A 144,179-nucleotide genomic window follows, 5' to 3' on the forward strand; every position below is an offset into this window, starting at 1 on the left:
CTGGATTTGCCGAGCGGTTGGTGCTGCGGCCCGAACCGTTAACAATGACTAAGACCCGATTCTGAACGTTGGCCAAATCGTGCCACAGATGTTCAATTGGGAAAAGACAAAGACGACGCGGATGTGAAGAAGAAGAAGGAGACAAAAAGGTTTGAAATATGATTATTATTTATTACTATTTACAGGATTGAAAGAAACCAAGGAAGAAGGAAGGATAACAAAATAAAGACAGAAAGAGGGACGGACCAGAAGGACACAGTGAAAACTCTAGCTTACCTATTACAGTCTTAATTAATACCCTGGACAGAACAAACAAAGATGGACTCACACGAATGGGGAATGGAGGCAGGAGTGAATGGCTGGACCGGGAGGAAGGTTCAGCTCGGACCAGAGGACGGCCGGGCCGGGAGGGAGCAGCCGCCGCCCTTCCTCAACAGCAACCTGCCGTCAACGCTCAAGCTGCGGCGGTCAAAGCTGCGATGGTTCAAAGCTGCTGTGGTTCAAGCTCCTGTGGTTCAAACTGCTGCCGTGGGGACGTCGTGTGCTTTCTCAGGACTCCCTTTTTAATCAGTCTGGACTCTTCTGCCGTCTCTGGCGCAACTCTCTGGGGGACTCAGAAACTCATCTCTCTCTCGCGCACTTCTCTCTTGGCCTCCTTCTCATCACTCCTCTCGCGCACTTCTCTCAGAGGCTTCCTTCTCATCACTCCTTTGCGCACTTCTCTCAGAGGCTTCCTTCTCATCACTCCTTCGCGCACTTCTCTCAGAGGCTTCCTTCTCATCACTCCTATCAAAGGCTTCCGCGCACGCTTTTTATAACGCCGCGGGCGATCAAGCTGCCGGCCGCTAGAACACGCCCATCGGTGAGCTCGCCTCGGCCCTGATTGGTCGGCACGGGCCCTCTGGCTCCACCCTTGATGACGATGGGCGGCACGCCCAGGATTCGGCAGCTCCTCCCCCTTCTTCTCTGAGCCTATCTCGTGGCTAATGGAGTCGCGGTGAATGCAGTTGGCAATTGAGGCTTTGTGAATGAAAATGAAAGGGGATCTATCTATTTGAATTCGGTGCAATGGAGTGTCAATTAATGGAAGACAAATCCTGAGCCTAATACACAGAATAAGGAAATAACTACCAACAAGGAGAAAATCTATGATTGGCTGGTGGATGTTTATGAAATAACTACGGAATGACCTATGACCTTTATACACAGACTGGAGGCAGGAGGGTCCACAATAAGACAATAAAAAAAAACACAATCCTCATATCCACAACACTGCACCCTCCTCCTCTTAGGTACGTCCTGGGCCTCTTACCTTTACTTTTAGTGTGGCACGTAGGTGTAGTTCCCTCTACATTTAACCTGACCCTGAGTGTGACAGTTTTAAAACATAAATAAATATGTCCCGCTGCTCCATTGCACCCTACCTAACAGACTCACGCCCACAGCTAACCGAATTGCGGAATTGTCTTCAAACTATACATTTACGGTAGGGGCGCATTATTTACAATGACTCTACTTTTATTTACAATACTAACCCAGGACCTGTGATCGTTCTTTTGGGGGGGAAGACAGTCTGCCCTGCATCGACACACCATGAAGCACCCAAACAACGCATCAATACACCATCAAGCACCAATCGATGCACAGTCACCACAGTTCAATAAAATAAAACCAACAAACCCTTGGTGGTGTCTTGCTCTTCGGCTCCCTCTGCTGACTAATGCTCTCTTCCAGTTGTTGTCATCTTCTTTGCTGGCGGCCTATTTGCAATAAAAGTGCACAAATGTGTCCATCTTTTTTTATTTATGGCCCACAGGGCCGACTATTGTGTGGTTCACCTGTGGGGCATAGGTGCCCTGTGACCCAGGTCTGCCAGCAAGATCTCGGGCCTTCATGGCCGGTTCCAGCAGAGGGGCCATGCCCCAACCCATGGGGTCCATAAGTGGTGCTCAGCCACAGACATGTGGTCCATAAGGTGGTGCATCGATGCAGACAGCTGTGGTTGCGAGAGGTTCGGGCGCCCAATGGCGGACTCTCGCACGCTCCCCTCGGCACCCAGTGGCGCACAGTCCTCATGTGGGAGACAAGGGGGGAAAAGACAGATGAGCGAGGGGTAAGGTCACAAGGGTACACATCAATACAGGCAATGCAAGGCGAGGTGCGTATGGAGACGGAGCGGAGAAAAGCTCGTCCCTACCGTACGTCATCCCCCCTGTCACCTACTCTACCCTTGCCCTTACCCCATATGTACAACAATCTACACATTACAATTTCGTCACTACTGTCACGTCTTCCCCATATTTCCCCTATACCAAATTCGTCTCCACAATCCCTCTAACCAAAATTTGCCATCACCCAATTCATCATCAATCCTCATAAGGAGGAAGAGATGGAACATCAGCACAATGTCACACCCACGTCATGATGCGTCTCACATTCCAAATATTTGCACAATAAAAATAACAAAAACATGGCATGGTGTGGAGGTACGTCATCCCAGGTGAGTGGATGTAGATGGTGCGAGGAGATTCTTAATCCTAACTATCCTCTAAATGACATTAACACACTTTTACACGACCCGGGGTCTTTCCCTGCCAAACCATTGGCCATCTTACTCTATGTGGTTTTAAGAACCAAATTCCCATTGACCAAACTGTGGTGCCTCCTCAATTTTGGGTCTCACTCCCCCGATGCAACTCCCTGTGCCCTTGCACAATTTCAGGACTGGGGCGTGTAGCTCTCCCAGCAGGCCTACCCACCTGCACACCTCCACCACTGCAGTTGCCACCCGAGCTTACCTAGCTCCTCACCCTAACCTATCTAATTGGGAAAGGCCCCTCCTGGCTCTGTCACCCCTCGGTGCCCTCTGGCACTGGGCTACCCGGGTCCGTCCTCCGGATCCTTGGGCCCCATCCACAACAACTACCGGCTCCCAGAGCCCACCTGCGGCCTCACCTGGCCGACATCCTCACAGTGGTGGAGTGCCCATACAACTACACACACTAACAGGCCACATGCCCAGCCATTTCCACAACACGAATGCACCCATCCAAGTACCATTCTTCCACACGCACCACAGATGCCAATATCCAACCACAATTTACCTGTACCCTCTACCTAACACTTACACTACCCTCCCCGGGTATTCGTGATGGGGTACATCCTCCTTTCCCCCATCCACACCTTCGCACCATCCACTCCACTCCACAGTTTCCACCATACTCACTCCACGACCATCCATTCCAATACTCCATTTACTCCATACCATTTATTCCATACAACCATTCTCCATTCACCTGTAGTTGCACACCTGTGCAATCACACCTGGTGCCACCTGCACCCTCCTTCCTCCCTGGACCATTGGGTCAACACCACACACATCACCATCACTCACTCATACACTGCTCCATACACCTGTCCAGTTGCACACCTGTGCAATCACACCTTTTAACCATACACACGGCATCATCTGAACTACCTGTTGCCCTGCTAACTTAGTGCTCCCCATCTTCCCTTTAAACTAAGCACATACCACGTCATTATCATCCACACTAATCTACCTGCGTCCCCACTACAGGTATTATTGTCACTACCTAATCTTACCGTTACCTAAGGTCATCTTCTCTTGGTCCCTACACACAATATCCTAACCCTCCCGGGCTAGTTTTCACTGCCAAACCCCATAAAACTAGTGCTCCTTTGCCCCCAGCTGTGAGGGATGGCAGAGTTGCCATCCCATCACATCGGGTATCTCTCACTACCAATTTGGCTCATCCAATTGCAGCCAATTAAAAATTTGCCAATCATCTGCCAATCACTCTTCCATTACCAATCATCACTCTGCCAATCCTTTGCCAATCATCAAATTTTGTTTTTCTAATTTTGGGGCCAAAACACTATCCTCGTCACACGTCTACTCACTAGAGCCTCTCGGTGCGCCAATTCATTTCCAAAGCTCGGCTTCGCAAAGCCGAGCAATGAATGCGGGTTGCTTGGTGCCGGCGGCTGGATCCGCCCGGCACTCGGTGCAGGGAAGGAGGTTTACCCGGGCCGAGATCCCACGCACCATCTCGGCACAGAGCCGTCCAATGGCCCGATCTCGCCCTGCCGGAACGCCTCAACAAAAAGGGGTCGCCATGACGACCCTTCCTACCGGGCCGCCCGTTCCGCCTAGCGGAGCACGGACGCGGCCAGTCAGAGCGCGGCCCATCGTGGATCCCGCACGGCGGTTCTTTCGAAACCACCGCGGGTCCCCGCGGCACACCTAGCTGCCAGGCACGCACCGAAGGCCCGCTTCGGCTATAAGTCGCTCTAACCGCTAACCCGGTTAGCGTCGATGCTCCACTCGCATGCTTACACCCCGCAGCCCGTTCCTTGCTCACACATCCAGCTGTCTCCATGCTATTTGTCATTGCACCTTCTCTTACACACCCAGGTACACTCATTCCGCTCACAGACTTGGTCACACACCTGACCACCGCACACCTTTGCACACACTCGTCGTTCGCACACCTCACCAACACACCTCTTCGCACCCCCTCCTCGGTCACCTCCTCTGTGACAACCACAGGTGTGCTCTCACTTGCACACCCAACCACGTGCCTCACTACCAACTCCAGTGTGCATTCCCATATGCGCTCTACCATTCCAGGTGTGCATCCTTCCATTCCAGGTGTACATCCTCTCTCACCTGCCACAACCAACTCACGCTCCGTGTCACTCTCACTACTCTCACCTCCACACTCGGTCGCGCACTCACCCTTACTCTCGCCAGCGCACTCTTTCCTCATGCAACCGTCCGTTACACACCTTTCTCGCGCATCCTCTGGCGCACACTCTCCCGTTACACCCTCCGTAACACTCACCACAGGTGTGCAATCTCTCGTTACATCCTCTGTAACACTCCCCACTCCGCGCTTCCATGTGCCCCCCCCGCACACGTGCTACGACCAACTCACTCTCGACGGCACACTCACTCCTCGGCGCGCACTTTTTCCTCACACACCCCAGAGTCGGACATTCTCGCACACCTCCTCCTTCGCACACCGTACCTGTCATACATCTCACCATTGGTCCCTCACGAACACCCGGATCCAAACCAACCCCCAAGCCGACTGACTCTCCTCTCACACCATATACATTGCCGATTATATCGCCACTTACCTCGGCACCTCGTCTCCGCACCTCCTTCACCACCTGCAAACTCTTTATTTGGTTAGCGAGCACACCATCACGATTTGAGCACCGACCTTGTACATATTCCATCACCTCCTCCTGTATTTCTCTCTTAGTTTCCCTCCGTCTCTTCTTAATTTCACTCACCCCCTCTTCCACTTCCTCTAACTTTTGCTTTACCTCCTTCATTTCCCGGTGCGCCCCCTCTATCTCTTCCTCTAACGCCACTTTAACCGTTTCTATGTGCGTCCTCACCTCCCGGTCTTTCATCTCCATTTCCTCTGTCACCTCGTCCAACCTCTTTGTCAACCCCTCATGTACCATCTGACATTCCTTTTTTGTCGCTATTAATTCGTTCTTGATGTCTTTTTGTGTCGCTTTTAACCCCCCGATTATTGCAGTGTTCTTTTCCACTTGGTCCACTAGTTCTTTTTGTCCCACTGTCAGCTGTTCTACTCCCCTCGTCAGACCCTCTATGCCCCCCTGTAACCTAGCCGTATTATTCCTCATCTCTTTCTCCAAACGCTTCTCACCTCGCTTTACCTCCTCGCGTACCCCCGAGACCTCCTCGCCTACACCTCGTCTGATCTCCTTTCCCATTTCTCCCATCTCTTTGGTAGATGCCACCCTCATCTGTTCCAATTCATCCCTCTGAGCATCCAATTTCCCTTCTAACCCGATTTTCACCTACTCTATCTGGTTCCCCATCTGTTTGATTTCCCGGGCGGATTGCTCCCCTATTTCCCGCAATTTGCCTTCCATCTTATCTTCTAGCCCCGTTAACCCATTCTTCACCTCTTTTATCCCGTTGTCTAACCCCTCAAATTTATTGTCTAACCCCGCAATTTTGGCTTCTAGCCGCTCCCCCATTCTGTTTTCCAATCCTCCGATTTGGTTTCCCAATTGCTCACTATTCTTGGCCATAAGGGCCTCCATTTGCATCATAAGAAGGTTCAAATCCACCGGTGCTGCTACGGTCATGGGCGCCGCTAAATTTGGTGCCGCTGTAACCACGTGCGCGAGGGCGCCATTTTGTGCACCTGACACCTCCTCAACCACCTCCTCATTTCTCTCCTCCTCCATTTCCTCCCTCTGGTCCTGGGTTACCCCTAACCCCTCTTCTAGTTCCCCCACCGGCATCCCGCCGCCTTGACTATCCATGGCACGATTTTTAAATTTAAGATTTTAAATAAAACAAAATTTTGGGCCACCCGTAATTTTGAGCGCGCTATTCGCACTTCAGGTCTGAATCTCACTCCCAGGCACCAATTGTTACGGACCGCGGATAAGATGTTACTGGATTTGCCGAGCGGATGGCGCCGCGGCCCGAACCGTTAACAATGACTAAGACTCGATTCTGAACGTTGGCCAAATCGTGCCACAGATGTTCAATTGGGAAAAGACAAAGACGACGTGGATGTGAAGAAGAAGAAGGAGACAAAAAGGTTTGAAATACGATTATTATTTATTACTATTTACAGGATTGAAAGAAACCAAGTAAAGGAAGAAGGAAGGATAACAAAATAAAGACAGAAAGAGGGACGGACCAGAAGGACACAGTGAAAACTCTAGCTTACCTATTACAGTCTTAATTAATACCCTGGACAGAACAAACAAAGACGGACTCACACGAATGGGGAATGGAGGCAGGAGTGAATGGCTGGACCGGGAGGAAGGTTCAGCTCGGACCAGAGGACGGCCGGGCCGGGAGGGAGCAGCTGCCGCCCTTCCTCAACAGCAACCTGCCGTCAACGCTCAAGCTGCGGTGGTCAAAGCTGCGATGGTTCAAAGCTGCTGTGGTTCAAGCTCCTGTGGTTCAAACTGCTGCCGTGGGGACGTCGTGTGCTTTCTCAGGACTCCCTTTTTAATCAGTCTGGACTCTTCTGCCGTCTCTGGCGCAACTCTCTGGGGGACTCAGAAACTCATCTCTCTCTCGCGCACTTCTCTCTTGGCCTCCTTCTCATCACTCCTCTCGCGCACTTCTCTCAGAGGCTTCCTTCTCATCACTCCTTCGTGCACTTCTCTCAGAGGCTTCCTTCTCATCACTCCTCCACGCACTTCTCTCAGAGGCTTCCTTCTCATCACTCCTATCAAAGGCTTCCGCGCACGCTTTTTATAACGCCGCGGGCGATCAAGCCACCGGCCGCTAGAACACGCCCATCGGTGAGCTCGCCTCGGCCCTGATTGGTCGGCACGGGCCCTCTGGCTCCACCCTTGATGACGATGGGCGGCACGCCCAGGATTCGGCAGCTCCTCCCCCTTCTTCTCCGAGCCTACCTCATGGCTAATGGAGTCGCGGTGAATGCAGTTGGCAATTGAGGCTTTGTGAATGAAAATGAAAGGGGATCTATCTATTTGAATTCGGTGCAATGGAGTGTCAATTAATGGAAGACAAATCCTTATAGTGTAGCAGCATAGCAAACCTGTTGTGCATTTTGTGATACAAGCACAAAATTTGGCACAAATGTACATTAATATGTTGCGAACATTTTCAGATATTGGGCCACTTGAAATTCTCTCTTTATGTCCGCCATATTGGATTTCAAAATGGCCGCCACTTGAAATCTACATTTGCTATTATCTCTGGACGTAATGCAGCTATTGACTTGATTCTGGTATCTAAATGTATGTTTTTGGGGGCAAGGAATCCAATGGTACCAATTTCAACTTAATATTATCTATCACAGTCTGTTATATAATTTTATTTGGAAATTATCTAGGCAAATATTGGATTCAACACAATACTTTGAAAAGAATGTCTTAGTTCTGTAAATGTCTTAGGTATAATACTGACATGCTACATGGTCTAGTATTTGAGGCTAGGTGTACTGGTATCTGAGGCTAGGTATATACCGGTACTGAAGATACGTGTACATAAACAGTGTCATGTTAACAAGTTCAGCATTGCCACAAGTACATGTATGTTGTTGACTCATCGTCATGTGCAGTCCCCTTCACACACACAGAGGGCTGTGCACTGAAGGGCAGCCTTTTTGCACTTGCAGCGCCTCACACACCCTTTCTTGCACTTGCAAGAAACCAGCTCAATGCAGCTGTGAGCTGCCTCAGTTAGCCTGGTCCAGTAAGGTGTGTACTGTCCTTCTCCAGTCCTTGACCAACCCCAGTTGGTTGGTGGAGGGAGCTCTGGTGCTGGCAGCAGTATCTGACCCCACACATGTCCACCTTGATACACTGCCCTCTTGACATGTTCCTCCAGAGCTGCCTTCGTTGGAGGGATGAGCTGCACATTGTTCTTCCTTGCGAAGAGTTTCCTCCTGGCCTTGTCAATGTCTGTGCATTTGCTGGTTCGATCATACAACAGGATCACGAACCTCTCGATAATGCGCATTGCATCGTCTGGTATGTCACGAGGTGCAGAGGACAGCAGCAGCAGCGCCTCAGTGAGTTCTGGCAGTACCGTCCAGACTGCCCACGCAGTGTTCTTGCCATGTCTATGAAAACTAGACACAGTGTCGCATCCAGTTAGAGCATGGAACATTGGCAGTGCACGAGCCTTCTCTCGTCCCAATCCAGCTGCTATTTCGTGTGCTGCTAGGTATCGGAAACTCTGGCCTGTTCCGAATGCCAGCCACAGTTTGTCTTCTGGTTGCAACTCCTGTGCCAGGGACACTGCCAGCACCACAACATCGGTGTCTACAGTCCGGATGAGTATTGCATGGTGTCCATGCTGGACTGCGTGAGATGCATGCAGCAACATCCGACTGTCAGCCTCTTCATGGTTACATGGGGCGAGTGAGGTCAGATCTGGCAGTAGTGGCTTGCTGAGCACTGCCTCTCCATCAGTAATGACGAGTTGCTTGTCCTCCTGGTCAAACCATTCCATGAGAGCTGCTGAGAGGAACCTGAACAGCTCGGTCTTGTTGCTGTCCACTCGTAGGAAGTTCTGCCAGTTTCCTGGTATGGCTGCAGCAGCCACCACACGTCTCCGCACACCTTGTCCCCGCTTTGCACGTGTACTACCTTTCAGTGAATCAGCAAGGTAAGTATCCCAGACCAGATCCAGGCGTGACACTGTTTGCAGCTTCGTGGACATATATGGGATGAAGATCTGTTGTGCATACTCTTCAAAGGTCTTTGATGCAGCCGGCTTCAGCATCTGGACGATGGCTGCTCCATGAAGCACAATACAGGTCGTGACAGGAGTCTCTGTCTTTGCGTCGGAGACTTCTTCCAAGCATGTGAGGAGATCACTCTTGGTACCAGTGCAGAGGCCTCCACCATCAGACAATGCAGGAGGACATGCCTGATTCTCGTGACAAAAGAACTCCTCAAGGTTTCCATCCCTCGTCTGGCAGCCAATGTACAGGTGTGCGAAGAGTTCACGGTCATTCTTGATGGAGGCGAGCTGTTGCTGACCTTTGCTCTGGCTTCTTGGAGTGGAAGTGCTGAACACCTTCAGCTTGTTACGAGGAATGGGTGCGTCCACTGCCTTTGTTCTGTCCAACAGACACTCTCTGGTGAAAGCCTCGAACTGCTCTTGGCCAATCCTCTTGGCATTCATCACGGTCTCCACAGCAGCAGGATCTGCGATCTCCTTTGTGTCCAGTTTGACTACATCCTGACTCTCCTCCTCGAATGGGTTGCCCATCTCCTCTATGACACCGACGAGAGAGCGAACATCTTTCACAAATGAGGCCTGTACACTTGGCGTCTGATCATGATGACGTGTGTCTGCTGTTTGCCATCTCCAGTGTTGGTTCCCAGCCTGGAATTCTTCGATCACCCTGGCAACTTCTGGTCCCGCAACCATCCAGCGACGTAGGGCACTAGGGTTGTCAGTGAGCCCAACTGCTCCACCGTCTCCTTTGATGCAGGCATTATTCTGCTCATGTGCCTGGTCAATCGGGATTGAAGAGAACACCCTCTGTGTTTTCTGAACGGTGAAGTGGCTTTCCCTGAATTTCCTGGCTACATCTGCGTTTGCATGCAGCTTGTTCCTCATCGCTCTCACATTCTTTCTTGAGTGCTCTCTTTTGTGCTCTCTGCAGTTTGGTGTTGTTGTACTGGAGCCTGCATGTCTGATGATATTTTGCACCGTGTGCAACCATCGCAGCTTCAATGCCATGACCATCATCGAGTCTTTCCAGGTGAAATGATCCTGGAAGCTCTCCAAGTTCACTGAATTTGACCAAGTTCTCTGCGAGTGAATTGTACCCACTCCCAATGCCTTTTCTCTTTGATTGGTCAGGTTTGGTCAGTGTCTCCGTCTTGTCCTCTTGACATATAAGGCATAACTTCCAGTCAGTTGTGGTGAGGTGCTGTGATGTTGATGGTGAAGTTCGCTCAACATCAGCTAGTCTGAAGCTCTTGGACATGGTGGAACTGTCTTCTGAATCTGCAACGATACAATGATATAATGTTAACATTTTGTTATCTATCTATAATTCCAGTAATCTCTGTATGTCTGTGTGTATGTCTGTGTGTTTGTCGTTTGTCTGTGACCGCTGTTTCTCGACAACCACGGGTCCGATATACTTTAAACTTGCCAGGTATATTGCTGGGGACCCGAGGATGTGCCTTTTCAAGGTTTCATATTAATCGGACAAGTAGTTACCGAGCTATGGCGATTTCTTTACCAAACTCCGCAAGCCGTTCGCTTTGGACCAAACCATTTCATGTAAATAGAGGCGGGGGGGGGGGGGGGGGGATTGACACCGTACTCGCAAGCCGTTCGGTTTGGCTTTGCGAATGGACCAAACCATTTCATGTAAATAGAGGGGGGGGGGGGGGATTGTCACCGTACTCGCAAGCCGTTCACTTTGGCTTTGCGAATGGACCAAACCATTTGCGAATGGACCATACCATTTCATGTAAATAGAGGGGGGGGGGATATAATTTTAGATATATATATAGTACGGGCACGCCCTAGTATATATAATAGAGGGGTTTCCTCCGCCATACTAATGGAGAGGAGGACAATTCCTCTATATCGTAGAGCATTTAGCTTGGCACACTTAGGGAATTAGTTTTGTGAGATTATGCCGGAATTAAATTTTCACCCATACCGGAGGCAAGAAGAGAAATAAAATCACATGAGATTCTTTAGTTAAAAAATATTCCCAAATTTATTGAATATTTACAAAACATTTGAATTCATAAATTCTTACAATATTTACACAGCCAAGATTTAAATATAAATCAGTCTAAACTCTTATTAGGTTGGACAGTACATTTTCCAGACATACCCCGTTCTGTTAATTACAGCCTTCGTGTTAAATTCAGAACATGTCAAAACTGTCAGTGTGGAATACACACTTCACTCAAAATACTACTTTATATAAAACATTTCTAATTTAAAGCCTTATAGTAAGAATTTCAGATAAACCCTAGACAACTCTTGTATGGTGCTGTTCTCTATTGCGTTCTCATCTTGTGTAATACTGCGCATTGTTATTTGCATATTCTCTATCTATTATCTTATTCTAATATCTACCATCGCTTTCTTTGTCTTGCAGATTGATTGTTCATCGTTGTTGCTAATAAACCTGCATTCAATTGATACATTCTTGTTTATGAACAATCAACTCATCTGAAGATGCCTGCTGCAGTCTGCCCCTTCCCGAGCTGTGTCTACGTTACTGACAGCACTGACAATGCCGTTGCTGCTATCCAGCTCTCCATCCACGCCATGACTCACACGTCCATTGCACCAGCCAAACCGGACAAAGTCAGCCGTCCTCGTATCCAAACCGGCGGTACCAGCGAAGATTGGCAATATTTCACCAGAAGATGGGATGGTTACAAGGCAGCGACCCAGATAATCGGCAATGATGTTCGCGTTCAACTCCTTGAATGTTGTGATGATAACCTACGACGTGACCTCCACCGCAGCAACCCACGCATTGAAATCAAGGACGAGGCAGCTATACTACAAGCCATTCGGTCCCTTGCTGTCCGAGAGGAGAATACCATGGTGTCCCGCGTAAACCTCCACAACATGCGCAGTATTACACAAGATGAGAACGCAATAGAGAACAGCACCATACAAGAGTTGTCTAAACCCCAAAAAAGTGAGACCAGGTTGGCTATTAGACAACCTGCCTCTGTCGTGCCCACCAGACAAGTGGTTTTAGCCAGCACACATGTGTATCAGGTAAGCTTGTGCTGAGTACATCATACCTGAACAACTCAGTGAGGCAGAACACAGCAGTGCACACCAGGGTGACCCCTTCAGTGCATAAACCAATTAACCTGTCCACTGCAGGGCATATAGAAATGAAGTTATTTTCTGCATATAATAATAATATAAGTTCAGTTCTATATAACAATTTCTGTTATCACCACTACCACTACAACTACCACTACTACAAGCTTTGTCTGGAATTTTGTGGACTAACAGACAAACAGACATACAGACAAGCTGGGATCAAAACATTACCTCCTTCCACCATTGAGTGTAGAGGTAAACATCATGGAAATTATATCATGCCCTAGATTTAATTCATGCTTACCCGTGTATTTGCTTCACTGGTTCACAAGGTCTTTTGCATACATGTAATTCAGACTCTCGTCTTCATTGCTGACCACACAATGTTGTCTAGCTGAGCCCAGATTGTATGTAATTAACTCATTTATGTGGAGTCACAAGGTGATTTAAACACAGCCACACACAAAGAACACAGTTGATGTGGGTCAACACACATGCAGCCTCTCTACTCTTTTATTTGGGTCAGGGCTGTGATTAAAGACATGTAGTGGAGTCATGTTTGTAAACATTGTTAAAGACATGCTACAGTGCATTGTTAAGGAAACAAGACAGATGGAAGCCTATACAAGAAATTTCTGTACTCTAGAAACACAAAAGATGGCTTAAAGGGTCTAGGAAAAGTGGATTATGCATGTTTGGTATTTATTGACAATATGAATGTAATGTTACATAAAATATGCATATGAAAAACACAAATGAATGGGTCACTTTGTTTCCTAATGGGATATGAATTTATATTTTAGACTGCCAGTATATATGAGCTTGTCTGAGTTGTTACTAGTGATTTAGTATAGTTCTTTATTTATTTATATTTACAGAACTAAGACATTCTTTTCAAAGTATTGTGTTGAATCCAATATTTGCCTAGATAATTTCCAAATAAAATTATATAACAGACTGTGATAGATAATATTAAGTTGAAATTGGTACCATTGGATTCCTTGCCCCCAAAAACATACATTTAGATACCAGAATCAAGTCAATAGCTGCATTACGTCCAGAGATAATAGCAAATGTAGATTTCAAGTGGCGGCCATTTTGAAATCCAATATGGCGGACATAAAGAGAGAATTTCAAGTGGCCCAATATCTGAAAATGTTCGCAACATATTAATGTACATTTGTGCCAAATTTGGTGCTTGTATCACAAAATGCACAATTCTTTTGAATATTTGGGCTAAGCCGCCCCACTAAGAATACTTACCCTGCAAGTCGACTTGGTGCAAGCCAACTCTTCTGTTTTTGAAGGGTCTTTTTCTTTGATACAATATGGCTGCCAAACCACGTGAGCGATGACATCATAAATTTATATTCTCTAATGTAGTTATTGTGTACATCATGCTCAAGAAATTTCAAACTGATCAGACTAAGCATTGTCCCTGTCGAATGATAACGTCATCGTTAACAACACCTATTCCCCATATAATATGGAGTTCTTTACAATGAGTCACGTTTCAATTTTTTCCATGGAGCGGTTTCGGAGATATGGCGGTGCAAAGTTGTTCGGTTTTTACAAGATGGAGCCTGTACCATGTGACCTATTGCGTCATAATTATCATTAAGTAATTCTACAAGTGGAGGCACTCCTATGGCGAAATTTTCCTGTCAATCCGACCAATGGTTGCTGAGAAAATGAATTTTAAAAATGCAGACACGGACGCCATACGTACAGACGCACCCGAATGAATGCAAACACGTACGGACGCAGCCGAATGAATGCAGACACGTATGGACGCAGCCGAATGAATGCAGACACGTACGGACGCAGCCGAATGAATGCAGACATGTACATTTCTCATGACTCTTTTTTGCAATAATACGATTTTATTCACGAGTAATTGAAGGAATTTCCCCAGGTAAAAACAACAACAACACAACAACATGCATTTTAAGGCCATTTTCCCTGCTAGAGCGGGGGTTAGCCTTGCGGTCCCCATGACAATCTTCTCCATTTTGCCCTATTTTCTGCATCTCTCCTTGTTTATCCCCTTGCCCGCATTTCTTCTTCCACCACCTTTAGGCAAGTCTTTCTCGGTCTTCCCCGTCCTCGACTTCCTTCTACATTCATTTACATCACTCTTCTCAACCAGTCACTTTCATCCTTCCTCAACACATGACCAAACCAAACCATCTCAACCTGTTCCTCTTCACAGCATCAATCACAGGCTCTATTCCCATCATCTTTCGCAATTCTTCATTTGTCTTCCTCTCTCTCAACGATACTCTGCACATCCGCCGAACCATTCGCATTTCCACCCTTTCCAGCCTTCGTTGCTGCTCCATGTTCATTACCTTCGCAAAAGCGGAAGGTTATGTTTTGATCGCTGTGTATTTATTTGTATGTCTGTGTGTGTGTGTGTGTGTATGTTATTACCTTCGCAAAAGCGGAAGGTTATGTTTTGATCGCTGTGTATTTATTTGTATGTCTGTGTGTGTGTGTGTGTGTGTATGTTATTCGCATAACTCAAAAAGTATTCAACCGAATTGCATGAAATTTGGTGGGATGATTGGTTATTATACGGGACACATTTGATTAGATTTTGGGAGCAATCGGGTCAAAGGTCAAGGTCAAGGTCACGAAAAGGTCAAAATCGTATTTTTACCATAGCGCGGTCAATTTTTATCCAATTGGCATGCAACTAATGCCAAAATGTTCAGAATTCAATGCCCGATCTTGTGATATACGACATGACCCAGTGAAGACATTACCCTTGTTAGCGGTTGGGGGTCAAAGGTCAGGGGGGTCACGACCTTGCAAAATGTGCGTTTTTTGTCATAACTCGGTCAATTCTTATCCGATTTGCATGAAATCAGCACCAAACTGTTCACTGTTCTGTTCCCTACACTCCCATGCCAAGTACAGAACAGTAGCTGCGGCGAAGGTATGCGCTCTACCGAGTGCCCGTTCTAGTTACCTATGTCTCGCTCCCATAAATCATAACACTTCTCACACATGCAGCATACACCTTTCCCTTCAGCTTCAACGACACTCCCCTCCTCATCAGCACACCACTCATTTCCCGAAACTTTTTCTGTGCACATCTCACTCTTGCAACCGTTGCCGAGTCTGATCCACCTTCTCCATTCAGCATGTCTCCGAGGTAGCAAAATGTTTTCACACCTTCCAGCTTCACACCGTCTCCAAGATCCAACTTAACATTTCCTCCATCTGCAGCTCCCTCTGTGCACACCTTACATTTGAATGTAGCTGCCACACTGGATAATGACCATCTCAGACCACTACATTTTTGATGAACCCACTCAGCGCACATTGTACATTGAATGGAGTTCACTCCGACACCCTTCCTGCACACAGCACACGGCCACTTCCCAGTTCTTTCCACCTCAACACATGCTTTACCACTTGCCATCACCTTCGTCTTTCCGATATTCACCTTCAGACCTTTTGTCTCCATACATTCCTTCCACGTGTTCATCTTTTCCTTCAGTCCATCCATACTTTCCGCAATCAACACCAGATCATCTGCATACAACAACTCCCACTGTAAACCCTCCTTTCCGTTCTGAGCCAGCACATTCATCACAGCTACAAATAGTAGTGGACTTAGTACCGACCCCTGATGCACTCCCCAGGTAAGTAAGCCATAATTTAACTGAGACAAAGCAAGAGTGGAATAGAACATTAAAAGTGTAGATTTAGCAAAGAAATTGTTTAATCTATTGATGGTATCCACATTACGAGATACTCTGTTACACAATTCGTTTGCATGGGTTCTCCACTATCGGTGGTCATTGATTAACACACCAAGGAATTTGGTGCACTCTATATTCTGCAAACTTTGTTCATGAGAATAGGTTCGGGGAGCACCGAAGGTGTATTGCTAAAGAGCATGAAATTTGTTTTATCCAGATTCAATGATGGTCTATTTGCCCTGATCCAGTCCGATACATGGCCTAGCTCAAGGTTTATAGTCTTACTTAGAAGGTTGGGGATCAGGATTGGAAGAAAAAAAGATTAGAATCATCAGCAAACAATATAAAAGACAAAACTTTAGATGATGTGTAAAAATCATTTATATAAATTATAAATAGGAGTGATCCTAAAATGGAACCCTGTGGCACTCCACACGTCATTGAGAGCAACAAATTGTTTCCTGTTTGTTAAGTAATTTCTGAACCATTCCAAGGCTTTTCCCCAAATTCCACAATATAATAATTCATGCAAAATAATTTCATGACCTATTGTGTCAAAAGCCTTGGAAAAGTCCTTTTCAATAAATGTCAGCAAAGCATGTGTTGGGTTACGTTTCTCCCGGAAACCGAATCGCATTTTACATAAAATATCAGATTCATTTAGGAATCTAATTCTTGTGTTCATAATATCTTCATGTATCTTAGAAAATGTAGTCCGAAGGGATATCGAACGATAATTGCAGAGCTCACAGGGGTCGCCCTTTTCTAAAATGGGGATGACTTCAGCAATTTTCATGTTATCTGGGATGATTCCAGAAGAAAGTGATAAATTGAGGATGTGTGTTCATGGGACAGAAATGTCAGGGAAAAGATTTTTAACAAGAAAATAGTCTTTGCCATCATAATCTGCACTTTTATGATTTAAGAAATATTTTACAATGTTAAAATTTTCCTGTCGATGGATGGGATATATAAATATGGAGTTATGATTTTGACCATTCATGGAGTTATGAAAACTTTCGTTTCCTGTGGGAATATTTCCGACTAGATCACGATCTATGGCTAGAAAATTGTCATCAAAGATTTCTGCGATGACATTTTTATCATCAATTAAAGACGCACCCATCCTAATAAGAGTTATTTCGTTTTTCTTCACATTCTTATTTAGGACAGTATTTATAACTTTACAGGTAACATTTATGTCGTTTTTATATAAATCAATTTGATCAGCACAATGATTCTTCTTGGTGAAACCAGCTCCAGTCTCTTCCTGGTGGAGTATTTGATAAACTAACAAAATTAACATCTCTGAATCTGAGGAGCAACAAGCTCCAGTCTTTACCCAGTGGAGTGTTTGATAAACTAACAAAATTAACATCTCTGTATCTGTACAGCAACCAGCTGAAGTCTGTTCCTCATTCCAATCCTGGGCCTTTCATTTCATAAAAACAAACATTTATTCTTCAAACGTTTTGCTTTGAGATCAATTTCCTTCTCAAATCGAATTTCCTTATTTTCAACGATATTAAATTCTAAATGGTTTATTCAGTTCCATGTACACACCTGATTCTTTGCATCAACCAGGTGAAGTCTGTTCCTGTCCCTTCTCTCATCAAAAACTGGACGAGCTCCATTGCTCTGATCAAGAGGTAACTTATTCCCAAACAGCTCCTCCAAATTATCAGGGAATCCCATTATTCCCAAGGGTTTATGCACATTATGTGCAAGTTGCACTCCAGTGCATGTCTATCTTACCTGTTTAGTCAGTGACTCTAATGCATGTCTATCTTACCTGTTTAGTCAGTGACTCTAGTGCATGTCTATCTTACCTGTTTAGTCAGTGACTCTAGTGCATGTCTATCTTACCTGTTTAATCAGTGACTCCAGTACATGTCTATCTTACCTGTTTAGTCAGTGACTCTAGTGCATGTCTATCTTGTCTGTTTAATCAGTGACTCTAGTGCATGTCTATCTTACCTGTTTAATCAGTGACTCTAGTGCATGTCTATCTTATTTGTTTAGTCAGTGACTCTCGTGGATGTCTATCTTACCTGTTTAGTCAGTGACTCTAGTGCATGTCTATCTTACCTGTTTCGTCAGTGACTCTCGTGCATGTCTATCTTACCTGTTTAGTCAGTGACACTAGTGCATGTCTATGTTACCTGTTTAGTCAGTGACTCTCGTGCATGTCTATCTTACCTGTTTAGTCAGTGACTCCAGTGCATGTCTGCATTACCTGTTGCATCCCGACACATTGTAGTGATGTAAGAAATAATTCTGCACAATTTTCTAGATTATGAATATTAATGTTGAAATCACCCATCAAAATACAGGTGTTTTTCTACTTTCACATTCTCTCGTGTACAACGCAAACTATTTTAAAACTCAACTTGATCTGTATTTGGTTTCCTATATACAACTCCGATAATTTGTTTGTTTGTTTCCTACATACAAACTTTGTTTTTTATGCCTCCGGCGGCTTTTCGAGTTTTTGTCCGTCCCTCCGTCCGGGCTAAACCTCGTTTTTCTCAGCAACCATTTGTCCGATTGAGAACTTTCTGGATCGGAATGACACCCATGCAGAATGTTTTTATGATAATTGTGACGTCATAGGTCACGTGGTATGTTAGCCATCTTGTAGGAAACGCAAATGATAAAAAAATTACTTCTAGGAAACCGCTGAATGGAAAAATTTGAAACTTCGCACATTGTCAAGCACTCCCAATGTGGACCAAAAGCATGATAATGACGTCATAGGTGAAGTGGTATACCATCCAAAAATGTTTTAATCAAATTCTTTATCCTAAAAATCTGAAATTGCATGCACATGATCTATGACCCATTTGTATTGAAACATTACATTTATGACATCATCGGTCACATGGTTTGGCAGCAATATTGGATTGAAGGAAAATATGAAATAATTATATTTGAAACGACCCACCCGATCGATGCGAAATTTTACAAATATCATCTTACAACACTGTTGCATATCGTTTGAAAATGATGATGTTATAGGTCACGTGGTTTCGCAGCCATCTTGGATAGAAAAACGAACCTTATCCAATCAACACGAAACTTCACAAACGTGATCCCCAACACATACATATGCAGAGTGTACATTTGTAAGGTCATATGTCACGTGGAATGGCAGCCATATTAGCTTGAAAACCGATATAAAAAAAAAATCCATTCTCTGAAACCGCTTCACCGATCAATGTGAAACCTGTCATGCCAGGTGAAAATGTGATACTTGAGAACAGCTGAAGGGATTTTAATCAAACTTGTTTATTTTTAGGACAGTGAATGATGGCATCTACCCGTTGTGGGACTATGCGGAGGCATATTGGAGACAGAGTCACATTGTTCTCGTTCAATTTCTGTCTGAAGCCAAATCGATTCTGCGTGCATAACATCACCTTTTAAAACCTTCTTTTTAATTGGTGAATGAATATAAGCTTCAACACCTCCTCCTCAACTTGCAGCAACACGGCAATTTCATTCCAATGAGTAACACTTTAGACCTAATATATTTGGTGACTAAACTTGTCATACTTCTCATAAACCAATTATGTGTAAGTTTGTTTCTATACAATGTTCATGTAATAATCTGAGACCCTCAATATTATATTTAATGATCTTATATTAAGGTGGGAAACATTCAATGCATTCTTACATACTTCATTTAAGACTGAAACAAAACGATTCGGAGATAATTGGAAAAACTTGACATTCCAACGATTATTATCATCAGGAGCGTTTTATCGGAGTCATCATTTTGCAAATTATGTTTCCATTCCTGGTGCTGACCCCTTTCACTAAGGGGCTTTCGTTGCTGCCCTACTGGTGCTGACCCTTTTCACTAAGGGGCGTTCGTTGCTGCCCTACTGGTGCTGACCCCTTTCACTAAGGGGGGCTTCTTAGCGGCCCCACTGGTGCTGACCCCTTTCACTAAGGGGGCCTTCTTAGCTGCCCTACTGGTGCTGACCCCTTTCACTAAGGGGGGCTTCTTAGCGGCCCCACTGGTGCTGACCCCTTTCACTAAGGGGGCGTTCTTTGCTGCCCTACTGGTGCTGACCCCTTTCACTAAGGGGGGCTTCTTGGCGGCCCCACTGGTGCTGACCCCTTTCACTAAGGGGGGCTTCTTAGCGGCCCCACTGGTGCTGACCCCTTTCACTAAGGGGGGCTTCTTAGCTGCCCCACTGGTGCTGACCCCTTTCACTAAGGGGGGCTTCTTAGCGGCCCCACTGGTGCTGACCCCTTTCACTAAGGGGGGCTTCTTAGCTGCCCCACTGGTGCTGACCCCTTTCACTAAGGGGGGCTTCTTAGCGGCCCCACTGGTGCTGACCCCTTTCACTCAGGGGCCTTCTTAGCTATCACCCTGGTACTGACCCCTTTCACGAAGGGGCGTTCTTTGTTGTCCCCTAGTACTGACCCCTTTCACTTTTTTTTTTTTTTTTTTTTTTTTTTTTTAAATACAAGATCGAGGCTCGTGAAAGAGCGAACATTAATCACACAGAAAGACAAACCGACACATAAAACATATAACATCGGGAGCGGTAGACAAGATGGGGAGAGAGGGGGAAGGACACAAACACAACATTTGAGAGCAGGGACCGAGAGACATGGAGACATCGAGAGATCTGAGAGAGGGCGAGGGCTTTGGGGGGGGGGGGGCATGGGAAGGGGGCGGTGGGAGAGGTATAAAACATATGGACACTGCCAGGATTTCCAGGAAAGAAGTTGGAATTTCAAACAAGGTGGATCTGGGGTGAATTAGCGGGGGTAGAAAAGATCAAGGTTTTGGATGGGGGAAGATAAGAGATGGTGGTGAACAGCTGTTTTAAAGACCTGGAGGGAGGAGTGGGATTGAAGGGAGTGAGGGAGTTTGTTCCAGAGGCGGGAGAAAAGAGGAATGAAAGAGTGAAGGTGAGCAGAGAGCCGAGATTTCGGCAGTTTAACCATCAGAGGGTTGGTGGCAGATCTTGTGCGACCTGTAGGAATATTTGGGGGACAGAGCACAGAGAGAGCTGGGGGTGCAAGGCCGGAGAGGAGTCGGTAGAAGACAGAAAGACCACCTACCTGCCTGCGGTGAGTGAGTGAAAGGCCCTCAGAGATAGCTTCATCGCGGGAGATTCCAATAATTCTGAAAGCTTTGGTTTCAACAGCGTGAAGCCGAGCTAGGTGTGAGGCAGGAGCACCGGCCCATAGGGGAGAACAGTATTCCATTGAGCTGCGGATGAAAGCCTTGTATGTGGTGAGGAGCTCAGGTGTGCCGAGGAAGGACTTCGCACGACGGAGGATGCCCAGTCGGCGACTGGCTTTGGAGGCCAGCTTGGAAATGTAGTTTTCCCAAGAAAGATCATGGCAGATAGTGAGACCCAAAATCTTGAGCGACAGAACTTCTTGGAGAGGATTGTTGAGAAAGTAGATGGGAGGGTTGTCCAGTCGATCTTTTCGGAGAGACATAGTAAGAGTGTGAGATTTGTCAGGATTGAAAGACATGTTCCACTTGTTTGACCAGTCTGTGATTTTGTCCAGGTCTTCAGAGAGTGAGGAGGCAGCAGACTGCCGATCTGAGGGAAGAGGAATGGAGCGGCAGAGAGTGGAGTCATCAGCAAAGAGATAGAGAGGATTTTCGAGAGAGTCAGAGAGATCATTGATGAAGACCAGAAAAAGCACGGGGCCCAGAACACTGCCTTGGGGAACTCCAGCCTGAACAGGAAGAGGAGATGAGAGAAACCCATTCAGGGCCACACGTTGACGACGACTAGAGAGGAAGTCCGCCAGCCATGCGTGGAGATTTCCATGGATACCAAAGGAGGAGAGTTTGGTGAGCAGAGCGGGGTGCCAGACCGTGTCAAAGGCACGTGATATGTCGAGGGAGACAGCTCTAATTTCCTGTTTGGCATTGAGGACCTCCATCCATTGTTGAGACAGCAGAAGCAGCATGTCCAGAGTAGAGTGACCTGGTCTGAAACCAAATTGATGATCAGAGATCAAGCCATTGGAGAAGAGGAAAGATTTCATATCCGAAGCAATGATGGATTCAATGACTTTGCTGATAATTGGGAGAAGGCTGATTGGTCTGTAGTTGCTAGGATCTGTTTTTGCACCCTTTTTGTGCAAAGCGGTGATGTTGGCTGATTTCCAAGCAGAAGGCAGTTGACCTTGAGCAAAGGAGAGGGTGAAGAGAACAGAGAGAGGGTGAGATAGAGCAGCAGAGCAGGATTTTAGGACCCGTGGGCTGATGCCGTCGGGTCCAGTTGCAGAATCAGAGTCGAGGGTTGACAGAAACTTTTCCACCTTGTCAGGAGGAAAGGACACGGAGTCCAGGAGCAGCAGGGTACGACTGGGTATGGTGGGTACAGAGAGGGATGGGTTTGGGACACAAGATTTAGAGGCAAACACAGAGTTGAGGCATTCAGCTTTTTCACGTGCGGAGTCAGCTGTGTAGCCGTTCGAGGTAAGGGAGGGGATGGAGGGGGAACAAACACCAGAAACGGATTTGACCAGACGCCACCAGGATTTGGAAGAGGGAGACAGATAAGAGAGTTCGGTCTTGAGAACGGAAAGATATTGTTTCCTGGCTCTCCTGAGGGTGGACACACACTTGTTTCGGGCTTTGTGAAAGGAAATGAGATTTCCTTCCGTTGGATTTGCTTTCCAGGAGACGAAGGCAAGTTGTTTCTGGGCAACAGCCTCACCACAAGATTCCGTGTACCATGGACGGGAGGAAGGGTATGACAACTGAAGACGAGATGGGATAAATCTGTGCATGAGAGAGAGCAATTTACTTTGGAAGAATTCCCAGGATGAGTTGATGTCAGAGGTGGTAGAGATGGGAGACCAGTCCAGATGATTGATGGCTGCTTGAAGACCGTGCCAGTTGGCCTGAGTGAAATGCCAGACTCGTCGACGCTGAACAGGCTCCCTGAGGATGGTCAGAGAGATGTCCACTTTAACAAGGACATGATCAGATGATCCGATCGGAGCAGAAGAAGAGCAGCAGACATTTTCAGGGAAGTTAGTCATAACCAAGTCCAGAAGAGAAGATGTTCCGTTGACTGAGATCCGGGTCGGGAAATTGACAGATTGTGTCAGTCCCAGTGAGTCGCAGAAGTCCTTTGCTGAGGATCCATGGCTGGTGAGAGAGGTACCCACACCCAGCCAACTGGCATGATGACAGTTGAAATCACCACATATGAGGAAGAGAGAGTTGGGATGAGTAGATAGAAGTTGGTCCATATCATCAGACAGCGAGATGTAGATGGAGTCATCACTGTTTGGTGGACGGTACAACACACATATGAACAAGAGGTGGGAGCGAAGGGGAAGCCGTAGCCAGAGGTATTCCTGGGGGTGAGGTGGAGAGAGTGCAGTGCAGGGCGAGTGAGGAAGAGAGTTTTTGATAAAGATAGCAACCCCGCCTCCAGGACGAGGCTCAGGTCTATCATACCGGAGGAGGGAGTAGCCCGGGAGAGATACTATGGAATCAGAGACATCATAAAGGAGGAAAGTTTCTGTTAAGCAGATCACGTCTGGTTTGACAGAAGCAACCTGTATGGAGAGATCAGTTAAGTTTGAACGAAGGCCCCGGATGTTTGAGGTCCATACCGTTAATGAAGAGGAAGGGGGAGCATCAGATACAGAACAGGGGGGAGGAGGGGTAGGGTAAGATGTGGAAGATGTGGAAGAGGTAGGGAGAGCTGTTGAAGGTGTGTCAGAGATTTCAGAATAGCTCGGAGAAAGGGAAGGATGGGGCGGACAAAAGGTTTGATGGTGATTGGGTGAGCCACAATGAGGTGTTATTTGAGGAGGGGGAAGAGCGGGGCAGAAGGTTGGGGGAGATGGAGGTGAGAGTTTGAAGGGGTAAGAAGCGGGGAGGACGCTTTGAGGAGATCTCGCGATGGTCTCGCGGTCTCGCTTCCGGCTTCCCCTTCGCTCCCACTAAGGGGCTTTCTTAGCTGTCACTCTAGTGCTGACCCCTTTCACTATGGGGCGTTCTTTGCTGCCCCACTGGTGCTGACCCCTTTCACTAAGGGGCTTCTAAGCTGCCCCACTGGTGCTGACCCCTTTCACTAAGGGGCTTTCTTAGCTGTCACCCTGGTGCTGACCCCTTTCACTGAGGAGGCTTTCTTGGCTGCGCTCAAGACAGCATATCTCATGTAAATAAGATCTTCATTGATGTAGATTCTCCTCCTGATGCCTCCTTCCCCTTCAGTTTGAACCTATTGTTATAGAATTCATTTCTCTTTATTCTGTTGGAAAAAACATGCAATTGAAGGAGCTGGGGCTCCCACGTCGATCGGAAGAATGGACGCGACAAAAAGCTGGAATTCATCCGAGTTGCTTTAATCAAACCAAACACTCAGGCACTCTGAAAAGCCCCTTTATCGGGCAGCAATATATATACCTATTATCCCGGAGCGTTTGCCCAGGAAAGGCGAGAGGGGGCGTGGCCCAGCGTCCTGGCTGCGGCCTGGCAAGTCGAGGGCGAGCCTGCCCGGGCATGCCCGGGCATGCCCGGGCGTCCCGACCGAGGCCTGGCAAGTTGAGCGCGGGCCTGCCCGGGCGTCCTGGACGAGCCCGGCATGGTGATCGCTCCGCGTCCTTGATAGGTGCAAGGCGATTGTGAAAACCCAGCGGTAGCCACTACACACGTCCCCCCAGAATCGACTTGCACCGGCAGGGTCAATTTGAGGGGGGTCCTGATGACCCGGCCAAAGCGACCCCTGGCGGGTCGTGGGAGGGGGTCCGGTGTGGTGGTGGGCGGTCGAGTGGGGGGCACCGTGGACGGGGGGCGGCCTCGCCGCGGCGGAAGGGCCACCCGTGGTGGGTGGTCGACGTCCACGTGCGCCGGCTTGAGGCGGTCCACCGCAATCCGGTCCGACCTGCCGCCGATGTCGATGACGAACGACTTGTCGTCCCGTCGCAGCACCCGGAAGGGCCCGTCGTACGGCGGCCGGAGTGGCCCCCGATGTGCGTCGTGACGCACAAAAACATACTCCGCTGTGCGAAGTGCTGGGGGACGTAGGACTGGGGGTCATCGTGGTGGGATGTTGGCACGGGGGCAAACCATCGGGCGGCCTCCTGGAGGTCCGAGCGCTGGTGAGCTGCGGACCAGGGACTGGTAGCGTCGGGCACGAATTCGCCCGGGACGCGTAGCGCCTGGCCATAGACAAGCTCGGCGGTGGATGCCTGGAGGTCCTCCTTGGGGGCCGTGCAGAGGCCCAAAAGGACCCACGGCAGCTGGTCGGCCCAACCGCCGTCTTGAAGGCCGGCCATGAGCGCGGCCTTCATGGAGCGGTGGAATCGCTCGCACAACCCGTTTGCTTGGGGATGGTAGGCCGTAGTACGGTGGAGCTTGACCCCCAGGTTGCGGGCGACCGCGCCCCACAGCTCGGAGGTGAACTGTGGTCCGCGGTCTGACGAGATGTCCGCCGGTGCGCCGAAGCGGGCGACCCAAGTGGCGATGAAAGCCTTCGCCACGTCGGTGGTGGTGGTGGAGACGAGGGGAACGGCCTCCGGCCACCTGGTGGTCCTGTCCACCATGGTGAGCAGGTGTGTGAACCCCCGTGACGGGGGGAGGGGGCCCACCAGATCCACGTTGACGTGGTCGAAACGTCGTTTGGGCACGGTGAAAGGTGCCAGCGGGGCCTGGGTGTGTCGGTGGACCTTGGCCCGTTGGCAGGCCGTGCAGGTGCTGGTCCAATCGCGGACGTCCCGACGAAGGCCGTGCCAGACGAATCGCGCCGACACCAGCTTCTGGGAAGCTTTCCGGCCCGGGTGGGAAAGGCCGTGGAGGGAGGCGAAGATGCGGCGTTGCCAGGTGACGGGCACGATGGGGCGAGGCTGGCCTTGGGAGACGTCGCAGAGCAGGACAGTGTCCGCGAAGGGGATGTCGGCCAGGCGGAGGCCCGTGTCCGCCGCCCGGAGGGCTTGCACCGTGGTGTCGGTGGTTTGGTCCGCCGCCATAAGCGCAAAGTCCACGCCCAGGTGGACCGCGTTCGCGCAGGCCCGGGAAAGACAGTCGGCCACGGCGTTGTTTTTGCCGGCGACGTGCCGGATGTCCGTGGTAAACTCCGACACGGCGGAGAGGTGGCGCTGTTGGCGGGCCGACCACGGCTCCGTGACCTTGGCCATGGCGTAAACCAACGGCTTGTGGTCGACGAACGCCGTGAAAGGTCGGCCCTCCAGGAGGTGGCGGAAATGGCGGACGGCCAGGTGTAGACCGAGGAGCTCCTGGTCAAACGTGCTGTATTTGAGCTCGTTCGGCCGGAGCTGCCGGCTGAAAAAAGCGAGTGGCTGCCAAACCCCGTTCACCCATTGCTCATGTACGGCGCCCACCGCGTAGTCGGAGGCATCCGTGGTGGGGGCGATGGGAGCGTTGAGCACCGGGTGAGCGAGCAGTGTTGCGTCGGCGAGGGCCCGCTTTGAGCTTTGGAAGGCCGCATCCATTGCTGCGGACCAGGCGATGTCGAGCTTGGCCGGCTTGCCCCGGAGGGCTTCGTAGAGGGGCCGCATGAGTTGAGCAGCGCGGGGCACGAAGCGGTGATAAAAATTCACCATTCCCAGGAATTCCTGCAGGGCCTTTATGGTGCGGGGACGCGGGAACGTGGTGATGGCCTCGACCTTGGTAGGCAGCGGCACGGCCCCGTTCTTGGTGATGTGGTGGCCCAAAAAATCAACGGCCGTCGTGCCGAAGTGGCATTTGGCCGGGTTGACGATGAGGCCGTGCTCGCTGAGGCGACCGAACAGTGTTCGGAGGTGCTCGGCCCGGGACGTGCTGGCGACGAGGATGTCGTCCAGGAAAACGAAAAGGAACGGCAGGTCACGCAGCACGCCGTCCATCAAGCGCTGGAACGCCTGAGCCGCGTTCTTGAGACCAAACGGCATCCGCAAGAATTCGAATAAGCCGAACGGCGTGATGACTGCTGTTTTAGGGACGTCGGCCACCCTGACAGGTACCTGGTGATATCCCCGTATGAGATCAATTTTCGAAAAAATGACCCGTCCCGCCAGACGGGCGGAGAAGTCTTGGATATGCGGGATCGGGTACCTGTTGGGGGTGGTAGCGTCATTGAGACGGCGGTAGTCGCCACACGGGCGCCATCCACCCCCCGGCTTTGGCACGATGTGCAGTGGCGAGGCCCACGCGCTATCGGAGCGCCGCACGATGCCGAGGTGCTCCAACGCGTCGAATTCGGCCTTCGCCACGGCGAGCTTGGCTGGGTCGAGGCGGCGGGCCCTGGCGTAGACCGGCGGGCCCATGGTTGGTATGTGGTGCTCGATCCCATGCCGTACTGCGACGGCCGAAAACGTCGGCCGCGTGAGGGCCGGGAACTCCGTGAGCAGGCGAGCAAACTCGTTCGCCGCCGGGACGGCGCATGCCAGCTCGGTCGGCGCGGAGCTGCTCAATGTGCATACCAGGGAGCTGAAGGTTTCGGCGTTGATTAAACGACGCCGTTGGACGTCCACCAGCAGTCCGTGTGCGCAGAGGAAGTCGGCGCCTAGCAGAGCCATGGGCACGTTTGCGGTTACAAACGTCCAAGCAAAGCGTTGGCCGCCGAAGCAGAGGGTGACGTTGCGCGGGCCGAAGGTGCGGATGGTCGATCCGTTGGCCGCAACCAAGGAGGGGCCGCAAACCGCGGATTGCCTGTCCTGGTCAGAGGTGGGTATGACGCTCAGCTGGGCGCCGGTGTCGCACAGGAAGCGCCGTCCGGACGCTTTATCCGTGATGAACAGTAAGTTGCCCGTGTGGCCGGCGCTCATGGCTGGTAATGAACGCCGGCCCGGCCGTTTCCCGGCCTGCCGAAGGTGCACGGGGGTCGGCATGTCCGGGCCTTCTGTCCGAACCTGGCATGATAGTAACACCACGCTTGGTCAGGTGGAGGCCCCGGTAGTCGTGCTGGAGGTGGTCGGCTCGGTGTAGCGGCCACCAATTGCGTCGGCAGTTTGGTCGTCGACCGTGCCGGGTGCTCGAGCGCCATGGGTGTTGCGTCGGACGGCGGTGGGTCCCATGTCGCCGCTGCGATGCGCTGTCCTGCGGCGGAGATCTTGTCGGCTTCTCTGGCAAGGGCCCGGGGTTCTGTGATCGTCGTGCTTGCCAGGGCAAGGCGTACCGGGTTAGGCAGCTGACGGAGGAACAGCTCCCGGAACAGGAATGCCGGAGAGTGCTCGCCGAGCATGGAAAGCATGTAGTCCATTCGCTCGGAAGGGCGCGTGTCGCCGAGCTCGGGCAGGTCGAGCAGGCGCCGTGCGCGTTCCGCCGATGGGAGGGCGAAAGCATCGAGGAGAAGCTTCTTAATCGCGCCGTATTTGTCAGCGGCTGGCGGGCTCTCGACGAGGCTCAGGGCGCGGGCCGCGGTAGCCGAACCGAGCGCCGCTACCACATGGTGGAAGCGGGTGTCGTCGGCCGTGATGCCTCGCAGGGCGAACAGGGATTCCGCCTGTGCGAACCAAACCGCCGCGTGAGCCTCCCAGAAGGTAGGCAGTTTAAGGGCGACTGCCGTGTCCATGTAGGTCACCAATGAAGGAGCTGGGGCTCCCACGTCGATCGGAAGAATGGACGCGACAAAAAGCTGGAATTCATCCGAGTTGCTTTAATCAAACCAAACACTCAGGCACTCTGAAAAGCCCCTTTATCGGGCAGCAATATATATACCTATTATCCCGGAGCGTTTGCCCAGGAAAGGCGAGAGGGGGCGTGGCCCAGCGTCCTGGCTGCGGCCTGGCAAGTTGAGGGCGAGCCTGCCCGGGCGTCCTGGACGAGCCCGGCATGGTGATCGCTCCGCGTCCTTGATAGGTGCAAGGCGATTGTGAAAACCCAGCGGTAGCCGCTACACAATCGTCTTTTTTTTTTTTTGGTATACAATGCAGGATCGAGGCTCGTAAAAGACCTAAGATTTATCACACGAAAATCAAACAGACACACAAAACATATAATAAGGGGAGCGGTAGACAAGATGGGGAGAGAAGGGGAAGCACACAAACACAACATTTGAGAGCAGGGACATCGGGAGATGTGTGGGAGGGAGAGGGCTTGGGGGGAGGAGGCATGAGAAGGGGGGCGGGGGGAGAAGTATAAAACACAAGGACACTGCAAGGACTTCCAGGAAATAAGTTGGTATTTCAAGTTGGTATAACCCAACTCCAGGAACTGTATCTGTACAGCAACCAGCTCCAGTCTCTTCCCAGTAAAGTGTTTGATAAACTAACACAAGTTGTACAACAAGCAGCGAAAGTGTTTTCTCATTGATTCCATGTTGTGGCTTTATCAACAAACACTCATTTTGGATTTTAAAAAATTCTAAACCTTTTTGATTTTCACTTTTTTAATTTGTTTTTTCATTTCATTGAGTCCAAAATAATACCAAAGGTTTCCCAAAAGGAGCCAAACAGTGTGTTATGGTTTGCTTTGATGTCACAAATGAAATGAAGTTTGTAATAATTAATATAAGAAGACGTCATGCGTAGCATGATACTTGCAAAATCCACCCCCTCCCAAAGTTTTCCATTGACACAGCAAATTGTCCATTTCATGAAGATTAAAATTTACAATCTTGATCAAAACTCGGGTCAACAGGATGAAAATTGACGATTTTTCAGATGAAAAATGACGATTTTGGAAGGTTGACCTTGAGTTGACCTTTGACCTTTTTACCTCAAAACTAGTTAGTTTCCCTATTTAGTGACTCGATGTGCAAATGCTGTTGAATTTTCAAGTCAATCGGATGAAAATTAAGGATATTCAAAATTTGGCCTATGTTGACCTTTTGGCCTATGTTGACCTCAAAAATAGATGGTGGTTGAATTCAGTGACCATATATATAAATCCTCTAAGAAGTTCAAGTCAATCAAATGAAAATTGGTGATTTTAGAAATGTGGCCCATGTTGACCTTTTGGCCGATGTTGACCTCAAAAATACTTGGTGGGTGAATTCAGTGAGCAGATATGCAAATGCTGTTCAATTTTCAAGTCAATCGGATGAAAATTGAGGATTTTAGAAATTTGGCCTATGTTGACATTTTGGCCTATGTTGACCTTTTGGCCTACGTTGACCACAAGAATACTTGGTGGTTGAATTCAGTGACCAGATATGCAAGTCCTCTTCAAATTTCAAGTCAATTGGATGAAAATTGAGGATTTTAGAAATTTGGCCTATGTTGACCTTTTGGCCTATGTTGACCTTTTGGCCTATGTTCACCTAAAATATAATTTGTGGTTGAATTCAATGACCAGACATGCAAGTCCTCTTCAAATTTCAAGTCAATTGGATGAAAATTGAGGATTTTAGAAATTCGGCCTATGTTGACCTCAATAATACATTTGAACAGTCCTGGACGTGCACCTTCACCCCACGGCCAAGGCACACCGTCTACCAAGACTGTCCCATTAGCACACACATGCACTTCAACCCCAAGGCTGAAGCACATGGTCATTCAAAACACATGCATCCTGACCCGGAAGGGCCAGAATGCAGAGTATTCACGTGACGAAATAAAACGTACGAAAAACCACAACCTTTTTAGTAACAAGCACTTTTAATTTCCTTCGCAAAAGCGGAAGGTTATGTTTTGATCGCTGTGTATTTATTTGTATGTCTGTGTGTGTGTGTGTATGTTAATCGCATAACTCAAAAAGTATTCAACCGAATTGCATGAAATTTGGTGGGATGATTGGTTATTATACGGGACACATTTGATTAGATTTTGGGAGCAATCGGGTCAAAGGTCAAGGTCAAGGTCACGAAAAGGTCAAAATCGTATTTTTGTTGTTCTGTTCCCTACACTCCCATGCCAAGTACAGAACAGTAGCTGCGGCGAAGGTATGCGCTCTACCGAGTGCCCGTTCTAGTTTCACATGTTAATTGTTGTGGGCGGGTGATATAACTACGTCGTCCAGCCCGGCGAAAATGAAAAGGTGTTTATACACCTCCTCAAATCCAAAACGCCCAATAATCCACGTCCGACCAACCTCTATCCCATTCTTGGATGATTTCACATTAGAACATAACACACACGGACAGTGTTGAAAAAAATTAACATTTTTAGTGACGATTGGTTTTCATTTCACGTTTGTTGTTGTGAATGGGTCTTCAAATTCTTGTCGAGCCCAGCGAGAATTAAAAAGGGTTTATGCACCCCCTCAACATTTTACCCTGTGATACCTCATTCACTCTTTTACCACGGTATTACCTTGCATAATTGTGAGCGAGTGTTTTTTTTTTTACAGTTTGTATGTTTTGTAAACTCACTTTTTCCAATCAATTTTTTTTTAAACGTGGATTTTTCCACGGCTGTCTCGAGTATATATATATGTTGCTACATGGCAGATCCATAGCTAGACTTTCGTAAGTGTCGTATGAACTGTGTGTTTTGAGTAGCGGTAAGATTGCCATGTAACAGGGACTTTATTTGAAGGTTCAGTCGTTTGTTACATGTGATGCTGAGGAGGCAGTGTATGTAATTCATAGATGGGTTAGACCTTTATTTGTGGGCATTAATACCTCATGTTAGTTGGTGGGGTTAATAGGTGAGAAATTCTCAGCAACAAATTGTTTCATGTTTGTTAAGTAATTTCTGAACCATTCCAAGGCTTTTCCCCAAATTCCACAATATAATAATTCATGCAAAATAATTTCATGACCTATTGTGTCAAAAGCCTTGGAAAAGTCCTTTTCAATAAATGTCAGCAAAGCATGTGTTGGGTTACGTTTCTCCCGGAAACCGAATCGCATTTTACATAAAATATCAGATTCATTTAGGAATCTAATTCTTGTGTTCATAATATCTTCATGTATCTTAGAAAATGTAGTCCGAAGGGATATCGAACGATAATTGCAGAGCTCACAGGGGTCGCCCTTTTCTAAAATGGGGATGACTTCAGCAATTTTCATGTTATCTGGGATGATTCCAGAAGAAAGTGATAAATTGAGGATGTGTGTTCATGGGACAGAAATGTCAGGGAAAAGATTTTTAACAAGAAAATAGTCTTTGCCATCATAATCTGCACTTTTATGATTTAAGAAATATTTTACAATGTTAAAATTTTCCTGTCGATGGATGGGATATATAAATATGGAGTTATGATTTTGACCATTCATGGAGTTATGAAAACTTTCGTTTCCTGTGGGAATATTTCCGACTAGATCACTATCTATGGCTAGAAAATTGTCATCAAAGATTTCTGCGATGACATTTTTATCATCAATTAAAGACGCACCCATCATAATAAGAGTTATTTCGTTTTTCTTCACATTCTTATTTAGGACAGTATTTATAACTTTACAGGTAACATTTATGTCGTTTTTATATAAATCAATTTGATCAGCACAATGATTCTTCTTGGTGAAACCAGCTCCAGTCTCTGCCTGGTGGAGTATTTGATAAACTCACGAAGTTAACATATCTGAGTCTGAACAGCAACAAGCTCCAGTCTTTACCCAGTGGAGTGTTTGATAAACTAACACAACTCAAGGAATTGTATCTGTACAGCAACCAGCTGAAGTCTGTTCCTCATTCCAATCCTGGGCCTTTCATTTCATAAAAACAAACATTTATTCTTCAAACGTTTTGCTTTGAGATCAATTTCCTTCTCAAATCGAATTTCCTTATTTTCAACGATATTAAATTCAAAATGGTTTATTCAGTTCCATGAACACACCTGATTCTTTGCATCAACCAGGTGAAGTCTGTTCCTGTCCCTTCTCTCATCAAAAACTGGACGAGCTCCATTGCTCTGATCAAGAGGTAACTTATTCCCAAACAGCTCCTCCAAATTATCAGGGAATCCCATTATTCCCAAGGGTTTATGCACATTATGTGCAAGTTGCACTCCAGTGCATGTCTATCTTACCTGTTTAGTCAGTGACTCTATTGCATGTCTATCTTACCTGTTTAGTCAGTGACTCTAATGCATGTCTATCTTACCTGTTTAGTCAGTGACTCTAGTGCATGTCTATCTTACCTGTTTAGTCATTGACTCTAGTGCATGTCTATCTTACCTGTTTAGTCAGTGACTCTAGTGCATGTCTATCTTACCTGTTTAGTCAGTGACTCTAGTGCATGTCTATCTTACCTGTTTAGTCAGTGACTCTAGTGCATGTCTATCTTACCTGTTTAGTCAGTGACTCTAATGCATGTCTATCTTACCTGTTTAGTCAGTCACTCCAGTGCATGTCTATCTTACCTGTTTAGTCAGTGACTCTAGTGCATGTCTATCTTACCTGTTTAGTCAGTGACTCTAGTGCATGTCTATCTTGTCTGTTTAATCAGTGACTCTAGTGCAGTCTATCTTACCTGTTTAATCAGTGACTCTAGTGCATGTCTATCTTATTTGTTTAGTCAGTGACTCTCGTGGATGTCTATCTTACCTGTTTAGTCAGTGACTCTAGTGCATGTCTATCTTACCTGTTTAGTCAGTGACTCTCGTGCATGTCTATCTTACCTGTTTCGTCAGTGACTCTCGTGCATGTCTATCTTACCTGTTTAGTCAGTGACTCTCGTGCATGTCTATCTTACCTGTTTAGTCAGTGACTCCAGTGCATGTCTGCATTACCTGTTGCATCCCGACACATTGTAGTGATGTAAGAAATAATTCTGCACAATTTTCTAGATTATGAATATTAATGTTGAAATCACCCATCAAAATACAGGTGTTTTTCTACTTTCACATTCTCTCGTGTACAACGCAAACTATTTTAAAACTCAACTTGATCTGTATTTGGTTTCCTATATACAACTCCGATAATTTGTTTGTTTGTTTCCTACATACAAACTTTGTTTTTTATGCCTCCGGCGGCTTTTCGAGTTTTCTGTCCGTCCCTACGTCCGGGCTAAACCTCGTTTTTCTCAGCAACCATTTGTCCGATTGAGAACTTTCTGGATCGGAATGACACCCATGCAGAATGTTTTTATGATAATTGTGAGGTCATAGGTCAGTGGTATGTTAGCCATCTTGTAGGAAACGCAAATGACAAAAAAATTACTTCGAGGAAACCGTTGAATGGAAAAATTTGAAACTTCGCACATTGTCAAGCACTCCCAATGTGGAACAAAAGCATGATAATGACATCATAGGTGAAGTGGTATACCAGCCAAAAATGTTTCAATCGAATTCTTTATCCTAAAAATCTGAAATTGCATGCACATGATCTATGACCCATTTGTATTGAAACATTACATTTATGACATCATCGGTCACATGGTTTGGCAGCAATATTGGATTGAAGGAAAATATTAAATAATTATATTTGAAACGACCCACCCGATCGATGCGAAATTTTACAAATATCATCTTACAACACTGTTGCATATCGTTTGAAAATGATGATGTTATAGGTCACGTGGTTTCGCAGCCATCTTGGATAGAAAAACGAACCTTATCCGATCAACACGAAACTTCACAAACGTGATCCCCGACACATACATATGCAGAGTGTACATTTGTAAGGTCATATGTCACGTGGAATGGCAGCCATATTAGCTTGAAAACCGATATAAAAAAAAATCCATTCTCTGAAACCGCTTCACCGATCAATGTGAAACCTGTCATGCCAGGTGAAAATGTGATACTTGAGAACAGCTGAAGGGATTTTAATCAAACTTGTTTATTTTTAGGACAGTGAATGATGGCATCTACCCGTTGTGGGACTATGCGGAGGCATATTGGAGACAGAGTCACATTGTTCTCGTTCAATTTCTGTCTGAAGCCAAATCGATTCTGCGTGCATAACATCACCTTTTAAAACCTTCTTTTTAATTGATGAATGAATATAAGCTTCAACACCTCCTCCTCAACTTGCAGCAACACGGCAATTTCATTCCAATGAGTAACACTTTAGACCTAATATATTTGGTGACTAAACTTGTCATACTTCTCATAAACCAATTATGTGTAAGTTTGTTTCTATACAATGTTCATGTAATAATCTGAGACCCTCAATATTATATTTAATGATCTTATATTAAGGTGGGAAACATTCAATGCATTCTTACATACTTCATTTAAGACTGAAACAAAACGATTCGGAGATAATTGGAAAAACTTGACATTCCAACGATTATTATCATCAGGAGCGTTTTATCAGAGTCATCATTTTGCAAATTATGTTTCCATTCCTGGTGCTGACCCCTTTCACTAAGGGGCGTTCGTTGCTGCCCTACTGGTGCTGACCCCTTTCACTAAGGGGCGTTCGTTGCTGCCCTACTGGTGCTGACCCCTTTCACTAAGGGGGGCTTCTTAGCGGCCCCACTGGTGCTGACCCCTTTCACTAAGGGGGGCTTCTTAGCTGCCCCACTGGTGCTGACCCCTTTCACTAAGGGGGGCTTCTTAGCGGCCCCACTGGTGCTAACCCCTTTCACTAAGGGGGGCTTCTTAGCTGCCCCACTGGTGCTGACCCCTTTCACTAAGGGGGGCTTCTTAGCGGCCCCACTGGTGCTGACCCCTTTCACTGAGGGGGCCTTCTTAGCTGCCCCCTAGTACTGACCCCTTTCACTCAGGGGCCTTCTTAGCTATCACCCTGGTACTGACCCCTTTCACGAAGGGGCGTTCTTTGCTGCCCCCTAGTACTGACCCCTTTCACTAAGGGGCTTTCTTAGCTGTCACTCTAGTGCTGACCCCTTTCACTAAGGGGCGTTCTTTGCTGCCCCACTGGTGCTGACCCCTTTCACTAAGGGGCTTCTAAGCTGCCCCACTGGTGCTGACCACTTTCACTAAGGGGCTTTCTTAGCTGTCACCCTGGTGCTGACCCCTTTCACTGAAGAGGCTTTCTTGGCTGCGCTCAAGACAGCATATCTCATGTAAATAAGATCTTCATTGATGTAGATTCTCCTCCTGATGCCTCCTTCCCCTTCAGTTTGAACCTATTGTTATAGAATTCATTTCTCTTTATTCTGTTGGAAAAAACATGCAATCGACTTTTTTTTTTTTTTTTGGTATACAATGCAGGATCGAGGCTCGTAAAACAGCTAAGATTTATCACACGAAAATCAAACAGACACACAAAACATATAATAAGGGGAGCGGTAGACAAGATGGGGAGAGAAGGGGAAGCACACAAACACAACATTTGAGAGCAGGGACATCGGGAGATGTGTGGGAGGGAGAGGGCTTGGGGGGAGGAGGCATGAGAAGGGGGGCGGGGGGAGAAGTATAAAACACAAGGACACTGCAAGGACTTCCAGGAAATAAGTTGGTATTTCAAGTTGGTATAACCCAACTCCAGGAACTGTATCTGTACAGCAACCAGCTCCAGTCTCTTCCCAGTGGAGTGTTTGATAAACTAACACAACTCAAGGAACTGCATCTGTACAGCAACCAGCTCCAGTCTCTTCCCAGTAAAGTGTTTGATAAACTAACACAAGTTGTACAACAAGCAGCGAAAGTGTTTTCTCATTGATTCCATGTTGTGGCTTTATCAACAAACACTCATTTTGGATTTAAAAAAATTCTAAACCTTTTTGATTTTCACTTTTTTAATTTGTTTTTTCATTTCATTGAGTCCAAAATAATACCAAAGGTTTCCCAAAAGGAGCCAAACAGTGTGTTATGGTTTGCTTTGATGTCACAAATGAAATGAAGTTTGTAATAATTAATATAAGAAGACGTCATGCGTAGCATGATACTTGCAAAATCCACCCCCTCCCAAAGTTTTCCATTGACACAGCAAATTGTCCATTTCATGAAGATTAAAATTTACAATCTTGATCAAAACTCGGGTCAACAGGATGAAAATTGACGATTTTTCAGATGAAAAATGACGATTTTGGAAGGTTGACCTTGAGTTGACCTTTGACCTTTTTACCTCAAAACTAGTTAGTTTCCCTATTTAGTGACTCGATGTGCAAATGCTGTTCAATTTTCAAGTCAATCGGATGAAAATTAAGGATATTAAAAATTTGGCCTATGTTGACCTTTTGGCCTATGTTGACCTCAAAAATAGATGGTGGTTGAATTCAGTGACCATATATATAAATCCTCTAAGAAGTTCAAGTCAATCAAATGAAAATTGGTGATTTTAGAAATGTGGCCCATGTTGACCTTTTGGCCGATGTTGACCACAAAAATACTTGGTGGGTGAATTCAGTGAGCAGATATGCAAATGCTGTTCAATTTTCAAGTCAATCGGATGAAAATTGAGGATTTTAGAAATTTGGCCTATGTTGACATTTTGGCCTATGTTGACCTTTTGGCCTACGTTGACCTCAAGAATACTTGGTGGTTGAATTCAGTGACCGGATATGCAAGTCCTCTTCAAATTTCAAGTCAATTGGATGAAAATTGAGGATTTTAGAAATTTGGCCTATGTTGACCTTTTGGCCTATGTTGACCTTTTGGCCTATGTTCACCTAAAATATAATTTGTGGTTGAATTCAATGACCAGACATGCAAGTCCTCTTCAAATTTCAAGTCAATTGGATGAAAATTGAGGATTTTAGAAATTCGGCCTATGTTGACCTCAATAATACATTTGAACAGTCCTGGACGTGCACCTTGACCCCACGGCCAAGGCACACCGTCTACCAAGACTGTCCCATTAGCACACACATGCACTTCAACCCACAGAACTCAAATAGACCTAGAAGAACTATGCAGGCCGCTGTGTGGCCCCTCCGCCGCAACGCGGCAGCCATTTTAGTTAGCGCAAGACACCTCCGCTTTCTGCGTACAGATAGGCCTATTGTTAACATGAGCAGTGTGAATGTTCAACAAATATCAGCAATATGCCTTCTTGTGCTGCAATAAACTGTACAAATCGACTTGTGAAAGGTTCTGGGAAAACATTCCACAGGTAAGTAATTTATTTTTCTTAATTATGAAGAGTTTACTCGCCAAACTCTAGTTAAACTTTCACGTTATGCACAGATGTAGTTTTTCGTTTATGTAGTCCCATCTGTTAGTTTGTGTGTGTTTGTGTGTGTGTGTGTGTGTTTGCGGATTTGTCAGTGCATTTTGACTTGAACCAAAGGCCGTGCCTTTGCTTGAACTTAAGGACTCTAGCTCTTAATCTCTTCTCTCCCAATTTTATTGAGCCACACACAATTGGCAAATCGCGTTGAGGTAAATCGAGTAAATTTACTTTACTCACTTTGGAACGTTTTGTGAGTTATTATCTTCTCCAATTTGATCACTTGTTCAGATAAACGGGAAACGTGTCCAACCTTGATCACCACATTTACACTAACAGTTTACCTAAGAGACACACACACTCACCTGAGCCGTAAAGCATCGTCACAAATAAATGATTTACCAGTACGTTATTTACCAACGACACAAAGCAGGATATCTCAAAAAGTTGTGTACGGATAATTTTGATTAAATGTGATTTGTGTTGTGCTTTTCTGGTCTACTCTGGGATACAAAACAAAAACTGCTCACCTGGCGAGGTATGCTCTCTACTGGGTGTCGTTCTTGTCTTCCTGATCTTCCGAGAGTCGCGATCGAGTTTATTAATTATTATCTCAGCATAATCATCCATTATTACCTCAGATGACGAGAGTATCGATCGAGTTCATTAATTATTATCTCAGCATAATCATCCATTATTACCTCAGATGACGAGAGTATCGATCGAGTTTATTAATTATAATATCTCAGCATAATCATCCATTGTTATCTCAGATGACGACAGTATCGATCGAGTTTATTAATTATTATCTCAGCATAATCATCCATTATTACCTCAGATGACGAGAGTATCGATCGAGTTTATTAATTATTATCTCAGCATAATCATCCATTATTACCTCAGATGACGACAGTATCGATCGAGTTTATTAATTATTATCTCAGCATAATCATCCATTATTACCTCAGATGACGAGAGTATCGATCGAATTTATTAATTATTACCGCAGTATCATCACCTATAATTACTGCAATCTCAATAATCTCCAGTTCTTTCATGTTCGACTCGAGTCCGTCAATGTGTTAACTTTTAAATTAAACACAATCAGTTATGGTGTTTTCCCGCTCATCAACGCGATTTACCTCAGTTGAGAACTGGAAAATAATAGAAGAAGAGAGGAGCAGGAAAGAGAAGGAGGGAGAGAGTGGTAAAAAGTACATGAGAAAGGAGCAATAGGCAGAAAGAGAAAGAGAGGGAGAGGGGGTACAAGAACCAGCAAATAGTAAGGAGTGAGAGATTAGCAGCTAGAGCTGAAATGGAAAACTGCCGGGGAATTCGGATAAACTATGTCAAGATGCCAGGAAAATGCTTCGACAGAGATTTAACTTATGAATAGAATTCATAAAATAGTGTTTAAAAGCAACACAACACCGTCCAATATAAAAATTCACGTCCACTCATCCACTTCCACTAGGCCTAGCTAGCGCACACGTTCGCCTATTCAGTTCTTGCGCTAACTAAAATGGCGGCGTGAGCGCGCGAGCGGGGCCACCGCTGTGTGTGTGTCGTGAACGGGCATAGTTCTTCTAGGTCTATTTGAGTTCTGTGACTTCAACCCCAAGGCTGAAGCACATGGTCATTCAAAACACATGCATCCTGACCCGGAAGGGCCAGAATGCAGAGTATTCACGTGACGAAATAAAACGTACGAAAAACCACAACCTTTTTAGTAACAAGCACTTTTAATTTCACATGTTAATTGTTGTGGGCGGGTGATATAACTACGTCGTCCAGCCCGGCGAAAATGAAAAGGTGTTTATACACCTCCTCAAATCCAAAACTCCCAATAATCCACGTCCGACCAACCTCTATCCCATTCTTGGATGATTTCACATTAGAACATAACACACACGGACAGTGTTGAAAAAAATTAACATTTTTAGTGACGATTGGTTTTCATTTCACGTTTGTTGTTGTGAATGGGTCTTCAAATTCTTGTCGAGCCCAGCGAGAATTAAAAAGGGTTTATGCACCCCCTCAACATTTTACCCCGTGATACCTCATTCCCTCTTTTACCACGGTATTACCTTGCATAATTGTGAGCGAGTGTTTTTTTTTTTACAGTTTGTATGTTTTGTAAACTCACTTTTTCCAATCAATTTTTTTTTAAACGTGGATTTTTCCACGGCTGTCTCGAGTATATATATATGTTGCTACATGGCAGATCCATAGCTAGACTTTCGTAAGTGTCGTATGAACTGTGTGTTTTGAGTAGCGGTAAGATTGCCATGTAACAGGGACTTTATTTGAAGGTTCAGTCGTTTGTTACATGTGATGCTGAGGAGGCAGTGTATGTAATTCATAGATGGGTTAGACCTTTATTTGTGGGCATTAATACCTCATGTTAGTTGGTGGGGTTAATAGGTGAGAACTTCTCAGCAACAAATTGTTTCATGTTTGTTAAGTAATTTCTGAACCATTCCAAGGCTTTTCCCCAAATTCCACAATATAATAATTCATGCAAAATAATTTCATGATCTATTGTGTCAAAAGCCTTGGAAAAGTCCTTTTCAATAAATGTCAGCAAAGCATGTGTTGGGTTACGTTTCTCCCGGAAACCGAATCGCATTTTACATAAAATATCAGATTCATTTAGGAATCTAATTCTTGTGTTCATAATATCTTCATGTATCTTAGAAAATGTAGTCCGAAGGGATATCGAACGATAATTGCAGAGCTCACAGGGGTCGCCCTTTTCTAAAATGGGGATGACTTCAGCAATTTTCATGTTATCTGGGATGATTCCAGAAGAAAGTGATAAATTGAGGATGTGTGTTCATGGGACAGAAATGTCAGGGAAAAGATTTTTAACAAGAAAATAGTCTTTGCCATCATAATCTGCACTTTTATGATTTAAGAAATATTTTACAATGTTAAAATTTTCCTGTCGATGGATGGGATATATAAATATGGAGTTATGATTTTGACCATTCATGGAGTTATGAAAACTTTCGTTTCCTGTGGGAATATTTCCGACTAGATCACGATCTATGGCTAGAAAATTGTCATCAAAGATTTCTGCGATGACATTTTTATCATCAATTAAAGACGCACCCATCCTAATAAGAGTTATTTCGTTTTTCTTCACATTCTTATTTAGGACAGTATTTATAACTTTACAGGTAACATTTATGTCGTTTTTATATAAATCAATTTGATCAGCACAATGATTCTTCTTGGTGAAACCAGCTCCAGTCTCTGCCTGGTGGAGTATTTGATAAACTAACAAAATTAACATATCTGAATCTGAGGAGCAACAAGCTCCAGTCTTTACCCAGTGGAGTGTTTGATAAACTAACACAACTCAAGGAACTGCGTCTGTACAGCAACCAGCTCCAGTCTCTTCCTAGTGGAGTATTTGATAAACTAACACAACTCACATATCTGAATTTAAGGAGCAACCAGCTTCAGTCTTTACCCAGTGGAGCGTTTGATAAACTAACACAACTCAATAAATTGTATCTGTACAGCAACCAGCTCCAGTCTCTTCCTGGTGGAGTATTTGATAAACTAACACAACTCACATATCTGAATTTAAGGAGCAACAAGCTCCAGTCTTTACCCAGTGGAGTGTTTGATAAACTAACACAACTCAAGGAACTGCGTCTGTACAGCAACAAGCTCCAGTCTTTACCCAGTGGAGTGTTTGATAAACTAACACAACTCAAGGAACTGCAATTTCCTTATTTTCAACGATATTAAATTCAAAATGGTTTATTCAGTTCCATGTACACACCTGATTCTTTGCATCAACCAGGTGAAGTCTGTTCTTGTCCCTTCTCTTTTCAAAAACTGGACGAGCTCCATTGCTCTGATCAAGAGGTAACTTATTACCAAACAGCTCCTCCAAATTATCAGGGAATCCCATTATTTCCAAAGGTTTATGCACATTATGTGCAAGGTGCACTTTAGTGCATGTCCATCTTACCTGTTTAGTCAGTGACTCTAGTGCGTGTCTATCTTACCTGTTTAGTCAATGACTCCAGTGCATGTCTGCATTACCTATTTAGTCAGTGACTCTCGTGCATGTCTATCTCACCTCTTTAGTCAGTGACTCTCGTGCATGTCTATCTCACCTGTTTAGTCAGTGACTCGAGTGCATGTCTATTTTACCTGTTTAGTCAGTGACTCCAGTGCATGTCTATCTTACCTGTTTAGTCAGTGACTCTAGTGCATGTCTATTTTACCTGTTTAGTCAATGACTCCAGTGCATGTCTGCATTACCTATTTAGTCAGTGACTCTCGTGCATGTCTATCTCACCTGTTTAGTCAGTGACTCTCGTGCATGTCTATCTTACCTGTTTAGTCAGTGACTCTCGTGCATGTCTATCTTACCTGTTTAGTCAGTGACTCCAGTGCATGTCTGCATTACCTGTTGCATCCCGACACATTGTCGTGATGTAAGAAATAATTCTGCACAATTTTCTAGATTATGAATATTAATGTTGAAATCACCCATCAAAATACAGGTGTTTTTCTACTTTCACATTCTCTCGTGTACAACGCAAACTATTTTAAAACTCAACTTGATCTGTATTTGGTTTCCTATATACAAGTCCGATAATTTGTTTGTTTGTTTCCTTTTTACAAACTTTGTTTTTTATGCCTCCGGCGACTTTTCGAGTTTTCTGTCCGTCCGTCCGTACGGGCTAAACCTCGTTTTTCTCAGCAACCATTTGTCCGATTGAGAACTTTCAGGATAGGAATGACACCCATGCAGAATGTTTTTATGAGATTGTGACGTCATAGGTCACGTGGCATGTCAGCCATCTTGTATGAAACGCAAATGATAAAAAAATTACTTCTCGGAAACCGCTGAACAGAAAAATTTGAAACTTCGCACATTGTCAAGCACTCCCAATGGGGAACAAAAGCATGATAATGACATCATAGGTGATGTGATATACCAGCCAAAAATGTTTTAATCGAATTCCTTGTCCGAAAAATCTGAAATTTTATGCACATGATCTATGACCCATTTGTATTGAAATATTACATTTATGACATCATAGGTCACATGGTTTGGCAGCCATTTTGGATTGAAGACATATATATAATTTATTTTGAATATACAATTTTATATATATACAATATATATATTGTTACGGTCCGCGGATTAGGATGTTATTTTTACTGAGCGGAGGTATAACCGCGGCCGAACAGTTGTTCCCTGACTAAACCCGATTTACCCAAACGTTGGCCGTATCGCGCCACCGCTATTCAATCGGGAAAAGACTAAGACGACACGGATGTGAAATAAAGGAAGACGAAGGCAAAGAAAGGTTTGAAATACGATTACTATTTATTACTATTTACAGGCTCAAAGTAACCAAGGAGAAGGAAAGATAATAAAATAATATACAGAAGCTTTTAGAGACACAGGGAAAATACTAGCTTATCTAACAGGCTTACTTACTACCCAGGACAGAACAAACGAAGACACAGACTCACACGGGGAATTGCAGAGTGGATTGGCTGGAAGGAGGTGTGTGGCTGGAGGGGGAGGACGGCACGGAGCTGGCTGGAGCTTGATCCCGCACGGGACGTCGGGCTGGACCTCGACGGCCGCTGATGCCACCGAGCCTGTCGTGTGCGCGGGATCACGGGTCGGAGCTGCTTGGTGGAGCCGACGCGCTGGTGGGGGGTCTGGCGTGACGGGTTCTCTCCTCTCTCTTTCTTGGTCCAACCACTCTTTCTCCACCGACAACTCAACACAACCACTCAACGCAACCACTGACCACCCCTGACGACCAACTCAGCTCTGACCAAAACCACACAACTCAGCTCTTGTCATGGACCTCTCTACGCGCTCAGCTCAGCCTTTTAGCTCATCTCTTGGACTCATCTCTTGTCTCCTTTTCATAAAAGCTCATCTCGTAAAAGCTCATCTGCTGACGACCCAGCTCTTGTCTCCTTTTCATAAAAGCTCATCTCGTAAAAGCTCATCTGCTGACGACCCAGCTCTTGTCTCCTTTTCATAAAAGCTCATCTCGTAAAAGCTCATCTGCTGACGACCCAGCTCTTGTCTCCTGTGGGGGCGTCCCGCCGCGGGTTATATAGGCCCCTCCCCTCAACCTTTTCGAACCTCCCCCAAACGTTCTCTCTCCGCCCTCTCAAGCCAAACCCCTTGTTCATGGTTGGTCGAGTGGGGCTGGCTCACTCCTCCCCTCTCTGACGAGGTGGGGACCCGCCTTTCTTCCCCAACCCTGCCTCGTGGCCAATGGTGGTTGAAGAAAACCGCCCAAAATGCAGTTGGCCATTGAAATGAAATGAAAGGGGATCTACTCTTATTTCACTTGGTGCAATGGAGTATTTAAATTAATGGGAGACACAGCCTTACCCTAAGACACATAATAAGGAAATAAACTACTGAACAGAGGTATTATCGGGTCCTGCAATGTGGTGTTTCATGGAATAACTACCGAGACGCCCTTTGACCTTTACACTACGGAGGTATTTACAAGGGTCATGACATTTACAAAGGGTGATCTTTACAACAATTTACACTACAACAACAAAAAAAACAAACCATTCTCATATCCACAACACTGCACCCTCCTCCTCTTAGGCACGTCCCGGGCCTACAACTTAAATTTAGTGTGACACGTAGGTGTAGTTCCCTCTACTTTTAACCTGACCCTGAGTGCAACAGTTTTAAAACATAAATAAATGTGTCCCGCTGCTCCATTGCACCCTGCCAACAGACTTACGCCCACAGTTAACCGAATTGCGGATTGGTCTTCAAACTACACACTGACGGTAGGGAGCATTATTTACAATTGACGCTACTTTTATTTACAAGACTAACCCAGGACCTGTAATTGTTCTTTCTGGGGGGGGGGGGGGGGGGGAGACAGTCTGCTCTGCATCGACGCACCATGAAAGCACCCAAAAACGCACCAATACACCCTCAGGCACCAATCGGTGCACAGTCATCATTGTTCATCAGTGTTCATGAATAATCAAAATAAACCAACAACCCCTAACCCTGCAGGTGATCTCTTGCTCTTCGGCTCCCTCTGCTGGCTATTATTATTTCTTCCAGTTGTTGTCTTTTTCTTTTGCTGGCGGCCTATTTGCAATAAAATGCACCTAACGTGTCAGTTTTATTTTCTTTATTTATGGCCCACAGGGCCGACTAGTGTGGTTCACCTGTGGGGCATCGGTGCCCTGTGGCCAAGGTCCGCCAGCAAGATTTCGGGCCTTCATGGCCGGTTCCAGCAAAGGGGCCATGCCCCAACCCATGGGGTCCATACGTGGTGCTCGGCCACAGGCATGTGGTCCATAATGTGGTGCATCGATGCAGACAGCTGGTTCTGGGAATTTTGGGCGCACAATGGCCGACTCCGCACGCTCCCCTCGGTGCCCAATGGCGCACAGGTCATGTGGGAGACAAAAGGGGGAAGACAAATGAGCGAGGGGTAAGGTCACAAGGGTACACATCAATAAGGCAATGCAAGGTGAAATGCGTACGGAGGGCGAAGGAAAGCTCGTCCCTACCGTACGTCACCCCCCCTGTCACCTACACTACCCTTGCCCTTACCCCATATTTACAAAAATCTACACATTTACCAATCCGTCGCTACTGTCACGTCTTCCCCATATTTCCCATACCAAATTCGTCTCCACAATCCCTCTATCCAAAATTTGCCATCACCCAATTCATCATCAATCCTCATAAGGAGGAAGAGATGGAACATCAAGCACAATGTCACACCCACGTCATATATGCGTCTCACCATCCAAACATTTGCATCAAAAATAATTAAACATGGCATGGTGTGGAGTACCTGTCACCTCAGGTGAGTGGATGTAGATGGTGCGAGGAGACTTCAATCCTAACTATCCTCTAAATGACATTAACATGCGTTGCACTACCCGGGGTCTTTCCCTGCCAATCCATTGGCCACTTACACTATGGGTTCTAAAAACCAATTCCCATTGACCAAACTGTGGTGCTGCTCAATTTGGGGTCTCACTCCCCCGATTCATCTCCCGGTGCCCTTGCACAATTTCTGGGCTGTGACGTGTAGCTCTCCCAGCAGGTCTACCCACCTGCACACCTCCACCACTGTAGTTGCCACCCGAGCTTACCTAGCTCCTCACCCTAACCTATCTAATTGGGGAAGGCCCCTCCTGGCTCTGTCACCCCTTGGTGCCCTCTGGCACTGGGCTACCCGGGTCCGTCCTCCGGATCCTCGGGCCCCATCCACAACAACTCTACCGGCTCCCAGAGCCCACCTGCGGCCTCACCTGGCCGACATCCTCACAGTGGTGGAGTGCCCAAACCAACTACACACACTAACAGGCTACACGCCCAGCCATTTCCACAACACTAATGCACCCATCCAATCACCATTCTTCCACCCGCACCACAGATGCCAATATCCAACCACAATATACCTGTACCCTCTACCTAACGCTTACACTACCCGCCCCGGGTATTCGTGATGGGTGTCCACTCTTCCCCCATTCACACCTTCGCACCATCTACTCCACTCCACAATTTCCACCATACTCACTCCACGACCATCCATTCCAATACTCCATATACTTCCGCACTCCATGTATTCCACACACCTGTTGGTGCATACCTGTGCACTCACACCTGGTGCCACCTGCACCCTCCTTCTCCCTGGACCATTTGGTCAACACAATACACATCACTATCACTCTTACTCATACACTGCTCCACACACCTGTCCAGTTGCACACCTGTGCAATCACACCTGTTTCTTACACACTTTTCACAATACACTTCTATACACCTCCAACACTCACACGGCATCATCTCATCAAACTACTCCCCTCTGAAACTTGCGCTTCCCAGTCGCCCCCTTAAACTATTGCGCTCCCACGTCATTATCATCCACACTAAACTACCTACGTCCCCAGCTACCTGTATTTGTCACTACCTAACCTTAACGTTACCTAATGTCAATCTCTAGGGCCCTACACACGATATATCCTAACCCTCCCGGGCTAGTTTTCACTGCCATCAACCCCATAAACCTAGTGCTCCTTTGCCCCCCGCTGTGAGGGATGGTGGATTGGCCATCCCATCACATGGGGCATCTCTCACTATAAATTTTGCTCGTCCAAATTCCAACCAATCAAAAATTTGCCAATCATCTGCCAATCACTGTACGATTACCAATCATCACTCTGCCAATCCTTTGCCAATCATCAAATTTTGTTTTTCTAATTTCGGGGCCAAAACACTATCCTCATCATCACAGTCTACTTACTAGTGCCTCTCGGTGTGCCAATTCACTTCCAGAGCTCGGCTTCGTAAAGCCGAGCAATGAATGCGGGTTGTTTTGTGCCAGTGGCTGGATACGTCCCGCATTCGGTGCAGGGACGGGGGCTTACCCGGGCCGAGATCCCACGCATCACCTCGGCACGGAGCCATCCAATGTCCCGATCTCGACCTGCCGGAACGCTTCAACAAAAAGGGGTCGCCATGACGACCCTTCCTATCGGGCTGCCCGTTTTGCCTAGCGGAGCAAGGACGGGGCCGTCCCAAGCGTGGCCCCGCGTGGATCCCGTACGGCAGTCCTTTCGAACTCGCCGTGGTTCGGATCCCCGCTGGTCCTCGCGGCACGCGAAACCCGGCACGCCCCGAGGGCCCGATTCAGCTATAAGTCACTCTAACCTCTAACCCGGTTACCGTCGATGCCTCACCTGCATGCTGACACCCAGCAGCCCATTCCTTGCTCATACATCCAGCTGTTCCCATGCTCCTCGTCATTGCACCTTCTCTTACACACCCAGGTACACGCATTCCGCTCATAGACTTGGTCACACACCTGACCACCGAACACCTTGGCACACATTCGTCGTTCGCACACCTCACCAACACACCTCTTCGCGCCCCCTCCTCGGTCACCTCCTCTGTGACAATCACAGGTGTGCTCTCACTCGCACACCCAACCACGTGTCTCACTACCAATTCCAGCGTGCATTCCCACACACGCTCTACCATTCCAGGTGTGCTTCCTTCCATTCCAGGTGTACATCCTCTCTCACCTGGCACAACCAACTCACGCTCCGTGTCACTCTTACTACTCTCACCTCCACTCTTGGTCGCGCACTCACCCTTACTCTCGCCAGCGCACTCTTTCCTCATGCACCCGTCTGTTACACACCTTTCTCGCGCACACTCTTGCGCACACTCTCCCGTTACACCCTCTGTAACACTCACCACAGGCGTGCATTCTCCCTCACTCTTGACAGCGCACTCTTTCCCCATGCACCTGTCCGTTACACACCTTTCTCGCGCACCCCTGTTGCGCACACTCTCCCGTTACACCCTCTGTAACACTCACCACAGGCGTGCATTCTCCCTCACTCTTGACAGCGCACTCTTTCCCCATGCACCTGTCCGTTACACACCTTTCTCGCGCACACTCTCCCGTTACACCCTCTGTAACACTCACCACAGGCGTGCATTCTCTCGTTACATCCTCTGTAACACTCCTCACTACGCGCTTCCATGTGCTCCCTCGCACACGTGCTACGACCGACTCACTCTCGACAGCACACTCGCTCCTCGGCGCGTACTTTTTCCTCACACACCCCAGAGTCGGACATTCTCGCACACCTCCTCTTTCGCACACCAGACCTGTCGCACACTTCACCAACGGCCTCTCACGAACACCCGGATCCAAATCAACTCCCAAGCCGACTGAAGCTCCCCTCACATCATGTACATTTCCTCGTATATCGCCACTCACCTTGGCACCTCGTCTCCGCACCTCCTTCGCCACCTGCAAACTCTTTATTTGGTTAGCGAGCACAACATCACGATTCGAGCACCGACCTTGTACATATTCCATCACTTCCTCCTTTATCTCCTTTTTAGTTTCTGTCAGTCTCTTCTTAATTTCACTCACCTCTTCGTCCACTTCCTCTAATTTTTGCTTCACCTCTTTTATTTCCCGGTGCGTCTCCTCAAGTTCGTCCTCTAAGGCTACCTTGACCGTTTCTATGTGCGTCCTCACCTCTCGGTCCTTCGTCTCCATTACTTCTGTCACCTCTTCCAACCTCGTTGTCAGTCACTCACGTACCATCTGACATTGCCTCTGTGTCGCTATTAAGTCATTTTTAATGTCGTTTTGTGTCGCTTTTAACCCTCCTAGTACCGCAGTGTTCCTTTGAACCTGCTCCGTTAGTTCTTTTTGTCCCTCCGTCAGCTGTTCTACTCCCTTCGTCAGACCCTCTATGCCCCCCTGTAACCTAGCCGTATTATTCCTCACCTCTTTCTCCATACGCTTTTCACCTCGCTTTACCTCCTCGCATACCCCCGAGACCTCCTCACTTACACCTCGTCGTATCTCCTCTTTCATCTCCTCCCTCTCTTTTGTAGATGCCACCCTCATCTGTCCCAATTCATCCCTCTGAACATCCAATTTACTTTCTAACCCGATTTTCACCTCCTCTATCTGGTTCCCCATCTGTTTGATTTCCCGGGCGGATTGCTCCCCTATTTCCCGCAATTTGTTTTCCATTCTATTTTCTAGCCCCTCTAATCCATTTTTCACCCCCTCTATCTGATTCTCCTGGGCAGCCATTCTATTTTCCACTCCCATTAACCCATGTTTCACCTCTTTTATCCCGTTGTCTAACCCCTTAAATTTGTCGTCTAACTTCCCAAATTTCTTGTCTAATCCCTTAAAATTATTGTCTAACCCCTCCCCGGTACCCCTCGCTTCATCCCTCATTACCCCCAATTGCTCACTCTGAGCATCCATCCGGTTCCCCATTTGTCCCATAAGGGCCTCCATCATTCTGTTTTCCATTTTTTCCTTATTAGCCCTTGCTTCGTCCCTCATTTTGTCCATAAAGGCCCCCATTTGCAGAAAAAAAGGTTCGAATCCACCAGCGGCGCTGCTACGGTCGCGGGCGCGGTCGCCGTGGCCATGTGCGAGGCGCCATTTTGCGCTCCCGTAACCTCGTGCGCGAGAGCGCCATTTTGTGCGCCTGATACCCCCTCAACCACCTCCTCCATATACATTTCCCCGAGGTCCTGGGTCGATTCTACCCCGTCTATCTTTCCCACCGGCATCCGATCGCCTTGACCAGCCATGGCGCGATTTCAAAATTCGGGTTTTGCTTTAAAACAACACAAATTTCGGTGGTTCCAAATTTTGATCAAATTTTTTATAGATGTTTTAAAAATTTGGTTCGGGCCTCGTATCTCACTCCCAGACACCAATTTGTTACGGTCCGCGGATTAGGATGTTATTTTTACCAAGCGGAGGTATAACCGCGGCCGAACAGTTGTTCCCTGACTAAACCCGATTTACCCAAACGTTGGCCGTATCGCGCCACCGCTATTCAATCGGGAAAAGACTAAGACGACACGGATGTGAAGAAAAGGAAGACGAAGGCAAAGAAAGGTTTGAAATACGATTACTATTTATTACTATTTACAGGCTCAAAGTAACCAAGGAGAAAGAAAGATAATAAAATAATATACAGAAGCTTTTAGAGACACAGGGAAAATACTAGCTTATCTAACAGGCTTACTTACTACCCAGGACAGAACAAACGAAGACACAGACTCACGCGGGGAATTGCAGAGTGGATTGGCTGGAAGGAGGTGGGTGGCTGGAGGGGGAGGACGGCATGGAGCTGGCTGGAGCTTGATCCCGCACGGGACGTCGGGCTGGACCTCGACGGCCGCTGATGCCACCGAGCCTGTCGTGTGCGCGGGATCACGGGTCGGAGCTGCTTGGTGGAGCCGACGTGCTGGTGGGGGGTCTGGCGTGACGGGTTCTCTCCTCTCTCTTTCTTGGTCCAACCACTCTTTCTCCACCGACAACTCAATGCAACCACTCAACGCAACCACTGACCACCCCTGACGACCAACTCAGCTCTGACCAAAACCACACAACTCAGCTCTTGTCATGGACCTCTCTACGCGCTCAGCTCAGCCTTTTAGCTCATCTCTTGGACTCATCTCTTGTCTCCTTTTCATAAAAGCTCATCTCGTAAAAGCTCATCTGCTGACGACCCAGCTCTTGTCTCCTTTTCATAAAAGCTCATCTCGTAAAAGCTCATCTGCTGATGACCCAGCTCTTGTCTCCTTTTCATAAAAGCTCATCTCGTAAAAGCTCATCTGCTGACGACCCAGCTCTTGTCTCCTGTGGGGGCGTCCCGCCGCGGGTTATATAGCCCCCTCCCCTCAACCTTTTCGAACCTCCCCCAAACGTTCTCTCTCCGCCCTCTCAAGCCAAACCCCTTGTTCATGGTTGGTCGAGTGGGGCTGGCTCACTCCTCCCCTCTCTGACGAGGTGAGGACCCGCCTTTCTTCCCCAACCCTGCCTCGTGGCCAATGGTGGTTGAAGAAAACCGCCCAAAATGCAGTTGGCCATTGAAATGAAATGAAAGGGGATCTACTCTTATTTCACTTGGTGCAATGGAGTATTTAAATTAATGGGAGACACAGCCTTACCCTAAGACACATAATAAGGAAATAAACTACTGAACAGAAGTATTATCGGGTCCTGCAATGTGGTGTTTCATGGAATAACTACCGAGAGGCCCTTTGACCTTTACACTACGGAGGTATTTACAAGGGTCATGACATTTACAAAGGGTGATCTTTACAACAATTTACACTACAACAACAAAAAAAACAACCATTCTCATATCCACAACAATATACAATACATTTTGGATTGAAGGAAAATATTAAATAATTATATTTGAAACGACCCACCCTATCGATGCGAAATTTTACAAATATCATCCTACAACACTGTTGCATATCGTTTGAAAATGATGATGTCATAGGTCACGCGGTTTCGCAGCCATCTTGGATAGAAAAACGAACCTTAACCGATCAACACGAAACTTCACAAACGTGATCCCCGACACAAACATATGCAGAGTGTACATTTGTAAGGTCATATGTCATGTGGTATGGCAGCCATATTAGCTGGAATACCGATAAAAAAAAAAAATCCATTCTCTGAAACCGCTTCACCGATCAATGTGAAACCTGTCATGCCAGGTGAAAATGTGATCCTTGAGAACAGCTGAAGGGATTTTAATCAAACTTGTTTATTTTTAGGACAGTGAATGATGGCATCTACCCGTTGTGGGACTATGCGGGGGCATGTTGGAGACAGAGTCACATTGTTCTCGTTCAATTTCTGTCTGAAGCCAAATCGATTCTGCGTGCATAACATCACCTTTTAAAACCTTCTTTTTAATTGATGAATGAATATAAGCTTCGACACCTCCTCCTCAACTTGCAGCAACACGGCAATTTCATTCCAATGAGTAACACTTTAGACCTAATATATTTGGTGACTAAACTTGTCATACTTCTCATAAACCAATTATGTGTAAGTTTGTTTCTATACAATGTTCATGTAATAATCTGAGACCCTCAATATTATATTTAATGATCTTATATTAAGGTGGGAAACATTCAATGCATTCTTACATACTTCATTTAAGACTGAAACAAAACGATTCGGAGATAATTGGAAAAACTTGACATTCCAACGATTATTATCATCAGCACCGTTTTATCGGAGTCATCATTTTGCTAATTATGTTTCAATTCTTGGTACTGACCCCTTACACTAAGGGGCGTTCGTTGCTGCCCCACTGGTGCTGACCCCTTTCACTAAGGGGCGTTCTTAGCTGCCCCACTGGTGCTGACCCCTTTCACTAAGGGGCGTTCTTTGCTGCCCTACTGGTGCTGACCCCTTTCACTAAGGGGCGTTCTTAGCTGCCCCACTGGTGCTGACGCCTTTCACTAAGGGGCGTTCTTTGCTGCCCCACTGGTGCTGACCCCTTTCACGAAGGGGCGTTCTTAGCTGCCCCACTGGTGCTGACCCCTTTCACGAAGGGGCGTTCTTTGCTGCCCCACTGGTGCTGACCCCTTTCACTGAGGGGCGTTCTTAGCTGCCCCACTGGTGCTGACCCCTTTCACTAAGGGGCGTTCTTTGCTGCCCCACTGGTGCTGACCCCTTTCACTAAGGGGCGTTCTTTGCTGCCCCACTGGTGCTGACCCCTTTCACTAAGGGGCGTTCTTTGCTGCCCCACTAGTGCTGACCCCTTTCACTAAGGGGCGTTCTTTGCTGCCCCACTGGTGCTGACCCCTTTCACTAAGGGGCGTTCTTTGCTGCCCCACTGGTACTGACCCCTTTCACTGAGGGGCGTTCTTTGCTGCCCCACTGGTGCTGACCCCTTTCACTAAGGGGCGTTCTTTGCTGCCCCACTGGTACTGACCGCTTTCACTGAGGGGCGTTCTTTGCTGCCCCACTGGTGCTGACCCCTTTCACTAAGGGGTGTTCTTTGCTGCCCCACTGGTGCTGACCCCTTTCACTAAGGGGCGTTCTTTTCTGCTCCACTGGTACTGACCCCTTTCGCTAAGTGGCGTTATTTGCTGCCCCACTTGTGCTGACCCCTTTCACTAAGGGGCATTCTTTGCTGCCCCACTGGTGCTGACCCCTTTCACTTAGGGGCGTTCTTTGCTGCCCCACTGGTGCTGACCCCTTTCACTAAGGGGCGTTCTTTGCTGCCCCACTGGTGCTGACCCCTTTCACTAAGGGGCGTTCTTTGCTGCCCCACTGGTGCTGACCCCTTTCACTAAGGGGCGTTCTTCACTGCCCCACTGGTGCTGACCCCTTTCACGAAGGGGCGTTCTTTGCTGCCCCACTGGTGCTGACCCCTTTCACTAAGGGGCGTTCTTTGCTGCCCCACTGGTGCTGACCCCTTTCACTAAGGGGCGTTCTTAGCTGCCCCACTGGTGCTGACCCCTTTCACTAAGTGGCGTTCTTTGCTGCCCCACTGGTGCTGACCACTTTCACTAAGGGGCGTTCTTTGCTGCCCCACTGGTGCTGACCCCTTTCACTAAGGGGCGTTCTTAGCTGCCCCACTGGTGCTGACCCCTTTCACTAAGTGGCGTTCTTTGCTGCCCCACTGGTGCTGACCCCTTTCACTAAGGGGTGTTCTTAGCTGCCCCACTGGTGCTGACCCCTTTCACTAAGGGGCGTTCTTTGCTGCCCCACTGGTGCTGACCCCTTTCACTAAGGGGCGTTCTTAGCTGCCCCACTGGTGCTGACCCCTTTCTTTAAGGGGTGTTCTTTGCTACCCCCTAGCACTGACCCCTTTCAGTGAGGGGGCTTTCTTAGCTGCCCTCAAGACAGCACATCTCATGTAAGTAAGATCTTCATTGATGTAGATTCTCATCCTGATGCCTCCTTCCCCTTCAGTTTGAACCTATTGTTATGGAATTCATTTCTCTTTATTCTGGTGGAAAAAACATACAAATGTCTTCTTTTTTTTTGGTATACAGGATCGAGGCTCGTGAAAGAGCTAAGATTTATCACACAAAAAAATCAAACAGACACACAAAACATATAATAAGGGGAGCGGTCGACAAGATGGGGAGAGAAGGGGAAGCACACAAACACAACATTTGAGAGCAGGGACATCGGGAGATGTGTGGGAGGGAGAGGGCTTGGGGGGAGGAGGCATGGGAAGGGGGTGGGGGGGGGGGGGGGGAGAAGTATAAAACACAAGGACACTGCAAGGACTTCCAGGAAAGAAGTTGGTATTTCAAGTTGGTGTAACCCAACTCCAGGAACTGTATCTGTACAGCAACCAGCTCCAGTCTCTTCCCAGTGGAGTGTTTGATAAACTAACACAACTCAAGGAACTGCATCTGTTCAGCAACCAGCTCCAGTCTCTTCCCAGTGGAGTGTTTGATAAACTAACACAACTCAAGGAACTGCATCTGTTCAGCAACCAGCTCCAGTCTCTTCCCAGTAAAGTGTTTGATAAACGAACACAAGTTGTACAACAAGCAGCGAAAGTGTTTTCTCATTGATTACATGTTGTGGCTTTATCAACAAACACTCATTTTGGATTTTAAAAAATTCTAAACCTTTTTGATTATCACTTTTTTAATTTGCTTTTTCATTTCATTGAGTCCAAAATAATACCAAAGGTTTCCCAAAAGGAGTCAAAAACAGTGTGTTATGGTTTGCTTTGATGTCACAAGTTAAATGAAGTTTGTAATAATTAATATGATAAGTTGGATGGGCCCAAATAACACCCAATCCCTCCCCAAAGTTAGTGAAAATAACATCTGTTACAGTGCACCATATAATAAATACCGAGTCGGTTTTTGTGAACAAATCGTTTACATACTTTTTCCGGAGTTTGGACGATACATCACTCACCGTATGGACCTTGACAAGTTTATATCCATTTATGGATTCTCCCTTTTTCCTTCATTGTTCATGTTTTAGCCAATTTTATAAGTCCCTCCGTTACTATAAGTCTGAGATTCCTTTCCCCATCCGACCTCCCTCCCTCCGTCTTTCTGTCTCTTTCTTTCTCTTTCTCTCTTTCTCTCTCTCTCTCTCTCTCTCTCTCTCTCTCTCTCTCTCTCTCTCTCTCTCTCTCTCTCTCTCTCTCTCTCTCTCTGTCTCTCTCTCTCTCTCTCTCTCGGCCGTTTGTGGTGGGCGTGGCATCATGGCGGCTGTGAGCAACTGCTCTGTGTTGTAGTGAGTTCTTTGTGAGTTTTCCTCCTCCCCTGCCCCCCCCCCCCTCCCTCTCCTTCCCATCCTGTGTACTTTGGCATTTTGTTTTCATCCGTTCTACACCTTTGTCTTCGAGAGAGAGAGGATTGAGAGCGGGCCCATTTTGGGTGCGGCCTACTGGCTTTGACGGCGTTTTGTAAGCCATTTTTGTGCTTATAATGCACGTTTATTACTTACTTTAGTTCGATTATTTAGGTTTGATACCTTCTTGTCCGGTTCGGACAAGTGGGGAGTGTTAAATTCGCTGGTATGGCGAATGCACGCTCTCGGTTAGAGGCGTTCGATAGCCTAACGAGGAAGCATGCATTTGTGTGTGTTCCACCAGGAGTCCTCACTGAGGATGTGGTACTCGCAGTGGGGAAAATAATCGGGTGCGAGCATGTCCGAGCTGCCTCACGAATGAATCAAAAAGTTGTTATTTTCCTGTCCGAAGAAAACTTTGTTCACGACGTCGTGAGTGCAGGTTTAACCACAGAAGGTGGTGTTTTTATGTTAGCGTCCCCCATGGATACTCCAGCGATGAAAATCGTTGTATCAAACGTACCACCATTTTTATATCAAACGACAAACTAATGTCAGTCCTTTCTCGTTATGGAACAGTTGTGTCGAGAATGTCCATGATCCCTCTGAAGAGCCGAGACGAGAGGATAAAACACGTTATGAGTTTCCGTCGCCAAGTTTACATGGTACTTCCCGATCGTGGTGATGATACAGGGTTAAATATTTCATTTAAAGTAAAATCCGACGACCGGGAGTATCAAATGTATGCCTCGTCAGCCTCACTAACGTGCTTTCACTGTGGAGCCTTTGGTCACGTTAAATGTTTTTGTCCCAAGGTTTCGTGTTCAAAGTGTGGGGGAAATGGCCACGCATACACCGATTGTAAAAATGATAATACTCGTGTTCCTATTAAACCGACTGGAGTTAATCCTGTGAGTTTACCGGTTCCTGCTGTTTCCTCCTGCAGTGAGACGAACAATAGCAGCATCGATGCGCATATCCCGAGTCTAGAAAACGATCGCACTTCACTTCCTGTCACAGAAACCGAAGCGACCCCAACTCGCACAACCTTTGCTGCGATTCCCTCATGTAGTGAAGGAATGGAGGAGGACCCTATTATTGGTTCTAAAAAACGAAGGGCGTCGGTTGATAATTTTTCTACCAGTAATCCAAAAAAGGTGGTATTGGAGAAGGCCAGTGTAGCTGAACACACACCTCAATGTGTTCCTCATGCTTCCATCGGGTTTGAAAAAAAGGATGGTGAATCGGGTGCTGCAATTGAGGATAATATGTCTGAAAGTTTGTGTACAAACTCTGTGGACGCAAATTGCTATATGGGTGAAATAAGTTGCAACGCTGAATACGTTGATAAACCCTCGAACGAACCATTACGATCATTGACATCAGTCACTGTGAACGAGCAGACAGTGACTGACTCATCCCTCTACAGTGCTGCTCTACCGAGGCAGATTCAAAACTGTGTTACTGAGTCACTCATCGATTCGGTAGATTGTGCTCCACAAGAGGATGAAACCGAGGCTTCAACTTCTGACGAGCACAAATATCACCATGGCATCGTGGATTGCACAGTGGAGCTCTCCAGCGAATCCCCAGAGATACTGACAATTCCCATAGTGACCACGGAGGCCGACATCCTCGATCCTGGAGGGACCTTGTCAGACTTGTCGGAATCTGATGAGGATGACGAGGTGCCCGAGTTGTCTCAGTCTCAGTTGAGTCAGCCAATGATATCTCCTCAACTCGTACTCTCCTTTCTGAATGAAACCTACAGACAGCGGAATGTAGTTATCAGGGATACATTTCCTGATTTAGGTTCATCTATCTATAATTCCAGTAATCTCTGTGTGTCTGTGTGTGTGTGTGTGTGTGTGTGTGTGTTTGTCTGTGACCGCTGTTTCTCGACAACTACCGGTCCGATATACTTGAAACTTGCCAGTTATATTGCTGGGGACCCGAGGATGTGCCTTTTCAAGGTTTGAAATTAATCGGACAAGTGCTTCCCAAGGTATGGTCACCGTACTCGCAAGCCGTTCGCTTTGGCTTTACGAATGGACCAAACCATTTCATGTAAATAGAGGGGGGGGGGGGGTTCTGTGGTCGTTACTGGCTTTGCGAATGGACCAAACCATTTCATGTAAATAGAGGGGGGGGGGGTTCTGTGGTCGTTACTGCCACGTGGTTTCAAAGTTGTTTTTTGTTGTTGTTGTTTGCACGCATGTTTTTTTGCACGCACGTATGGGCAAGCACGTACGTACGGGCACGTCCTAGTTTATTCAATCAGCAAAGGAAATAACAAGAAAGGTCAAAGAATTTCCACTAACAAGGTCACAATTTCACCGACTCAGGAAATTTATTACAAAAGCCGGTCTTGAGATTTCGCAACACCCAATCAAGCCTTTTGATAAAGAATGAAGCAAATTACCTTTGGCACCTTGAACATTAACGGTGGAGGTGCAAACCCAAACCGCCAAACTCAAGTGCAAAGTTTGTTTCGGCGCAAAAATGTCGATGTACTTTTACTGCAGGAAACGCACATCACCCAAAACGTAGAATATGATTGGTGTCGCGTTTTTGGGGGACAGTGCTTTTTTAGCAACCTGTCTTCCCTTTCGGCAGGTGTTGCTTTCGTACTTCGACCAGGGCTAGTACCTGAGTCAATCCTCTTCCAGGAGATCATTAAAGGCCGATTCAGCTCTCTTGAACTGGAGGTTAATAATTTCCATTTCACATTATTCAATGTGTACGCACCTAGTGAGAGCACAGAACGGAAAGCTTTCTTTGCGTCTGTGATTAATCACCTGCAGACAGTTGATCTAAACCAATGTGTGTGTATCGGGGGTGATTTTAACTGTACCTTTGAACCTGTAATGGACAGGAACTCGGCAGAACCTCATCCCGAATCATGTATTGATTTATCCCTTTTCCTTTCTCGGGTTGGTTTGCTAGATGTATGGAGGGTACTTTTCCCCAATGAACCTCAGTTTACCTGGAGCCGTATCACCAGAGGAAGAGTGTCCTTTGCGAGACTCGACCGATGGTATATAAACTCACCGTTTAGAAACGCTATAGTCTCTCCGGATTATTTTCCGTCAATATTCTCAGACCATCATTTAGTAACCATGGGGTTTCTTTTTCCTCAGTCAATAAATAAAAGTGCATACTGGAAATTTAATACCAGTCTTCTAGAAGATGGCCTATTTAAAGAAGCCTTCCAAGTTTCCTGGGCTAATCAAATCCAAAGAAAGCCCTCTTTTTCTTCAGTAAATCTTTGGTGGGACAATACGAAAGCCCAGATTCGGGTGTTTTGTCAACAGTTTAGAGCAAACATTACAAATGTTAAGAATATAACAATGACTTGTTTGGAAGCTGACATTGTACAGCTCGAAGGTAAACTTGCTAAAAATAATAATGCAAGAAACTTCCAGTTATTACTAGAAAAGAAGACTCAGCTGAGAGAGTTAATCCAGGAGAAAGCAGCAGGGTTGTTGCTCAGACTAAGGGTTAAGAACTTAAAGGTTTTAGATACCCCTAGTAAAGCTTTTTTTCGTCTGGACTCTGTCAGTAAAGCACCCAAGAACATTTTTTCTGTAATTAATCCTGGCGGAGCTGTTGTTGTAAATCCCAGAGACAGACGGTTATGTGTTCAAGACTTCTTTTCCAAACTGTTTTCAAAACAGGTTGTTTGTGATGAAACAATGAGGCTTTTAACCTCTCACCTATCCTCGTTAACTGAGTCCCAGCGGCTGGATATGGACTCGCCAATTACGCTCGAGGAGTTAACGCAAGCCCTGGCTGGAATGGACTCGGGAAGAGCCCCTGGAATCGATGGTCTGCCGGCTGAATTTTATGTGGAATTTTGGGAACTATTAGGTCCAGAACTGATGCATGTTCTTGAATCATCACTGACTCATGGAGAATTGCCTTTAAGTTTGAGAAGAGCGGTGATGTCCCTTCTTCCAAAGGCTGGTGATTTGCGACACATGAAGAATTGGAGACCTGTTTCTCTATTATGCACTGATTATAAAATCCTTTCAAAAATTTTGGCGAATCGAGCTAAAAGGGTAATTTGCGATTTGGTTCACCCTGATCAGAGTTATTGTATTCCAGGTAGATCTATGTATGATAACATATTTTTCATTAGAGATCTCATAGATGGCAACTGTGTGCAGAATGACTTTGGTATAATTTTTCTTGATTTAGAAAATGCTTTTGATAGCATCGATCATGTCTTTTTGAATCATGTGCTTGAAGCCTGTGGATTTGGAGATAATTTCAGAACTTATATTGCTTTATTGTACAACAATATATTCAGTTTAGTTAAGGTGAACAATGAGCTTTGTTCTCCCATACAGGTTCAAAGGGGGGTAAGGCAAGGTTGCCCTGTCTCCGGCTTACTGTTCACCCTTGTAATGGAATCACTTCTCGTGTTACTAAGGAATAACGTTTCTGGAATGAGTATATCTCCTGATCATCCTCCAGTTGTCGTATCGGCGTATGCTGATGATGTTGCAATCATTGTTAAAAACAATAACGACATTGCAGCTCTAGCTAAGTGCCTACATTTGTTTGGTTTAGCTTCCTCGTTGAAGTGCAACTGGGAAAAGAGCAAAGCGCTATGGGTTCCCTCTGTCAGGGACAGTGCATCTAGAATGGCGCAAGACCCGCCAATACACCTTCCTGCAAGTTTAAAGTGGGTGGATGAAGGTGTTCGCTATCTTGGAGTGTTCCTTGGATCCCCACAGTACGGCCAGAAAAACTGGGAAGGTGTTGCTGAACGTGTAAAAAAGAGATTGAGTAGATGGAGGAGAGCCCTGCCTCACCTTTCGTATAAGGGCCGAGTTTTGGTAGTCAAGAACCTCGTCGCCTCCTTCTTGTGGCACAGATTCATCTGCCTGCAACCACCAGAAGGCTTGGTGAAGGAAGTGCAAAGGAAACTGTTGGAGTTCTTTTGGGGAGGGCATCACTGGTTATGGCCAAACGTTGTATGCCGTCCATTGGCCGAGGGTGGCCAGAGTATGGTCGACATCAGGAGCCATATAATGGCCTTTCGGCTATGCTCTGTGCAAAAACTTTTGGTGAAAGAGCAATTACCAAACCATGTTTTGGCCACCCACATTTTGCGGCAAGCTGGCGGGCTGGGATATGGCCGCGAATGTTTCTTGGTCCTGCTTCAACAAGTTGACACATCTCCTCTTCCTGTTTTTTATCAGAGTGTGTTGAATGCTTGGCAGAACCTCACAGTGTGCCGTCAAGAAGACAACTACGACATCCATATGTTTGCACAAGAGCCTCTGTTCTGCAATCGGCTTTTCCCAAACATACCCAAAAGTAGGGACCTCTGCCAGCATTTGATAATTGCCGGCATCACAAAAGTATGGCACCTCCGGCAAGTTTCAGGTTGCGGGTGGAAATCAGCTCAAGAAGTAGCCGAGCTAGCAGGAATTCGGTCCAAAAGAGTGACTGCAAAAGTGTTGAGAGAGGTGATATGAATAGGGGTACGGCTGAGAGTATGCTGGTCCCACGAGCTCGAACCATTGCACGATGAGTGGGTTTTTCCTGGGTTACTGGTGCACTTCAAGTTGGAAGACTTACCCCCGGTTAGCATGGGGATAAGCCCCTTTCAAGAGACTAGCAGTAAAGAGCTATACAAGTCATGTGTCAAGTTACTGCTGGGGGATACGCCGCTAAATGGAGTAATCCGGTGGAAGAGACTGTTGCCTGTGGGACCCCCCTCTGAACCTGTATGGAACTCCATGTATAGCAAGCTCGTAAGTAAAAGATCTGGTGATCTCCAATGGAGACTGATCCACTGGATAGTCCCCTCCAATAAGTTAATCAACCATTTCTCTCCTACATCCACATGTTGCCCATTCTGCATATGTACGGAGGACGTGTTCCACGCCTCCATTAATTGTGTGAGATTGGTTCCTTTGTTTCGGTGGTTTAATCTTGTGGCACACAGAATGAGGGTTGTTTTCTCGTTGCGTTCTTTTATTTTCGGCTTTAATGCCAAGTCAAGCAAGGAAAATATGTTAATGAGGTTTCTTGTCGCAACAGCCAAGCTGGCAATATATCTCTCAAGAAGGGAGAAATTGAACGGTAAACCTGCCGGGGAATGCAATGTAATGGTGTTTTTCAATGCCCTCGTGTCAGCAAGACTTAAACTAGAGTTTTGTTTCTATAAGGATGCAAACAATCTTGATGAATTCACCAATACCTGGTGTCATGAAGGGTTGTGTGAGGTTCGTGAGAACCAACTGGTAATATTTTTGTAGGTTGTATAAAGTTAATGGTTTATTTTGGCAAATTGTGTGCTGTGATACTTCTGTAACCTTTTCGTTTCATTGCTTTTTCATGTATTTATGGTTGGTGTAAAGATATAAATACATTTTTTTTGTATTATTTTGATAATAAAAGGACTTCAAAAGTCAAAAAAGTCTCTCTCTCTCTCTCTCTCTGTCTGTCTGTCTCTGTCTCTGTCTCTGTCTCTGTCTCTGTCTCTGTCTCTCTCTGTCTCGTTCTTGGATGATGCTTTTAAGGCCAGCACCGCAGCCTGCCTTTTGTATAATAAAAAAAAGGTAAAGAATCAAACATTTGAACAGTCCTGAACGTGCACCTTGACCCCACGGCCAAGGCACATCGTCTACCAAGACTGTCCCATTAGCACACACATGCACTTCAACCCCAAGGCTGAAGCACATGGTCATTCAAAACACATGCATCCTGACCCCGAAGTGCCAGAATGTAGAGTATTCACGTGACAAAATAAAACGTACTAAAAACCACAACCTTTTTAGTAACGAGCACTTTTAATTTCACATGTTTGATGTTAATTGTTGTGGACGGGTGATATAACTACGTAGTCCAGCCCGGCGAAATTGAAAAGGTGTTTATACACCGCCTCAAATCCAAAACTCCCAATAATCCACGTCCGACCAACCTCTGGCTCTATCCCATTCTTGGATGATTTCACATTAGAACATAACACACACGGACGGTATTGAAAAAAATTAACATTTTTAGTGACAATTGGTTTGCATTTCACGTTTGTTGTTGTGAATGGGTCATCAAACTCTTGTCGAGCCCAGCGAGAATTAAAAAGGGTTTATGCACCCCCTCAACATTTTCCCCTGTGATACTGAAGTGCAGAAACCCTATGACCGCCTCCACCTTTGCCGGCAAGGGGGTGGCCCCGTGCCTGGTGACGCGGTGCCCCAAAAAGCCGATTTCGGCGACGCTGAACCGGCACTTGGCGGGGTTTACGATCAGGCCATGCTGGCCCAGGCGTTCGAAGAGCGTGCGGAGGTGCTCTTCGCGGGACGCGCTTGCGACGAGGGTGTCGTCCAGGTAGACGTACACGCAATCCAAATCGCGCAAAACGCTGTCCATCAATCGTTGGAACGTCTGAGCCGCATTCTTCAAACCGAAGGGCATCCGAAGAAACTCGAAGAGGCCGAATGGTGTAATGATGGCCGTCTTCGGTATTTCCTCCGGCCTGACGGGGACCTGGTGGTACCCGCGGATGAGGTCCACCTTAGAAAAGAAGGACATTTTCGCCAACCGGGCGGAAAAGTCCTGAATGTGAGGGACTGGGTAGCGGTCGGGGGTGGTGGCATCGTTGAGGCGGCGGTAGTCCCTGCACAGCTGCCATCCCCCGCCGGGCTTCGGCACGATGTGCAGTGGCGACGCCCAAGCGCTCTTGGAGCGCCGTGCGATGCCCAGCCGCTCCAGCATAGCGAACTCCGCCTTTGCCACCGCGAGCTTCGTCGGCTCGAGGCGGCGTGCCCGGGCGTAGACCGGTGGCCCGACGGTGGGGATGTGATGTTCCACCCCGTGCTTGACGGCCACCGCCGAGAAGGTGGGCCACGTGAGGGCCGGGAAGCTGGTGAGGAGGCGGGTGAACTCGTCCGCTGCCGGAAGCGTACAGACCAACCTCGCCGGGATCGAACCGCTCAGCAAGCCGCTTGGCGAGCCGCTCGGTGAGCCGCTCAGGGAGCTGCCCAATGAACTGCTCAGCGTGCAAGCAAGCGAGCTGAACGTTTCCGCCTGGACGAGGCGTCTGTTCTTCACATCCACCAACAGCCCATTTGCACATAGGAAATCCGCACCGAGCAATGCCATGGGCACGCTGGCGGTTACGAACGTCCATTGAAAGCGTTGCCCTCCGAACCGCAGGGAGAGGCAGCGCTTCCCGAATGTGCATATGGGTGTACCGTTGGCTGCAAGCAACGCGGGGCCCCGGCCCGCGGTTCACTTGTCGGACGTGGAGGCGGGGATAACGCTCACCTGTGCGCCTGTGTCGCAGAGGAAGCGACGCCCGGACAAGGTGTCCGTGACAAAAAGGAGGCTGCTGGAATGGCCGACGCTCAGGGCCGCTACCGAGCGCCGGCTTGGTAGTTTCCCGACTTGCCAAACGAGCACGGCGGGCAACAATTCTTAGCCTTGTGGCCAAACCTGGCGTGGAAACGGCACCAGGTTTGCGGCGAAGGCGGAGGCTGCGGTTTTCGCGGTGGTGGTGGGCGGGGCGTGGCGGCGGCCATGCGGTGTGCATCGGCATCAGCCTCGGGAACCACGAGGTGTGCATGCGCATCAGCCTCGAGATCCGCGACGGCCACACCGAAGCTCGCCCGCGTCTCGCAAGCCGCGAAAAACTTGTCGGCCTCGACGGCCAGCGCGCAGGGTTCCTTTACTTTGGAACCGGCCAACGCGAGGCGTACCTGTGCCGGCAGCTGGCATAGAAAGAGTGCCCGGAATAAAAAAATCCGGGGCTTTGTCACCCAGTAGCGAAAGCATGTGATCCATCCGGACCGATGGTCGTGTGTCGCCGAGTTCGGGAAGGTCCAGGAGGCGGTCGGCCCGCTCGCACTCCGTGAGGCCGAACCTGGCGATGAGGAGGTGCTTGAGCACCTCGTACCTGTGGTTGGCTGGTGGGTTCCGCAGGACGGACACGACTCGGGCAGCTGTGCCGGGCCCGAGGGCGGTGATGACGTGGTAATACCGCGTCTCATCTGCCGTCATGCCTCGAAGTCGGAACTGTGCCTCGGCCTGCACGAACCATACTTTGGCCTGAGCTTCCCAAAACTCGGGGAGCTTCACCGCTACCGCGTTGTTGGCCATGGCGCGTTCTGTTGGTCAGCGGCGGCTGAACCAGCGTCGAGGTCACCAGTGAAGTGCGGTGCTATGCGCACGACTTGTTAGCCAAGAAGAGAAGCAACAACGCAGGTAACCAAAAAAGTGTCTTTATTACAAAGCTCAACTATAGCACTGAGGTGCTCGGGGCTGCGCGCCCCGTGTATATCCCGAGGCCATGCCTACCCCTCAGGCGTGGCCGACACCCTCTTGGTGCGCAGAATGATGTCACCGTGCCAGCGCCATCGTGTCCGCCACAATACTTCATTCCCTCTTTTACCACGGTATTACCTTGCATAATTGTGAGCGAGTGTTTAAAAAAAAAATAGTTTGTACATTTTGTAAACTCACTTTTTGCATTTAATTTTCTTTTAAACGTGGATTTTTCCACGGCTGTCTCGAATATATATATTGTAGTGAAATTATACCAAAGGTGAACCCAGGAGAGATACTCGCTTCAGCCACTGAAGGGCGTCTATAAAACCTGGGACATCCGCGACGCTGAGCCACTCCTGTGACATTTACTTTACATGTAGTCTTGAATGGTACATATATGCTACACTCGCACATATATACTAGACTCGCTTGCTTTGACTATTATTATCCGTCCTCTCTGTATGATACCAAGATCCTGATATCTATTGCATGATTGTATTTTTACAGTATGATGCCAGAGATCTAATTGAGATTAAACCTACCTATGGGACAAAGTTGTGGACCTGATTGATTTCCACGACACTTAATCTCAATTCAGATCTACGGAAATGGCGGGACACAAGATGATCAATGTACCGACACTCGGCGCCGACCCACAAGCTGAGGATTCGGGCTCGGTGTTCACTCACTGGCTCAAAACGCTGGAGAACCAGTTCGGCGCCCAGGATGCCGTTCCCACCTCTGAAACGAAGCTGTCTGTGCTACAGACCAAAGTCGACCACCACGTCTACAGGAGCATCGCACGATGTACGACGTACGATGCCGCCGTGGAAGAGCTAAAGCGACTCAACATTAAGAAACGGAGCGTGGTGTACAACAGGTATCTGCTCGCCACGCGGCGTCAACAGCCAACCGAGTCGATCGATCGCTTCGCTCAGGAGCTGCGGCACCCCCTCGCGGACAGTACTCAAGACGTTTACACTGAGGCCCGGGAACAATCCACCGCTTATGACCACGCACGGATCGTCGCGGGGACTTCTCAACTCGCGCGACCAGAGATGGCTACCGCCGAGGATACGGGTGCGGGCTCGACTATGGCCGAGCCCCTGGCCGCTCCCGAGGTGGACTCGGATTCCGGCCTGGCAGCAGCCACAGCAGCCAGGCCCAGGCCTGACCGGAACGCGATGTGTTACTTCTGTGGCAACCGACAGCATCCCAGGTCAGCGTGTCCAGCTCGGGAAGCCATATGCCATTTGTGTTCTACAAAAGGACACTTTGCTAAAGTCTGCAAGAAGGCCGCGCGGGGCACACGAGCACGCGCGACCTTGAATGGGCTTATCGCCAAGCCAACGGACCGAGCACAGAGCGGGGCGCCTCACCCGGCCTTGATGAGCGGTCCTCCTCCTCGCGGGCCCCTGGCTGCATGCACGTCCTTGGTGAGATACACCGGGCCGCCGAAACAAATGGCGCGAACGCGACCGGCCGCGGAGCGACCGACCTTGACTGGTGTTCGAACGCCCTCCTCAAACAAACAAAAAGTTCCGGCTTCGAAAGCTCCTCCTGTTGTGCAACAAATGCTGCACATGACACGAGCGTCATCTGACGGCAGTTCGGACGAACTACACGCTCTTGATCGAGCACATGAAAGTACAATTGACTGCGATCTTGCGCACGTGACACGATCGCCATCTGACGGCGGCTCGTACGAACTACACGCTCTTGGTCCGACACGACCAACTATGCGTTTGGCACGGGGGCCCGCCGGAGGCTCCTCAAACGACCGGAAAACTGCAGCCGGTGTGGGATCCACGCGCGAGGCGCGATCTTCTCGCTCGGACGGCGCAATACCTGCCGGATCTTCTGGCCTTGATCAGGCCATTATCCCGCTCTTGGTCGAAGGCATTTTTGCGCGGGCCCTAGTCGACACGGGATCTACGGATAGTTTCATCGATCAGTGGCTGGTGCATCAACATGGGTGGCCGGTCATCGGGACTACACGACGGATCTTCATGGCCTCCCATGGACTTCGGCTCAGCACGAAGGGGGAATGTCGATTGAAACTTGTGATAAAGGGACGCATGTTTTCCGATGTACATCTCATGGTCTTGCCTGCCTTATGTGCTGACATCCTGTTAGGACACGATTTTCTTAAGCGACATGGACGTTTGGAAATTGAATTCGGTGGGACGGACACGCTTGCTGCGTGTGCGCTCGCGAAAATGGAAATTGAGCCTCTTTCGCTGTTCCCCAACCTGACCACTGACTGCACTCCTGTAGCGGTAAAATCGCGGCGCTACTCACGAGCGGACGCGCAATTCATTGCGGAAGAAACGGCCCAACTCTTAAAGGACGGTGTTATCGAACCTAGCCGTTCGCTGTGGCAGGCCCAGGTCTTAGTGGTGCGAAGTGAGGCCCATCGCCGGCGCATGGTAATCGACTACTCACAGACGGTTAATCGCTTTACACAGCTGGACGCCTACCCTTTACCGGGGATGGACGCGCTAGTACGACTGGTGGCCCAGTACTCCGTCTACAGCACTCTCGATCTGCGTAGTGCGTATCATCAGATCCCCATCTCTAGGGCTGATCGCATCTATACCGCCTTTGAATCAGGTCAAAGGTTATACCAGTTCACCCGATTACCTTTTGGGGTGACGAACGGGGTCGCCTGTTTTCAGAGGGCTATGGACGACCTCATTACTAAGGAGAACTTGACAGATGTCTTTGTCTATCTGGACAATCTTACGGTTTGTGGGTATGACCAGGAGCAACACGATGCTAATCTGAAGCGCTTCCTCGAGGTCGCGCATAGGTATCGCCGAACCATGAATGAGGCTAAGTGTCGTTACTCTCAACGCATGATAGATCTTCTGGGGTACACCGTGACCCATGGCTCAGTCTCCCCGGATAAGGAGCGTCTGCGACCTTTGCCCGATATGGCCCCGCCCGGCGATCGAGCTTTGCTGAAGCATGCTCTCGGGCTGTTCGCCCACTATTCGAAGTGGGTGCAAAATTTCTCCGTGAAGCTCCGCCCCATCGTGGCCTGCGACACGTTCCCCATGAGCCCGGCCGCCTTGGCGGCCTTCGGGGGCCTTAAGGCCAACATCGCTGGCACCGCTGTGGCGACGATCGACGAGAGCGAATCTTTAGTCTTAGAAAGTGATGCCTCGGATCATGCGATAGCGGCGACTCTCTCCCAGGGGGGGCGCCCTGTGGCTTTCTTTTCACGGACTCTCACCTCCGCTGAGCGGAGGCATTGGTCTGTCGAAAAGGAAACGTACGCGATCGTCGAGTCGATTCGGCGATGGCGACCGTACTTACTCAGGCGATGCTTCCAAATCATCACGGACCAACAAAGCGTTGCGTTCATGTACGACACCTTACATGCTCAACGTATTAAGAATGAGAAAATCACTCGCTGGCGTATCGAACTCACCGACTTCTGCTACACCATCAAATACTGCCCGGGGAAGGATAACCTGGTCGCCGACGCCTTATCGAGCCCGGCTACGTGCGCGGGGATTGTAACTTTGGAGGGGCTGCGCACTTTGCACGACACTATGTGTCATCCAGGGGTGGCGCGTTTCGCTCATTTTGTGCATAGTGGTAATCTGCCGTACTCGATTGAAGACATCCGCCGGATCTGCCGTGACTGCGCTATATGTGCGGAACTCAAACCGCGTTTTTACAACCCTCCCATGGGGACGCTGGTTAGGGCTACTAGACCGTGGGAGAGATTGGCAATGGATTTCAAAGGACCGCTGCCGGTGTCGAGCAACTCTCGTTATCTGCTCACTATCGTTGATGAGTACTCGCGATTCCCTTTTGCTTACACGTGCGGGGATATGACGGCTGCCACGGTCATATGGTGCCTGCAGAATTTGTTTTCTATGTTTGGGTATCCGGCCTACATGCATACCGATCGGGGTGCGGTGTTCCTTTCGCAGGAGGTGAGAGGTTATTTGCTCCAAAATAATGTTGCTTCGAGTTACACCACACCGTACAGACCCCAGGCGAATGGGCAGATCGAACGCTTCAATGGGATTATATGGAGGGCCGTCATGCTAAGCCTCCGGACCCTCGGCCGGGGTCTCGATAAATGGGCTTGGTCGCTACCTGCGGCTCTGAACTCGATCCGGGCTCTCCTATGTACGGCCACCAACCAGACTCCTCACGAAAGACTGTTCCACCACCCTAGAAGCTCGGGTAGTATCCGATCTTTACCCAGCTGGCTAGCTGAGCCGGGGCCGGCTTATCTCAAACGAGCGGTGCGCACGAGCAAGTACGACCCCTTTGTGGATAAGGTGCAGGTACTCCAGGCTAATCCCGAGCATGCTCGTGTGCTGACGGCAGATGGACGCGAGTCCACTGTCTCCGTACACCATCTCGCCCCTTGTGGGGTCATCGACCCTTATTGGGATATCGACGAACCGATCTACGAGTCTATGGACTCTACCGAAGCTTCCTCTATGGAACCTTTGCCGTCACCTCTGTCGTCACCTACACCCCTGCCTGAAGGCTCTGAGGTGCCCCCTCCGACACCTGCCTCCAGCGGCTACTCCGACGCAGGGGACTCCGGGCTTGGGGACGCCGTACCCGGTAGTTTCCGGATGCGGGCTGGCAGGGTAGTTTGCCACCCCGACCACTACGGGTGGACCGACTGACATGGCATGACGTACCCCAATCAATTAATGCTGACGCATGTTTGCGATCTGCCTCGCGGCAGTATAGTTCTAACGGCGGGCAGAAGGTAGTGAAATTATACCAAAGTTGAACCCAGGAGAGATACTCGCTTCAGCCACTGAAGGGCGTCTATAAAACCTGGGACATCCGCGACGCTGAGCCACTCCTGTGACATTTACTTTACATGTAGTCTTGAATGGTACGTATATGCTAGACTCGCACATATATACTCGACTCGCTTGCTTTGACTATTATTATCGGTCCTCTCTGTATGATACCAAGATCCTGATATCTATTGCATGATTGTATTTTTACAGGATGATGCCAGAGATCTAATTGAGATTAAACCTACCTATGGGACAAAGTTGTGGACCTGATTGATTTCCATGACATATATATGTTGCTACATGGAAGATCCATAGCTAGACTTTCGTAAGTGTCATATGAACTGTGTGTTTTGAGTAGCGGTAAGATTGCCATGTAACAGGGAATTTATTTGAAGGTTCAGTCGTTTGTTACATGTGATGCTGAGGAGGCAGTGTATGTAATTCATAGATGGGTTAGACCTTTATTTGTGGGCATTAATACCTCATGTTAGTTGGTGGGGTTAATAGGTGAGAACTTCTCATGAGAGGCACACATGTCACGTGTGCAAAAGGCCATCATGATCTGTCCGGCCAGTGTGTGTCAGCCATGGCAGATTAATGTGCGGTGGAGCTGGAAGTGTCATCACACATTTCTTTTTATTGGGGCAGCTCCATGGGCGGGGTGACCAGAGAGGAAAACTCCACCCATTTTAAAATGCTATTTATACATGTAATAACCTGCAATGCTTTTCATGCTAAACTTATAACCCCGTGCACTTTAAACAAAAAGTGGTGTTGTGCAATTATTGGTTAATGTTTGTCTAACTGTCATCAATTTATGATTAATTATCAGTTTATGATCCAGCAGATACGACAATTTTTAAATATTTACTGTAACATTTTTCACATTTTTTCTTTAAATAATGGGTGTGGTGCAATCAAATGGGTGTGGTGCAATAAAATGGGAGTGGTCGATCGGATGGATGGGTGTGGTGGAATCATGGGTGTGGTCGATCGGATGGGTGTGGTGCCGGTTGTCACCGAGGGTAAGGTTCGGGAACAAACGGAGGGTTGAGGGAAAAATTTACCAAAGCCACACCAACGGTGCGCGTCTGCACTGGCCGGGGGTACGGGTAGGAGGATGCGAGGCGTGCGGCGGGGCGTAGGCCGCAGAGCATCGGCCGAAGCGTTGGACGGAGCATGGTCCAGTACCTGGTTAGCTGCATGGTCTGGTCCGTGGTACGGTGTGTGGCGCGGAGCATGGTGCGGTGCGTGATCACCAGCCCTTCGACTTGCCATCAGCGATTACACCACCTATAACATGTGCGACGTTGCCCCAGCCTGCCTTTGCGGCGGATGTAAAGGCAGGATATTGGCGAAGAACAACTTCATTTCATTGAATGTTATATTTTGAATACAAATTGCAACATGAAAAGGAAGACAAGTTTGTCGTTTCACCGTAAGTTGTCTGAATTTGTCCCGATCGCGCATGCGCAGAGAAAAGTTATATAATTTTTTTACTCTGTCTTCCTGCCTGTCAGTCAAATAAAATTGAAAATCATTCCAAACAGGAAGCTTATTGTGAGGAAACATGCATTCGATTGTGATAAATGAAGCCCCCATCTCCTAAATTGTTGTTCAACATCGTCTTATTACAGTGTATCAGTTTGGTTGGTGTATAAGACTGCCTCATTCACGCTAAACTTCTGGACTTTTAAAACGATCTTTAAAAGCATTTTTATGGCATAGCCCAAAGGACAATGACATGTGGAACAGCGTTTGACGGTCCGGTGCATGGAAATATGTATGTGCCTCACAAACGTCCACCAACCAGAGCTGAGGACCTGGTCACATGACTTTGGGACAGCAGGTCCTCCATTCAGCAAATGCAAGCCTGGCTATGCTGTTGTTAGACTATCTGTCTTGTTTTATTTATATTGTCGCATCTACCCTGTAATGAAGACCTCAGGGTGATGGATGGCAAAAACAAGCTTTAACTCTGAGGCATATACCCCAAAATATAGCGGTGGTATCTCTTTGGCACGTGCGGGGGAGGAATACCGAGGTCCTTACCTGCACAGACGGATGCAACGGGGGTTTATCCGAACCCACGAACAAATAAACGTACAAGACAGGCAGACAAATTAATGCAATAAATAATGGGTTTAATGAAAATAATGCAGGCAATAAAAATGAATGCATGGTAAACTAAAATTCCTCAATGAGGGAGGGACCCTACTTACAGACTCATATACAGACACAGGGAGAAATAAAATAAAAGAGAATGGTGTGGTGAGGTGGCCGATATTCAGCCTGCTTCAACGAGGACAAGCGTGGATGGTCCCCGAGTCTCTGCGAGGGAGCGCACAAGATGGCGTGAATTGCCACACGGCACCCTGAGCCATGAAGCGGCAGAAACCCGTCCTCCTCGTCCGGTGGTTCCACGCTCCACAAAGCTCCGCAACACTCCCCTCGTGATACTGACTCTATCCTGAACAGCTCTTGCCCAGACTTTTCTTTCACAAGCACACCCAAGCACACACGAGACAGGAAAATGCAACCGCCAGAGGGAGAGCAATATGCGACCGTCCGCCACGCAGCCAGCACCAGAGAGAGAGAAAATGGTGGGGCATTCGCTTTTCTTCCTCCGTTCTCGAAGGTTCCCTCTGATGTCACGCTCACTCCAATCACCATGCACTATTCAATCACCCCATCGCTCCTCAACCAATCCTCATTCGGGGCGTGACCTCATGGTCATTCTTGACGCCCATCGAGAATGTTTGGCTGGGTGGGGTCATAATGCCTGGGTACTGTGGGCGATTATTGTAATTATGTGCCGATTGCATGGCTGGGCGAGTGAGTGTTCTAAGAACAAAGGGAAAAATCACAAGGGCAATTACACACTCCGGATTATTATTAAGCCCGACCTAATTAGCATAGTTGCACCCCTTGTATGAAGACACACAAACGCTTACACTGACATTCGGCCTAACGGGTTGTCTACTTAGTTACATGAAGGTGGGCTTCTTCTTCTTCGCGATATCAGAGCATTCTAAACCTATGCAATTATATATGGACTGAGGTATTACGTCACCTACCCCCACAAACCGATCAATATTGAAGTTCATGAGGGTTTTGTTGTTCGTCGGTTTCCCCTTTATTGATTTGGTCTCTTGTGATGAATTTATTGGCGCAAGGTTTGCAGATCGCGGACAATGCACTCGAATAATCGCGGGTTGGCAAACTATTTTCCACATTTATACACATAATTGACAAGTTCCGTCAACACAATAACCCCTCAGAAATCCTCGATCATCATCATCACCATCATCATCATCATCATCATCATCATCATCATCATCATCATCATCATCATCTCCATGAACTATTGAACTCGTCTGTATTTTCGCCATCATCAACATCGCCATTGCATTATTGGATCAAGTTTACCATTATTATTGCAGGTAAGTTTCATGATCTTAGTAACGAAACAAAATAAATTTTATGTTCTTAAAACAGAAAAACAATAATTTATTTTACATTTTTAAGAACTTTTATTCATGAAAATAAATAACACAAAAACAATGCACAAACATGTTAATTAAGGGTTGAGTTTGGACAAAATTTACCGTTGAAGTCCCTAACCCTATTTTCCCCATTACCCCTCTAAGTTTGCACAGCGATTATTTGCGTTTCAGCGTAATTTTCAAGAATGTAACCCCTGCAAACTGCAAGGCCTCCCTATATAAACTGGAACACTGTGCGGGGTATCGTGATCTATGAACTCCCGTGTTTAAAAAGTGTTTCAGATAAAGGAAAACAAGGCATTGCATAATCCTTGATGAAGGCCACTGTGACCAAAATGACAGGTGAAGGGTTTTGTATTCTCATATAAATATATTGGTTGTTAACAACTCATTTTATTATTCTTATTTAATTCAGAAGATTGTCTTTGTGACTTTGATTACTCGATAATATATCCAACTGAACACGAACCAGCTGAAGTCTGTTCCTCATGGGATTTTTGATCCCTTGACCAGCTTGCAGTACATCTCGAGTTAGAAATATGGGAAGCACCAAGAAAGCTTTACGGGAGAATACGAATCTCACTATTTTATTATAACACAACTATAACATGGAAATAGCAACCAGTAACACTCGGAAATAAAACACCAACAACAATCAATAATTATATTTGTTTAAAAATGTGGTTCAAATGGATTATTCTAAAAGTAACAAAACAATCACAAGATTATGAATCCCAAACCTGGAGTTGATCTGGAACAAAAAGAACAATTAATATATAAAATGTGATGAAGATAAGCAATTTGTTTTTGTCTCAATAGACTTCGACCGTTACCCCTTGTGTTAATACAAACTGCTTCATCATTTATTTCTTATAAATCATGTTTCTTTTGGGAACTTTTTATAATTCATTAAATTTGTACAGATTGAACACATGCCAACGGTTCTGCTGAACTTGTGCTAAAAATGGTTATAAAAATCAACTTAATATTAATAGTAATATGTTGTAATGATAATATGTCCATTCATAATAACTCGGTGAGAAATAAACAATTGTGATGAATAATTTGATTTAGAAAAACAAAAATGCACAATTTAACAAGTGAAATAAATCAATAAAAGTTCCGAATATAAATGTGTGGAATTGATGAAGCTGTTCAAACAGATGGAGAAACAAATCAAACAAAAAAATTCACAAAATCAGATCAATTAAAATGCACAATAGAATAATGGAAATAATAATAATAATAATAATAATAATAATAACAATAATAAATTAAAATGCAAAAACAAAACTGAATCTCAACAAAGCACATGGAAAACAGTCGATGGTGAAGGTATTGATCATTTATTCGAACATTCACAATCACGGATCTCAGCAATGAATCGATAGTTGGGCGGAGTCTTTGATACTTGGGCAAAGTGTGCGATACATGCGTGGAGTGTACGATGCTTGTGTGGAGTGTACAATAATTGGACGGAGTATACGATAATTGGATGGAGTGTAAGACACTTGGATGGAGTATATGATACATGCGCGGCGTGTACGATACTTGGGCGAAGTATACGATACGTGCGCGGAGTGTACGATACTTGGACGGAGTGTACGATACTTGGGCGAAGTATACGATACGTGCGCGGAGTGTACGATACTTGGATGGAGTGTCCGATACATGGGCGGAGTATACGATACATGTGCAGAGTGTATGATACTTTTGCGGAGTGTATGATACATGTGCAGAGTTAAAGTTAGATCATCACATTCTACAAACATTTTGCATTTTCCAGATTTATTTTATATTGATCTTTTTAACTCAATTCATTTGAAGTTCATTCCTCTCAAAATACATGGAATATAACATATGTCGATCTGGCACTAAACAAGCTCCAAATTCTTCCTCATTGAGTATTTGATAAACTCACCAAACTGACGGTTCTGACCCTGAGGGATAATAAGCTGCAGTCTCTTCCCAGTGTACTGGCATTACATAATCCATCCACAACTTTTTGAAATATCCTGCTCGCAGACAAACAAGCAGACAGACAAACAGGGGTGAAAACAACCTCCGTCCACCTTTGGTGGGGGAGGTCATAAAACTACTGAACCAGCTTCAGTCTCTTCCCAATGGAGTGTTTGATAAACTAACACAACTGACAAAGCTGTGGCTGTCCACCAACCAGCTGCAGTCTCTTCCCAGTGGAATGTTTGATAAACTCCACAAGTTGTAAAACAAGCAGCAAGAGTGTTAGATTAAACATTATCAAAACTTTTTTGATTATCACCTTTTGAATTAGTTTTTCCTTTTCATTGAGTCAAAAATAATACCAAAGGTTTCCCTAAATGAGCCAAACAGTGTGTCATGGTTTGGTTTGATGTCACAAATTAAACGAAGTTTATAATAAGTTACATAACAAGTTGGATGGGACCAAATAACACCCAACCCCTCACGAAAGTTAGAAAAACACAAATACAGATACATTGAAAGTACACCGCCCCCATGCCAAATAAATAAATAATATCCTGCAGTGCGCGGCATTGCCGGAGCACCGCACAGCACATAAAGACGGTAGTGGAAGGGAGAGGAGTACAATAAAATTGATTGATTAATTTCATAATTAAAATCAATAAATAGTAATCGTAAAATAATTTATTAATCAATTGGCTAACAGCATACCTCAACCACCATTGTTTCATCCGAAGCTATAACTTTTTGAAAATTAATCAAATAAGTCATTAATCAAAAATAATTAAATAATTAATTGATCAATAAATCCAAAATATCCTTTATAACCACATCACTTGGTCACTGTCGTGTCCAAATATCAGCTTTCTAGCTCAAAATGTGCCTGCGATATTGCCCAGATGAGAAAGAAAATAAATAAATGATTAATAATGAAAATAAATAAATAATAATCATAAAATAATTAAATCATCAATCAATTGACTAATAAAATACCTCAACTGCCACCTTTTAATACGAATCCGCAACTTTAAAAATATTAAATTGATCACTTCATTCATAAAATAATTAAATAATTAATCGATTAATCAATTAATCAATAAATCAAAAATACCATTTACAGCCAAATCACTTGGTCATTGGCATGTCCAAATATCAGCTTCCTAACTTAAAAGGTGCCTGAGATATTGTCCAGATGACAAAGAAAATAAACAAGTACTTAATTAATTGATTAATAATCAAGTAACTAATCAATTAATTGATTCATGGAAAAACAAAATCTAGTTTTTTTGAAAGCACTTGCTCATTATTGTGACAAAATGTCAGCTTCCAAGCTCAAAGGATGGCTGAGATATCGCCCGGACAAACAAACAAACAAGAAAACAAGAAACCGGAGTGAAAACTGAGTATTCCCTTCCAGCGCGCGTCATTGCCGGGCCCCCTTCGGTGCCCAGCAATGACGCCATACAGCACACACGTTTTGGGAGGGAGAGGTGTGCAATAATTGACTGATTCATTACATCTTGTGCCAAGGTAACAATGAACTCCAGAAACGTAAACCTGTCAACCCTTCTGATTGGTGAATTGTTGCACAGGATGTTGTGTGTGTGTGTGTGTGTGTGTGTGTGTGTGTGTGTGTGTGTGTGTGTGTGTGTGTGTGTATGTGACATGTATGCTCATTACCCTGCACTCGCAAAGCGAAAAGCAGGGTTAAGCATTCGGATGCGTATGTGCATACGTGTGTACATGTGGCGTAAGTGTCTGGTTTATAAAAAATACATTTTCTCGGCAACCGTTGGCCCAAGTGACACGAAATTTTTTACCAGAGGACCACCTCCGCCTGGGGAATATTTTTTATTCATAATTATGACGTCATAGGTCATGTGGTATGGACGCCATCTTTGAAAAAGTTTACACCTCTATATCTCCCAACCGCTCAATGGAAAAAATTGAAACATGGCTCATTGTCAAGTACTCCCCATGTGGAATAACATATGTTAATGATGATGTCATCGGTGTCTTCATTATGACCTCATAATTCGACAAGTACAACACTTAATCTGATCAGTATGAAAAAAAAATTCCTTGCAACTGTCAGTCCGATTGACACGAAATTTTCAGAATATGAGTGGCTCATCCAGTGGAATTTTTAAAATGATAATTATGACGGCATAGGTCACTTGGTACAGACGCCATCTTGGAAAAATCGAAAAAAGTTGCAGCTCCATATCTCCAAAACTGCTCCATGGAAAAAATTGAAGCATGGCTCATTGTCAACTCCTCCCCATGGAGAATAAGATATGTTCATGATTATGTCATCGGTGCCTTCGTTATGACGTCATAATTTGAGAAGTACAACACTTATCGAATCATTATGAATTTTTTTTCTCAGCAACTGTTGGTCTGATGGACACAATTTTCACCATTGGAGCGGCGACTCCTGTAGAATATTATAATTATAATCATGATGTCATAGGTCATGTGGTACAGGCGCCATCTTGGAAAAACCTAAAAGCGTTGCATCTCTATATCTCCAAAACCGCCTCATGCAAAAAATTAAAACGTGGCTCATTGTAAAGAACTCCACATGGGGAACAGGTGTTTTAACGATGACGTATTGTGGCGATAGCTCATAGCATGTAGCGTGGTGATAGCACGTAGCGTGTAGCGTGGTGATAGCGCGTGGCACTCAATGTGGTTAGGCCTGTCGGAGGTGTAATTGGCGGCGGCCATCATCGGCGGTGCCCCGGCCTGGTTTCCTTCCGAAGTCATGTCAGGGGAAGGGAATCATTTAGTGTTGCGCTAGGGACCTATCTATGGTGTCTGTAGGTGTGCATTGCCATAAGGGACAAAGGTTTGGCTGACCAGGTGAGACACACAGGGGCGCTACTCTTTAATCCCTAACTCTACTTAACACACGACGTTGACACAACCGGTCCAACAAGTTTCGTCCAAATCCATCCATAACTTTATTGAGATATCCTGCTGCATGTTGGGTTTAGTCCGATCTTCCAATGGTGAAGAATCACTTAAAAAGTAAATAATTCTCATATCCGAATCCATATTCAGATCTCGACCAAACTTTAATCGATTCTTCCTTGTCACACACGCACAACATGTCCACGAGGTCCGTCCAAATCCGCCCACAACTTTTTGAGATATCCTGCCGTGTATCCTTTTTGACCCTATCTCCTTTGACATCGGGCAGACATCATCTCAAAGCAGAGTTAATCAAGCGTCTCGCTGTTAAAATTGGTTCCTCCAAGGCATCTGTTCCTTCTCTGCCGAATTGTTTTCTACAACACCCAGTCCAACACCACTGAAAACAGTAATGGAGACAGCATGCAACCTTGTTCGACACCTGCAGTCATTTCAAATTGTGATGATAACTTATTGTTGCGGGAACTCTTTATCATCCGGAAACATTTATATGGAACTTGTGTTGTGTTTTGACTATAATTGCCCTCAAGGCAACCTCGGAGCGAAATGAAAAGGTCGGATCGTCCATAAGCCCCAAAATTGAATACAAAAAACAACAACAATCTCAGGCCTTTGTTGGGCATCCTCAGGTAAAGGATATCCACGGGTTTAAAGGTAATCTTTCATTACCTCCACCACCAAAGGTGGATGGAGGTTATGTTTTCACCCCTGTCTGTCTGTCTGTCTGTGAACAAGATCTCTGAAAAGGTTTTGGACGGATTCGGACGAAATTTGTTCGACAGGTAGTGTATGTGATGAGGACGAAATGATTCGATTTTGGTGACGATCTGGATTCGGATCCGGCTAGTGGATTTTTAAAGTGATTCTTCACCATTGGTATAGTTCGGGCCAAAAACAATACATGGCAGGATATCTCAAAGTTGTGGACGGATTTGGACGAAACTTGGTGGACAGGTGGTGTGTGCGACAAAGAGGAATCGATTCGATTTTGGGGAAGATCTGAATATGGATTCGGATACGAGAATTATTTGATTTTTAAGTGATTGTTCACCATTGAGTGATCGGGTGAAAAGCGAAAGATATCATGATATTTGAAAAAGTTATGGACGAGTTATGACTAAACTTGGTGGATGAGTTGGTTTGGTGAGAAGAACAAGCTGATTTGATTTTGGTTCAGGTCGGAATCCAGATCCGGCCTATCATTGGGATACAAAACATAACCTGTTCGCCAGGTGGAGGTGTGCACTCTACCGAGTGCCCTTCTAGTTGTTTGTGTCATGTTTGTTACTTCAGCATCTGTAAGATAGATACTGTAGTTAGATTGGACTGGTGGAGTGGTTTCTCCTCGTGATTTCTATGTAACCGCAATGCGGAAATATGTTCCAATGAGTTGATGTTTGACATATTTATTGATGTGACTTAGGGAAGTTGTGGTTCTCCGTAATGTGTACTTAGGGTAAGATTGAGGATGAGATAGAATGGATTGACTTGTTGAGTTGGATCATCCACGGAGAAACAGCACAGCAGAAGTCTCCACTTCCTGAGCCTGTGACGTTGTATAGTAATTATTGTTACAGTTTTATCAATATTCTCACAATTATTTCAATGTATAATACAGGAAATGGATCATAGGTTAAAGATTTCCTTATATTTCTACCTTTGGAATAACATCTTGAAATGCTGTCCCTAATATATCCATTATGACATTATTATTTTACCACCAAGTATTTTTGAGGTCAACATAGGCCAAAAGGTCAACATCGGCCAAAAGGTCAGCATAGGCCAGATTTCTAAAATCCTCAATTTTCATCTGATTGACTTGAAATCTTAAGAGGATTTACATACCAGGTCACTGAATTCAACCACCAATTATTTTTTAGGTCATCATCGGCCAACAATTTATTTTAGTGATTTCGCAAGTATCTGCGATGCACGACATATTTCTTGTTTGTTGGTCCGGGTGATATCTCGGCCATCCTTTTAACAAGGAAGCTGAAATTTCGGCACAATAGTGACAACGTGCTTTGGCAAAAACGGTATTTTCTCTTTTTTATTAATCAGTTGATTGATTCTTCACCTCATTATTGTTGATTAATTAAGTACTATTTATTTCCTTTCCCATCTGGGCATTATCTCAAGCACCTTTTGAGCGAAGAAGCTGATATTTGGACACAATGACCGTGATTTGGCTATAAAGGGTATTTTTCATTTATTGATTAATCTATATCTGATTACTTATTTATAAATCGATTACTTATTTATTTATTAATCAATTAATTGATTCATGTTTTTGAATAGTTAATTATTTAATTTTCAGAAAGTGACAGGTTCAGATGAAATGGTGGTGGTTTAGATATGCTCAGGTGCCCCAGCAATGCCACACGCTGGAGGATAATTATGTTATTTATTTATTTTACCTGGGGCCGTTGTACTTTGAATGTATCTGTACTTGATTATTTATTTTTTGTCCTCTTTTTTTGAAAATCAAATGTGGTAACCCTACGCCAGTCTGGCCTGTATTGATAGGTACGTGCAGGGGGCACTATCGCGCTTCCGGGTCATGCTCTTACACATCCGGCCCGGGTCGAGTCTCCATCTTGGCCGAGTTCTGTTCGTTGTCCGCATTAAAACAGATTGGATCTGAGCCTCACTTTTTGGCATCTCCTTTACAAGTACTGGCATTACATAATCCATCCACAACTTTTTGAAATATCCTGCTCGCAGACAAACAGGGGTGAAAACAACCTCCGTCCACCTTTGGTGGGGGAGGTCATAAAACTACTGAACCAGCTTCAGTCTCTTCCCAATGGAGTGTTTGATAAACTAACACAACTGACAAAGCTGTGGCTGAACAGCAACCAGCTGCAGTCTCTTCCCAATGGAGTGTTTGATAAACTCACCAAGGTAACGTATCTCACTATGTTTAACAACCAGCTGAAGTGTCTTCCTTAATCTCTGTTGATATTCGAGTCTCGAATAAATAACCTTTAATTTCACATATTTTCATTTGTTTGGCCTGAACTACTAAAGGTAAACGTTCCCCAATAATGATGTTTGTTTTTTAATAACCGGAGAAAACTTCAACCAATATAATGTTATGTCAGTAGGGTAGTGATATGTAGAGCCAGATAGATCTGTGTAGGTAACGTGCTTCGTCTGTCGCGGTAAGGAATCTACCTTGTAATAAGTTTCATGTTTAGGCGTTTTGTCGGGTAAGAGTATACCTGTGAGCATACCAGGATGTTCGTGTGTTAAGTAGAGTTAGGGATTAAAGAGTAGCGCCCCTGTGTGTCTCACCTGGTCAGCCAAACCTTTGTCCCTTATGGCAATGCACACCTGTAGACACCATAGATAGGTCCCTAGCACAACACTAAATGATTCCCTTCCCCTGACATGACTTTGGAAGGAAACCAGGCCGGGGCACCGCTGATAATGGCCGCCGCCAATTACACCTCCGACAGGCCTAACCACATTGAGTGCCACGCGCTATCATCACGCTACACGCTACGTGCTATCACCACGCTACATGCTGCGAGCTATCGCCACGCTACGGTCCTGTGATTGGTCGGCGCGCTGCGCGCGAATCTCCAGCCAACGAGTGCAAGAGGCGCGAAGCTGGAAGGTTCGGTGGAAGTCACTGGTTGGTAACGTGCCAAGGCTGACGTCACCGAAAAGGTTATTTAAGGAAGGGCCGAACGCCATTTTCTCTCTGAGGTTCGTATAAGTCTTGCGCCGAGTGAGTTGGTCTGGAGAGAACACATCCGGTTCTTATTTTGCGTAGCTCGCTATTGCAGCTCTTCTTCGTCTTGCGCAGCCCGAGTTGAGTTGAGTCATACCCCGAGTGGAGTTCGCTTGCGTCTTGCACGTTTGCTTCAGGAGAGCTGACTGGGACATGGCAGGCCAATCGTGTATGAAGATCGACCTCGCTTGGAGCCGCTAGACTGCGTTGGACGCGCGGTGCTTTTCCTGCTTTGGGGCCTCGTGTGCGAACGGAGTGGGCATTGGCTCGGGCCTTCGCATTGCTGTGGTGCTGGAGCAAGGGGCCTCGTGGTGTGCGGCGGAGCTTGGGGACGCAAGACGACAGACGAGCTAAGGCTGCATCCGCAGAACATTTTATAATTACATACGGACGTTTTTCTTTTTATTAATTCATATTCATGTGTCTCGTTTCTGAAATCTGTCGTGTGGGGACGTCCCGATAAGGATATTTATTACCCACGCATGTTTTTTTCTGTCCTGATTTTCTTTGCAATAAACCCTTGTACTAGTACCCGACTGCAAAGCCGCAATGAGCCGGCGAAGCCAAAGCCCCTTGCCACTATTTTACCACTATCGGCATTATGGCATCAGTAGGTTAGGTAGTTGCATTGCCGGATTAACCATTAGGCAGACAAGGCATGTGCCTTAGGGCCAGCCAAAAAATCCGGCCACAAAAATGGACAAGCAGTTTTCGTCAATTTTTATTATTATTTTGTCATGCATATATTCATACACTGCAAATTGTATAGACTAAACTAGTTTGAAAGTAGTTTCTTTTCACATTAAATATTTGTCTTTTTTTGTATTAAATATTTTGTTCATGAATCAGTTCATCTTTTGTCTGGGGTCCATTTCCATGAGCCCGAGATCTAATTTAAATTGTTCAGGGAATTCTCTAAAATTTCAAAATGTGCCTTCGGGCCAGCGGAGGCTTAATCCGGCACTAGGTAGTTGGTAATAGGTAGGGGTAGTCGGTACCGTACCTAGTTCAAAATTACACCATTTGCATTCTGGATGAGATTAAAATTTATAAAATTTCCTTCTTGATTAATTCGGTGAATTCTGTCTCAACTTCGGATATTTCCGGCCGTGAAAAACTAACCCCTACGGCCGCGAGATTTCAAAAAAATTATTCTTTGTCAATTTTAGAATATTTGACGCCGTTTTCAGCCTCCGAAACGCGGTAAAAAGCTTTTTTGAAATATTTTTTCATTTGCTCGAATCTCATTGGTTCCGGTGTTTGGTGACGATTTTCGTTGAAGATAACCAGGGCCCATGCGGGCCCGGGGAACGAGGTTGGTCTTAAAGTATTTTAATTACAAATTAGAGGTGCGTAAGATTGTATATCAAACAAAGACGGGTGAAACAAACTCCTATTGAACTTTTTCGCAAATGTTTATGCATACGTCCGCATCCGCAAGATGGCGGCCTCAATGGAGCGATTTGGTGCGTCAAAACTTCGAAATTCTCAAGGGATCCAGCAAAATATGGCTTTTCAACATAATACGTACGCGTTCATTCACAACACTGGCTTCGCCGGCTATTATTTTCCATTCCCTGTTAAACCTGTGCCCAGTTGAATTAATTTCCTTGCAGAATCGAAGCTGCAGTCGACGCACAAGGTAAGCTTTTTGCACAGCTTCCATTTTCCTTCTTACTCCCGTGCGACATAGTAAAATCCGTGTTTGGTTGTTGCCTCCGAATAAACCGTTTAGGCCTATCTGCGACCTTCTGGTGTTAACCGAGAGTCGCACGACAATAATCAAATGAAATACCAAAGAAATCCCAAAATAACATATGTTAATTGTTTATGATGAAACTTGACCACAACATTCCGTTCACCACCCATGACATACCAACGTTTGTTCCCTGCATTAAAAAAAATCGGGTCCTAAAGGGGGGCGAGGCGGGAAGGAGGGAGCCGTTGTCCCCGTAGCCAGTTGAACACTGGGTTCTGCTAATCTATCAATTTTGCCCCGGCCTCCAACACTTTAGTCGAACACAATTGGATTAATAATGGTGTCACTGGCCTCAGTTTCCAACATGGCCTCAGAAAACTCACCCTCAATTTTACATTTAACCCTCAAATTACCCATGCCAATTTTTCCACAATTCACTATTTTCACCAAAGGAGGGCGCTTCTCCACACACTTGTCAGCAGAGCATGGCCCCGTATGCTCGGCTCATTCTAGTTTCCCAAACAGCCTACAGTGGTCAGACCAACCCTCGGTGGTGACCCTCTCCCCGGATCCGGTGGTCCTTCAGGAGGTCCTCTCCTCTCTGGGCTGTGAAGCCTGTTGGGAGGTTGGTGCCTAGGTGGTTCCCGACAATACCGCTGTGAGTTTCCTCTTCTCGCACACCTAAAACAAGTCCCCATGAATGGACCCCTCGAAATCTCAGCCGGAGCACCCCTTACTCCCGGGCCAAGCCGACGAAGATCAGGTCATCCTGATGGCAAACCTGGACCACACTGCTGTGACTCACCCACTGCAAATTTAGCCCTCATCAATTTTGACAGCTGCCAGCTGATCCCCCTCAGCATTCCGTTTTCGGTTAATGCCCGATTCTTCCTGCTTCTCTTCCTGATCCTGTATCTCCACCTGCGTACCGCCACAGATGACCTCTCTGGTGTGAGGTTTGACCTCGTTAAAAAGGTCAGTCTCACCGCGCATGCAGCTGCTCGTTGCACTGTGGCCGGGTCCTGCAACTCCACCAGAGTTCGGACCTCGGGGTCAGGAAGAGCCGCCATAAATTTCTCTCTTGCCAGCTTATCCCACGCCTGTGCTGGTAGGTCCCTTTTCGCAATTCTCACACATTGGTAAATATCCTGGGCCAGCTCCTGCAGCATTTCACCAGGTTGTATTTTACGATAAAGCAGCTGTGCCTGGACTAGGTCGCACCTTGCACCCTTCCCAAACCTATGGTTGAAGGCGTCGCAAATGCCTTTACTGGTCAATATTCCCTCTAGGACCACATTTAAAACGTCTTCGGCTGGCCCCTGCAGTGTCGCCACCATATTCCCAATGCGTTCCCGCTCCCCCCAACCATTGAGCTGGGACACGCATTCAAATTGTGTTAGGAAAGCCTCGAAGCTCCCTGACCCATCAAAATGAACAAGGGGAATGGTTTTTTCCAAGGCCCCTCTCCCTGACTCCTCCGTGTCTGAAACCAGCCCAGGGCCAAAACACCCACCGCCCCCCCCCCCCCAGCTGGGTATTCAATTTTGGAGCCTCCGGTGCCCAATTGTGGCTCATGCTGAGGGTCCCCTGGGTCACCTTAATCTCGGCCTGGGGAAGCTTAACGGACTGACTCACCTCGTCTTGCAGACTCTGTTGGACTCGAGCAACATCTCTCTTGATGTTATCCCAAGTGTTCAGCCATTCCTGTAACATCTCATTCATCCTTTTCCCAGTACCTCCACATATGGACTCAAATACATACAAGGCGAAAGACAAACTAAAATAAATGTTCCCTTTTTATGGTGCAGTCACTTAGCTTTGGGCTCACGAGTTTCTTTGTGAGGTTTGCACCTGGGGACGAGGCCCATTGCTCGATGTCCCTCCGGCGGGAACCAGGCACAAGATAGTGGCTGCGCTATGCCCAAAGTAGCCACCGGCATGAGGCAAGCAGACAGGACAGCCTCCTTCGCTTTGCCCGTGGCCTTCTCTGCCTCTGAAGAGCACCACAGCCAAAACAACATCTCACAATGCTGCCCACGCAGCCAAGAGCTCCCCACTCTCTTCAAAAATGTACCCCAAACTCCAAGCTCCAGGACAACACAATGGCGCCGCCTTCCTCCTCCAAAAACCCACACCAAGAGAGAGAGCGTGAGACATGCTGTTCTTCCTCTTGAAGCATCTTGCTCTGACATCGCCCTGACCAACTGCAAAGAGCTTTGAAATCACCCTACCTTCCTCTCAACCAATCATGAACTTCGGGGGCGTGCCCTCCCAGCTCTGCTCTTTTGGAGGCGGAGCTTAGTCCAATCGGCAGTTTTCGGGCTATGTCAGCATGCAGTGGACGGTTATTGTTGTTTAATGGAGGCTTTGCATGGCTGGCCTGGTTGTAGTTGTAAAAACGTAGGGACAAGATCACAGAGGGAATATCACGTACTTGGGAGAACTAACCTTAATCCCTAACTAGTCAACACAGCTTCACCCCTCGTGTGAAGACACAAAAACAATCTTAAGCTCCAGTTTCCCTACTTTAATACATCTAGATGTGTCCTACGCATCCACGGTCCATGCTATAACTCTACAATCCTATCTTTACTTTGGGATTCCTCCATCTACCCCCACAAACGTAACAATATTTACCCTGTGGTTAACTTGGGCGAGCCATCTCTTCTGTTTTTGAAGGTTTTTTTCCCCTTGATCCAATATGGCTGCCAGACCACGATCGTGATGGCATCATAAGTTGATATTCTCTCATATAATTGTTGTGTAGATCACGCTCAAGAAATTTGAAACTGATCAGACTAAGCGTTTTCCCGATCAAATTATGACTTTATAATTAAGGCACGAATGTTGTCATTGTTAACACTTATTCCCCATATGGAGTTCTTTACAATGAGCCACATTTCAAGTTTTTCCATGGAGCGATTTTGGAGATATAGAGGTGCAACGCTTTTTTGTTTTTCGAAGATGGCACCTATACCACGTGACCTATGACGACATATTTATCATTAAAATGTTCTCTAGGAGGAGGCGCTCCTTTGGTGAAAATTTTGTCTCAATCGGACCAAGAACTACAGAAAAAAAATAATTAATACTGATAAAAGCAAACGTTATACTTGTCGAATTATGACGTCATAATGAAGGTAGCGATGACATCATCATTAACATATCTTATTCTCCATGGGAAGTACTTGACAATGAGCCTTGTTGAAAATTTTTCTATTGAGCTGTTTGGGAGATATAGAGGTGTTACTTTTTTCCAAGATGGTGTCCACGTGACAACGTGACGTATGATGTCATAACTATGAATAAAAACTTCCTACAGGCGGAGGCGCTCCTATGGTAAACTTTTGTGACAATTGGACCAACGGTTGCCGAGAAAATGAATTTTTAAAATGCAGACACACATATGCCACACGTACGGAACCGAATGCATAACCCTGCTTTTCGCTTAGCGAGCGCAGGGTAACTAATATATCTGAACCTCAGGGAAGGAAAATGAGCTGCAGGCTTTTACTCAGTGGAGTATTTGATAAACTGACCCAACTCAAGGAACTGTGGCTGCACAATAACCAGCTTCAGTCTTTACCCAGTGGAGTATTTGATAAACTCATGAAGTTAACACATCTGAGTCTGCGCAGCAACCAGCTGAAGTCTGTTCCTAATTCCAATCCTGGGCCTTTCATTTTATAAAAACAAACATTTATTCTTCAAACGTTTTGCTTTGAGATAAATTTTATTCTCAAATCTAATTTCCTTATTTTCAATTATATTACATTCAAAAAGGTTTATTCAGTTCCACGTATCATGACAGCATGCCGAATTACACGTGAATTACATCCTAATATAAAAACAGAGAGATTCACCACAAAATCAAAATCAAATAATCAAAATAATCAAAACATTTTTGACAAAATAATCAAAATACACCACAAATAATATCACAATGAACATACCATCAGTTGGGTAATGTTTATATTAGAGATAAATAATAATGAAAGAATGATGTTCCCCCAAACAATACACAGATACCAAAAATTAAATACATTATATGAAGTTAAATGTAAAAAAAAAGATAAAATAGTGGAAGAGAAATGGTGAAATAAACAATAATCTAAGGAATCAGAGACAAGAAAAAAAGAGTTTTGACAATTAAGTAACAGTTTTAAAACATAATAAACATAAGTACAGATATATTCAAAGTACACCACCCCCATGCCAAATAATTAAATATCCTACAGCGAGGCATTGCCGGGGCGCCTCAGGCGCCCGGCAATACCGCAGTGCAGCTCATAGAGACTGTGTTGGGAGGGAGAGGTGTACAATAATTGATGGATTAATTGCAAATTAAAATCAATAAAAGATTATCATCAAATATTGTCTGTATCAATTGGCTAATATCATAACTAAACCACTAGTGCTTCATCCGAAGATGTATCTTTTAGAAATTTAATTAAATAAGTCATTAATAAAAAATAAAATAATGAATTGATTAATCAATAAATAATTAATCGATTAAATGATTAATCAATAAATCAAAAATATCCTTTATAGCCATATCACCTGGTCACTGTCATGTCCAAATATTAGCTTCCGAGCTCAAAAGGTGCCTGAGATATTGCCCAGATGAGAAAGAAAATAAATAAATGATTAATAATGAAAATAAATAAATAATAATCATAAAAAAGTTAATCAATTGGCTAATATAATACGTAAACCACCACCATTTCATCCGAATCTTTAACTTTAAAAAAATAATTAAATAAGTCATTAATCGAATAATTTAATAATTAATCGATTAATTAATTAATCAATAAATCAAAAATACCCTTTACAGCCAAATCACTTGGTAATTGTCATGTCCAAATATCAGCTTCTGAGCTCAAAAGTTGCCTGAGATATTGCCCAGATGAGGAAATAAATAAATAAATAAATAAGAATGAAAATAAATAAATGATAATCATAAAAATTAAATAATTAATCAATTGGCTCATATAACACATAAACACCACCATTTCATCCGAATCTGTAACTTAAAAAAAAATAGTCATTAATCGAATAATTAAACAATTAATAGATTAATTGATTAATTGATTAATCAATAAATCAAAAATAGCCTTTGCAGCCAAATCACTTGGTCATTGGCATGTCCAAATATCAGCTTCCTAACTCAAAAGGTGCCTCAGATAATGGTCAGAAGAGAAAGGAAATGTATCAGTACTTAATTAATCGATAATAATTAAGTAACTCATCAATTAATTGATTAATCCAAAAACAAAATAACGTTTTTGACAAAGTACTTGCTCACTATTGTGCCTAAATTTTAGCTTCCAAGCTCAAAGGATGGCTGAGTTATCGTCCGGACAAACAAACAAGCAAGAAAACAAACAAACAACCAGAGTGAAAACTGAGTACTCCCTTTCAGCGTGCGTCATTGCCGATCCCCCTTCGGTGCCTGGCAATGACGTTATGCAGTGCCTGGAGATGGCATAGGAAAGGAGCGGTGTACAATACTCATACTAACTTTGGGTTACTTTGGGCCGACACAGTTATGACATCACTGAATCCATTTTTGTTAAACATATGAACTAAGTCAGATAAATAAAGCACTATTCTTGAAAAAATTTGTTTTATAAAAACAAGACCGAAAGTCTAACAGCGGCGTAGGTGGGCTTTTTTGACACTTTAGTTGAAGAGAGACGTAATGACATCATAGACGTAATGATGTAGTGTGATGGCCGGACACAAATCTGAACCAACTTCAATATATCGGAGATATATTTTAACCTGCAGTAACTTTGCAGTCACTATGAAGGGATTAGTGTTACGATTACATTTACTATAATGTGTTGTGTGACTACCCTTGATGAACACCGTATGGTAGCACGGATGACCAAATGAGCTTTACTCCAAGGCGTTCAATCCAATGATGACGGTATTTGTTACAGGCGAGGGAAAAGGGGGATGACGAACTTACCTGGACGGCCTCCACCCGACGCCTTCACTCCTGTATAAATTAACTCAAACAACACGAAAATGGACTGTACAAAAATACCGGCTCTATTGAAGAATGCCGGTAACAAAACAAAACACGGGAACAATAAAATTCCTAAATGGAGCACTCCCACACACAGAATCAAATACGGACAATGGGAAATATAACTGTAAAATAAAAACGTGTTATTTAATTGCACTTAGCTCAGCTTGACCGGTGCGGCTCGTCAGGAATCGTCCAGGTCCCGAGCGCGCAGTCTGGATGCGGTTCCGTTCTTGGTGGGAACAAGGGAGCAGGGTCCCCTCGTTCGCGAGCTACTAGGCCTCACCGCACATCTGCTCACTCCTGGCCTCATCACGCTGCCGCTCACTCCTGGCTTCGTCACGCTGCTGTTCACTCCTGGCTTCATCACGCTGCAGCGAGTAAGCAGCGCTCATTGTTCTTGCTTGGAAAAAAAACCGCAGCTCTCCTTTTACGGCTCTTTCGCCTCTTCTCGACCACTCACAAGATCTCGGAACACGGCCGCCCACTATGAGTTCCAAAAACGAGAAGGCAAGAGCGAGCCAGAGGGAAGGAAGAGAATATGCCAGCCCACAACCGCTCACTACCAGACCCAAACCGAGAAGGGAAAATGTCCGCCGTTCCAACTATTGATGCAGAACCGAAAAAACCAAGAAGAAGAGAAAATGTCAGCCCACGTGTTCCTTTATCGACCAGGCTCTGACGTCACCCGTGCCTGCTTCACCAATCAGCGTGTGCCACCTCTTTGTAGTCCATCTTTCCTCCTATCAGCAAATCCCATCTTAACCGGGCTTGTGCCAATCAACTCCCTCCGCCCAATCACCGTTATTCTGGGCGTGGCTCTCGGCCTACCTGTCTTTCTGGTGATGTAGTGGCTATGGCGCCAGCGGTATTGTTTGATTCATGATTTCTGGTTAGTTTATAGTTAATTCGTGTAATTTAATGGGCGATTTTGGCTAGTGTCTAGTGCGTTGTCATAAGGAACAAAGGAACAAACTACAGAGGCCACGACACACAGGGGATTAATTAACATAATCCCTAAACTAATTAACATGACCCCACCCCGCGTGATGGGAACGAAGATACAGCTTACACGACATCCGGGCTAAACAAGTACTTATTACATGGTGGTTCTTCTTCTTCACCGTGACATACGGAGCATGCGATTTTATGCAAATCGACCTGGTTCTAAGTTATCACTACCCCCTACAAACATAACAATATTAACGTTACGTTATCATAATTACGAAAATGATATTACTATTTAAAAAAACCGAGGCTAATTCCTTACTTCCGTGGTTACACCGCTTATCATCGATTCATGAACCATACATCGCCTCAATCCATTAATTTGTATTCACGACATTGGGTTTAAAGTGTTATGGCTATATTTACGATATTATCATTATTTTTATTATTATGAAAACGATACTACTGAAACGATACACTACTGTATTAAAAAACCTGGGCTTAATTTGTCCGAAGGTGAGGCATGAAGCCTAAGGCCTATACGTACTGTATTGTTGGAAGACCAGTAATGCCGATGCTTTCGATATTTGATGATCATTTTAACAATCGGTTTGTTTGTGCTTCACACTGAATGAAAAACGTGGAGGGAGAGCATGGCGATTGTGATATATGACAGGTTCGACAATATGTTTGGCCTGAACGAAATTGGAATCAAAATAGCGGTGTGTGGAGAGTCAGCCGCCATACCACCGTAATGACATCAAACATAATCACATCACCCTGTCATGTGACCAGATCCTCAGCTCTGAATGGTATACGTTTGAGGGGACACATACATACATACGGACAGACAAACACTGTTCTAGACGGCTTTGCCCTATGGGCTACACCGTAAAAACTCTGGGATTTTCACTTCTCCACCGTAGTGTTCTTGGGGAGTTATTAGCAGGGAAGTCTAATATATATATATATATATATATATATATATATATATATATATATATATATATATATATATATATATATATATATATATATATATATATATATATATATATATATATATATATATATATATATATATATATATATATATATATATATATATATATATATATATATATATATATATATATATATATATATATATATACTGTATATATATATATATATACTGTATATATATATATATATATATATATATATATATATATATATATATATATATATATATATATATATATATATATATATATATATACTGTATATATATATATATATACTGTATATATATATATATATATATATATATATATATATATATATATATATATATATATATAAATAAAACGCAAAACACGGTCTGGAAGCCGTACGTTCGGGAAGCCGTACGTTCGGGAAGCCATCAAGCTGTGTTTATGTTTCTATTAATTACGTAATGTTTGAACGCCGGTTGCTTCCTCCCTATTAATTATGTACATCTATCAATTACGTAATGTTGCCCATTGCTTCCTGTCTATTACTTATATAGTCTATTAAATACGTATTGTTGGAATATACCTTTCGATCCTTTAGACTGCTGAGATCCCTCAGACCTTTGAAGATCCTTTACATCCCCAAGACCCTTAAGACCACCAAGAGCCCGAAAGAAAAAAATACCCCGAAGACCCACAAAGACTCAAATGACCCAGAGAACCCTAAATAACCAGAAGACCCCAAAGACAGATCATAAAGACCTTAAAGACCCAGAGGACCCAAAATACCCGAAAGACCCAAAATTCCTCAAAGACCCAAAATACCAAAAAGACCAAAATACCTCAAAGACCCAAAATACCCCAAAGACCCAAAATACCCCAATGACCCAAAATACCTCAAATACCCCAAATACCTCAAAGACCCTGAAGACCCTTAAAGACCCAGAAGACCATGAAGACCAAAAGACCCAAAATACCCTGAAAACCTAAATTACCCAGAATATCCTGAAGACCCAAATACACTGAAGAACCTTAAAGACCCAGAAGACCCCAAATACCCTTAAGACCCATTAAACCCCAAGATCCTGAAGACTCCCAAACACTAAATACCACTTTTATCTTTAAGACCCTTTCAATACTGTAGACACCTTTAGATCCCTTCACCCTTCCAACCTTTTATAACCTTTATACATCCCTTAAGTCCTTTTCGACCTCATAGAGCTGAGACCTTATAATAATAATAATAATAATGCATTTATTTTATATAGCGCTTTTCAGGAAGCCCAAAGACGCTTTGACAGAGTGCAAAACATAATGCATAGCAAAACATAAAAACAATTGCAAAAAAAGAAGAATCAATAGGGAAATATTCAAAGCACAAAGGAGGGAGAAGGAGAGGAGATAGTCAGGGGTTAGATGCTGTGGGTTAAATGTTGAATGCAGTGTTGAACAGGTGGGTCTTGAGTGATGTTTTGAATGTGGTGAGTGAGGAGGAGTCTCTGATGGTGTGAGGTAGCGAGTTCCAGAGGGTGGGAGCAGCGATGGAGAAGGCCCTGTCCCCCCAGGATCTAAATTTGGTCCGGATGGCAGGGATTAGATAACCTTAACACCTTAACACCATTTTCAGTTATTGTGAACAAATGTGTGACTTAGTTTCTTGTTACATTGTTACAATTGTTACAGATCGCGGTTTAGATGTTATGGTTGACCGAGCGGTGGTGTATGACCGCGACCTAACAAACTCACCCGATTCCACCCGAACTTTGGCCGTATCACACCGTAGCTGCCCAATCTGGAAAAGACTAAAACGACCGAATGCAAAGAGGAAAAAAGGAATAATACGAGAAGACGGACAGAAGAGTAAGTGGATTTATTATTTACACACAAGCAAAAAGAAAGCAGTCACGTTTATTTACAGGCACATGAGACGCAGGTGACACAGTGAAAATGATTAGCTTATACAGACTTAATTATTCCCAGGACAGAACAAACAGAACAAACTCACTCGGGGAATGATGACAGGAATTGGCTGGAAGGAGAGGATGGCTGGAGGGGGAGGACGGCCCGGAGCTGGCTGGAGCTTTGGTGGAGGTGAACGCTTGGTGGAGCCAACACGGAGCTTGGTGGAGGTGAACGCTTGGTGGAGCCAACGCGGAGCTTGGTGGAGCCTTGGTGGAGGTGAACGCTTGGTGGAGCCAACACGGAGCTTGGTGGAGGTGAACGCTTGGTGGAGCCAACGCGGAGCTTGGTGGAGCCTTGGTGGAGGTGAACGCTTGGTGGAGCCAACACGGAGCCTGGTGGAGCCTTGGTGGACGGGTTCTCTCTCCTCTGTAAAAGCTCAACTCCCTCCTCTGTAAAAGCTCAACTGGATCTCTTCTGTAAAAGCTCAACTCTGGTGTATCTCCGACTCCTCTTTTGCCACCTGCAAACTCTTTATTTGGTTAGTGAGCAGCACATCACGATTTGGGCACCGACCTTGTACCAATTCCATTACCTCCTCCTTTATCTCCCTCTTAGTTTCTGTCCGTCCCTTCTTAATTTCACTCACCTCTTCTTCCACTTCCTCTAATTTTTGCTTCACCTCTTTTATTTCCCGGTGCGTCTCCTCAAGTTCGTCCTCTAAGGCTACCGTGACCGTCTCTGTGTGCATCCTCACCTCTCGGTCCTTCGTCTCCATTATCTCTGTCACCTCGTCCACCCTCATTGTCAGTCCCTCACGTACCATCTGACATTGCCTCTGTGTCGCTATTAATTCGTTCTTAATGTCTTTTTGTGTCGCTTTTAACCCTCCTAGTACCGCAGTGTTCTTTGAACCTGCTCCACTAACTCCATCTGTCCCTCTGTCAGCTGTTCCACCTCCTCCGTCAGATCTTCTATTCCCCCTTGTAACTTCGCCGTATTATTCCTCACCTCTTTCTCAATACGCTTTTCGCCTCGCTTTACCTCCTCGCGTACCCTAGAGACCTCCTCACTTACACCTCGTCGTATCTCCTCCTTCATCTCCTCCATCTGGTTCCCCATCTGTTCGATTTCCCGGGCGGATTGCTCCCCTATTTCCCGCAATTTGTCTTCCATCCTATTTTCTAACCCCATTAACCCATTTTTCACCTCTTTTATCCCGTTGTCTAACCCCTCAAAATTATTGTCTAACTTCCCAAATTTCTTGTCTAACCCCTCAAAATTATTGTCTAACTTCCCAAATTTCTTGTCTAACCCCTCAAAATTATTGTCTAACTTCCCAAATTTCTTGTCTAACCCCTCACCAGTACCCCTCGCTTCGTCCCTCATTACCCCCAATTGCTCACTCTGAGCCCTCATTTGCTCACTCTGAGCATCCATCTGGTTCCCCATTCCTAAAATTTGGTTTCTCATCCCCCTGTTCTCTTCCCTCTCCTCATCCGCCTTGACCATGAAGGCCTGCATCTGCTGCATGAATAGCCCCCAGTTCATTGGTGCTGCGGCCGCTGCTACGGTCACGGGCGCGGCAAAATTTGGTGCCGCGACACCCACGTGCGCGAGGACGCCATTTTGTGCGTCTGATACTCCCTCAACCACATTGCCATTGCTCTCCTCCTCCCTTTCCTCCACATACATTTCCCCGAGGTCCTGGGTTACCCCTAACCCCTCCTCTAGCTCACCCACCGGCATCCGATCGCCTTGACCAGCCATGGCGCGATTTCAAAATTTGGGTTTTGCTTTAAAACAACACAAATTTCCAGCAGCTCCAAATTTTGACCAAATTTTTTTCTAGATGTTTTATAAATTTGGTTCGGCCCCGAATCTCACTCCCAGACACCAAACCCGTCACACCAAACACGTAACCCGTCACACCAAACCTCCACCAAGTTCCGTGTTGGCTCCACCAAGCGTTCACCTCCACCAAAGCTCCACCAAGCTCCGCGTTGGCTCCACCAAGCGTTCACCTCCACCAAGCTCCGTGTTGGCTCCACCAAGCGTTCACCTCCACCAAGGCTCCACCAAGCTCCGCGTTGGCTCCACCAAGCGTTCACCTCCACCAAGGCTCCACCAAGCTCCGCGTTGGCTCCACCAAGCGTTCACCTCCACCAAGGCTCCACCAAGCTCCGTGTTGGCTCCACCAAGCGTTCACCTCCACCAAAGCTCCACCAAGCTCCGCGTTGGCTCCACCAAGCGTTCACCTCCACCAAGCTCCGTGTTGGCTCCACCAAGCGTTCACCTCCACCAAGGCTCCACCAAGCTCCGCGTTGGCTCCACCAAGCGTTGACCTCCAGCCATCCACCTCCTGCCATTCCTGCAATTCCCCGCGTGAGTCAGTGTCTTTGTTTGTTCTGTCCTGGGTTAATTAAGACTGTAGGTAAGCTAATCATTTTCACTGTGTCACCTGCGTCTCATGTGCCTGTAAATAAACGTGACTGCTTGCTTTTTGCTTGTGTGTAAATAATAATAAACCCAGTCACTCTTCTGTCCGTCTTCTCGTTTTATTCCTTTTCCTCTTTGCATTCGGTCGTTTTAGTCTTTTCCAGATTGGGCAGCTACGGTGCGATACGGCCAAAGTTCGGGTGGAATCGGGTGAGTTTGTTAGGTCGCGGTCACCAACCGCTCGGTCTATAACATCTAACCGCGATCTGTAACAATTGTAACAATTGTTACAGATCGAGGATTAGATGTTATTTACCGAGCGGTGGTGTATTACCGTCTACCAAGACTGTCCCATTAGCACACACATGCACTTCAACCCACAGAACTCAAATAGACCTAGAAGAACTATGCAGGCCGCTGTGTGGCCCCTCCGCCGCAACGCGGCAGCCATTTTAGTTAGCGCAAGACACCTCCGCTTTCTGCGTACAGATAGGCCTATTGTTAACATGAGCAGTGTGAATGTTCAACAAATATCAGCAATATGCCTTCTTGTGCTGCAATAAACTGTACAAATCGACTTGTGAAAGGTTCTGGGAAAACATTCCACAGGTAAGTAATTTATTTTTCTTAATTATGAAGAGTTTACTCGCCAAACTCTAGTTAAACTTTCACGTTATGCACAGATGTAGTTTTTCGTTTATGTAGTCCCATCTGTTAGTTTGTGTGTGTTTGCGGATTTGTCAGTGCATTTTGACTTGAACCAAAGGCCGTGCCTTTGCTTGAACTTAAGGACTCTAGCTCTTAATCTCTTCTCTCCCAATTTTGTTGAGCCACACACAATTGGCAAATCGCGTTGAGGTAAATCGAGTAAATTTACTTTACTCACTTTGGAACGTTTTGTGAGTTATTATCTTCTCCAATTTGATCACTTGTCCAGATAAACGGGAAACGTGTCCAACCTTGATCACCACATTTACACTAACAGTTTACCTAAGAGACACACACACTCACCTGAGCCGTAAAGCATCGTCACAAATAAATGATTTACCAGTACGTTATTTACCAACGACACAAAGCAGGATATCTCAAAAAGTTGTGTACGGATAATTTTGATTAAATGTGATTTGTGTTGTGCTTTTCTGGTCTACTCTGGGATACAAAACAAAAACTGCTCACCTGGCGAGGTATGCTCTCTACTGGGTGTCGTTCTTGTCTTCCTGATCTTCCGAGAGTCGCGATCAAGTTTATTAATTATTATCTCAGCATAATCATCCATTATTACCTCAGATGACGAGAGTATCGATCGAGTTCATTAATTATTATCTCAGCATAATCATCCATTATTACCTCAGATGACGAGAGTATCGATCGAGTTTATTAATTATAATATCTCAGCATAATCATCCATTGTTACCTCAGATGACGACAGTATCGATCGAGTTTATTAATTATTATCTCAGCATAATCATCCATTATTACCTCAGATGACGAGAGTATCGATCAAATTTATTAATTATTACCGCAGTATCATCATCACCTATAATTACCGCAATCTCAATAATCTCCAGTTCTTTCATGTTCGACTCGAGTCCGTCAATGTGTTAACTTTTAAATTAAACACAATCAGTTATGGTGTTTTCCCGCTCATCAACGCGATTTACCTCAGTTGAGAACTGGAAAATAATAGAGGAAGAGAGGAGCAGGAAAGAGAAGGAGGGAGAGAGTGGTAAAAAGTACATGAGAAAGGAGCAATAGGCAGAAAGAGAAAGAGAGGGAGAGGGGGTACAAGAACCAGCAAATAGTAAGGAGTGAGAGATTAGCAGCTAGAGCTGAAATGGAAAACTGCCGGGGAATTCGGATAAACTATGTCAAGATGCCAGGAAAATGCTTCGACAGAGATTTAACTTATGAATAGAATTCATAAAATAGTGTTTAAAAGCAACACAACACCGTCCAATATAAAAATTCACGTCCACTCATCCACTTCCACTAGGCTTAGCTAGCGCACACGTTCGCCTATTCAGTTCTTGCGCTAACTAAAATGGCGGCGTGAGCGGGGCCACCGCTGTGTGTGTGTCGTGAACGGGCATAGTTCTTCTAGGTCTATTTGAGTTCTGTGACTTCAACCCCAAGGCTGAAGCACATGGTCATTCAAAACACATGCATCCTGACCCTGAAGGGCCAGAATGCAGAGTATTCACGTGACGAAATAAAACGTACGAAAAACCACAACCTTTTTAGTAACAAGCACTTTTAATTTCACATGTTAATTGTTGTGGGCGGGTGATATAACTATGTCGTTCAGCCCGGCGAAAATGAAAAGGTGTTTATACACCTCCTCAAATCCAAAACTCCCAATAATCCACGTCCGACCAACCTCTATCCCATTCTTGGATGATTTCACATTAGAACATAACACACACGGACAGTGTTGAAAAAAATTAACATTTTTAGTGACGATTGGTTTTCATTTCACGTTTGTTGTTGTGAATGGGTCTTCAAATTCTTGTCGAGCCCAGCGAGAATTAAAAAGGGTTTATGCACCCCCTCAACATTTTACCCCGTGATACCTCATTCCCTCTTTTACCACGGTATTACCTTGCATAATTGTGAGCGAGGGTTTTTTTTTTTACAGTTTGTATGTTTTGTAAACTCACTTTTTCCAATCAATTTTTTTTTAAACGTGGATTTTTCCACGGCTGTCTCGAGTATATATATATGTTGCTACATGGCAGATCCATAGCTAGACTTTCGTAAGTGTCGTATGAACTGTGTGTTTTGAGTAGCGGTAAGATTGCCATGTAACAGGGACTTTATTTGAAGGTTCAGTCGTTTGTTACATGTGATGCTGAGGAGGCAGTGTATGTAATTCATAGATGGGTTAGACCTTTATTTGTGGGCATTAATACCTCATGTTAGTTGGTGGGGTTAATAGGTGAGAACTTCTCAGCAACAAATTGTTTCATGTTTGTTAAGTAATTTCTGAACCATTCCAAGGCTTTTCCCCAAATTCCACAATATAATAATTCATGCAAAATAATTTCATGACCTATTGTGTCAAAAGCCTTGGAAAAGTCCTTTTCAATAAATGTCAGCAAAGCATGTGTTGGGTTACGTTTCTCCCGGAAACCGAATCGCATTTTACATAAAATATCAGATTCATTTAGGAATCTAATTCTTGTGTTCATAATATCTTCATGTATCTTAGAAAATGTAGTCCGAAGGGATATCGAACGATAATTGCAGAGCTCACAGGGGTCGCCCTTTTCTAAAATGGGGATGACTTCAGCAATTTTCATGTTATCTGGGATGATTCCAGAAGAAAGTGATAAATTGAGGATGTGTGTTCATGGGACAGAAATGTCAGGGAAAAGATTTTTAACAAGAAAATAGTCTTTGCCATCATAATCTGCACTTTTATGATTTAAGAAATATTTTACAATGTTAAAATTTTCCTGTCGATGGATGGGATATATAAATATGGAGTTATGATTTTGACCATTCATGGAGTTATGAAAACTTTCGTTTCCTGTGGGAATATTTCCGACTAGATCACGATCTATGGCTAGAAAATTGTCATCAAAGATTTCTGCGATGACATTTTTATCATCAATTAAAGACGCACCCATCCTAATAAGAGTTATTTCGTTTTTCTTCACATTCTTATTTAGGACAGTATTTATAACTTTACAGGTAACATTTATGTCGTTTTTATATAAATCAATTTGATCAGCACAATGATTCTTCTTGGTGAAACCAGCTCCAGTCTCTTCCTGGTGGAGTATTTGATAAACTAACAAAATTAACTTATCTGAATCTGTACAGCAACCAGCTCCAGTCTCTGCCTGGTGGAGTATTTGATAAACTCACGAAGTTAACACTACTGAGTCTGTCCAGCAACCAGCTGAAGTCTGTTCCTCATTCCAATCCTGGGCCTTTCATTTCATAAAAACAAACATTTATTCTTCAAACGTTTTGCTTTGAGATCAATTTCCTTCTCAAATCGAATTTCCTTATTTTCAACGATATTAAATTCAAAATGGTTTATTCAGTTCCATGTACACACCTGATTCTTTGCATCAACCAGGTGAAGTCTGTTCCTGTCCCTTCTCTCATCAAAAACTGGACGAGCTCCATTGCTCTGATCAAGAGGTAACTTATTCCCAAACAGCTCCTCCAAATTATCAGGGAATCCCATTATTCCCAAGGGTTTATGCACATTATGTGCAAGTTGCATTCCAGTGCATGTCTATCTTACCTGTTTAGTCAGTGACTCTAGTGCGTGTCTATCTTACCTGTTTAGTCAGTGACTCTAATGCATGTCTATCTTACCTGTTTAGTCAGTGACTCTAATGCATGTCTATCTTACCTGCTTAGTCAGTGACTCTAATGCATGTCTATCTTACCTGTTTAGTCAGTGACTCTAGTGCATGTCTATCTTATTTGTTTAGTCAGTGACTCTCGTGGATGTCTATCTTACCTGTTTAGTCAGTGACTCTAGTGCATGTCTATCTTTCCTGTTTAGTCAGTGACTCTCGTGCATGTCTATCTTACCTGTTTAGTCAGTGACTCCAGTGCATGTCTATCTTACCTGTTTAGTCAGTGACTCTAATGCATGTCTATCTTACCTGTTTAGTCAGTGACTCTAGTGCATGTCTATCTTACCTGTTTAGTCAGTCACTCCAGTGCATGTCTATCTTACCTGTTTAGTCAGTGACTCTAGTGCATGTCTATCTTACCTGTTTAATCAGTGACTCTAGTGCATGTCTATCTTATTTGTTTAGTCAGTGACTCTCGTGGATGTCTATCTTACCTGTTTAGTCAGTGACTCCAGTGCATGTCTATCTTACCTGTTTAGTCAGTGACTCTAATGCATGTCTATCTTACCTGTTTAGTCAGTGACTCCAGTGCATGTCTATCTTACCTGTTTAGTCAGTGACTCTAATGCATGTCTATCTTACCTGTTTAGTCAGTGACTCTCGTGCATGTCTATCTTACCTGTTTAGTCAGTGACTCCAGTGCATGTCTATCTTACCTGTTTAGTCAGTGACTCTAATGCATGTCTATCTTACCTGTTTAGTCAGTGACTCTAGTGCATGTCTATCTTACCTGTTTAGTCAGTCACTCCAGTGCATGTCTATCTTACCTGTTTAGTCAGTGACTCTAGTGCATGTCTATCTTACCTGTTTAATCAGTGACTCTAGTGCATGTCTATCTTATTTGTTTAGTCAGTGACTCTCGTGGATGTCTATCTTACCTGTTTAGTCAGTGACTCCAGTGCATGTCTATCTTACCTGTTTAGTCAGTGACTCTAATGCATGTCTATCTTACCTGTTTAGTCAGTGACTCCAGTGCATGTCTATCTTACCTGTTTAGTCAGTGACTCTAATGCATGTCTATCTTACCTGTTTAGTCAGTGACTCTCGTGCATGTCTATCTTACCTGTTTAGTCAGTGACTCCAGTGCATGTCTATCTTACCTGTTTAGTCAGTGACTCTAATGCATGTCTATCTTACCTGTTTAGTCAGTGACTCTAGTGCATGTCTATCTTACCTGTTTAGTCAGTCACTCCAGTGCATGTCTATCTTACCTGTTTAGTCAGTGACTCTAGTGCATGTCTATCTTACCTGTTTAATCAGTGACTCTAGTGCATGTCTATCTTATTTGTTTAGTCAGTGACTCTCGTGGATGTCTATCTTACCTGTTTAGTCAGTGACTCTAGTGCATGTCTATCTTACCTGTTTCGTCAGTGACTCTCGTGCATGTCTATCTTACCTGTTTAGTCAGTGACTCTCGTGCATGTCTATCTTACCTGTTTAGTCAGTGACTCTCGTGCATGTCTATCTTACCTGTTTAGTCAGTGACTCCAGTGCATGTCTGCATTACCTGTTGCATCCTGACACATTGTAGTGATGTAAGAAATAATTCTGCACAATTTTCTAGATTGTGAATATTAATGTTGAAATCACCCATCAAAATACAGGTGTTTTTCTACTTTCACATTCTCTCGTGTACAACGCAAACTATTTTAAAACTCAACTTGATCTGTATTTGGTTTCCTATATACAACTCCGATAATTTGTTTGTTTGTTTCCTACATACAAACTTTGTTTTTTATGCCTCCGGCGGCTTTTCGAGTTTTCTGTCCGTCCCTCCGTCCGGGCTAAACCTCGTTTTTCTCAGCAACCATTTGTCCGATTGAGAACTTTCTGGATCGGAATGACACCCATGCAGAATGTTTTTATGATAATTGTGACGTCATAGGTCACGTGGTATGTTAGCCATCTTGTAGGAAACGCAAATGATAAAAAAATTACTTCTAGGAAACCGCTGAATGGAAAAATTTGAAACTTCGCACATTGTCAAGCACTCCCAATGTGGACCAAAAGCATGATAATGACATCATAGGTGAAGTGGTATACCAGCCAAAAATGTTTTAATCAAATTCTTTATCCTAAAAATCTGAAATTGCATGCACATGATCTATGACCCATTTGTATTGAAACATTACATTTATGACATCATCGGTCACATGGTTTGGCAGCAATATTGGATTGAAGGAAAATATTAAATAATTATATTTGAAACGACCCACCCGATCGATGCGAAATTTTACAAATATCATCTTACAACACTGTTGCATATCGTTTGAAAATGATGATGTTATAGGTCACGTGGTTTCGCAGCCATCTTGGAAAGAAAAACGAACCTTATCCGATCAACACGAAACTTCACAAACGTGATCCCCGACACATACATATGCAGAGTGTACATTTGTAAGGTCATATGTCACGTGGAATGGCAGCCATATTAGCTTGAAAACCGATATAAAAAAAAAATCCATTCTCTGAAACCGCTTCACCGATCAATGTGAAACCTGTCATGCCAGGTGAAAATGTGATACTTGAGAACAGCTGAAGGGATTTTAATCAAACTTGTTTATTTTTAGGACAGTGAATGATGGCATCTACCCGTTGTGGGACTATGCGGAGGCATATTGGAGACAGAGTCACATTGTTCTCGTTCAATTTCTGTCTGAAGCCAAATCGATTCTGCGTGCATAACATTGTAGCGGCTACCGCTGGGTTTTCACAATCGCCTTGCACCTATCAAGGACGCGGAGCGATCACCATGCCGGGCTCGTCCAGGACGCCCGGGCAGGCTCGCCCTCAACTTGCCAGGCCGCAGCCAGGATGCTGGGCCACGCCCCCTCTCGCCTTTCCTGCGCAAACGCTCCTGGATAATATGTATATATATTGCTGCCCGATAAACGGGCTTTTCAGAGTGCCTGAGTGTTTGGTTTGAATAAAGCAACTCGGATGAATTCCAGCTTTTTGTCGCGTCCATTCTTCCGATCGACGTGGGAGCCCCAGCTCCTTCATTGGTGACCTACCGACATGGACACGGCAGTCGCCCTTAAACTGCCTACCTTCTGGGAGGCTCACGCGGCGGTTTGGTTCGCACAGGCGGATTCCCTGTTCGCCCTGCGAGGCATCACGGCCGACGACACCCGCTTCCACCATGTGGTAGCAGCGCTCGGTTCGGCCACCGCGGCCTGCGCCCTGAGCCTCCTCGAGAGCCCGCCAGCCGCTGACAAATACGGCGCGATTAAGAAGCTCCTCCTCGACGCTTTCGTCCTCCCATCGGCGGAACGCGCACGGCGCCTGCTCGACCTGCCCGAGCTCGGCGACACGCGCCCTTCCGAGCGAATGGACTACATGCTTTCACTGCTCGGCGAGCACTCTCCGGCATTCCTGTTCCGGGAGCTGTTCCTCCGTCAGCTGCCTAACCCGGTACGCCTTGCCCTGGCAAGCACGACGATCACAGATCCCCGGGCCCTTGCCAGAGAAGCCGACAAGATCTCCGCCGCAGGTCAGCGCATCGCAGCGGCGACATGGGACCCACCGCCGTCCGACGCAACACCCATGGCGCCCGAGCGCCCGGCACGGTCGACGACCGAACTGCCGACGCAATTGGCGGCCGCTACACCGACCCGACCACCTCCAGCACGACGACCGGGGCCTCCACCTGACCAAGCGTGGTGTTACTATCATGCCAGGTTCGGACAGAAGGCCCGGACGTGCCGACCCCCGTGCACCTTCGGCAGGCCGGGAAACGGCCGGGCCGGCGTTCATTACCAGCCATGAGCGCCGGCCACACGGGCAACTTACTGTTCATCACGGATAAAGCATCCGGACGGCGCTTCCTGTGCGACACCGGCGCCCAACTGAGCATCATACCCGCCTCTGACCAGGACAGGCAATCCGCGGTTTGCGGCCCCTCCTTGGTTGCGGCCAACGGATCGACCATCCGCACCTTCGGCCCACGCAATGTCTACTCTGCTTCGGCGGCCAACGCTTTGCTTGGACGTTTGTAACCGCAAACGTGCCCATGGCTCTGCTAGGCGCCGACTTCCTCTGCGCACACGGACTGCTGGTGGACGTCCCGACAGAGTTCCCGGCCCTCACGCGGCCGACGTTTTCGGCCGTCGCAGTACGGCATGGGATCGAGCACCACATACCAACCACGGGCCCGCCGGTCTACGCCAGGGCCCGCCGCCTCGACCCAGCCAAGCTCGCCGTGGCGAAGGCCGAATTCGACGCGTTGGAGCACCTCGGCATCGTGCGGCGCTCCGATAGCGCGTGGGCCTCGCCACTGCACATCCTGCCAAAGCCGGGGGGTGGATGGTGCCCGTGTGGCGACTACCGCCATCTCAATGACGCTACCACCCCCGACAGGTACCCGATCCCGCATATCCAAGACTTCTCCGCCCGTCTGGCGGGACGGGTCATTTTTTCGAAAATTGATCTCATACGTGGATATCACCAGGTACCTGTCAGGGCGGCCGACGTCCCTGAAATGGCAGTCATCACGCCGTTCGGCTTATTCGAATTCTTGCGGATGCCGTTTGGTCTCAAGAACGCGGCTCAGGCGTTCCAGCGCTTGATGGACGGCGTGCTGCGTGACCTGCCGTTCCTTTTCGTTTACCTGGACGACATCCTCGTCGCCAGCATGTCCCGAGCCGAGCACCTCCTCCACCTCCGAACACTGTTCGGGCGCCTCAGCGAGTACGGCCTCATCGTCAACCCGGCCAAATGCCACTTCGGCACGACGGCCGTTGATTTTTTGGGCCACCACATCACCAAGAACGGGGCCGTGCCGCTGCCAACCAAGGTCGAGGCCATCACCACGTTCCCGCGTCCCCGCACCATCAAGGCCTGCAGGAATTCCTGGGAATGGTGAATTTTTATCACCGCTTCGTGCCCCGCGCTGCTCAACTCATGCGGCCCCTCTACGAAGCCCTCCGGGGCAAGCCGGCCAAGCACGACATCGCCTGGTCCACAGCAATGGATGCGGCCTTCCAAAGCTCAAAGCGGGCCCTCGCCGACGCACCACTGCTCGCTCACCCGGTGCTCAACGCTCCCATCGCCCTCACCACGGATGCCTCCGACTACGCGGTGGGCGCCGTACATGAGCAATGGGTGAACGGGGTTTGGCAGCCACTCGCTTTTTTCAGCCGGCAGCTCCGGCCGAACGAGCTCAAATACAGCACGTTTGACCGGGAGCTCCTCGGTCTACACCTGGCCGTCCGCCATTTCCGCCACCTCCTGGAGGGCCGACCTTTCACGGCGTTCGTCGACCACAAGCCGTTGGTTTACGGCATGGCCAAGGTCACGGAGCCGTGGTCGGCCCGCCAACAGCGCCACCTCTCCGCCGTGTCGGAGTTCACCACGGACATCCAGCACGTCGCCGGCAAAGACAACGCCGTGGCCGACTGCCTTTCGCGGGCCAGCGCGAACGCGGTCCACCTCGGCGTGGACTTCACGCTCATGGCGGCCGACCAGACCACCGACGCCTCGGTGCAGGCACTCCGCGTGGCGGACACGGGCCTCCGCCTGGCCGACATCCCCTTTGCGGGCATCGTCCTGCTCTGCGACGTCTCCCAGGGCCAGCCTTGCCCCATCGTGCCCGTTTCCTGGCAGCGCCGCATCTTCGCCTCCATCCACGGCCTTTCTCACCCGGGCCGGAAAGCTTCTCAGAAGCTGGTGTCGGCGCGTTTCGTCTGGCACGGCCTTCGACGAAACATCCGCGACTGGGCCAACGCCTGCACGGCCTGCCAGCGAGCCAAGGTCCACCGCCACACCCAGGCCCCGCTGGCACCTTTCACTGTGCCCGAACGGCGTTTCGACCACGTACACGTGGACCTGGTGGGTCCCCTGCCCCCCTCGCGGGGGTTCACCCACCTGCTCACCATGGTGGACAGGACCACCAGGTGGCCGGAGGCCGTGCCCCTCACCTCCACCACCACCGCCGACGTGGCGCAGGCGTTCATCGCCACCTGGGTCGCGCGCTTCGGCGCACCAGCGGACATCTCGTCTGACCGCGGCCCACAGTTCACGTCTGAGCTTTGGGGCGCAGTCGCCCGTTCGTTGGGGGTCACGCTGCACCGCACCACGGCCTACCACCCCCAAGCCAATGGGTTGTGCGAGCGGTTTCACCGCTCCATGAAGGCCGCACTCATGGCCGGCCTTCAGGACGACGGTTGGGCCGACCGGCTGCCGTGGGTCCTTTTGGGCCTTCGCACGGCCCCCAAGGAAGACCTCCAGGCGTCCGCCGCCGAGCTCGTCTACGGCCAGCCACTCCGCGTCCCGGGCAAATTCGTGCCTGACGCTACCATTCCCTGGTCCGCCGCTCGCCAGCGCTCGGACCTCCAGGAGGCCGCCCGACGATTTGCCCCCGTGCCGACGTCCCGCCACGGTGGCCCCCAGTCCTATGTCCCCCCGGCGCTTCGCACAGCGGAGTACGTCTTTGTGCGTCATGACGCGCACCGGGGGCCACTCCGGCCGCCGTACGACGGGCCCTTCCGGGTCCTGCGACGGGGCGACAAGTCTTTCATCGTCGACTTCGGCGGCCGGCCGGACCGGATTTCTGTGGACCACCTCAAACCGGCGCACATGGACGTCGACCGACCACCACGGTTGGCCCTTCCTCCGCGGCGAGGCCGCCCCCCGTCCACAGTTCCCCCCGCTCGACCACCCACCACCACGTCAGACCCCTCCCCACGACCCTCCAGGGGTCGCTTCGGCCGGGTCATCCAGAGCCCCCTTAAATTGACCCTGCCGGTGCAGGTCGATTCTGGAGGGGCGTGTGTAGCGGTTACCGCTGGATGCACACAATCGCCTTGCACCGGCCAGAACACGGCCAGACGCGCCTCTCCCGGGCATGCCCGGACTCACTGTTCCCGGGCACGCCCGAACCTCCCGGGCACGCCCGGTCTCGTCTTTCCCGGGCATGCCCGCTCTCGCCTTTCCAGGGCTCGCCCAGAGCGTCCGGGCATGCCCGCTATCGCCTTTCCAGGGCTCGCCCAGAGCGTCCGGGCATGCCCGCTATCGCCTTTCCAGTGCTCGCCCAGAGCGCCCGGGCACGCCCAGCCTCGACTTGCCAGGCCGCAGCCAAACACGCCCGGGCAGGTCCAGACTCGCCTTTCCAAGGCTCGACCTTGATACCCGGGCATGCCCGGTATAGCTTTTGCCCGGCAAACTTCACGACATAAATGTGTATATATATTGCGGCCCGATAAACGGGCTTGTCAGAATACCTGAGCTGTTTTGTTTCAATAAAGCAACTCGGACGAATTCCGTCTTTGGTCGCGTCAATTCTTTCGACTCGCGTTGGAGCGCAGTTCCTTCAGTATCCACATTACGAGATATTCTGTTACACAATTCGTTTGCATGGGTTCTCCACTATCGGTGGTCATTGATTAACACACCAAGGAATTTGGTGCACTCTATATTCTGCAAACTTTGTTCATGAGAATACGTTCGGGGAGCACCGAAGGTGTATTGCGAAAGAGCATGAAATTTGTTTTATCCAGATTCAATGATGGTCTATTTGCCCTGATCCAGTCTGATACATGGCCTAGCTCAAGGTTTATAGTCTTACTTAGAAGGTTGGGGATCAGGATTGGAAGAAAAAAAGATTAGAATCATCAGCAAACAATATAAAAGACAAAACTTTAGATGATGTGTAAAAATCATTTATATAAATTATAAATAGGAGCGATCCTAAAATGGAACCCTGTGGCACTCCACACGTCATTGAGAGCAACAAATTGTTTCCTGTTTGTTAAGTAATTTCTGAACCATTCCAAGGCTTTTCCCCAAATTCCACAATATAATAATTCATGCAAAATAATTTCATGACCTATTGTGTCAAAAGCCTTGGAAAAGTCCTTTTCAATAAATGTCAGCAAAGCATGTGTTGGGTTACGTTTCTCCCGGAAACCGAATCGCATTTTACATAAAATATCAGATTCATTTAGGAATCTAATTCTTGTGTTCATAATATCTTCATGTATCTTAGAAAATGTAGTCCAAAGGGATATCGAACGATAATTGCAGAGCTCACAGGGGTCGCCCTTTTCTAAAATGGGGATGACTTCAGCAATTTTCATGTTATCTGGGATGATTCCAGAAGAAAGTGATAAATTGAGGATGTGTGTTCATGGGACAGAAATGTCAGGGAAAAGATTTTTAACAAGAAAATAGTCTTTGCCATCATAATCTGCACTTTTATGATTTAAGAAATATTTGACAATGTTAAAATTTTCCTGTCGATGGATGGGATATATAAATATGGAGTTATGATTTTGACCATTCATGGAGTTATGAAAACTTTCGTTTCCTGTGGGAATATTTCCGACTAGATCACGATCTATGGCTAGAAAATTGTCATCAAAGATTTCTGCGATGACATTTTTATCATCAATTAAAGACGCACCCATCATAATAAGAGTTATTTCGTTTTTCTTCACATTCTTATTTAGGACAGTATTTATAACTTTACAGGTAACATTTATGTCGTTTTTATATAAATCAATTTGATCAGCACAATGATTCTTCTTGGTGAAACCAGCTCCAGTCTCTGCCTGGTGGAGTATTTGATAAACTAACAAAATTAACATCTCTGAATCTGAGGAGCAACAAGCTCCAGTCTTTACCCAGTGGAGTGTTTGATAAACTAACACAACTCGAGGAACTGCGTCTGTACAGCAACAAGCTCCAGTCTTTACCCAGTGGAGTGTTTGATAAACTAACACAACTCAAGGAACTGCGTCTGTACAGCAACAAGCTCCAGTCTTTACCCAGTGGAGTGTTTGATAAACTAACACAACTCAAGGAACTGCATCTGTTCAGCAACCAGCTCCAGTCTCTTCCTGGTGGAGTATTTGATAAACTCACGAAGTTAACACTACTGCCTCTGTCCAGCAACCAGCTGAAGTCTGTTCCTCATTCCAATCCTGGGCCTTTCATTTCATAAAAACAAACATTTATTCTTCAAACGTTTTGCTTTGAGATCAATTTCCTTCTCAAATCGAATTTCCTTATTTTCAACAATATTAAATTCAAAATGGTTTATTCAGTTCCATGTACACACCTGATTCTTTGCATCAACCAGGTGAAGTCTGTTCCTGTCCCTTCTCTCATCAAAAACTGGACGAGCTCCATTGCTCTGATCAAGAGGTAACTTATTCCCAAACAGCTCCTCCAAATTATCAGGGAATCCCATTATTCCCAAGGGTTTATGCACATTATGTGCAAGTTGCACTCCAGTGCATGTCTATCTTACCTGTTTAGTCAGTGACTCTAATGCATGTCTATCTTACCTGTTTAGTCAGTGACTCTAGTGCATGTCTATCTTACCTGTTTAGTCAGTCACTCCAGTGCATGTCTATCTTACCTGTTTAGTCAGTGACTCTAGTGCATGTCTATCTTACCTGTTTAATCAGTGACTCCAGTACATGTCTATCTTACCTGTTTAGTCAGTGACTCTAGTGCATGTCTATCTTGTCTGTTTAATCAGTGACTCTAGTGCATGTCTATCTTACCTGTTTAATCAGTGACTCTAGTGCATGTCTATCTTGTCTGTTTAATCAGTGACTCTAGTGCAGTCTATCTTACCTGTTTAATCAGTGACTCTAGTGCATGTCTATCTTACCTGTTTCGTCAGTGACTCTCGTGCATGTCTATCTTACCTGTTTAGTCAGTGACTCTAGTGCATGTCTATCTTACCTGTTTAGTCAGTGACTCTAGTGCATGTCTAGCTTACTTGTTTAGTCAGTGACTCTAGTGCATGTCTATCTTACCTGTTTAGTCAGTGACTCTAGTGCATGTCTATCTTACCTGTTTAGTCAGTGACTATAGTGCATGTCTATCTTACCTGTTTAGTCAGTGACTCTAGTGCATGTCTAGCTTACTTGTTTAGTCAGTGACTCTAGTGCATGTCTATCTTACCTGTTTAGTCAGTGACTCTAGTGCATGTCTAGCTTACTTGTTTAGTCAGTGACTCTAGTGCATGTCTAGCTTACTTGTTTAGTCAGTGACTCCAGTGCATGTCTATCTTACCTGTTTAGTCAGTGACTCTCGTGCATGTCTATCTTACCTGTTTAGTCAGTGACTCCAGTGCATGTCTGCATTACCTGTTGCATCCCGACACATTGTAGTGATGCAAGAAATAATTCTGCACAATTTTCTAGATTATGAATATTAATGTTGAAATCACCCATCAAAATACAGGTGTTTTTCTACTTTCACATTCTCTCGTGTACAACGCAAACTATTTTAAAACTCAACTTGATCTGTATTTGGTTTCCTATATACAACTCCGATAATTTGTTTGTTTGTTTCCTACATACAAACTTTGTTTTTTATGCCTCCGGCGGCTTTTCGAGTTTTCTGTCCGTCCCTCCGTCCGGGCTAAACCTCGTTTTTCTCAGCAACCATTTGTCCGATTGAGAACTTTCTGGATCGGAATGACACCCATGCAGAATGTTTTTATGATAATTGTGACGTCATAGGTCACGTGGTATGTTAGCCATCTTGTAGGAAACGCAAATGATAAAAAAATTACTTCTAGGAAACCGCTGAATGGAAAAATTTGAAACTTCGCACATTGTCAAGCACTCCCAATGTGGACCAAAAGCATGATAATGACATCATAGGTGAAGTGGTATACCAGCCAAAAATGTTTTAATCAAATTCTTTATCCTAAAAATCTGAAATTGCATGCACATGATCTATGACCCATTTGTATTGAAACGTTACATTTATGACATCATCGGTCACATGGTTTGGCAGCAATATTGGATTGAAGGAAAATATTAAATAATTATATTTGAAACGACCCACCCGATCGATGCGAAATTTTACAAATATCATCTTACAACACTGTTGCATATCGTTTGAAAATGATGATGTTATAGGTCACGTGGTTTCGCAGCCATCTTGGATAGAAAAACGAACCTTATCCGATCAACACGAAACTTCACAAACGTGATCCCCGACACATACATATGCAGAGTGTACATTTGTAAGATCATATGTCACGTGGAATGGCAGCCATATTAGCTTGAAACCCGATATAAAAAAAAATCCATTCTCTGAAACCGCTTCACCGATCAATGTGAAACCTGTCATGCCAGGTGAAAATGTGATACTTGAGAACAGCTGAAGGGATTTTAATCAAACTTGTTTATTTTTAGGACAGTGAATGATGGCATCTACCCGTTGTGGGACTATGCGGAGGCATATTGGAGACAGAGTCACATTGTTCTCGTTCAATTTATGTCTGAGGCCAAATCGATTCTGCGTGCATAACATTGTAGCGGCTACCGCTGGGTTTTCACAATCGCCTTGCACCTATCAAGGACGCGGAGCGATCACCATGCCGGGCTCGTCCAGGACGCCCGGGCAGGCCCGCGCTCAACTTGCCAGGCCTCGGTCGGGACGCCCGGGCATGCCCGGGCATGCCCGGGCAGGCTCGCCCTCAACTTGCCAGGCCGCAGCCAGGACGCTGGGCCACGCCCCCTCTCGCCTTTCCTGGGCAAACGCTCCTGGATAATATATATATATATTGCTGCCCGATAAACGGGCTTTTCAGAGTGCCTGAGTGTTTGGTTTGAATAAAGCAACTCGGATGAATTCCAGCTTTTTGTCGCGTCCATTCTTCCGATCGACGTGGGAGCCCCAGCTCCTTCATTGGTGACCTACCGACATGGACACGCTAGTCGCCCTTAAACTGCCTACCTTCTGGGAGGCTCACGCGGCGGTTTGGTTCGCACAGGCGGATTCCCTGTTCGCCCTGCGAGGCATCACGGCCGACGACACCCGCTTCCACCATGTGGTAGCAGCGCTCGGTTCGGCCACCGCGGCCCACGCCCTGAGCCTCCTCGAGAGCCCGCCAGCCGCTGACAAATACGGCGCGATTAAGAAGCTTCTCCTCGACGCTTTCGTCCTCCCATCGGCGGAACGCGCACGGCGCCTGCTCGACCTGCCCGAGCTCGGCGACACGCGCCCTTCTGAGCGAATGGACTACATGCTTTCACTGCTCGGCGAGCACTCTCCGGCATTCCTGTTCCGGGAGCTGTTCCTCCGTCAGCTGCCTAACCCGGTACGCCTCGCCCTGGCAAGCACGACGATCACAGATCCCCGGGCCCTTGCCAGAGAAGCCGACAAGATCTCCGCCGCAGGTCAGCGCATCGCAGCGGCGACATGGGACCCACCGCCGTCCGACGCAACACCCATGGCACCCGGGCGCCCGGCACGGTCGACGACCGAACTGCCGACGCAATTGGCGGCCGCTACACCGAGCCGACCACCTCCAGCACGACGACCGGGGCCTCCACCTGACCAAGCGTGGTGTTACTATCATGCCAGGTTCGGACAGAAGGCCCGGACGTGCCGACCCCCGTGCACCTTCGGCAGGCCGGGAAACGGCCGGGCCGGCGTTCATTACCAGCCATGAGCGCCGGCCACACGGGCAACTTACTGTTCATCACGGATAAAGCGTCCGGACGGCGCTTCCTGTGCGACACCGGCGCCCAACTGAGCGTCATACCCGCCTCTGACCAGGACAGGCAATCCGCGGTTTGCGGCCCCTCCTTGGTTGCGGCCAACGGATCGACCATCCGCACCTTCGGCCCACGCAACGTCACCCTCTGCTTCGGCGGCCAACGCTTTGCTTGGACGTTTGTAACCGCAAACGTGCCCATGGCTCTGCTAGGCGCCGACTTCCTCTGCGCACACGGACTGCTGGTGGACGTCCAACGGCGTCGTTTAATCAACGCCGAAACCTTCAGCTCCCTGGTATGCACATTGAGCAGCTCCGTGCCGACCGAGCTGGCATGCGCCGTCCCGGCGGCGAACGAGTTTGCTCGCCTGCTCACGGAGTTCCCGGCCCTCACGCGGCCGACGTTTTCGGCCGTCGCAGTACGGCATGGGATCGAGCACCACATGCCAACCACGGGCCCGCCGGTCTACGCCAGGGCCCGCCGCCTCGACCCAGCCAAGCTCGCCGTGGCGAAGGCCGAATTCGACGCGTTGGAGCACCTCGGCATCGTGCAGCGCTCCGATAGCGCGTGGGCCTCGCCACTGCACATCGTGCCAAAGCCGGGGGGTGGATGGCGCCCGTGTGGCGACTACCGCCGTCTCAATGACGCTACCACCCCCGACAGGTACCCGATCCCGCATATCCAAGACTTCTCCGCCCGTCTGGCGGGACGGGTCATTTTTTCGAAAATTGATCTCATACGGGGATATCACCAGGTACCTGTCAGGGCGGCCGACGTCCCTAAAACGGCAGTCATCACGCCGTTTGGCTTATTCGAATTCTTGCGGATGCCATTTGGTCTCAAGAACGCGGCTCAGGCGTTCCAGCGCTTGATGGACGGCGTGCTGCGTGACCTGCCGTTCCTTTTCGTTTACCTGGACGACATCCTCGTCGCCAGCACTTCCCGGGCCGAGCACCTCCTCCACCTCCGAACACTGTTCGGGCGCCTCAGCGAGCATGGCCTCATCGTCAACCCGGCCAAATGCCACTTCGGCACGACGGCCGTTGATTTTTTGGGCCACCACATCACCAAGAACGGGGCCGTGCCGCTGCCAACCAAGGTCGAGGCCATCACCACGTTCCCGCGTCCCCGCACCATAAAGGCCCTGCAGGAATTCCTGGGAATGGTGAATTTTTATCACCGCTTCGTGCCCCGCACTGCTCAACTCATGCGGCCCCTCTACGAAGCCCTCCGGGGCAAGCCGGCCAAGCACGACATCGCCTGGTCCGCAGCAATGGATGCGGCCTTCCAAAGCTCAAAGCGGGCCCTCGACGACGCAACACTGCTCGCTCACCCGGTGCTCAACGCTCCCATCGCCCTCACCACGGATGCCTCCGACTACGCGGTGGGCGCCGTACATGAGCAATGGGTGAACGGGGTTTGGCAGCCACTCACTTTTTTCAGCCGGCAGCTCCGGCCGAACGAGCTCAAATACAGCACGTTTGACCGGGAGCTCCTCGGTCTACACCTGGCCGTCCGCCATTTCCGCCACCTCCTGGAGGGCCGACCTTTCACGGCGTTCGTCGACCACAAGCCGTTGGTTTACGCCATGGCCAAGGTCACGGAGCCGTGGTCGGCCCGCCAACAGCGCCACCTCTCTGCCGTGTCGGAGTTTACCACGGACATCCGGCACGTCGCCGGCAAAAACAACGCTGTGGCCGACTGTCTTTCCCGGGCCAGCATGAACGCGGTCCACCTGGGCGTGGACTTTGCGCTTATGGCGGCGGACCAAACCACCGACACCACGGTGCAAGCCCTCCGGGCGGCGGACACGGGCCTCCGCCTGGCCGACATCCCCTTCGCGGACACTGTCCTGCTCTGCGACGTCTCCCAAGGCCAGCCTCGCCCCATCGTGCCCGTCACCTGGCAACGCCGCATCTTCGCCTCCCTCCACGGCCTTTCCCACCCGGGCCGGAAAGCTTCCCAGAAGCTGGTGTCGGCGCGATTCGTCTGGCACGGCCTTCGTCGGGACGTCCGCGATTGGACCAGCACCTGCACGGCCTGCCAACGGGCCAAGGTCCACCGACACACCCAGGCCCCGCTGGCACCTTTCACCGTGCCCGAACGACGTTTCGACCACGTCAACGTGGATCTGGTGGGCCCCCTCCCCCCGTCACGGGGGTTCACACACCTGCTCACCATGGTGGACAGGACCACCAGGTGGCCGGAGGCCGTTCCCCTCGTCTCCACCACCACCGCCGACGTGGCGCAGGCTTTCATCGCCACCTGGGTCGCCCGCTTCGGTGCACCGGCGGACATCTCGTCAGACCGCGGACCACAGTTCACCTCCGAGCTGTGGGGCGCGGTCGCCCGCAACCTGGGGGTCAAGCTCCACCGTACTACGGCCTACCACCCCCAAGCAAACGGGTTGTGCGAGCGATTCCACCGCTCCATGAAGGCCGCGCTCATGGCCGGCCTTCAAGACGGCGGTTGGGCCGACCGGCTGCCGTGGGTCCTTTTGGGCCTCCGCACGGCCCCCAAGGAGGACCTCCAGGCATCCACCGCCGAGCTTGTCTATGGCCAGGCGCTACGCGTCCCGGGCGAATTCGTGCCCGACGCTACCAGTCCCTGGTCCGCAGCTCACCAGCGCTCGGACCTCCAGGAGGCCGCCCGACGGTTTGCCCCCATGCCAACATCCAACCACGGTGACCCCCAGTCCTACGTCCCCCCAGCACTTCGCACAGCGGAGTATGTTTTTGTGTGTCACGACGCGCATCGGGGGCCACTCCGGCCGCCGTACGACGGGCCCTTCCGGGTGCTGCGACGGGACGACAAGTCGTTCGTCATCGACATCGGCGGCAGGTCGGACCGGATTGCGGTGGACCGCCTCAAGCCGGCGCACGTGGACGTCGACCACCCACCACGGGTGGCCCTTCCGCCGCGGCGAGGCCGCCCCTCGTCCACGGTGCCCCCCACTCGACCGCCCACCACCACACCGGACCCCCTCCCACGACCCGCCAGGGGTCGCTTCGGCCGGGTCATCAGGACCCCCCTCAAATTGACCCTGCCGGTGCAAGTCGATTCTGGGGGGACGTGTGTAGCGGCTACCGCTGGGTTTTCACAATCGCCTTGCACCTATCAAGGACGCGGAGCGATCACCATGCCGGGCTCGTCCAGGACGCCCGGGCAGGCTCGCCCTCAACTTGCCAGGCCGCAGCCAGGACGCTGGGCCACGCCCCCTCTCGCCTTTCCTGGGCAAATGCTCCTGGATAATATGTATATATATTGCTGCCCGATAAACGGGCTTTTCAGAGTGCCTGAGTGTTTGGTTTGAATAAAGCAACTCGGATGAATTCCAGCTTTTTGTCGCGTCCATTCTTCCGATCGACGTGGGAGCCCCAGCTCCTTCAACATCACCTTTTAAAACCTTCTTTTTAATTGATGAATGAATATAAGCTTCAACACCTCCTCCTCAACTTGCAGCAACACGGCAATTTCATTCCAATGAGTAACACTTTAGACCTAATATATTTGGTGACTAAACTTGTCATACTTCTCATAAACCAATTATGTGTAAGTTTGTTTCTATACAATGTTCATGTAATAATCTGAGACCCTCAATATTATATTTAATGATCTTATATTAAGGTGGGAAACATTCAATGCATTCTTACATACTTCATTTAAGACTGAAACAAAACGATTCGGAGATAATTGGAAAAAGTTGACATTCCAACGATTATTATCATCAGGAGCGTTTTATCGGAGTCATCATTTTGCAAATTATGTTTCCATTCCTGGTGCTGACCCCTTTCACTAAGGGGCGTTCGTTGCTGCCCTACTGGTGCTGACCCCTTTCACTAAGGGGGGCTTCTTAGCAGCCCCACTGATGCTGACCCCTTTCACTAAGGGGGCCTTCTTAGCTGCCCTACTGGTGCTGACCCCTTTCACTAAGGGGGGCTTCTTAGCGGCCCCACTGGTGCTGACCCCTTTCACTAAGGGGGCGTTCTTTGCTGCCCTACTGGTGCTGACCCCTTTCACTAAGGGGGGCTTCTTAGCAGCCCCACTGGTGCTGACCCCTTTCACTAAGGGGGGCTTCTTAGCTGCCCCACTGGTGCTGACCCCTTTCACTAAGGGGGGCTTCTTAGCGGCCCCACTGGTGCTGACCCCTTTCACTAAGGGGGGCTTCTTAGCTGCCCCACTGGTGCTGACCCCTTTCACTGAGGGGGCCTTCTTAGCTGCCCCCTAGTACTGACCCCTTTCACTCAGGGGCCTTCCTCGCTATCACCCTGGTACTGACCCCTTTCACGAAGGGGCGTTCTTTGCTGCCCCCTAGTACTGACCCCTTTCACTAAGGGGCTTTCTTAGCTGTCACCCTGGTGCTGACCCCTTTCACTAAGGGGGCTTTCTTGGCTGCGCTCAAGACAGCATATCTCATGTAAATAAGATCTTCATTGATGTAGATTCTCCTCCTGATGCCTCCTTCCCCTTCAGTTTGAACCTATTGTTATAGAATTCATTTCTCTTTATTCTGTTGGAAAAAACATGCAATCGTCTTTTTTTTTTTTTGGTGTACAATGCAGGATCGAGGCTCGTAAAAGAGCTAAGATTTATCACACGAAAATCAAACAGACACACAAAACATATAATAAGGGGAGCGGTAGACAAGATGGGGAGAGAAGGGGAAGCACACAAACACAACATTTGAGAGCAGGGACATCGGGAGATGTGTGGGAGGGAGAGGGCTTGGGGGGAGGAGGCATGAGAAGGGGGGCGGGGGGAGAAGTATAAAACACAAGGACACTGCAAGGACTTCCAGGAAAGAAGTTGGTATTTCAAGTTGGTATAACCCAACTCCAGGAACTGTATCTGTACAGTAACCAGCTCCAGTCTCTTCCCAGTGGAGTGTTTGATAAACTAACACAACTCAAGGAACTGCATCTGTACAGCAACCAGCTCCAGTCTCTTCCCAGTAAAGTGTTTGATAAACTAACACAAGTTGTACAACAAGCAGCGAAAGTGTTTTCTCATTGATTCCATGTTGTGGCTTTATCAACAAACACTCATTTTGGATTTTAAAAAATTCTAAACCTTTTTGATTATCACTTTTTAAATTTGTTTTTTCATTTCATTGAGTCCAAAATAATACCAAAGGTTTCCCAAAAGGAGCCAAACAGTGTGTTATGGTTTGCTTTGATGTCACAAATGAAATGAAGTTTGTAATAATTAATATAAGAAGACGTCATGCGTAGCATGATACTTGCAAAATCCCCCCCCCCCCTCCCAAAGTTTTCCATTGACACAGCAAATTGTCCATTTCATGAAGATTAAAATTTACAATCTTGATCAAAACTCGGGTCAACAGGATGAAAATTGACGATTTTTCAGATGAAAAATGACGATTTTGGAAGGTTGACCTTGAGTTGACCTTTGACCTTTTTACCTCAAAACTAGTTAGTTTCCCTATTTAGTGACTCGATGTGCAAATGCTGTTCAATTTTCAAGTCAATCGGATGAAAATTAAGGATATTAAAAATTTGGCCTATGTTGACCTTTTGGCCTATGTTGACTTCAAAAATAGATGGTGGTTGAATTCAGTGACCATATATATAAATCCTCTAAGAAGTTCAAGTCAATCAAATGAAAATTGGTGATTTTAGAAATGTGGCCCATGTTGACCTTTTGGCCGATGTTGACCTCAAAAATACTTGGTGGGTGAATTCAGTGAGCAGATATGCAAATGCTGTTCAATTTTCAAGTCAATCGGATGAAAATTGAGGATTTTAGAAATTTGGCCTATGTTGACATTTTGGCCTATGTTGACCTAAAAATATTTGGTGGTTGAATTCAGTGATCAGATATGCAAGTCCTCTTCAAATTTCAAGTCAATTGGATGAAAATTGAGGATTTTAGAAATTTGGCCTATGTTGACCTTTTGGCCTATGTTGACCTTTTGGCCGATGTTCACCTAAAATATAATTTGTGGTTGAATTCAGTGACCAGATCTGCAAGTCCTCTTCAAATTTCAAGTCAATTGGATGAAAATTGAGGATTTTAGAAATTTGGCCTATGTTGACCTTTTGGCCTATGTTGACCTTTTGGCCTACGTTGACCTCAATAATATTTGGTGGTTGAATTCAGTGACCAGATATGCAAGTCCTCTTCAAATTTCAAGTCAATTGGATGAAAATTGAGGATTTTAGAAATTTGGCCTATGTTGACCTTTTGGCCTATGTTGCCCTTTTGGCCTATGTTCACCTAAAATATAATTTGTGGTTGAATTCAATGACCAGACATGCAAGTCCTCTTCAAATTTCAAGTCAATTGGATGAAAATTGAGGATTTTAGAAATTCGGCCTATGTTGACCTCAATAATACATTTGAACAGTCCTGGACGTGCACCTTGACCCCACGGCCAAGGCACACCGTCTACCAAGACTGTGCCATTAGCACACACATGCACTTCAATCCCAAGGCTGAAGCACATGGTCATTCAAAACACATGCATTCTGACCCGGAAGGGCCAGAATGCAGAGTATTCACGTGACGAAATAAAACGTACTAAAAACCACAAACCTTTTTCGTAACAAGCACTTTTAATTTCACATGTTAATTGTTGTTGGCGGGTGATATAACTACATAGTCCAGCCCGGCGAAAATGAAAAGGTGTTTATACACCTCCTCAAATCCAAAACTCCCAATAATCCACGTCCGACCAAGCTCTATCCCATTCTTGGATGATTTCACATTAGAATATAACACACACGGACAGTGTTGAAAAAAATTAACATTTTTAGTGACGATTGGTTTTCATTTCACGTTTGTTGTTGTGAATGGGTCTTCAAATTCTTGTCGAGCCCAGCGAGAATTAAAAAGGGTTTATGCACCCCCTCAACATTTTACCCTGTGATACCTCATTCACTCTTTTACCACGGTATTACCTTGCATAATTGTGAGCGAGGGTTTTTTTTTTACAGTTTGTATGTTTTGTAAACTCACTTTTTCCAATCAATTTTTTTTTAAACGTGGATTTTTCCACGGCTGTCTCGAGTATATATATATGTTGCTACATGGCAGATCCATAGCTAGACTTTCGTAAGTGTCGTATGAACTGTGTGTTTTGAGTAGCGGTAAGATTGCCATGTAACAGGGACTTTATTTGAAGGTTCAGTCGTTTGTTACATGTGATGCTGAGGAGGCAGTGTATGTAATTCATAGATGGGTTAGACCTTTATTTGTGGGCATTAATACCTCATGTTAGTTGGTGGGGTTAATAGGTGAGAACTTCTCAGCAATAAATTGTTTCATGTTTGTTAAGTAATTTCTGAACCATTCCAAGGCTTTTCCCCAAATTACACAATATAATAATTCATGCAAAATAATTTCATGATCTATTGTGTCAAAAGCTTTGGAAAAGTCCTTTTCAATAAATGTCAGCAAAGCATGTGTTGGGTTACGTTTCTCCCGGAAACCGAATCGCATTTTACATAAAATATCAGATTCATTTAGGAATCTAATTGTTGTGTTCATAATATCTTCATGTATCTTAGAAAATGTAGTCCGAAGGGATATCGAACGATAATTGCAGAGCTCACAGGGGTCGCCCTTTTCTAAAATGGGGATGACTTCAGCAATTTTCATGTTATCTGGGATGATTCCAGAAGAAAGTGATAAATTGAGGATGTGTGTTCATGGGACAGAAATGTCAGGGAAAAGATTTTTAACAAGAAAATAGTCTTTGCCATCATAATCTGCACTTTTATGATTTTAGAAATATTTTACAATGTTAGGATTTCCCGGTTGATGGGTGGGATATATAAATATGGAGTTGAAGGAGCTGGGGCTCCCACGTCGATCGGAAGAATGGACGCGACAAAAAGCTGGAATTCATCCGAGTTGCTTTAATCAAATCAAACACTCAGGCACTCTGAAAAGCACGTTTATCGGGCAGCAATATATATACGTATCATCCCGGAGCGTCCGCCCAGGAAAGGCGAGAGGGGGCGTGGCCCAGCATCCCGGCTGCGACCTGGCAAGTTGAGGGCGAGCCCGCCCGAGGCCCGGCAAGCCGAGCGCGGGCCTGCCCGGGCGTCCTGGACGAGCCCGGCATGGTGATCGCTCCGCGTCCTTGATAGGTGCAAGGCGATTGTGAAAACCCAGCGGTAGCCGCTACACACGTCCCCCCAGAATCGTCTTGCACCGGCAGGGTCAATTTGAGGGGGGTCCTGATGACCCGGCCGAAGCGACCCCTGGCGGGTCGTGGGAGGGGGTCCGGTGTGGTGGCGGGCGGTCGAGCGGGGGGCACCGTGGACGGGGGGCGGCCTCGCCGTGGCGGAAGGGCCACCCGTGGTGGGTGGTCGACGTCCACGTGCGCCGGCTTGAGGCGGTCCACCGCAATCCGGTCCGACCTGCCGCCGATGTCGATGACGAACGACTTGTCGTCCCGTTGCAGCACCCGGAAGGGCCCGTCGTACGGCGGCCGGAGTGGCCCCCGATGTGCGTCGTGACGCACAAAAACATACTCCGCTGTGCGAAGTGCTGGGGGGATGTAGGACTGGGGGTCACCGTGGTGGGATGTTGGCAAGGGGGCAAACCGTCGGGCGGCCTCCTGGAGGTCCGAGCGCTGGTGAGCTGCGGACCAGGGACTGGTAGCGTCGGGCACGAATTCGCCCGGGACGCGTAGCGCCTGGCCATAGACAAGCTCGGCGGTGGATGCCTGGAGGTCCTCCTTGGGGGCCGTGCGGAGGCCCAAAAGGACCCACGGCAGCCGGTCGGCCCAACCGCCGTCCTGAATGCCGGCCATGAGCGCGGCCTTCATGGAGCGGTGGAATCGCTCGCACAACCCGTTTGCTTGGGGATGGTAGGCCGTAGTACGGTGGAGCTTCACCCCCAGGTTGCGGGCGACCGCGCCCCACAGCTCGGAGGTGAACTGTGGTCCGCGGTCTGACGAGATGTCCGCCGGTGCGCCGAAGCGGGCGACCCAGGTGGCGATGAAAGCCTGCGCCACGTCGGCGGTGGTGGTGGAGACGAGGGGAACGGCCTCCGGCCACCGGGTGGTCATGTCCACCATGGTGAGCAGGTGTGTGAACCCCCGTGACGGGGGGAGGGGGCCCACCAGATCCACGTTGACGTGGTCGAAACATCGTTCGGGCACGGTGAAAGGTGCCAGCGGGGCCTGGGTGTGTCGGTGGACCTTGGCCCGTTGGCAGGCCGTGCAGGTGCTGGTCCAATCGCGGACGTCCCGACGAAGGCTGTGCCAGACGAATGGCGCCGACACCAGCTTCTGGGAAGCTTTCCGGCCCGGGTGGGAAAGGCCGTGGAGGGAGGCGAAGATGCGGCGTTGCCAGGTGACGGGCACGATGGGGCGAGGCTGGCCTTGGGAGACGTCGCAGAGCAGGACAGTGTCCGCGAAGGGGATGTCGGCCAAGCGGAGGCCCGTGTCCGCCGCCCGGAGGGCTTGCACCGTGGTGTCGGTGGTTTGGTCCGCCGCCATAAGCGCAAAGTCCACGCCCAGGTGGACCGCGTTCGCGCTGGCCCGGGAAAGACAGTCGGCCACGGCGTTGTGTTTGCCGGCGACGTGCCGGATGTCCGTGGTAAACTCCGACACGGCGGAGAGGTGGCGCTGTTGGCGGGCCGACCACGGCTCCGTGACCTTGGCCATGGCGTAGACCAACGGCTTGTGGTCGACGAACGCCGTGAAAGGTCGGCCCTCCAGGAGGTGGCGGAAATGGCGGACGGCCAGGTGTAGACCGAAGAGCTCCCGGTCAAACGTGCTGTATTTGAGCTCGTTCGGCCGGAGCTGCCGGCTGAAAAAAGCGAGTGGCTGCCAAACCCCGTTCACCCACTGCTCATGTACGGCGCCCACCGCGTAGTCGGAGGCATCCGTGGTGAGGGCGATGGGAGCGTTGAGCACCGGGTGAGCGAGCAGTGTTGCGTCGGCGAGGGCCCGCTTTGAGCTTTGGAAGGCCGCATCCATTGCTGCGGACCAGGCGATGTCGTGCTTGGCCGGCTTGCCCCGGAGGGCTTCGTAGAGGGGCCGCATGAGTTGAGCAGCACGGGGCACGAAGCGGTGATAAAAATTCACCATTCCCAGGAATTCCTGCAGGGCCTTTATGGTGCGGGGACGCGGGAACGTGGTGATGGCCTCGACCTTGGTTGGCAGCGGCACGGCCCCGTTCTTGGTGATGTGGTGGCCCAAAAAATCAACGGCCGTCGTGCCGAAGTGGCATTTGGCCGGGTTGACGATGAGGCCGTGCTCGCTGAGGCGCCCGAACAGTGTTCGGAGGTGGAGGAGGTGCTCGGCCCGGGACGTGCTGGCGACGAGGATGTCGTCCAGGTAAACGAAAAGGAACGGCAGGTCATGCAGCACGCCGTCCATCAAGCGCTGGAACGCCTGAACCGCGTTCTTGAGACCAAACGGCATCCGCAAGAATTCGAATAAGCCGAACGGCGTGATGACTGCCGTTTTAGGGACGTCGGCCGCCCTGACAGGTACCTGGTGATATCCCCGTATGAGATCAATTTTCGAAAAAATGACCCGTCCCGCCAGACGGGCGGAGAAGTCTTGGATATGCGGGATCGGGTAGCTGTCGGGGGTGGTAGCATCATTGAGACGGCGGTAGTCGCCACACGGGCGCCATCCACCTCCCAGCTTTGGCACGATGTGCAGTGGCGAGGCCCACGCGCTATCGGAGCGCCGCACGATGCCGAGGTGCTCCAATGCGTCGAATTCGGCCTTCGCCACGGCGAGCTTGGCTGGGTCGAGGCGGCGGGCCCTGGCGTAGACCGGCGGGCCCGTGGTTGGTATGTGGTGCTCGATCCCATGCCGTACTGCGACGGCCGAAAACGTCGGCCGCGTGAGGGCCGGGAACTCCGTGAGCAGGCGAGCAAACTCGTTCGCCGCCAGGACGGCGCATGCCAGCTCGGTCGGCGCGGAGCTGCTCAATGTGCATACCAGGGAGCTGAAGGTTTCGGCGTTGATTAAACGACGCCGTTGGACGTCCACCAGCAGTCCGTGTGCGCAGAGGAAGTCGGCGCCTAGCAGAGCAACGGGCACGTTTGCGGTTACAAACGTCCAAGCGAAGCGTTGGCCGCCGAAGCAGAGGGTGACGTTGCGCGGGCCGAAGGTGCGATGGTCGATCCGTTGGCCGCAACCAAGGAGGGGCCGCAAACCACGGATTGCCTGTCCTGGTCAGAGGCGGGTATGACGCTCAGTTGGGTGCCGGTGTCGCACAGGAAGCGCCGTCCGGACGCTTTATCCGTGATGAACAGTAAGTTGCCCATGTGGCCGGCGCTCATGGCTGGTAATGAACGCCGGCCCGGCCGTTTCCCGGCCTGCCGAAGGTGCACGGGGGTCGGCATGTCCGGGCCTTCTGTCCGAACCTGGCATGATAGTAACACCACGCTTGGTCAGGTGGAGGCCCCGGTCGTCGTGCTGGAGGTGGTCGGCTCGGTGTAGCGGCCGCCAATTGCGTCGGCAGTTCGGTCGTCGACCGTGCCGGGTGCGCGGGCACCATGGGTGTAGCGTCGGACGGCGGTGGGTCCCATGTCGCCGCGGCGATGCGCTGTCCTGCGGCGGAGATCTTGTCGGCTTCTCTGGCAAGGGCCCGGGGATCTGTGATCGTCGTGCTTGCCAGGGCGAGGCGTACCGGGTTAGGCAGCTGACGGAGGAACAGCTCCCGGAACAGGAATGCCGGAGAGTGCTCGCCGAGCAGTGAAAGCATATAGTCCATTCGCTCGGAAGGGCGCGTGTCGCCGAGCTCGGGCAGATCGAGCAGGCGCCGTGCGCGTTCCGCCGATGGGAGTGCGAAAGCGTCGAGGAGAAGCTTCTTAATCGCGCCGTATTTGTCAGCGGCTGGCGGACTCTCGAGGAGGCTCAGGGCGCGGGCTGCGGTGGCCGAACCGAGCGCCGCTACCACATGGTGGAAGCGGGTGTCGTCGGCCGTGATGCCGCGCAGGGCGAACAGGGACTCCGCCTGTGCGAACCAAACCGCCGCGTGAGCCTCCCAGAAGGTAGGCAGTTTAAGGGCGACTGCCGTGTCCATGTCGGTAGGTCACCAATGAAGGAGCTGGGGCTCCCACGTCGATCGGAAGAATGGACGCGACAAAAAGCTGGAATTCATCCGAGTTGCTTTAATCAAATCAAACACTCAGGCACTCTGAAAAGCACGTTTATCGGGCAGCAATATATATACGTATCATCCCGGAGCGTCCGCCCAGGAAAGGCGAGAGGGGGCGTGGCCCAGCGTCCCGGCTGCGGCCTGGCAAGTTGAGGGCGAGCCCGCCCGAGGCCCGGCAAGCCGAGCGCGGGCCTGCCCGGGCGTCCTGGACGAGCCCGGCATGGTGATCGCTCCGCGTCCTTGATAGGTGCAAGGCGATTGTGAAAACCCAGCGGTAGCCGCTACAGAGTTATGAAAATTTTCGTTTCCTGTGGGAATATTTCCGACTAGATCACGATCTATGGCTAGAAAATTGTCATCAAAGATTTCTGCGATGACATTTTTATCATCAATTAAAGACGCACCCATCATAATAAGAGTTAATTCGTTTTTCTTGACATTCTTATTTAGGACAGTATTTATAACTTTACAGGTAACATTTATGTCGTTTTTATATAAATCAATTTGATAAGCACAATGATTCTTCTTGGTGAAACCAGCTCCAGTCTCTTCCTAGTGGAGTATTTGATAAACTAACACAACTCAAGGAACTGTATCTGTCCAGCAACCACCTGAAGTCTGTTCCTCATTCCAATCCCGGGCCTTTCATTTCATAAAAACAAACATTTATTCTTTAAACGTTTTGCTTTGAGTACAGGTACAGGTACAGGAACAGACAGTACAGGTACAGGAACAGACTTCAGCTGGTTGGTGTCCAGAGGCAAATTTGTGAGTTTAGTGAGTTTATCGAACACTCCATGAGGGAGAGACTGGAGCTTGTTGTCGTTCAGATACAGCTTTGTGAGTTGTATTAGTTTATCGAACACTCCATGAGGGAGAGACTTCAGCTGGTTGGTGTGCAGAACCAAAGCAGTGAGTTTAGTGAGTTTATCGAACACTCCATGAGGGAGAGACTGGAGCTTGTTGTCGTTCAGATACAGCTTTGTGAGTTGTGTTAGTTTATCGAACACTCCATGAGGGAGAGACTTCAGCTGGTTGGTGTCCAGAACCAAAGCAGTGAGTTTAGTGAGTTTATCGAACACTCCATGAGGTAGAGACTGGAGCTTGTTGTCGTTCAGATACAGCTTTGTGAGTTGTGTTAGTTTATCGAACACTCCATGAGGGAGAGACTTCAGCTGGTTGGTGTCCAGAAACAAAGTAGTGAGTTTAGTGAGTTTATCGAACACTCCATGAGGGAGAGATTGGAGCTTGTTGGTCCCTAGATTTAGCCACGTGAGACTGGGAAGTTTATCAAACACTCCATGAGGGAGAGACTGGAGCTGGTTGATACCCAGATTCAGCACTGTGAGTTTGGTTAACTTGTCAAACACTCCGATGGGAAGAGACTGCAGTTGGTTATGTATCAAGAGCATTTTTTGGATATGATGTCAAGGCTCACGGATGAGCTAGAACACAGAATGAATCAGAACAAAAGAAACAGCAGAAAGAAAAGGAGGAAACACACTTGCAGCAGGGAAGAGGGATAAAATAGAAGGATAATTGGACAAATATGGCTATCTTGATGATATGGGATACTACTTGAAGGGGTGCTAATGCCATCCGACACAATGTGGTGTAGTTTCCAAAAAGGAAGATGTACTTTTACAGAGCATAATAGAAGTTTTATCCCCCCATCACTACGCCACTGCTTGAGACATCATCATCCTCATTTTTATTTCCACATTTCAAACAATTTGAGTCAAATGACAGAAAAATAGAGTATAAACAAATACAGATACATTCAAAGTACACGGCTACCATGCCAAAGAAACAAATAATATCCTTGTGCCCGGCAATACCGTCGTGCAGCACATAGAGACAGTATTGGGAGGGAGAGATATACAACAATTGATTGATTCATTAAATAATAGTGTATTAATTAAAATGAATAAACAATAATCGTAAAATAATTTCTTCATCAATTGACCAATAGCATACCTCAACCACCAGTGTTTCATCCGAAGATGTAACTTTTTGAAAATTAATTAAATACGTCATTAATCAAAAATAAATAATCGATGAATTGATTAATCAATAAATAATTAATCGATGAATTGATTGATCAATAAATCAACTGGATGGTATTCATAGAATACATACCCTGCGCAGTCAACTTGGTGCGAGCCAACTCTTCTGTTTTTGAAGGTTTTTTTTTCTTTGATCCAATTTGGCTGCCAGACCACGTGAGCGATGACATAATAAATTTATATTCTCTAATATAATTGTTGTATAGATCACACTCAATAAATTTCAAACTGATCAGACTAAGCGTTGTTCCTGCCCAATTATGACTTCATAATTATGGTACCAATGACGTCATCGTTAACGACACCTATTCAGCATGCGGAGTTCTTTACAATGAGCCACATTTCAATTTTTCCCATAGAGTGGTTTTGGAGATATAGAAGTGCAACGTTTTTCGGTTTTTCCAAGATGGCGCTTGTACCACATGACATATGACGTCATGATTATCATTAAAATATTCTCCAGGAGGAGTCGCTCCTATGGTGAAAATTTCATTTCCATCAGACCAACAGTTGCTGAGAAAAAAATTCACAATGTTAGGATAAGTGTTGTACTTGTTGAATTATGACATCATAACGAAGGCACCGATGACATCATCATTAACATGTCTTATTCCCCATGCGGAGTAGTAGACAAGGAGCTCGGTCTCAATTATTTCCATGAGTGGGTTCAGAGATATATAGGTGCGAAGTTTTTCCATGATGGCGCCTGTACCACGTGACCTATGGCGTAATAATTATCATTAAAACATTCTGCAGGAGGAGGGACTCATATGGTGAAAATTTAGTGTCAATCGGACCAAGAATTGCACAGAAAAAAAATTCAAACTGATTGAATCAAGCGATGTAATTGTCAAATTATGCCGTCATAATTAATGTACCGATGCCATCATCATTAACATATCTTATTCCCCAAGGGGAGTACTTGACAATGAGGCACGTTGCAATTTTTTCATGTAGCGGTTTCGGAGATACAGAGGTGCAAAATTTCGATTTTTCCAAGATTGTGCCTGCACCACGTGACCTATGACATCATAATTATCATTTAAAAAATTCTACAGGAGGAGTCGCTCATATTCTGAAAAATTTGTGTGCATCAGACTAACAGGTGCAGAGGAATTTTTTTTTCATACTGATCAGATTAAGCGTTGTACTTGTCGAGTTATGACATCTTACCGAAGGCACTGATTACATCATCATCAACACATCCTAGTCCCCATGGGGAGAACTTGACATTGACTCACGTTTCAATTTTTTCCATTGAGTGGTTTGGGAGATCTAGAGGTGTAAAGTTTTTCCAAGATGGCGTCCACACCACGTGACCTATGATGTCATAATTATGAATAAAAAAAATTATACAGGTGGAGGCACTCCTACGGTAAATTTAGTATCAATCGGACCAGCGGTTGCCGAGAAAATGAATTTTGAAAATGCAGACACGTATGCACTCGAATGCATAACCCTGATTTTTGCTCCACAAACGCAGGGTAAAAATATCCTTTCGAGCCAAATCACTTGGTCATTGTCATGTCCAAATATCAGCTTCCCTGCTCAAAAGGTGCCTGACATAATGCCCAGATGAGAAAGAAAATATATAAGTACTTAATTAAGCAATAATAATTAAGGAATTAATCAATTAATGGATTAATCAAAAAAAAAATACTGTTTTGCCAAAGCACGTTCTCACTATTGTGCTGAAATTTTAGCTTCCTTCCTCAAAGAATGGCTGAGATATCGCTCGGACAAACAAGAAAACAAGAAAGAAACCGGAGTGAAAACTGAGCACTCCCTTTCAGCGTGCGTCATGACCAGGCCCCCTGAGGTGTCCGGAGATGATGTCATGCAGCGCCTGGAGATGCAATATGAAAGGAGCGGTGTACAAAAAGTACAATGCAAAGAAATACTACACAGATCCAGGTAGTTACAAATATTATTTTGTTGACATGGATTTAAAAAATAGATCTTCATTTTTTTTCAACATCTGAGTCTGAGTTTCCTGTATGCAAGTAAAGTTCTGGAGGAGTCTATTAATAAGCAAAGCTTGTCGAGTACAGACCCCCATATATTACATATAATATGACAAAATCAGCAAAATAATGAGTATGACGAAAATAAATTCAATGAAAAGAAAAATATTTGAAATGAAAGAGTAAATTAAACTCGACAATAGCAAAAAACACCAAGGGCATGAAGAGGAAGAAAAATAACTATTCAGTTTGGTACTTGTTAAACTAGACGGTATTCATAGAATACTTACCCTGCAAGTCGACTTGGTGCAAGCCAACTCTTCTGTTTTTGAAGGGTCTTTTTCTTTGATACAATATGGCTGCCAAACCACGTGAGCGATGACATCATAAATTTATATTCTCTAATGTAGTTATTGTGTACATCATGCTCAAGAAATTTCAAACTGATCAGACTAAGCATTGTCCCTGTCGAATGATAACGTCATCGTTAACAACACCTATTCCCCATATGGAGTTCTTTACAATGAGTCACGTTTCAATTTTTTCCATGGAGCGGTTTCGGAGATATAGCGGTGCAAAGTTGTTCGGTTTTTACAAGATGGAGCCTGTACCATGTGACCTATTGCGTCATAATTATCATTAAGTAATTCTACAAGTGGAGGCACTCCTATGGCGAAATTTTCCTGTCAATCCGACCAATGGTTGCTGAGAAAATGAATTTTAAAAATGCAGACACGGACGCCATACGTACAGACGCACCCGAATGAATGCAAACACGTACGGACGCAGCCGAATGAATGCAGACACGTATGGACGCAGCCGAATGAATGTAGACACGTACGGACGCAGCCGAATGAATGCAGACATGTACATTTCTCATGACTCTTTTTTGCAATAATACGATTTTATTCACGAGTAATTGAAAGAATTTCCCCAGGTAAAAACAACAACAACACAACAACATGCATTTTAAGGCCATTTTCCCTGCTAGAGGGGGGTTAGCCTTGCGGTCCCCATGACAATCTTCTCCATTTTGCCCTATTTTCTGCATCTCTCCTTGTTTATCCCCTTGCCCGCATTTCTTCTTCCACCACCTTTAGGCAAGTCTTTCTCGGTCTTCCCCGTCCTCGACTTCCTTCTACATTCATTTACATCACTCTTCTCAACCAGTCACTTTCATCCTTCCTCAACACATGACCAAACCATCTCAACCTGTTCCTCTTCACAGCATCAATCACAGGCTCTATTCCCATCATCTTTCGCAATTCATCATTTGTCTTCCTCTCTCTCAACGATACTCCGCACATCCGCCGAACCATTCGCATTTCCACCCTTTCCAGCCTTCGTTGCTGCTCTATGTTCATTACCTATGTCTCGCTCCCATAAATCATAACACTTCTCACACATACAGCATACACCTTTCCCCTCAGCTTCAACGACACTCCCCTCCTCATCAGCACACCACTCATTTCCCGAAACTTCTTCCGTGCACATCTCACTCTTGCGACCGTTGCCGAGTCTGATCCACCTTCTCCATTCAGCATGTCTCCGAGGTAGCAAAATGTTTTCACACCTTCCAGCTTCACACCGTCTCCAAGATCCAACTTAACATTTCCTCCATCTGCAGCTCCCTCTGTGCACACCTTCCATTTGAATGTAGCTGCCACACTGGTTAATGACCCTCTCAGACCACTACATTTTTGATGAACCCACTCAGCGCACATTGTACATTGAATGGAGTTCACTCCGACACCCTTCCTGCACACAGCACACGGCCACTTCCCAGTTCTTTCCACCTCACCACATGCTTTACCACTTGCCATCACCTTCGTCTTTCCGATATTCACCTTCAGACCTTTTGTCTCCATACATTCCTTCCACTTGTTCATCTTTTCCTTCAGTCCATCCATACTTTCCGCAATCAACACCAGATCATCTGCATACAACAACTCACACGGTAAACCCTCCTTTACGTTCTGAGCCAGCACCTCCATCACAGCTACAAATAGTAGTGGACTTAGTACCGACCCCTGATGCACTCCCCAGGTAAGTAAGCCATAATTTAACTGAGACAAAGCAAGAGTGGAATAGAACATTAAATGTGTAGATTTAGCAAAGAAATTATTTAATCTATTGATGGTATTGTAGCGGTTACCGCTGGATGTACATAATCGCCTTGCACCGGCCAGAACACGGCCAGACGCGCCTCTCCCGGGCATGCCCGGACTCACTGTTCCCGGGCACGCCCGAACCTCCCGGGCACGCCCGGTCTCGTCTTTCCCGGGCATGCCCGCTATCACCTTTCCAGGGCTCACCCAGAGCGTCCGGGCATGCCCGCTATCGCCTTTCCAGGGCTCGCCCAGAGCGTCCGGGCATGCCCGCTATCGCCTTTCCAGTGCTCGCCCAGAGCGCCCGGGCACGCCCAGCCTCGACTTGCCAGGCCGCAGCCAAACACGCCCGGGCAGGTCCAGATTCGCCTTTCCAAGGCTCGCCCTTGATACCCGGGCATGCCCGGTATAGCTTTTGCCGGGCAAACTTCACGACATAAATGTGTATATATATTGCGGCCCGATAAACGGGCTTGTCAGAATACCTGAGCTGTTTTGTTTCAATAAAGCAACTCGGACGAATTCCGTCTTTGGTCGCGTCAATTCTTTCGACTCGCGTTGGAGCGCAGTTCCTTCAGTATCCACATTACGAGATATTCTGTTACACAATTCGTTTGCATGGGTTCTCCACTATCGGTGGTCATTGATGAACACACCAAGGAATTTGGTGCACTCTATATTCTGCAAACTTTGTTCATGAGAATACGTTCGGGGAGCACCGAAGGTGTATTGCTAAAGAGCATGGAATTTGTTTTATCCAGATTCAATGATGGTCTATTTGCCCTGCTCCAGTCCGATACATGGCCTAGCTCAAGGTTTATAGTCTTACTTAGAAGGTTGGGGATCAGGATTGGGGAAAAAAAAGATTAGAATCATCAGCAAACAATATAAAAGACAAAACTTTAGATGATGTGTAAAAATCATTAGTTTAAATTATAAATAGGAGCGATCCTAAAATGGAACCCTGTGGCACTCCACACGTCATTGAGAGCAACAAATTGTTTCCTGTTTGTTAAGTAATTTCTGAACCATTCCAAGGCTTTTCCCCAAATTCCACAATATAATAATTCATGCAAAATAATTTCATGACCTATTGTGTTAAAAGCCTTGGAAAAGTCCTTTTCAATAAATGTCAGCAAAGCATGTGTTGGGTTACGTTTCTCCCGGAAACCGAATTGCATTTTACATAAAATATCAGATTCATTTAGGAATCTAATTCTTGTGTTCATAATATCTTCATGTATCTTAGAAAATGTAGTCCGAAGGGATATCGAACGATAATTGCAGAGCTCACAGGGGTCGCCCTTTTCTAAAATGGGGATGACTTCAGCAATTTTCATGTTATCTGGGATGATTCCAGAAGAAAGTGATAAATTGAGGATGTGTGTTCATGGGACAGAAATGTCAGGGAAAAGATTTTTAACAAGAAAATAGTCTTTGCCATCATAATCTGCACTTTTATGATTTAAGAAATATTTTACAATGTTAAAATTTTCCTGTCGATGGATGGGATATATAAATATGGAGTTATGATTTTGACCATTCATGGAGTTATGAAAACTTTCGTTTCCTGTGGGAATATTTCCGACTAGATCACGATCTATGGCTAGAAAATTGTCATCAAAGATTTCTGCGATGACATTTTTATCATCAATTAAAGACGCACCCATCCTAATAAGAGTTATTTCGTTTTTCTTCACATTCTTATTTAGGACAGTATTTATAACTTTACAGGTAACATTTATGTCGTTTTTATATAAATCAATTTGATCAGCACAATGATTCTTCTTGGTGAAACCAGCTCCAGTCTCTGCCTGGTGGAGTATTTGATAAACTCACGAAGTTAACACTACTGAGTCTGCACAGCAACCAGCTGAAGTCTGTTCCTCATTCCAATCCTGGGCCTTTCATTTCATAAAAACAAACATTTATTCTTCAAACGTTTTGCTTTGAGATCAATTTCCTTCTCAAATCGAATTTCCTTATTTTCAACGATATTAAATTCAAAATGGTTTATTCAGTTCCATGTACACACCTGATTCTTTGCATCAACCAGGTGAAGTCTGTTCCTGTCCCTTCTCTCATCAAAAACTGGACGAGCTCCATTGCTCTGATCAAGAGGTAACTTATTCCCAAACGGCTCCTCCAAATTATCAGGGAATCCCATTATTCCCAAGGGTTTATGCACATTATGTGCAAGTTGCACTCCAGTGCATGTCTATCTTACCTGTTTAGTCAGTGACTCTAATGCATGTCTATCTTACCTGCTTAGTCAGTGACTCTAATGCATGTCTATCTTACCTGTTTAGTCAGTGACTCTAGTGCATGTCTATCTTATTTGTTTAGTCAGTGACTCTCGTGGATGTCTATCTTACCTGTTTAGTCAGTGACTCTAGTGCATGTCTATCTTACCTGTTTAGTCAGTGACTCGAGTGCATGTCTATCTTACCTGTTTAGTCAGTGACTCGAGTGCATGTCTATCTTACCTGTTTAGTCAGTGACTCTCGTGCATGTCTATCTTACCTGTTTAGTCAGTGACTCTAGTGCATGTCTATCTTACCTGTTTAGTCAGTGACTCGAGTGCATGTCTATCTTACCTGTTTAGTCAGTGACTCTAGTGCATGTCTATCTTACCTGTTTAGTCAGTGACTCTAGTGCATGTCTATCTTACCTGTTTAGTCAGTGACTCTCGTGCATGTCTATCTTACCTGTTTAGTCAGTGACTCCAGTGCATGTCTGCATTACCTGTTGCATCCTGACACATTGTAGTGATGTAAGAAATAATTCTGCACAATTTTCTAGATTATGAATATTAATGTTGAAATCACCCATCAAAATACAGGTGTTTTTCTACTTTCACATTCTCTCGTGTACAACGCAAACTATTTTAAAACTCAACTTGATCTGTATTTGGTTTCCTATATACAACTCCGATAATTTGTTTGTTTGTTTCCTACATACAAACTTTGTTTTTTATGCCTCCGGCGGCTTTTCGAGTTTTCTGTCCGTCCCTCCGTCCGGGCTAAACCTCGTTTTTCTCAGCAACCATTTGTCCGATTGAGAACTTTCTGGATCGGAATGACACCCATGCAGAATGTTTTTATGATAATTGTGACGTCATAGGTCACGTGGTATGTTAGCCATCTTGTAGGAAACGCAAATGATAAAAAAATTACTTCTAGGAAACCGCTGAATGGAAAAATTTGAAACTTCGCACATTGTCAAGCACTCCCAATGTGGACCAAAAGCATGATAATGACATCATAGGTGAAGTGGTATACCAGCCAAAAATGTTTTAATCAAATTCTTTATCCTAAAAATCTGAAATTGCATGCACATGATCTATGACCCGTTTGTATTGAAACGTTACATTTATGACATCATCGGTCACATGGTTTGGCAGCAATATTGGATTGAAGGAAAATATTAAATAATTATATTTGAAACGACCCACCCGATCGATGCGAAATTTTACAAATATCATCTTACAACACTGTTGCATATCGTTTGAAAATGATGATGTTATAGGTCACGTGGTTTCGCAGCCATCTTGGATAGAAAAACGAACCTTATCCGATCAACACGAAACTTCACAAACGTGATCCCCGACACATACATATGCAGAGTGTACATTTGTAAGGTCATATGTCACGTGGAATGGCAGCCATATTAGCTTGAAAACCGATATAAAAAAAAAATCCATTCTCTGAAACCGCTTCACCGATCAATGTGAAACCTGTCATGCCAGGTGAAAATGTGATACTTGAGAACAGCTGAAGGGATTTTAATCAAACTTGTTTATTTTTAGGACAGTGAATGATGGCATCTACCCGTTGTGGGACTATGCGGAGGCATATTGGAGACAGAGTCACATTGTTCTCGTTCAATTTCTGTCTGAGGCCAAATCGATTCTGCGTGCATAACATTGTAGCGGCTACCGCTGGGTTTTCACAATCGCCTTGCACCTATCAAGGACGCGGAGCGATCACCATGCCGGGCTCGTCCAGGACGCCCGGGCAGGCCCGCGCTCAACTTGCCAGGCCGCAGCCAGGACGCTGGGCCACGCCCCCTCTCGCCTTTCCTGGGCAAACGCTCCTGGATAATATATATATATATTGCTGCCCGATAAACGGGCTTTTCAGAGTGCGTGAGTGTTTGGTTTGAATAAAGCAACTCGGATGAATTCCAGCTTTTTGTCGCGTCCATTCTTCCGATCGACGTGGGAGCCCCAGCTCCTTCATTGGTGACCTACCGACATGGACACGCTAGTCGCCCTTAAACTGCCTACCTTCTGGGAGGCTCACGCGGCGGTTTGGTTCGCACAGGCGGATTCCCTGTTCGCCCTGCGAGGCATCACGGCCGACGACACCCGCTTCCACCATGTGGTAGCAGCGCTCGGTTCGGCCACCGCGGCCCGCGCCCTGAGCCTCCTCGAGAGCCCGGCAGCCGCTGACAAATACGGCGCGATTAAGAAGCTTCTCCTCGACGCTTTCGTCCTCCCATCGGCGGAACGCGCACGGCGCCTGCTCGACCTGCCCGAGCTCGGCGACACGCGCCCTTCCGAGCGAATGGACTACATGCTTTCACTGCTCGGCGAGCACTCTCCGGCATTCCTGTTCCGGGAGCTGTTCCTCCGTCAGCTGCCTAACCCGGTACGCCTCGCCCTGGCAAGCACGACGATCACAGATCCCCGGGCCCTTGCCAGAGAAGCCGACAAGATCTCCGCCGCAGGTCAGCGCATCGCAGCGGCGACATGGGACCCACCGCCGTCCGACGCAACACCCATGGCGCCCGGCACGGTCGACGACCGAACTGCCGACGCAATTGGCGGCCGCTACACCGAGCCGACCACCTCCAGCACGACGACCGGGGCCTCCACCTGACCAAGCGTGGTGTTACTATCATGCCAGGTTCGGACAGAAGGCCCGGACGTGCCGACCACCGTGCACCTTCGGCAGGCCGGGAAACGGCCGGGCCGGCGTTCATTACCAGCCATGAGCGCCGGCCACACGGGCAACTTACTGTTCATCATGGATAAAGCGTCCGGACGGCGCTTCCTGTGCGACACCGGCGCCCAACTGAGCGTCATACCCGCCTCTGACCAGGACAGGCAATCCGCGGTTTGCGGCCCCTCCTTGGTTGCGGCCAACGGATCGACCATCCGCACCTTCAGCCCACGCAACGTCACCCTCTGCTTCGGCGGCCAACGCTTTGCTTTGACGTTTGTAACCGCAAACGTGCCCATGGCTCTGCTAGGCGCCGACTTCCTCTGCGCACACGGACTGCTGGTGGACGTCCAACGGCGTCGTTTAATCAACGCCGAAACCTTCAGCTCCCTGGTATGCACATTGAGCAGCTCCGTGCCGACCGAGCTGGCATGCACCGTCCCGGCGGCGAACGAGTTTGCTCGCCTGCTCACGGAGTTCCCGGCCCTCACGCGGCCGACGTTTTCGGCCGTCGCAGTACGGCATGGGATCGAGCACCACATGCCAACCACGGGCCCGCCGGTCTACGCAAGGGCCCGCCGCCTCGACCCAGCCAAGCTCGCCGTGGCAAAGGCCGAATTCGACGCGTTGGAGCACCTCGGCATCGTGCGGCGCTCCGATAGCGCGTGGGCCTCGCCACTGCACATCGTGCCAAAGCCGGGGGGTGGATGGCGCCCGTGTGGCGACTACCGCCGTCTCAATGACGCTACCACCCCCGACAGGTACCCGATCCCGCATATCCAAGACTTCTCCGCCCGTCTGGCGGGACGGGTCATTTTTTCGAAAATTGATCTCATACGGGGATATCACCAGGTACCTGTCAGGGCGGCCGACGTCCCTAAAACGGCAGTCATCACGCCGTTCGGCTTATTCGAATTCTTGCGGATGCCATTTGGTCTCAAGAACGCGGCTCAGGCGTTCCAGCACTTGATGGACGGCATGCTGCGTGACCTGCCGTTCCTTTTCGTTTACCTGGACGACATCCTTGTCGCCAGCACGTCCCGGGCCGAGCACCTCCTCCACCTCCGAACACTGTTCGGGCGCCTCAGCGAGCACGGCCTCATCGTCAACCCGGCCAAATGCCACTTCGGCACGACGGCCGTTGATTTTTTGGGCCACCACATCACCAAGAACGGGGCCGTGCCGCTGCCAACCAAGGTCGAGGCCATCACCACGTTCCCGCGTCCCCGCACCATAAAGGCCCTGCAGGAATTCCTGGGAATGGTGAATTTTTATCACCGCTTCGTGCCCCGCGCTGCTCAACTCATGCGGCCCCTCTACGAAGCCCTCCGGGGCAAGCCGGCCAAGCACGACATCGCCTGGTCCGCAGCAATGGATGCGGCCTTCCAAAGCTCAAAGCGGGCCCTCGCCGACGCAACACTGCTCGCTCACCCGGTGCTCAACGCTCTCATCGCCCTCACCACGGATGCCTCCGACTACGCGGTGGGCGCCGTACATGAGCAATGGGTGAACGGGGTTTGGCAGCCACTCGCTTTTTTCAGCCGGCAGCTCCGGCCGAACGAGCTCAAATACAGCACGTTTGACCGGGAGCTCCTCGGTCTACACCTGGCCGTCCGCCATTTCCGCCACCTCCTGGAGGGCCGACCTTTCACGGCGTTCGTCGACCACAAGCCGTTGGTTTACGCCCTGGCCAAGGTCACGGAGCCGTGGTCGGCCCGCCAACAGCGCCACCTCTCTGCCGTGTCGGAGTTTACCACGGACATCCGGCACGTCGCCGGCAAAAACAACGCCGTGGCCGACTGTCTTTCCCGGGCCAGCGCGAACGCGGTCCACCTGGGCGTGGACTTTGCGCTTATGGCGGCGGACCAAACCACCGACACCACGGTGCAAGCCCTCCGGGCGGCGGACACGGGCCTCCGCCTGGCCGACATCCCCTTCGCGGACACTGTCCTGCGCTGCGACGTCTCCCAAGGCCAGCCTCGCCCCATCGTGCCCGTCATCTGGCAACGCCGCATCTTCGCCTCCCTCCACGGCCTTTCCCACCCGGGCCGGAAAGCTTCCCAGAAGCTGGTGTCGGCGCGATTCGTCTGGCACGGCCTTCGTCGGGACGTCTGCGATTGGACCAGCACCTGCACGGCCTGCCAACGGGCCAAGGTCCACCGACACACCCAGGCCCCGCTGGCACCTTTCACCGTGCCCGAACGACGTTTCGACCACGTCAACGTGGATCTGGTGGGCCCCCTCCCCCCGTCACGGGGGTTCACACACCTGCTCACCATGGTGGACAGGACCACCAGGTGGCCGGAGGCCGTTCCCCTCGTCTCCACCACCACCGCCGACGTGGCGCAGGCTTTCATCGCCACCTGGGTCGCCCGCTTCGGCGCACCGGCGGACATCTCGTCAGACCGCGGACCACAGTTCACCTCCGAGCTGTGGGGCGCGGTCGCCCGCAACCTGGGGGTCAAGCTCCACCGTACTACGGCCTACCACCCCCAAGCAAACGGGTTGTGCGAGCGATTCCACCGCTCCATGAAGGCCGCGCTCATGGCCGGCCTTCAAGACGGCGGTTGGGCCGACCGGCTGCCGTGGGTCCTTTTGGGCCTCCGCACGGCCCCCAAGGAGGACCTCCAGGCATCCACCGCCGAGCTTGTCTATGGCCAGGCGCTACCCGTCCCGGGCGAATTCGTGCCCGACGCTACCAGTCCCTGGTCCGCAGCTCACCAGCGCTCGGACCTCCAGGAGGCCGCCCGACGGTTTGCCCCCGTGCCAACATCCCACCACGGTGACCCCCAGTCCTACGTCCCCCCAGCACTTCGCACAGCGGAGTATGTTTTTGTGCGTCACGACGCACATTGGGGGCCACTCCGGCCGCCGTACGACGGGCCCTTCCGGGTGCTGCGACGGGACGACAAGTCGTTCGTCATCGACATCGGCGGCAGGTCGGACCGGATTGCGGTGGACCGCCTCAAGCCGGCGCACGTGGACGTCGACCACCCACCACGGGTGGCCCTTCCGCCGCGGCGAGGCCGCCCCCCGTCCACGGTGCCCCCCACTCGACCGCCCACCACCACACCGGACCCCCTCCCACGACCCGCCAGGGGTCGCTTCGGCCGGGTCATCAGGACCCCCCTCAAATTGACCCTGCCGGTGCAAGTCGATTCTGGGGGGACGTGTGTAGCGGCTACCGCTGGGTTTTCACAATCGCCTTGCACCTATCAAGGACGCGGAGCGATCACCATGCCGGGCTCGTCCAGGACGCCCGGGCAGGCTCGCCCTCAACTTGCCAGACCGCAGCCAGGACGCTGGGCCACGCCCCCTCTCGCCTTTCCTGGGCAAACGCTCCTGGATAATATGTATATATATTGCTGCCCGATAAACGGGCTTTTCAGAGTGCCTGAGTGTTTGGTTTGAATAAAGCAACTCGGATGAATTCCAGCTTTTTGTCGCGTCCATTCTTCCGATCGACGTGGGAGCCCCAGCTCCTTCAACATCACCTTTTAAAACCTTCTTTTTAATTGATGAATGAATATAAGCTTCAACACCTCCTCCTCAACTTGCAGCAACACGGCAATTTCATTCCAATGAGTAACACTTTAGACCTAATATATTTGGTGACTAAACTTGTCATACTTCTCATAAACCAATTATGTGTAAGTTTGTTTCTATACAATGTTCATGTAATAATCTGAGACCCTCAATATTATATTTAATGATCTTATATTAAGGTGGGAAACATTCAATGCATTCTTACATACTTCATTTAAGACTGAAACAAAACGATTCGGAGATAATTGAAAAAACTTGACATTCCAACGATTATTATCATCAGGAGCGTTTTATCGGAGTCATCATTTTGCAAATTATGTTTCCATTCCTGGTGCTGACCCCTTTCACTAAGGGGCGTTCGTTGCTGCCCTACTGGTGCTGACCCCTTTCACTAAGGGGCGTTCGTTGCTGCCCAACTGGTGCTGACCCCTTTCACTAAGGGGGGCTTCTTAGCGGCCCCACTGGTGCTGACCCCTTTCACTAAGGGGGCCTTCTTAGCTGCCGTACTGGTGCTGACCCCTTTCACTAAGGGGGGCTTCTTAGCGGCCCCACTGGTGCTGACCCCTTTCACTAAGGGGGCGTTCTTTGCTGCCCTACTGGTGCTGACCCCTTTCACTAAGGGGGGCTTCTTAGCGGCCCCACTGGTGCTGACCCCTTTCACTAAGGGGGGCTTCTTAGCGGCCCCACTGGTGCTGACCCCTTTCACTAAGGGGGGCTTCTTAGCTGCCCCACTGGTGCTGCCCCCTTTCACTAAGGGGGGCTTCTTAGCGGCCCCACTGGTGCTGACCCCTTTCACTAAGGGGGGCTTCTTAGCTGCCCCACTGGTGCTGACCCCTTTCACTAAGGGGGGCTTCTTAGCGGCCCCACTGGTGCTGACCCCTTTCACTGAGGGGGCCTTCTTAGCTGCCCCCTAATACTGACCCCTTTCACTCAGGGGCCTTCTTAGCTATCACCCTGGTACTGACCCCTTTCACGAAGGGGCGTTCTTTGCTGCCCCCTAGTACTGACCCCTTTCACTAAGGGGCTTTCTTAGCTGTCACTCTAGTGCTGACCCCTTTCACTAAGGGGCGTTCTTTGCTGCCCCACTGGTGCTGACCCCTTTCACTAAGGGGCTTCTAAGCTGCCCCACTGGTGCTGACCCCTTTCACTGAGGAGGCTTTCTTGGCTGCGCTCAAGACAGCATATCTCATGTAAATAAGATCTTCATTGATGTAGATTCTCATCCTGATGCCTCCTTCCCCTTCAGTTTGAACCTATTGTTATAGAATTCATTTCTCTTTATTCTGTTGGAAAAAACATGCAATCGTCTTCTTCTTCTTTTTTTGGTATACAATGCAGGATCGAGGCTCGTAAAAGAGCTAAGATTTATCACACGAAAATCAAACAGACACACAAAACATATAATAAGGGGAGCGGTAGGCAAGATGGGGAGAGAAGGGGAAGCACACAAACACAACATTTGAGAGCAGGGACATCGGGAGATGTGTGGGAGGGAGAGGGCTTGGGGGGAGGAGGCATGAGAAGGGGGGCGGGGGGAGAAGTATAAAACACAAGGACACTGCAAGGACTTCCAGGAAATAAGTTGGTATTTCAAGTTGGTATAACCCAACTCCAGCAACTGTATCTGTACAGCAACCAGCTCCAGTCTCTTCCCAGTGGAGTGTTTGATAAACTAAAACAACTCAAGGAACTGCATCTGGACAGCAACCAGCTCCAGTCTCTTCCCAGTAAAGTGTTTGATAAACTAACACAACTCAAGGAACTGCATCTGTACAGCAACCAGCTCCAGTCTCTTCCCAGTAAAGTGTTTGATAAACTAACACAGGTTGTACAACAAGCAGCGAAAGTGTTTTCTCATTGATTCCATGTTGTGGCTTTATCAACAAACACTCGTTTTGGATTTAATAAAATTCTAAACCTTTTTGATTTTCACTTTTTAAATTTGTTTTTTCATTTCATCGAGTCCAAAATAATACCAAAGGTTTCCCAAAAGGAGCCAAACAGTGTGTTATGGTTTGCTTTGATGTCACAAATGAAATGAAGTTTGTAATAATTAATATAAGAAGACGTCATGCGTAGCATGATACTTGCAAAATCCACCCCCTCCCAAAGTTTTCCATTGACACAGCAAATTGTCCATTTCATGAAGATTAAAATTTACAATCTTGATCAAAACTCGGGTCAACAGGATGAAAATCGACGATTTTTCAGATGAAAAATGACGATTTTGGAAGGTTGACCTTGTGTTGACCTTTGACCTTTTTACCTCAAAACTAGTTAGTTTCCCTATTTAGTGACTCGATGTGCAAATGCTGTTCAATTTTCAAGTCAATCGGATGAAAATTAAGGATATTAAAAATTTGGCCTATGTTGACCTTTTGGCCTATGTTGACCTCAAAAATAGATGGTGGTTGAATTCAGTGACCATCTATCTATAATTCCAGTAATCTCTGTGTGGATGTGTGTGTGTATGTGTGTGTGTATGTGTGTGTGTATGTGTGTCTGTGACCGCTGTTTCTCGACAACCACGGGTCCGATATACTTGAAACTTGCCAGGTATATTGCTGGGGACCCGAGGATGTGCCTTTTCAAGGTTTCATATTAATCGGAGAAGTAGTTACCGAGCTATGGCGATTTATTTACCAAACTAATCACAGAACAGGTTGCGGGGTAGGCCAGCCAATCACAGAACACGTTGTTGCGTAGGCGTGGCCGATGTGAATTCGAGGCGTAGCGGGCGCCATTTGGAGGAGCTGGGAGGACTCAGTCGTGATAGAGTGAGCCTGAGTGAGTATATCAAGACAAGAACAAGATCTAGAAGGAGGTATGTACGGTGCGATTCATATAATATATTGTTTAGTTATCGTCGATGAGGAATTTGGGGTCGGAATGGGTGATCGGCCTGGGTGACTGGGTCTCGACTAGATGCTGGGCCGCACCAAGGAACGGGCACCCACGTACGGGCACGACCTGAGGATGTGCCTTTTCAAGGTTTCATATTAATCGGAGAAGTAGTTACCGAGCTATGGCGATTTCTTTACCAAACTCCGCAAGCCGTTCGCTTTGGACCAAACCATTTCATGTAAATAGAGGGGGGGGATTGTCACCGTACTCGCAAGCCGTTCGCTTTGGCTTTGCGAATGGACCAAACCATTTCATGTAAATAGAGGGGGGGGATATAATTTTAGATATATATATAGTACGGGCATGCCCTAGTATATATAAATCCTCTAAGAAGTTCAAGTCAATCAAATGAAAATTGGTGATTTTAGAAATGTGGCCCATGTTGACCTTTTGGCCGATGCTGACCTCAAAAATACTTGGTGGGTGAATTCAGTGAGCAGATATGCAAATGCTGTTCAATTTTCAAGTCAATCGGATGAAAATTGAGGATTTTAGAAATTTGGCCTATGTTGACATTTTGGCCTATGTTGACCTTTTGGCCTACGTTGACCTCAAGAATACTTGGTGGTTGAATTCAGTGACCAGATATGCAAGTCCTCTTCAAATTTCAAGTCAATTGGATGAAAATTGAGGATTTTAGAAATTTGGCCTATGTTGACCTTTTGGCCTATGTTGACCTTTTGGCCTATGTTCACTGTTACATATTTATGTGAATGTATGTGAATTACAATTCAGGTCTTTGCTTATCACTGTGTAGTCGATTAAGGGTTGTTGTGATTGGAGTGTCAGGAGCCCTTCTGGGGAAAAAGAGACCGGAAACGGAAGAAGAAAGACATGAGGTCCGGAGAAGCAACGAGGATTCTTCTTCTTCCTCGCCCCGCTCCGACGAGAGGTGGGATCGATATTGAGCCGCGTGGAAAAGCTGCGTTCCCAAGCCCGTCTGGCGAGAGGAGTTACCGGGACGTGTACCTACCCGGTTGACACGTCAAGCTGCCGTGGGGCCGTACACCGACCCAGCGTCTGGCACCGTTCGCCGCACCGTCTACAAAGACGCGTACGGGTCGCACGTTGGGGCCTAACGCGCGTTGCAAGCGGCGGGTTGCTTTGCCTGCTTTACAGTACCCGCTTCGCTTGGCCAGGAGGGGTGCTGCAGCTGTGGTTCCTGGTACGATACATGCCCGGTGGAAACACGTCCGCCCGGGGTTCGTTCAACCGCCCGAGTGCGGCGAAGCCGACCATCATCTTGGTCAGGAGGGGCCCAGAGACATTGTGAGGGACAGAGACCAAAGGGGGTCATGAGTACAAAAGGGGACACACGTATGTAAGATGGCCATCTTAATCAGCTAGGGGATTGATTGTGGATTGTGAATTGTTGATGGTTGATTGCTCGGGGAATATATCCTTGATTGTATCTTTGAAATGGTATGGTATCAGTACTGTGGAAGTGTAACTCAGTGTAACTTATTAATTGGCACTGGTAACTTATTAATTAAACTGGTAACGAAGCAGATACATTTTACATACAAACTCTGTGAAAGACGAGTTTGTAAATGAGTGTCAGGAATGCGCCCGAACATGATAATCTCTTGTCCACCTGGTCACAGCCCCTGGCTGAAGCACCCCCCTATCGTTTGGTAAACGGAACTCACAACAGGAGGGGAGCGAGCTGATACCAGGACTTGGTACATGCATGACCTCGGGGCATTAGCGGAGAGGGGATTAAGTCCAGTTTGTCCATATAAACGAGAGCAAACGTGGAGTCGACAGGACTTGCTACCAAGAGCTCTGACCAACGGGAGTGGCGGAGGAACATCAGCCGAACGAGAAGGATCAGCGAAAAGAGTTAATCTCAGCCATTGAATTATGCGGTATTATTTGGTAAATGGAATGAAGTGAATAACCAGTTAATAAACCAGACCTTT

General features: G+C 47.3%; 2 protein-coding genes across 2 annotated transcripts; one reads left to right on the forward strand and one right to left on the reverse strand.

The window, feature by feature from the left end:
- The first annotated feature begins 37,763 nt into the window (after window positions 1–37,763).
- Window positions 37,764–109,096, forward strand: LOC137428299 (uncharacterized). Its single transcript, XM_078777447.1, has 9 exons — window positions 37,764–37,853; window positions 41,160–41,644; window positions 54,597–54,740; window positions 75,246–75,368; window positions 75,490–75,496; window positions 80,814–80,983; window positions 86,989–87,136; window positions 99,543–99,689; window positions 108,698–109,096. The coding sequence occupies exons 1-9, from the start codon at window positions 37,764–37,766 to the stop codon at window positions 109,094–109,096; spliced, it is 1,713 nt and encodes a 570-aa protein (XP_078633573.1).
- Window positions 109,097–125,373: 16,277 nt separating this feature from the next.
- LOC137428306 (uncharacterized) lies at window positions 125,374–126,135 on the reverse strand. The gene has a single exon (XM_068118229.2). The coding sequence runs from the start codon at window positions 126,133–126,135 to the stop codon at window positions 125,374–125,376; it is 762 nt and encodes a 253-aa protein (XP_067974330.2).
- Window positions 126,136–144,179: the final 18,044 nt, after the last annotated feature.

Source organism: Myxine glutinosa, chromosome 5, assembly GCF_964187855.1.
Source record: "Myxine glutinosa chromosome 5, kmMyxGlut1.1, whole genome shotgun sequence".
Taxonomy (NCBI): Eukaryota; Metazoa; Chordata; class Myxini; order Myxiniformes; family Myxinidae; genus Myxine; species Myxine glutinosa.

Coding starts and splice junctions, on each gene's coding strand:
- LOC137428299 (XM_078777447.1), top strand. CDS start 37,764: ATGTTCAACAAATATCAGCAATATGCCTTCTTGTGCTGCAATAAACTG. Junction 37,854..41,159: donor TCTGGGAAAACATTCCACAG/GTAAGTAATTTA, acceptor TGGTGAAACCAG/CTCCAGTCTCTGCCTGGTGG. Junction 87,137..99,542: donor GCAGCAACCAGCTGAAGTCT/GTTCCTAATTCC, acceptor AACCAGCTCCAG/TCTCTTCCTGGTGGAGTATT.
- LOC137428306 (XM_068118229.2), bottom strand. CDS start 126,135: ATGCTCTTGATACATAACCAACTGCAGTCTCTTCCCATCGGAGTGTTT.